Source organism: Bolinopsis microptera, chromosome 2, assembly GCF_026151205.1.
Source record: "Bolinopsis microptera isolate Bmic1 chromosome 2, MBARI_Bmic_1.0, whole genome shotgun sequence".
NCBI lineage: Eukaryota > Metazoa > Ctenophora > Tentaculata > Lobata > Bolinopsidae > Bolinopsis > Bolinopsis microptera.
This window is the reverse complement of record NC_087073.1, coordinates 22,053,010-22,196,706: the sequence shown is the minus strand read 5'-3', so window position 1 is coordinate 22,196,706 and position 143,697 is coordinate 22,053,010. Positions and strand designations below refer to the sequence as shown.

Genomic DNA, 143,697 nt, shown 5'->3' with positions numbered 1-143,697 from the left:
ATTTATTGTCGATCTTTAAATCCTGGCCTTTAAGTCCCTTTCTATACACGGTTTGGCAAAAATCCTGGGATATTTATTATACTGCAGTAAGGGGCTGTAAGGAAATAATAAACTATATAGCTGTATATTATATGTATATATGTATTTTTTATTTGAATAGTTTTGCAATTGAAGTATTCCATCAACATTTCAGATTATTTGTATTTAAATGATCTATCTAAGATCGTCCTTAAAATGTCTTGGAAATGTGTTATTCCTCTATCTAAATTTAATCTATGATTGCCATGTAACTCTCGTCTTATTTATTATCTATGGTGTTAGGTGGGATGGTGAATAGCCAGGAACTGTTCAAAAGACGAGGTGATGGTGGACCAGATGAGTTGTTTTGGGAGGAGTCTGACAACATCTACTCCGACGTTAAGAACGAATTGTTGGAACACCATAAATCGGTATAATTTGTTGGAATCTTAATATTTTGACTTTCTAACAGAGCTGCTAACTTTTAGCTATTTTTCAAATGAGTGACTTTTTGTTTAAGATAACTTGGTTAGTCTCCTTGTTCAGCCTTCATATCCCTTTACAGCTGTTTAGAAAATAATTGGTCGATATAAATATTGGTGCAGCGATGAGCTCAGTAATAACTTATGAATCGAACGTTTTTCAACTAAATGATAATATCAGACACGAATGTACCTTACCAATTATTGTATTTACAGTACGTCGAAGGAGAGCAGCTGAACTCCAAAACCCTGTCAAATCTGATCAACCAGATCTCACAATTTCAAGAGGACAACCTTGGTTTTGGTAACAAGTCTGAAGCGACTAGAATTCCTGTGAGCATCTAACTAAATCGCAAATTCTCGAAACATCTCCAGTTTCGGAATCGGATTTTAAAGACGAATTAACATATCAAGTGTATCTGGTGATGGTAATGAGGTTGTTTACTTTAGTAAAGTTTCTCCGTATTCTGTAAGATGGGCTGACATTTGTAATATTTCAGAGCAGAGCGTTTTACCAACCAAAGACTCTGGCGATTATTCTAGGAACTATATACAAGTTCCGATCTGAAAACAACTGGTATGTTAAGATTTTTATTTTCAGATTATCTATATGAAAGATTTTTTGGCACCATTTGTATTTATTGGAACGCTGTCCTTTTCGTCGATGTAACAACTTATCAATTTAATTAGAATTAGAATTAGAATCAAATTTACACAGCAAATTAGACTACGATATTATTTAATAATTTAAAGATGCTTCTGCAGCTGTTAGGTGTTAAGGATATTATATCAGTCCTATGTACTGTTAAAAATTACCCTAGGCTATTAAGCCTCAATTAGATCGTGAAATGAAACTTACACCAATATATCTCAACAGGAGAAAGGTTGACTTCAATACATCTGGCCGAATGGTAAAGCACCTCGAGATACTATCTGCCATATGGAACGCCTTCTTTGAGATGGGTTCTCAGACTAGGAAGAAGATTCTGTTGTCCGAGGAGTTGGATGAGGCAACCCGGGAGAAGATGAAAGCAATCATTGAGAAGCGAGGTGGTGAGATCGTTACTAAAGAGGACGAAGCTAGTCATATTGTGTATGGAGCTCCTCCTAAATCTGCTATCTCTGATGGTAAGTGTTTTTATAAGTCCTGAGGCCTATTGTATTGGGACTGTTACAATGAACATTTTTTCAGTCACATATTTTTGGAGATAATTTTGCTAACCTCCATTTCTTTCCTCAGAAATATCATCTAACTGCTGTCCCTGCTGCTCCTTACCAATGGAGACTAAAGGTTGGAACAACGCCAACAAAGGCAACCACATCAACTCCTGCCGGGGAAAGAAGTTCGACAGTGGTGATCTGGTCCGCCTGATCACTGGAGACAGTGGGATGATCCTGATACACACGTGTGGTAAACCCCCTTCCTGGGATACGTGGGTACATGAGGAGTACCTGGTCAGTGACTGGCAACACGAGAACTACAGGGAGGTATGTACGGCATCTCGCGGTATGTACGGCATGTATGTACGGCATCTCGCCAGGCATGTCGCCAGTCACGTGGCCATGTTTCTCCATTTGAAATCATGCCACGCCCGGCAGTTTCATTTGAACCTGTCTGGTAACTTATTGGGTTACTTATTTATAGACCCTCTTAATGTAGGTGTTATCATAACTTTATAATCTCAGGAAGGGGAGCCGTTGCACGTGCATGCAGGCTGGGTACTGGATACAGAACAGTTCAATGAGTGGATGGATGAGGAAGACTACTGTATCCCACACATCAAGAATGATGGAACTCCCAAGAACCCCTGCCGGAAGTGGTTGCTGAAGGATGTGTCTCTCTCTAATATCCCTGGAGAAGTTGCCGCTGCTGCCGCTGCTACTCCCGTTGCTGAAGATGTATAGTTTACTTTTTACTCACTTTCTTTCTAATTTTCTTGCGTTATTTAATAGATGCACTTCTGTACCTACAAAATAGAAGCTATAGAGTTAATTTAACTAAATGTTTATTGTTTTTACAGAAAAGTAAGCGTAAGAGAACCCCATCGCCAGTGAACAACAAAAAGAAAGTAAAGTCCAAGTCCAAGTCTAAAAAGGAGTCGATAGACCCAACTAAAGACTTCCCAGATCCGGTACCCGACGTTGGTACAGTGGAGAAAGTAGAAAGTCCGGGTGGACCGGGGCCAGTTAAAGGTGGCAGTTACACTGAGATAGGAAAAGGTGGGTGTTCGTGCACGTGTCTGTGCACGTGTTAGTGCACGTGTCTGTGCACGTGTTAGCTTAACTTGTGAGAGCAGCTGTCCTGCTCAAGGTTCATGTTTCACAGCCTGGTCCTGCAACACTGCACTCTATTCGCACTTGCTTGCTAAACTATCTAGATTGTCTGTCCACAAGTTACTGTTAAACACTGTTAAACCTGTTCTCCCTTGCTACTTGTAGTTTGTTCCCATAGCATTATAAAAAGTAATATTTAGCAGTCTACAGTATTACTTGAATCATTTGCATAACCTTAACATTTTGTTGCTGCATCTGAATCAAATTTGCTTACAGGTTCCTCTGCAATAAGTGTATTACCAAAATTTGCAGGTAAAGCTATCGTTCGCTGTTGTGACTAACCTTACACTTTTCATCAAAAAAAGTTCAAGACACTTTTCTTTTAAAGTTTGCAAATCGCATTTATTACCTTCGCGTTCCCGGTATTCATTTTGCTTAAAAAAAAACGTTTAACAGTTTAAATTTAAAAACAATTACAATTTTCTTCCTGCTACTACAGCCCTTTTGCAGCTCACTTCGCCTGCCGTATTATATCGCTAACTGCTTAAAATGGACAGTTCTTAATTTGTAACCCTGCACCATTTTCTGCTATAATTTAATCATTACGAACTTTTCAACACTTGCTATATTATTAAAAGCAATGCAACATTACGCAACGTCCAGTTGAACAGTATATCATGTTGAACTACTCTTGCAGTAGTTCGAGTCTTTGTTCACCCAAAGGATTGTATTTCCAATTGCGTTTTTATTCATTCCCCCAAACTTTCTATAATTGTGGAATATATTCGCAATTGCTATAAATGGAATAATCGTCCCAGCTAGCCACTTAAACCTGCCCACTTTGTTCAAGTATTGTATTTCGCCTGGTAGGAGCAGAGTCTTGTAATGTATTTATATTAGTTGTACCTTGCTCTAGTTCAGGGCGCTATACTACTATACTATTCGTGGTATTTGTTACATTTTTTCTTCTGGGAAGCGGAATGTCGTGCTGGTTGGACGCGTAAATTTGTAACAGTACTTGGTGACACGGTCTTTATTAAAAACGATCGTTAAGTTACAAATATTTCTTAATGAGTGGTATTAGTTAAGAGCATTGGTTGAATCTAGTAATTAAGCGTCAAAGTCATTAAAGGGCTTTAATTTGATACTTTAATCACCTTTACATCTTCTAAAGTAATGTAAAGGTATTAATTATATGTATTGTCTATAATACGCACAAGGTGGTCTTTATTAAATGATGAAATAATGTAATATTATAATCTGCCTACTCACCACCCACAACTTGAAACACTATCTGAGCAAACTTTATGTTTTGATTTCCATCAAATGCATTTCCTGAAGCTTTTCACCGAACTTATCAAACAGCACTAGAACAAGCTTTTTACTGTACAATATTAATATATATATATCAATTTATTACCGGATTAACATTTAGTTGGTTTAATAAATTGTGTGCTTCGATATTTATAATATTATACTACGGCACAATCTACAGTAAATTAATTTAAAATTCACATGATCGTGTTTTGCCCAGTGATGCCAGTGGACGACATGTCAGACGAAAAGGTGGATGTTTTAGTGAAGGAACGCGACGGGGACATCAGTAAGAACGAAGTGATGCGCCGGGTACCACTCCACAACCAAGTTCAGGACCAGTCCCATCACATTATTATACCCAGCTACAGTGCTTGGTTCGACTATAATGCTATACATTCCATTGAGAAGAGATCGCTACCGGAGTTCTTTAACGAGAAGAACAAATCTAAAACTCCTGAAGTGTTAGTTTTTAGAATGATATTTACTACGTCAATATTATAAAATAAAATCTTTATTTTCTCGTGATTGAATGTGAAACGAATATTAAATAATTATTAGGTTTAATAATGTTCATCACATCATTCTAAAGTCGTTGTTCACAGGTACATGGGATATCGTAACTTCATGTTGGACACGTACCGTTTGAACCCGACTGAATACCTGACGGTAACAGCTGCTCGGAGAAACCTAGCTGGTGATGTCTGTGCCATTATCAGGTCTCATAAAGTTCAGCTCTTAAAACAATACAATATGCCCAAATCGCTTCTTTCATTATTTAAACATTTTGTAAGTGCCTCAGTGGTTAAAATAATGTAAAAAATGTCAAACTTGGGTTCAAGCTTCCCGTATTTTTTGCACGGCTTGCTACATCTCGTGTAGTAAAATATCCGTTTATTAAGAATATTTAATCACCTTTAGAGTACACGCGTTTTTGGAGCAGTGGGGACTTATAAATTACCAAGTAGACCTAGAAGGACGACCCTCAGCTATGGGTCCACCCTCTACCTCTCATTTCCATGTCATGGCTGATGCACCCTCCGGTCTTCAACCTGTCTCTGTGCCTAAAGGACCTGTAAGCAATCTTTTTATTTATTATTGCCCTCAGAAGGGCACTTCATTAACAGTTTTTGACTGATTTGAATATCCTGCACAGCAAAATGAAGCTTCTTTAAATTATGTTTAGAATTGCGTTCGGTTTCCATTGGTATTCATATAACCTTATTTAAATTAATTTGATTTGCTTACTTACTTATTAATAAAACCTTATTTAAATTAATTTGATTTGCTTACTTACTTATTAATATAACCTTATTTAAATTAATTTGATTTGCTTACTTACTTATTCATATAACCTTATTTAAATTAATTTAATTTGCTTACTTACTTATTCATATAACCTTATTTAAATTAATTATAGAAGAAGAATATTCTCCAGCCTACATCCACTGCCACGACCGTCACAACCGCTTCACAAGTGGTCAGCGACGTGGACAAAAAACCAGTGGTGATAAAAAGTGAGGCTGACAGTGCCACCCCCAGCCTGTCAACACCGGGACTCAAGATGGATCAGTACGCTAAGAAAGATCCTCACAAGCCCTGGACTGATCAGGAGACTTTACTCCTTCTTGAGGTGCGTAGGTATCTAGCAGTGCAGAATTACTCCTAAAAGAAGGGTTTTACAAAATGCAATTCAATTTATTTATTTGAGCTGTCAGGTTTTGTTGTTGTAACTTGTTGGCGAGCCCAGAGATCTGTCTCCAGATAATTAATAATGTGAACTTTGTCAGGCGTTGGATATGTACAGGGACGACTGGAACAATGTAGCAGAGCACGTAGGGACACGAACACAGGATGAGTGTATCATGCACTTCCTAAAACTGCCCATAGAGGACCCCTTCTTGGAGCCACAAACTGGTAAAATACTGGACAATAGTTCTCCTCCTGCTTCTATTGACGCTGGTAAGTTAATTATCCGGAGAATTCAGTATTAAGAGGGTAATAACTGTTTTAATCCTCCTTATTGATATAATGATATGGTTAATATTGATAATTCATTAAATGTTCACATGCCTTATCATCTTACTCCATTACAAGGTTTTAAAATATTTGAGTCTTCACCTGATGGCTACATTTCTGTTGACAGAGTTCATTTTTGCAGCTACAGGACCGCTCAACTACCAGCCTATCCCCTTCTCCCAAACTGGCAACCCCGTAATGTCCACTGTAGCATTCCTTGCCTCTGTTGTGGACCCTCGTGTAGCTGCCTCCGCTGCTAAAGCCGCTCTTCAAGAGTTCAGTAAGATGAAGAATGAGATTCCTCCAGAGCTCATTAACAGTCATGTTAACCAGAAGGAGAAGGAAGAGGTAGAGAAAGAAAAAACTGAGAAAGGTATAGCTGGTTACAGTTGTCATGAGCTTTCAGTTGCAATTAATAAGTTGGATGTATATAATTTATTTGCCAATGTTTTGTTTTTGGACAGACTTATTTTCGGCCGTGATACTTTAAGGGCTAAGGCTTGTAGTTGTACGGTTATTTTAATACGTATTTCTGTCGAGGAGAAGCTGACGGTATAAAGAAAGAGGACGAGCCAATGGAAACAGACGAGAACACAGACGTGAACAAGCAGGCAGACACGACCAGTACACCTAACGTCACCTCAACCACATCTGACAACCACCTCCCCAAATCATCCGGTCAAGTCCGCCCACCCACCGATGGCAACATCCAAACTGCTGCAGCTGTGGCATTCGCAGCGGCTGCTGTCAAGGCTAAACATCTGGCTGCGGTAGAGGAGAGGAAGATTAAATCTCTTGTAGCTCTGCTTGGTATGTGACATTTAATTTATCAGAGTTTAAGCCTGAGATTTAGGAGTTGAATTATAGCAGAGTTAGGTGGGCTGACAGTGTTGTTTTGTGAGTTGTCGATATTGTAAAAGTGTTAACCTTAGCTCGGCTCAGTATCAAATATATATGCCATCTCGGAATTTCATTTGATCATATTTTACAGTTGAAACACAAATGAAGAAGTTGGAAATTAAACTCCGACATTTTGAGGAATTAGAGGCTACGATGGATGCTGAAAGACAAGCTGTAAGTATACAGCTCTGAAATTTGTATACAATGATATTTTTAATTTCAATTTATATTAATATTGGTTGATTTGACAGTTTATGAAGATTTAAACTTGTCTTAAAACCTAAATAAGGAATAGTTAAGATAAGATACCAGTTTAAGTCACATCGTTATGATTAATCTCCTCAGTCGTATCATTATATTTTACCACTACTTCCCCAATACAGCTAGAGCTTCAGCGACAGCAGCTGATCAACGAACGACAACAATTCTACAAAGAGCTAATAAAAGTAAAACACGGTGGAGTGATCAACTTCCCGCCACCCCCAACCGCGGAGATGATACCAGGAAGTGCGACCGGAGCTCACCCTCCAGCTACAGGCCCCACACCTCCTCAACACGGCCCTGTACCCACCTCTGGGCCGCCTCCTCATCCTGGTGCTCCTCCTACTGGGCCCCCTACCTACCCTCCTCAGCACCCTTATCAGCCTAATACACAGGTATTAACGGTAAATATATCCTTATTACTTATTTCAAAACTTTAAACTTTATCTTTCTGAGATTTTGTGGCTGATATTTAAGATCTGTTGGCGTGTTCATAGGTATTGTTAGAATAGTGGTTCATGTTAGTATACATACTTACTACACTTTTATGTAATATTTATACAAATGAAAACCCTGCGTAAACACGGGAATAAACTAAAATAACGCTATGCTATTTTCAGAGTGGTCCAGGAATGCCACAACACCCTCCTCCTCACCATGGTCCACCAGGACCACCTGGACCCCCATCCTCCCACCCTCCCCCCTCTCATCCTCCACCCTCTCACCCTACTTCTCACCCTCCTCAATCTCATCCTCCTCAATCTCATCCTCCCCCTCAGGGACCTCCAGCTCCTCACATGGGTCATCCTAGTGGGCCTCGTCCTGCCCCTCCTCCTTTTTACAATCAGGGACAAATGCATCCTTCTTCTATGGGACCAGCAGCAGGTGAGCAAGGCCATTGTGTCACAGTCTGAAAATCCGCGAAGGAGTTAAACTTTTTGTATCAAACTGTACCAAGGTACAATATTTGGTACCAAGGCATACATCTCAAGATCTGAATATACGATTTTCTTCAAACTTTTTGTTGGAGAGTTGAGGCTGTGAGACCTGTATCTTGTTGTAAATATCTATTTGAGGGTAGAATAATCGTGTAATTCGTATGGATCAATTTTAATAGAATAATACTGGTGAAAGGGTCTTTGTAGAATTCATTCATAACAAATGTCAAATCGCCAATCGGTCAAATTAGTGCAGTGTCATGTGTTTCGGTATTTGTGTTAGAAATTCGCCCAAACTTGCACAGATTATCCGTCTTATAACTACATCTGGAATAAAATCGTATGTTCAGATCTGGAGAAAATCGATAATTATTCTAAGTTATTTACTAAAACACTTGATGTTTGACCTCTCAATTTGGTACAGTTTCGACGAAAGTCCTTCTGTCGCGCAGTTTCTTTGTTTGATTTATGTAACGCGCCTTGCAATTTTCCTATACAGATATCTCTCAACCTTTAGGTTTCGCGCGGCTTTCCCCCCTAATTTTGACCATATAAGGAAGCGTGTAATTTCCACTTTAGGTTCCAAATAACCGCTCAAAAGTGTAATCTGACATCTGATAATCTTTCAGTCAGACCTGGAATGCCGCCATATTCCGGACAGGAGATGATGCGACCCCCTTATAACATGAGCGGGCCTCCACCACCGCAAGAACAACAGGTTCCTGCCGACCCCGTCAAAAGCGAAGGATAGATCAACAGAGTGTGATGAGCTTGAGTTGATATATTTACACGTTTTTATTTCAATATTAGGTTGCCCAATAATATATTTTATTTATCAAAAGTAACCCTCAAGATCACCGAACTGTATCGATCGTTAACTTTTCTATCGATAATCGATTTTTGGACAACCTACATTTTAACACACGGATATTTGTAGCTATTTATCGTTAGATTTATGATAGATTATCGTCTTTTTATTATCGATAAGCTTGGTTTGATACTGGATACAAGTTCCACCATCAGTTTTCCAGTAAGATTAATGAATTAATCTTTGACGTACTATGAGCAATGTCTTGTTTTGACTCTATGCGAACGAGGTTACGAAGTATTCGCGCCTTGAAGTTGTTTTGCAATACGTTTTTTTTTTGATAACTAGGGGGACTAGGAGTCTATATGAATATACGTTATGATCTGATGAATGCAGGTCATTCTTACTTATTTACTCAATAATATGTAAGTTCATATGTGAGGGATCTTGAATTTGTTGTGGAGACAAATTGAGAGGTATTATTTGACACTTTGAAGGTAGTCAAAGAAACATAAGAAGTAGACTGGGTTGCAAATCTGAACGGTAAATTGTTCATACAATATATTTGTAATTCTATTATTTCATAACATATACATTGCTTAATATTGCGTGTATTAATTTGTTTAAATGAACTCGCTATGATCAATAAAATTGATATTTTTAGTGAAACATGAGTACCATATTATGCTGGGAAGAATTAAGTTTTTAAGGAATGGTAAATGGTTGACAGAAATTTTGTTCGTATTAAATAAATGAGATAGATACACAAGTAAGTATATCCAGTGAATAGTACACCGTCAGTGTACACTGTACGTAGTGTAATGGAAACTAAAATGTGATACACAGTTAATTCTTTTTACAACGTGGTCTTTGATTATAAACGAGTGTCTGAATTTGCGGTTGCAATTATTCTCACTTGCTGGTTGACGTTGTTTGGAGGCCTCCTATTTTCTCTGTTCAGTCTCAATATCCCTCTGATGAATTCTCTCAGCACAGGCATTCTCCAAAAGTATAGGATTGGGTTTGCTGCCGAGTTCACTGCGATGAGTACAGTTAATATGGCGTTCTGGTAGTACAACTGTGTATCAAACTGGTACAAATTATAGAACCACTCCATCCTATCAGTGTGTATGGCGTATCTTAGAAAGATATATGTAAAGACAAGGGGAACATTGCACACTCCATACAAAAGAGCAAACAGTAAAATCGTTACTGTCGCCCTGTTTCTGGATTTTTGCAGCTCCTGTCCCTGTGCTAAATTATTTCTTCTTGTTAGCAACACAGCTGATATGATACAGCTTGTTGCAACTACGAACACTGGAGCTATGTACAATAAGCTACTTATGATCTCCAGGATAAGTATCACAGTCCCATCTGAATTGCCATCAAATGTACAGCGTGACAACCAAGGGGAGAATTTAATCTCCCCGTCTTGAATATGGGTTCCAATTGTCAAAGCCAATATTAGAAACAAGTACGATACTATAGCTATGAGCAGATTCCTTATATTCTGTTGTTGGAATGGTCTCATCAGTGACACTGTCCTAGTTATAGACAAGCATAGCACTAAGAAAATACTATATAAAACTGCTATTGTCCATAAGTAATACCAGGCTTTACAGCTCAGGATCGTACCGAATACGATACCTGGACTTCTTTCTGACAAAAACGAAATCCCGACGGGGACTACTATCACACTGACGACTATATCATTTGCCGTTATCGCCATATAGATGACGCTGGATATGTCTCTTTTCTTAGCCTTAAAATAAAGCAAGCTCACAATATTTCCCATCGTCCCGAGAAGGAAGCACAGACAACAAATAGTCCCGTAGGTCATATCAGCTGCGTGGTTGAAGTTGTCCACATTATATGTCTTTGGTGGTTTCCAGGCAGCTGTTTCCATCCTGTATAAGGTACAAAATTAACGTACACTTAAAAGTTGGGGGAAATCTCTACGATTTGTGTGGTTATTTTCCGCGAACCGATTATCATAGAGGGCTATAAAACTGAGTAAAACACAATATCGAAAATGAGGTTCTATTGATCCTTATCGAAAGAACGGCAGTATCCAAATAGCCCGACACGTCTTCGCGAACAGTTGTACACGAACAGGTGTTCCCGAACAACTTATGACATGTTGGTTACCAGATCATATGACTGCATAATAACAGTACACAGACACCTTACTTAAATCGTTGTCACAAACTAACTTACTGCTCCTTTGCAAAGTCTTTAAACAATGTCTCGACACAGGCACTTACCCAATACTCTGCCCATGGAACAATAGCATAATTACTCCTCTGCACAATTACCGAATGAACAAATTTGATTTATCGATTATAAAGTTTGCTCTCCCGATCTACAGAAATTTTATGAGGGTAATTCACATATTATACAATTAATTGAGATGGGGCCGGGGGAGGGTTTCAACAGTTTGCGACAAAGAAAGGGAGGCGTAATAAAAATTTAAATCCACTTCTATTTTTGCAATCGATATTCATGATATGTGCTGTTATTAACACGTCACGTCTTGCAGAAGCCCTTGCCAGTAGTAGTTCTCGACCACGCGGGCCTCGAGCAGAATATGTACGGAAATATTCATAGATTTCATAGATTTTCATATTTTCTGAAATTCATAGATTTCATTTTAAAATTTACCTGGACACACTGCATTTCTAATTCTATGAACTGAACTATGAGAAATTGTTGAATTCAGTCAGGTGAGCTCCAAAAGCCCCCGATCACTATCAGAGGTACGTATCGAAAATTACTCTGACTGAAGTAATTTTTCCCAAGTTTTCCTGCAGGAAACCACTTTTCTCCACGTTTTATGATACCCTGATCATAATATGAGCCGAAAACATTTTCTTGGTTTTTGAAGTCCTCACCTACCCCTCCAAATACTAATTGAAAACGAGGCTTCCGTTTTGCGAGGTGATCATCAACTTGCTCACGTAATATGTGAACGCTCCCTTATTATGACCTCAGTTTTATCATGCTAACATATAGAAAACCGCGTTCTCTTAGTGTTTAGTGTATGCTAGTCAAGCTCTAGTCACGAAGCACGAAACGGCAGGGCGTACCGTAAGATAGAAATGAAACGAGTATATTAAAAGGGATAATTAAATAAAAGGAAAAGTAATACAAAGTGAACGTCAACAGATAAAAACCTCCAAGTGTTCGCTCCAATCAATTGACGTGACTAATCACAAATGGTAGTGCTCAGTAAGACTGGCTACCGTCAATTTGAATCCCTTAAAATGATTAAGGGGCAACCAAGAAGTGAGCTCTCCACATCCGGCTCTCCGGGTATACTCTCAAAACTTCGTCACGCCACACTGCGTGACGGCACAACGCATCTGCTTGTACCACGTGACACGCCGTCTCGCCAATGAGCACTCCACTAGCAGTCACGCTGTGGTCGCGAGGACCAACCACAGGCCTGGCTGTAAGTCAGGTGCAAAGTGAGCGGACGGCTCGTTTCACTTTCAGACAGTTAGTCTGACAGTAGTTCTGCCAGCCAACCGACTTACACTCAAAATGTGTAACTCCCAAATACGAACATATAAAAACATTGGTTATTATATACCCGGAAACACATACTAAATTCTACGTCCCGTAAACGTTATACTAAAACTAAGATATCCTAAAAGATATCTCTAAATACCATATTACAACATCTCTACCCAAAAATTTTTTTCGAATATTTTAAAACAATAAAATAATCGCCCTTTTCAAAATTTAAATTTCAATGCTCCCACGCATCAAAAGTCCAAAACTTAAAAATAAATCAAGTCTCAAAATAAAATACACGGCCCTAACCCTGTGCATTAAATTTAAATCCTCAAAATCCTAAAGTTAAAACTGAAATTGACTTCCACAAATCTTTCAAAACTTTCCAAAACCTTCAAATACTTCCCTTTTGCACCAAGTTGTAGAGTCTTTGGTGTTGAGTCTTCATCATTAGATAGAGATGTATCGGAATCTCTAAAACGTCCTTGACAAGCAAACAAAGAAGTCAAAATAAATTCGAAAGTTTCTACGTTTCCGCCACTAAAGCAGCCCTGAGCGAGTCGTGTTGCGAGTAAAGATCCTAATATCCCTATCAGTACTGTTCTGAAAGATAACACGTGTTATACCTAAGTAAGGTACGGTTCCACTGCTAAATACTAAGTGGAAAGTCTAGCTAAGTGAGTAAGACTATACTGTTCTGAAACTAGATTCCAAAAGTAAGTGTACTTCCCTATCCGGGCATCTCCTCGTCTTCTACTGGTTGAAGAGTTTTATAAGATCCGTAACTAGTCTAACGTTGTATCCTAGACGATCAGGTTGTCTCCGTTCCTCAGGTCTCCTAGTGTTATATCTGCGCTCCTCCCTCGGAGGGCTCTGTCTTCTTAGATCCACAGGAGAAAGCGATCCTGTTGTGTCAATGTCGTGCCCCACTGTATCATATGACATAGAACTGCTATGACCCACCGTTCCTTCACCAACAACCGGACTCGATGATCTTCTAGCGGCCGATCTCTCTCTAGCTGGAGTGAAGAATTCTGCAGAATTATCAACTGTTTCTACACTATCGCCTGAGGGAATGTTATGTGTGAGAGGTGTTACCGTACGAAAACTAGGATTTATAGAATTCAGATCTAGTTGAGCAGGTCTATTAACAGCCCTAGGAGTTGAACTAAAACTAGGTTGCTTGTAAATGCTAGCTGCACCATCCTTCTCCAGACGAAACTTCTTCGGATGAACCTCTCTTCTCCTCACAACTGGTGCTCTTCTCAGTTGAAAATCTGTCTCCTCTTCACTATTACTATCGGAATAATCTACAAATCGCTCCGATGAGTCCGTCTTTAACTCAGCTCCACTGCTCTTAGCCTTATTGTAAATGTATGCCTGAGGTGGCTTACTTGCTGTACACAAGACCCCTCTCTCTAGAGAGCTTACATCTCTAGTAACCGCTGAAACATTTTCCACCGCATCAACTGCTCCCGCAACTACTGATGCCTTCTCTGTAGTATCAGCCTGAGTAAGACTACAATTGCAATGGTGGCTATCAACTTCAGGCGTAATCTGAACAACGTTTACTGTGCTATGGTCATCACTAAACTTCTCATCAAACAAGAACCCCGGAATCATACTATCCTCAACACTCAACTCATTGCAAGATTCCTCGATCATATTACTGCAATCATCCTTAACCACTGTCTCGCTGCTAACCGGTACCTGCAGCCTCTTAAACAGTATCGGGTGTTTACATCTATAATGTTCACGTGTCACCCGGTTTACTCCCTCTAAGGCAGCTTCAAGACTAAAAGTGCAACTGCTACTAATGCTCGCTACATTTTCTCGAGATTTACCATAACCCTGGTATTTATAGCGGTTAAATCCACCACACTTCTGGTTTCTCTTCCCCGAGATATGCTTCGTGGTAAAAGTACAGTTAGCAAGCTCCTGAAGCTTCCTGATGACAGAAGACGACACTTTCGAAAATCTCATTACAATCTCATAAATACGTGTGTTTTTGACCGCGGGTGACCTCCTCTTAAATCTAGGGCCACCCTTTAGAAGTTTAAAGGCACCTGACTGTTAGGTCTATACACTCTGTTCCAACTCTGTTGGCCATAACCACTCTGATATGAAGACCCTCTGTCTTGATATCTACCTCTATTACCAGCTAATCTGCTCGGACAGTTCCTCTGAAAATGTCCAATATCACCACACTCCCAACAACCTTCCAACTGATGGCGAACGTTACGATCATCATTTCTCATGGTAGCTTAATCTCACAAATACGAGCTATCTATCTAGATTTAACTGTACTGCGAAGCTTACAAACGGCTGTAAAACTGGGTGCTCGTTAAAACGATAGCACTGAACTGGAATATACAGGTACCACAAAATGCGTAGCAACACTTACCGATTCTAGTAGGAAGTACTCAAGATCTAGAACAACCTCCAACGTAATTCTTCTGAACTGCGACGTACACCGAACTTAGCTTAGCAAATGAGAAACGTTAGGATCTTAAACGAAACTATACTGAATATAGGTGACACTAGAAGGATCACGAGCAAAAATAGCAACACTAAAAGTGGCCTCCAGATATAGAAAACCGCGTTCTCTTAGTGTTTAGTGTATGCTAGTCAAGCTCTAGTCACGAAGCACGAAACGGCAGGGCGTACCGTAAGATAGAAATGAAACGAGTATATTAAAAGGGATAATTAAATAAAAGGAAAAGTAATACAAAGTGAACGTCAACAGATAAAAACCTCCAAGTGTTCGCTCCAATCAATTGACGTGACTAATCACAAATGGTAGTGCTCAGTAAGACTGGCTACCGTCAATTTGAATCCCTTAAAATGATTAAGGGGCAACCAAGAAGTGAGCTCTCCACATCCGGCTCTCCGGGTATACTCTCAAAACTTCGTCACGCCACACTGCGTGACGGCACAACGCATCTGCTTGTACCACGTGACACGCCGTCTCGCCAATGAGCACTCCACTAGCAGTCACGCTGTGGTCGCGAGGACCAACCACAGGCCTGGCTGTAAGTCAGGTGCAAAGTGAGCGGACGGCTCGTTTCACTTTCAGACAGTTAGTCTGACAGTAGTTCTGCCAGCCAACCGACTTACACTCAAAATGTGTAACTCCCAAATACGAACATATAAAAACATTGGTTATTATATACCCGGAAACACATACTAAATTCTACGTCCCGTAAACGTTATACTAAAACTAAGATATCCTAAAAGATATCTCTAAATACCATATTACAACAAACAGCTAACTACAAATTGTCTAATTAGCGGGCAACTGGGCAACTATCGGATCCTAATTGCCCAGTCAGTGACGAGCTATGATCTAATTATTAGATCTCATTAGTACCGGATCTCATTAATGCCGACCTTATTAATGACGAGCTAAGAAGCTTGTTATCTAACATCATTACGGACTATATAAACCGACCATTAGTGTAGGAAACCATTACTTCTGTTTACTCATAGTTCATCATACCAACCTTCTATATAGTGAGACGAGGCACTGAACAACTGTAAAACGATGCTTACCTGGATGAGTTGCTTTAACCGCCACGACGGTACTAGGACCACCCGGTTCTCCCCCTCCTGGTGGTCCTGGTTCTCCCCCTGCTGGTGGTCCTGGTTCTCCCCCTCCTGGTGGTCCTGGTTCTCCCCCTGCTGGTGGTCCTGGTTCTCCCCCTCCTGGTGGTCCTGGTTCTCCCCCTCCTGGTGGTCCTGGTTCTCCCCCTCCTGGTGGTCCTGGTTCTCCCCCTCCTGGTGGTCCTGGTTCTCCCCCTCCTGGTGGTCCTGGTTCTCCCCCTCCTGGTGGTCCTGGTTCTCCCCCTCCTGGTGGTCCTGGTTCTCCCCCTCCTGGTGGTCCTGGTTCTCCCCCTCCTGGTGATCCTGGTTCTCCCCCTCCTGGTGGTCCTGGTTCTCCCCCTCCTGGTGATCCTGGTTCTCCCCCTCCTGGTGGTCCTGGTTCTCCCCCTCCTGGTGATCCTGGTTCTCCCCCTCCTGGTGATCCTGGTTCTCCCCCTCCTGGTGGTCCTGGTTCTCCCCCTCCTGGTGATCCTGGTTCTCCCTCTCCTGGTGGTCCCGGTTCTCCCCCTCCTGGTGGTCCCGGTTCTCCCCCTCCTGGTGGTCCCGGTTCTCCCCCTCCTGGTGGTCCCGGTTCTCCCCCTCCTAGTGGTCCTGGTTCTCCCTCTCCTGGCGGTCCCGGTTCTCCCTCTCCTGGTGGTCCTGGTTCTCCCCCTCCTGGTGGTCCTGGTTCTCCCCCTCCTGGTGGTCCTGGTTCTCCCTCTCCTGGTGGTCCCGGTTCTCCCTCTCCTGGTGGTCCTGGTTCTCTCCCTCCTGGTGGTCCTGGTTCTCTCCCTCCTGGTGGTCCCGGTTCTCCCTCTCCTGGTGGTCCTGGTTCTCCCTCTCCTGGTGGTCCTGGTTCTCCCTCTCCTGGTGGTCCTGGTTCTCCCCCTCCTGGTGGTCCTGGTTCTCCCCCTCCTGGTGGTCCCGGTTCTCCCTCTCCTGGTGGTCCTGGTTCTCCCCCTCCTGGTGGTCCCGGTTCTCCCCCTCCTGGTGGTCCTGGTTCTCCCTCTCCTGGTGGTCCCGGTTCTCCCTCTCCTGGTGGTCCCGGTTCTCCCCCTCCTGGTGGTCCCGGTTCTCCCCCTCCTGGTGGTCCCGGTTCTCCCCCTCCTAGTGGTCCTGGTTCTCCCTCTCCTGGTGGTCCTGGTTCTCCCTCTCCTGGTGGTCCTGGTTCTCCCTCTCCTGGTGGTCCTGGTTCTCCCCCTCCTGGTGGTCCTGGTTCTCCCCCTCCTGGTGGTCCCGGTTCTCCCTCTCCTGGTGGTCCTGGTTCTCCCCCTCCTGGTGGTCCCGGTTCTCCCCCTCCTGGTGGTCCTGGTTCTCCCTCTCCTGGTGGTCCCGGTTCTCCCTCTCCTGGTGGTCCTGGTTCTCTCCCTCCTGGTGGTCCCGGTTCTCCCCCTCCTGGTGGTCCTGGTTCTCCCCCTGCTGGTGGTCCTGGTTCTCCCCCTCCTGGTGATCCTGGTTCTCCCTCTCCTGGTGGTCCCGGTTCTCCCCCTCTTGGTGGTCCTGGTTCTCCCCCTCCTGGCGGTCCCGGTTCTCCCCCTCCTGGTGGTCCTCCTGGTGGTCCTGGTTCTCCCTCTCCTGGTGGTCTTCTCCCCCTCCTAGTGGTCCTGGTTCTCCCCCTCCTGGTGGTCCTGGTTCTCTCCCTCTCCTGGCGGTCCCGGTTCTCCCCCTCCTGGTGGTCCTGGTTCTCCCTCTCCTGGTGGTCCCGGTTCTCCCTCTCCTGGTGGTCCTGGTTCTCTCCCTCCTGGTGGTCCCGGTTCTCCCCCTCCTGGTGGTCCTGGTTCTCCCCCTGCTGGTGGTCCTGGTTCTCCCCCTGCTGGTGGTCCTGGTTCTCCCTCTCCTGGTGGTCTTCTCCCCCTCCTGGTGGTCCCGGTTCTCCCCCTCTTGGTGGTCCTGGTTCTCCCCCTCCTGGTGGTCCCGGTTCTCCCCCTCCTGGTGGTCCTCCTGGTGGTCCTGGTTCTCCCCCTCCTGGTGGTCTTCTCCCCCTCCTGGTGGTCCTGGTTCTCCCCCTCCTGGTGGTCCCGGTTCTCCCCCTCCTGGTGGTCCCGGTTCTCCCCCTCCTGGTGGTCCTGGTTCTCCCTCTCCTGGTGGTCCTGGTTCTCCCCCTCCTGGTGGTCCCGGTTCTCCCCCTCCTGGTGGTCCCGGTTCTCCCCCTCCTGGTGGTCCTGGTTCTCCCCCTCCTGGTGGTCCTGGTTCTCCCCCTCCTGGTGGTCCCGGTTCTCCCTCTCCTGGTGGTCCTGGTTCTCCCCCTCCTGGTGGTCCCGGTTCTCCCTCTCCTGGTGGTCCTGGTTCTCCCCCTCCTGGTGGTCCCGGTTCTCCCCCTCCTGGTGGTCCTGGTTCTCCCCCTCCTGGCGGTCCCGGTTCTCTCCCTCCTGGTGGTCCTGGTTCTCCCTCTCCTGGTGGTCCTGGTTCTCCCCCTCCTGGTGGTCCCGGTTCTCCCTCTCCTGGTGGTCCTGGTTCTCCCCCTCCTGGTGGTCCCGGTTCTCCCCCTCCTGGTGGTCCTGGTTCTCCCCCTGCTGGTGGTCCTGGTTCTCCCCCTCCTGGTGGTCCTGGTTCTCCCCCTCCTGGTGGTCCCATTTTTATTTCAACATAATAACTATTTTCAATGAATCTTTATTTTTATATATTATTCATGTATCAAACGGTTTATTTTTTATTGATGTATCATTTCATTTTAAATGTATTTTATGTTTAGTGTTAATTGTGTACACAGCACTAGAGGTTTTCTCAACTATTGACTCATTTTCACAGAGACCTGATTGCCTTCAAGAAGATAGATAAGAAAGTAGCTACCTTGTGTACCAAAATCTTACAAAGACACACTTGGTATCACTCCATGGCTGCGAGCGGTGCTATGGCACGAGGAATTCTTAGCTGCTGAACACACTCAGTCTGATTCTGTTTCTTCTAGAGAACTCCAGGACCTTATGGCCGACGGAACATTGGAAAGGGATTTCCAGTACCTTGGATCAGTAGTACCAACCTTGATTGAGGCTATTGACTGGTTAGGTTATCCTTTCTATCTCAATACCTAGCCACTCTGCTGAGGTGGAACGTAGCTTTTCAGCTTACTCCAGAGTGATGACTAAGCTCAGGACAAACATGTCGGACTCTACTCTGAGAACATGTAATATGCTACACTTTAATTGTATTATATGAACAATCTGTAATCTGTTATCTGTATGAAGTTGTTGTTTATATGATAAATTGTTTAATAGTATAATATAGAATTTACGTAGTTGTTTATATGATAAATTGTTCAAAGATATACTGTAGAAGTTACGTAAACATGCAAATTGTAACACAATCAACAATATCTTTATATTTTAATCATAACTAAGATGAGTTGTTTTAGTGAGTTGACCGTGGCTTCTGGTTCTGGTTCTGGTTCTGGTTCTGGTTCTGGTTCTGGTTCTGGTTCTGGTTCTGGTTCTGGTTCTGGTTCTGGTTCTGGTTCTGGTTCTGGTTCTGGTTCTGGTTCTGGTTCTGGTTCTTTAGCTGCAAGCTAACCGGTTCAGAGGCAATTTTTCGGTGTCTTTTTCAAATCCTAGAGTGTTGTATGCGAAATGTGTTGTCGACAGTTACTCCAAGCTCTGTTGCCAGAGCTCTAACAGGTTTCGTGATATCGGCGGAGTAAGTGACGTGCAGCCGATGTATTTTCCTATGTTTCTCTAGACTGCTAAGTGCTAGGGCTTCTGTCCAGATGGTTGTGGGGCCCGTTGAAACTTAAAAGAAGACTTCTGTTCTTGTCTGTGGTAATGGTAGCAGGACAACTTCCATTCCTCGCGTGCTATAGGTTACATCTGTAACTAATGTTGTTTTTCAGCTCCGATCGTTGCTGAAATAGGTTGTCTTCGTGAACAATCATGGGCTTCCCCCGGGATGTGGTTAAAACTTCTAGAAGGTTCGTGCAGGGGACTGGGGAAAGGATGTCGTCAAGGTTGATATAAGCTTCAAGGGGTAGAGGTTCGATGCTAGATGGGGTTATTGGGGATAGACTAGGTAGGGATATGGGAATAGGATTGAGAAGTTCGTAGTATTCCATTGCTATCGTTGTGAATTGTAGATGGTCGAATGATGATGTCTCCTGTCGTCTGTTGAAAGTTATATAGTATCGATAACGAGATACGTCATACAGTACGTATGACATTGCAACATTTGAGATCATGTCAAAGTTATGGTAGCTCTTGTTGTTATGGACCCCCATCAGCCTGTATCAGATCATATGATGAGATCACATCCTCATGGGACATTAGCCGATCAAATAGAATAGTCAAAGAATATGTGAACTCTAACTAAGCACTGTAAATACATTATTTTTGGCCGCGAATTCGCCGCGATTTTTCGATTTTTTGCCGCGAATATGCCGCGATTTTCAAAATTCCCGCCGCGAATTAGCCGCTAATTAGCCTAGTTTGGCTTGTCGTGGCGCCGCGATTTTTGGCCAAAATAACCGCGAAATCCTTTTGTCCCTGTTGGTACTTTACCCAAGAAAACATCACCTTCGCCCTATTTGACGACAGCTTGCGTATTGCAACGAGGGAACAGCTAGCTACAGCTATTCTTAAGAAAACCTCTAGTGCTGGAGACATCGTCATCAAGAAGCCAGAGCTCCCACAAATAGACCAGTCACCCTTGCCGACTTTGTTGGACCAAGATCACGACTTCTAATCGACTTGGTTGGTGTCTCGACGGACTTTCTAAAGGAGGACAGGTGGCCTCTGACAGCCGACTATAATAAATTAAAATCGGCTTTAAACAATATATCGTCAAGAAATGATTCAGCAGAACGGGCAATCGCCCTGATGACTGATTACAATACTAGGATCACTAGAACTGAATCATCTTTTAAAGAACTTGTTCAAGTCGTTGAGGCCCATAGGTCTAAATTTTCGTTCACTTCTAAGAAAGGTTTAAGGAACTTCCATAGAAATAACAGTATTTAGTTTATTGTTGAATAATATAATTAGTTTGAATGTCTTGTGCAGATGCCTTAACATTTCTTTTAATACACTAACTTATCCAATTGTTTGTTATTCTCATTTATTTTGATATTTCCCATCAAACAGCTTTATATCAATTGTCTCAAAATCACTAATTTAACAACTTTGGATTAAAATTAAGTGTTTCTACCCCCACTAATATGCACTTCTCGTTCACACGAGTCTCCATGAGCAATGGTTGAGACCGCGCCTTAAAATGGAGGCGCAGAGACATGTTGATGCTAAGGTCGTAGAGACATGAGACCTTGACTAAAGTCAACCTTTTTATCACATTTATAGTACACTCCATAATCCATTGCTTTCAAGGCCCTATCTAGACATTTAAAGGTCAAACGGCAATTTTAAGAATTTTACCTGTATAACTATAAGCCATAAGGGCGTCGATAAATAAGGGCAAAGGGCGTGGCCCGTGGAGGCACAATCCGATGGAGTTGAGCCACGAAATTTTTCAAGGCAGTTTTTTAGCCAGGCATCTACTAATAAGCTTTGGTAGGGACCGATTGGGAAGACAATGACATGGGAGCGCTCAGAAGTGTGAAACGAAAGATGAACAAGGAGAAGAGTTACAAGCCGTTTGCTGAGAAACAACAAGCATCAACTCCAACGTCTAGCAGACTAGACTTGTCAATTTCCTCACAAGAAGAGCTCACCTCTTCGGCAGAGTCCTACAAACCAGTCGTAAAAAAGAAGAAACGGACAGGCACAACACTGCAAATTGATGCTGATATCCTCACCAAAACGGGGTTAGCTGCCGACCGCTTAAACATGACTTCGTCCCAAGTAAACGGTTATTTGGCATCCTTGGTCAACAACAGTGGAGGTAATGTTGACGATATTGTACTTTATAAATCCTCGTGTATTCGTCACCGGGAAAAAGCCAGATCGCAGAAGAGCCAAGCCATCAAGGAGAGCTTTGAGTGCAAAGACATTTAACACTTATAAACATTTTTAAACATACAGATGTAATTTATAAACATCTATTTATAAATGCAGTTTTGGGATAGGAAATCCTTTACAAAATATTTCCTATCCTAAAACTACATTTCGCGTCGGAAATAGTTTCTCTAATTATCTACCGCAGTACTTGTTCAGCAAATCGATATTCTCGTACCAAATCGACCAACAATAAGCAAACCTGAAACCGTTGTGAACATGATATGAATAATACTTCTTTTTATACTTTTTATAATATTTCGAATTAAAATATTTTAAATCCAATTCTGTCGTGGAGGTATTTGGACCGATAACAGATAATATATAAACAGATAGACACTTTAGAAATAGAATTCTGATCATATAAACTAAAACAGCGGTACACGAGCTTCCCTTGTCCATTTGGTAGCCAAATGATCACATGCTAGCATCTCCACTTTTAAGTATGGGAAACCTTAGCGACGTTTACCTCGCTTGCTATTCTATTGCTCGCTCCTCTCACGTATTATTATAGTATGTTCAGGAAGCTTCAAAAGAGCGCCGCGCACAGGGATTGGCGAGCCAGGTAGTAGAGTAGTAGCGATGTATGATTGTAATTTCTTGCAGAATAACGAATCATGTGCTTGCAACATATTTCTATCTTCTGGACGACAGTTGCATTTGGTGGAATAATGGACAAAGTAATACGAGGATATTCTGGGTCAATGTTACAACAGTCGTTCACATATTACATAAGTCAGCAGGAGGAGGTTTGACAAAGCTTACTGATATTTCTGAACACTAAATATGTGTAAAGTGACTTACGGAGGGGATCAGGGGGGGGGGGGGGGCAACATCTGGCTTACGTAATATGTCAACAACCCCAAGTCAATTTTAAAGTCACAAACTCATAAGATTCACTTATTATTAATAAAAACAGTCTCTTTAAATTGTCATACACAACCGTTGTCATTCTTAGACTTAATACACAGCCTTATTATATTATATCGGGATCATTGCCATTCTTCATGCGTTGGAGAAATACAAATTTGTCGGATAATTGGCTTATAATAACAATGGTCCCCATCGCTCTCCATGCTGTATTATATCACTTATAAGTCTCTTTTAGTTCTACTCAAATGATTATTTTCAATAAAGAATATAAAAAAGTGCATTTACGTATAAGTTTACATCAATTAAACTATCAGTAAGACAGTCATAAGATCAGGTGGCAACTTAACAATATAAAATTAAGAGCAAATCAATAAACAATCTGAAGGATACATAATTCAAATAATAATGTCAACCCTTCACTTACGGCTTAAAAGTCAATAAATTAAAAATTTGCGCAGCAGTAAGTACGTAGCTGCCGGTACATTAGGCGTGTCGTCAGTGTCTGGTCATAGCAAGTCTTTGTTTTTGTAACCATAACTGAGACATCTGAGTGCTAAACAACTTTTGAGCAAATTTTTCATCACCAGGCTTCAACTCTTTGATTTCTTCGATGTAACTGGCCATCGGAATTCTCCTGGAACAAGATATTTGTAATTGTACGAGAGGGATAAAACTCATAAATATACACATACTAATTGGTCGATTAGGTAAAGCCTTTATTTTGAAAATATTATTATTCCAACGTTTGCCAAAATAATTGCGATCAGACCTCAGTAAAACTTTTACATCTTCAAAGGTTATATAAGTGTGTTTCATGTTTAATTCAAACCTTATTCCGTCAACCTTTTCAGCACGATAGCAGAGCTCGTCTATTTTACCGAGATACGGTTTAAGAAAAGATCTCCAAATTTCGCTTTGTTCAACCGGTTCGTTATTCTTCTTCACTTCTCGTAACTGATGCTTGAGAGACTTCCTAGACTGAACATACAATTTTCAGATGTCAAAATATTATGAAAACTGTCTCGATTAACTTTTCAGCACCAGCCATGTGACACTAGCAATTAAGAAGCCTCGTCTCTTTGCCAAGATGTGTCAAAACACAAACAGAAATACATATTACAGAGAGAAGTGATAGCCTACAATCTTCAGCACAGATAAATGAAGCACTTACAGCTTCTGAGATGGGCAGAATCTTGGCTTCCTCGTCCCTCATGTCGTCCAGCTGGCCCCTGGTCAGATCCACCACTAGGACTTCCGTGTCCTTCAGTTCGTACTCTCGCACTTTACTGTAATCGTTCTTCAGCATTCCTGGGACGGGAACTCTTCATTTATGTGATTTAGACAAAACTGATAGAGTTTTCCTGTATCTATCTAGGATTTTAATATGAAGTTCTGACAATTTATTCGAAGACACTCTGATTCACGTCATACAGCACGGCTACCGTCCGCAATGTAATGTCGACAAATGTTTGCACCAATTGCAACCAATTATTGCACATTTTTGTTAGCAATATCGTGCACATTAAGGCTCACATAACGTGCGAACAAAATGTTGACAATATCTGAAACCAGGTATAGTCTAAGATGGTCACAAATTCTAAACAGTCTGGACATTAATTCAAGAAATTTGTGGTATGTGATGAAAGCTAGTCCACTTTGTACTCTGGCTCTAATTCCAGACCTCAGAGCTATCGTTTACTCCAACGTACCTATAACGTAGGGTGAAGGAGATTGGACCAGATCTCGGACAAGGGCCCTGATACCAACAGATAACATGGGAATGTAGATACAGACCCATTTCAGAGGGTAGAGGAGAGAGGTTAGAGCATGGAGAGTTGAGGTTAACGAGGATAGTGACTTATCTAGAAACAGTACCTGAAGAGAGGGTGGGGTTAGGATAACTGATTGAATCAACGCACAAGTCGTACATGAATGAGCTGAATCTATTTATAGCAAGAAATTCGAATCGAAAAATTTCTGCTTATTAAAAACTATGTATAATATAACTATTAACTATGTATAAATAACTATGAATAATTATAAAAAGAAGTAACAATTGAACAAATATAAAGAAAATAAGCCTAAGACTTAACAAGACGTATCATTTAAATTTGTTCTTTAAATTTAACAAGACTAGATGAACCAAGTACCAACCTTGCTTTCAGTGAAGAGGGCTGTCATAATGATGATCAGCATGTTCTTGGACAGCTTGTTTAATAGGTTTATGTTTTTCAAAAGGTTGATTCTATCCTCAGGACCTGGTCTGGTTATGTCGTACAGACCCATCTCATTTTCTGCACTGTCCTTACTTATGTACTGGACCTGTGAGACGGTAATTTCAACAATTTATTGAAACACATCGAACTTATTCCTGAGCAGCTGATTTTTTCATATTTTCTATAGAGATCAAGAAAAATGAGGGCAACACTTTTAAGTTTTGATGTGTTAAAATAGTTGACCAATGGAATCTAGATGTAATAAAGGGGCAGGAATGTGGAATGTAGGAGTGGAATCAGAGCTCAATGCCAAGAATAAACCATTGCTACGATTCTTCAGAACTGACTTGCATTGAATATCCCGGTAAGGGAGCTGCAGCTTCACCGATAGATTTAAGAAATGAGAAAACTTCGCTGTCCGCGTTTGTTGTGCTTTCTCTTCTAATTTTATGAACCTGACAATGTTACGGATAAGTTAAACTTAACATAAATGTTATTGTGGGTCTTTTCAGACAAAATATCGTCGCCCAACAAATTCTTGTATTCCCAGAAACCTGATATATCGAGATTTAAAAGTTCTCTTCGGATATTTTCAGTAACATAAGAGTGGAAGCCTAAGAGGGTGGGACCAGAATTAAACCGAAAAGCAAGAAAGGAATTTTCTGCACACATGGCTTACCTCGTCAAATATCATACTGAAGGTATCAAAGCAGTGGAGTTTGGTCACAATACACCACACTCTGATCTTGAGGAGTCTCCGTTGATTACGGGTCAATTTCCGGTTTTTGTCTTCGTTCGATTGTCTCACGCTAGCATCAGTACCTGCCCGTACTGAGATATGAAGTTTCAGAATAGCCCTTTTTTCTATCTACTTCAAAGGAAATAAAACTCAATATGTTACGTGATTGCTGAAGCGGTATTTGATGCCGGCTTTATGTTTATAATTCCCTAGCATACGTTCTCTCTGGAGCCCCGAAAAACAGCGATCAGGAATAACAGGATTAATCTTCTGAAGTTTAGTCAGGTCCTATTTTTGCACTGCAATGCGCGGTCCAGGAATTCCTAAGTGACAGGCAAAACTTTGGAGCAGTAAGATCATACAATTAGAACGCTTTGGCTTCACGTTAAGTCACACACACACAACACTTTACACGCTCATAGGTCGACATGGCCAGGAGTCAGGACTAATGTATATCATAACAAAAAAAGCCCAATACAAGCTCGGAAATGGCGCGAAACCTCTAGCCCTATCATCACAATAACAGCTCTCGCCAGTCAGAGGAATGAACGCAACTGCCACCCCAAATAACGGGTGATCTCAACTCACAGCGACTGGCGACTGTATCCTTGTACTTAAATCTGCGGCAGTAACCGACTGTTCTGGCAGCCGACATGTCTGTCTGCACAAAAGCGTACGTCTCCGTCAGGAAGTTTGTTCTTTTGACTTCCAGTATATCTAGGTCAGGAAACGCGAACTCTGGTACTATTTTTTCTGGAGGAAATTGGGCGTTACATATTATATTAGGCATTAGCACAATCAAGAGCCAAAGTTATTAAAACAGAAGAAAGTATTCTCTACCTAAAGTTATCTACATTTAACTAATCTGTACCCTTTAAAAGCTCTATCTCAGCCTTACCAGTAGCAGCAATGTTGCGACACTGGGTGGACCCCAGCGGAGGGTGACTCCATGACACCACAGGTTTCAGTTTCAGTTTACCAGAAGCTTCGTCCAACTCAGCTGTCAGGGACACTTGGTAAACGCTTTCAAATAACTTGTACCGTTCTGTCGTTTTGGGAACCACTTTGGTTTCTGTGATAGTCTTTCTGATCGGAGAATTTAAGGTAATGAATGTCTTCAGGGTGATAGGGAGTATGAGGCCAGGGATGAGGCAAAATAAAGTTTGAGTCTAAATTGATCTGCCGTTTGTATTATCTTTCACATCACATTAAAATGTATGGGGTACACAATATACATCATATTATGTTACACTTACAGCAAGCTATGGTAAATATGCTGCATAATCCTATATGTAGTTGAGATGACAACAAAATATGATTCTCCTAGCCGAACAGGTGCAGTTACAATGTAGATGGAAGTTTGACTCACTTGAGTTTTACATCTCTGAAATGATCCGGTTTAGGGCTGGAAGGTTGTTTTGGGGGCTCTTCTTTCTTAGAAAACATACTGAACGGTCTCGATTTCTGAAATTGTAGACTTACCAATACAACATTGCGTACAAGGAGAAATAAAACAATTCAAATAGAAATATTTTAATTAGCCACTTGTACACTGCAACTGTCATCATTGAGAATACAACAAATTATAACACTACAAATACATTAGGACATTGCAGGTGACCTGCTTTTTAACGTGTCCTGGACTGAGGTTTCGTTCCGAGCTGAACTTTTGATCTGAAAGCCCGGAAGCCATCATCATATCGCACAAACAACAACACAACAACGATGCAGTTAAAAATTTGAAGAAAGTACATCAAATTAGATGTGCCGAACACAATTTACCATACATCAAGGCGAAAGATACGCCTAGCGCTCATTTGCCAATTATACATACGCACTCATAGTCACATATACACATGCCAATTATATCTAATGGTGAAAATTACAAATTTGTTACATGTAATGCTCTTTATAACTATTCTAGAATTGCTAATAAGACGGTAAATGGGCGTTAAAATGTGTTTTATACTTATTATGCTGGAGCTGAAATTGGTGCAGTAATTACATAATCGAATTTCTGGACTGGCCAGTCCAGAAATTGTAATTAGGTTTCATCAGGAATAATTGGACCTCGTTACGAATATTTATCTGATTTCAATACTTTTCATTGTAGATATTTTAATGAGAAGTATACATGAAACCATCTATCAAGTTGTTAATGATGGCGATCAGAAACGTATCTAATTTTACAAAAAATAAATCTTGTAAGTCTGAGCGTATGTTTGTTTTGGTTACGAGCAAAGAGAAGAAGTTAATCAAAGAGAACAACTGAAGTTTCGGCACTTGTGGGCCTTTTTTTACTAAGGCTTAGTAAAAGGCCAGCAAATGCCGAGCCGTCGGTTCTACTTTATTATTTACTTTGTATTACCAGCTATTTGCCCTGTTTCATTTTGTCCGCTCTGGCATAATTGTCGAGAAAACACCAGACGGTTGTCAACAAACTATCAACATCATCACAGTACAAAAGTATATTAGTACACACTATACACAAATTAAGCTTGCCTTATCAGCATTATCTTCAGTAATGCCTGTAATTCTTGTTACAAGTACATTATTATCAGTGCAATGCAAGGATTAAAAATAAAATTACCTTTCCATTGGCTTTGATATCGATTTCACTCTTGGCTGACTTGATCATTTCTGGAGGAGCTGAAGCTTTCCGTCCCGAGTCTGAAGCTTTCCCGCGTCCCGAATCTGACCGTTCCCTGTTTCTTGCACTGGGGTTGTTTGGGGACGGGGAGGGTTTCCGTCCCGAATCAGACCGCTCTCGTGATCTCTGGACTGCAGTCCCATTTTGGGATGGAGAGGATTGCATACCAGGGAGTTTGAGTTTATTGAGGGAGGGAGAGTTGCTGATTACTGAGTCGCTTACTGAACCTGAGGGAGAAATGGGTAAAGTGGGGGAAACATGAGGTTATGTACGTCTTATATAGAATGAAGATGATTGATGAACCGAGTTGGCTTGGGTTGGTCAGCGAACATCCTAAGGTTTGGAAGGATAATCACTGCCATTTTCACAAATCAACTTACTCATACGTTGTGGTGGTGCTGGTGCTGAAGGTGTGGGAGGAGGAGGGACAGTTTGTTTTTTCTCCACGGGTGGTTTCTTTTCCACGGGTAGTTTCTTCTTCCTTTTTAGTCTCTGGATTGATCTGTAAAACACGTTCTTTCGCTTAAAGGCCTCATCCTCTGCTGTGGGCGGCTTCTTCTCACTTAATATTAATTCTGCTGTCATACCTTCCGCACTGCACAAAGAGCTGTATTGAAAAACTTGTGAATGAATAACGAATATTTACAAATGCTGGACGATATGCAAGAATATCGAATATCAGAACTGGGGATTAACTGGGTATAGGTATAACCTTAGTTAGGAAGGATGAAATTAGACAATGAGAGCACGAAAGGCAATGAGAACACGAAATTAAGCAACTGGAGACAGGAAATGTTGATCAACACGGGGTGGCAAAAAAAAGCACTTCTCGCCAAGATTTAACACGCCTGTTATGACAACATCAGAGGTAGTCATGACAGCATCACAGCTACAAATATATCACAATTAGGTGTATTGGAAAGTGTTGAGATGCGAGGAAACGCATGCTGGTGAGTCAGGTGTTTTGTGTACAAGGAAAAGCAGCGGTCGCAAGCACCAATATCAGTCATTTAACCATACGACTCTGTAGTTAGAGATCAGTAAAGTCACTCTGACAGCCCAGGAAACCTGATATGGCGCCCATGTTGATTGTTGAAAATATTCTACCCGATTTCTGATGCTAATTAGCACTGGGAGGATTTCTTCGTAGAGTTCAGAGTAATTTCAGGTTTTCAACAGCAGTATTAACTCATAACATGACACTAGGACCTCCTTGAACAAGAACTGACAAGCACACTGCTTAAACAAGGCCCGATTCTTCGCATTCCACAATTGTTTACGAGCTGTGGGAAAAATGGGATTCAAAATTGTTTAAACTTGTCCAGAAGTTGTAAAAATATTTACTGTTGTGACAACCGCGAGGGCTGAAACATTCAAAATAACGAAAAAGAAAACATACTGAATTAGACTACATCTAGGCTGGAGCAGTTAAGAGAACTACAAATGCAGCGGCGATAATAATGTACTAGCAGCTGGCTGGGATTTACACCAGAGGCTCATTTTGCGAGAATTATAGCGTTCTACAAAATAACCGGCATATCGGCATCACATTTCAAATTAGATCATCGTCTCAAACACTTTAGCAGCAACTGTTCGAAAGAGCGAACGAATATAATAAAAGCAGGACATCAATGGACATAGTCGGACTAACATTTGTCCAGTCCAGGAATGTGTATGAGGTCCGTACCGTTCTGACATTTCACTTCAATAACTTATTACGTCACTTCATAGATCGTCACTTCATGTTTTAGAAAGCTAAACAGACCAAACGAGGTGAAAATATGATGTCTGTTAAAAATATCGATATTATCAAAAGCTACACCGACATCAGCAGTAAAACAGCGTTCATTGCGTACATTGTTTTAACAAGGATAAGTTGTTACGGAGATACACAACCAATTGCAAAGATGCAACCGAAATGTAAATTTGTCTGATATATATTATATAATATGGGTGAATTACACAACCACCAAATCTAATTAAGATTTTAAAATAATCTACCAAAAACGTGTGGTTTTCATTTTTGCCAGTGGCTATGAAATCCCAATCCCTAAAGTTTGACGAGATACCCTAAACTTGATCATAAAGTGTAAAACTAAAACTAAAAGTATGAATACACCTACATTGTACAATATACGTCGTACGTTCGTCACAGTAGGAATATCACACCTCAAAAAAGTGGTGTGTTATTGTTATAGTACGATCGTGTATTATTGAACGTCATATTATACATCGTAAACATTGAACGTGTACATCATGGAGTCGCCAACAGCCACAATATATTGCATCAAGCAATGAGGCCGGTGTACAAAATCCAAAATCTAATTCGAGCGATTTTCTGCAAATTTGAATTGAGGATGAGTATCTTAAACTAATGAAAATCGCAAATCATCCAGTTAATAGCTACGAAAGTCGACTAATACAAAACGGTGCTGAAGTATAAACCATGAAGATACAACATTGGTTTAATATACACTAAAAACAAAACAACAGTTACGACAGTGGCCACAAATAGGCTTGAAATAACGGAGTCTCTGTGTTAAACTTAAAGCACAACACATCCGATATCGTTCACTGAAAATCTAATTTAAGACCTGTAGAGGGAAAATTAGTTCAGTTTACACAAGTGAGATCATCCTACTCGCTCTCCACTTTCAGGGAACCACTAATGTACGAGTATTATAAAGTGTGACGAAAGTTCTAGAACAAAAACAAAGTGAGAGGGAGAGGGAATACCTACTCATGCTGAATGTTTATCTACTGCTGAATGTTAACCCCTCGACGCGCCGTAAAATTAGATTGTACTTGTGAGGTTTTGGGGAAGGTTAAAGAGTTATCCTTGTCGCAAGAACAATGAGAATGAACGGAATTACTTTGCAGAATAGTAACACACTGATATATATGCATTGTTTGTAGAAACTATATAACAAAGAGTAAGATGTGGTCATCAATTAATTGTATAAGCTCACTGATCAGCCAATGTCTTACTCTTCTTTGATCCAGGATATAAACGTGACAAAGCTACTCAATGATTGCCCAATTTTGGAATATTACTGTGTTCATGACTGACAAAAATATCTGGTGAACAGGTGAAAGTCTCAGAGATAATGGAACACAACAAAGAGCTTGGAAAGGAGTGCTAGGAGGAGGAGTCACAAGTCACAATGTACATTATCATGACCTCATTCACGCTAAACATTGGCCCGAAACCAACCAACATAAATATGACTTGTAAATATGACTAGTACTAAGTGGTACAACTGAAGTGTATAAAGTGTACAGAAACCTGATGAGTTTATAGAAGTTGGCTCAAACTACTAACACAATAAATACATCGTGCCTGCTAGGCTTCGACCAGTTAATGAATCCCTGGAACAGAACACTATTGAAAACATTTCACAGGAAACGAGAGCGAAGTGCACTGCATTAAAAGTGAGTGCAAATTGGATCAAACCTGAACGTCATTTCAGCCACGTCTCAAATTACCCCTATTCACTTTTACTTTTGGGCCAGTCACGAGCTAGTAGTGCTACTGCTAGTAGCACCGACCTCGGCTCTATTTGGCGTGACTTTTCAACCCGAAGGCCGAAAGTAGAATCCAAACCAAACGCTGACAACAATTCCATGAAAATAAGGAATTGGATGAAAAAATGAACGCAAGCGGATAAGATCATCAACCAAGTCTGGATGAGGTCAGAAAACAGATAGAGGTCACACTTGTATCTCATCTGTACTTAGCAGTTAGCATATCCATGTAGGGGTTCCGTTCAAAGAAAACTTGAAACACAGCAACACTATATAGTTTGAAATAAAATAAAAAGTATCACCGAAACCCGACACAAAACATTAAAAGCCGCGTTATACTTATAGAGACAAAAGCCAGTCCGCGGCAAAGAATTCGAACATGTCATGTAATACACTCACACATATTATGTTGGTCACACATATTATGTTAATTACTGAAGGTCGGTTCCCGGTAGTCATATAGCTAGTGATATCTCAGCATTATGTGCTGGGACTTTGTAAACATTCATCGTAAGTAATGAATTGAAATGAGATATTTTCACATTTTATCAAATCAACAGTAAAATGGCTAATTAGTTATTGCTGACAGCCAGACGAGCAGTTTAAGCTAGCGTCCAGAATGTCACATCACAGCATGTCACATTACAGCATGTCACATCACAGTATGTCACATCACAGTATGTCATATCACAGTATGTCACATCACAGTATGTCACATCACAGCATGTCACATCACAGTATGTCACATCACAGCATGTCACATCACAGTATGTCACATCACAGTATGTCACATCACAGCATGTCACAACATGGCATGTCACATCACAGTATGTCACATCACAGCATGTCACATCACAGCACGTCACATCACAGTATGTCACAACACAGCATGTCACATCACAGTATGTCACATCACAGCATGTCACAACATGGCATGTCACAACATGGCATGTCACATCACAGTATGTCACATCACAGCATGTCACATCACAGTATGTCACATCACAGCATGTCACATCACAGTATGTCACATCACAGCATGTCACATCACAGCATGTCACATCACAGCATGTCACATCACGGTATGTCACATCACAGTATGTCACATCACAGTATGTCACATCACAGTATGTCACATCACCTCAACTTAAAATAAAATGCTAAGACGATAAAACGGCCATAAATGGAAATGTGTTACTGCTCACTCAATTAATTTATCCCACGATCCGCCGGCTGCAACGAAGCGGAGAGTTTTACGTCGCTGATGGCTTCTTGTAAATACATGATTCACCAATTCATGAATCCATATTAAATTGTTAACTGTAAAATGGACAATTCACTAAGAAATATCTCAGACGTTATATTCCATTTACCAATAACAAAGGAAACATTGTGATAAGAATAACATCGGAGTTCAATACTGATTTTATCACCTAACGAATGACGGACAGAAAAGTTAAAGATATCCAGAATCCAGAAACCCGTGTAATGTGTATCGACTAGACGCACGGACTAATTCCAGGGCAATCACACTCTACCAAGTAGAGAATGATTCACCTGTAGAAATCGAATGATTGTCAAAGCCGGCATCAACATGCACGTAGAGAAATTAATAGTCTATACATTGTACATGGATACATAATGTTTCTGTCAACTTCAGAGTAGGGTTGCCATTATCAATACAAATTTTTTAATCGCGATAATCGATAACTTTTTCAAAATTATCGCGATAATATCGGTTATCGGTGATAAATTTGGCAAGATAATAGAAGTAATATTTGTCTGCACTATGCATACTTGAATTATGCTCCTATGCTATGTAACCTTGTTACATCATCATTATATACAGATATGATATATAGTTACAATACATTAATTGAATTTAATTTCCAAAAATCGGTAAAATTCGAACTTTGAAGATAAAAATAGAAAACTTTGATAGCATTATTTGTTTATAATCTATTTCGTGAAAGATTGACTTAGTATCCATATTCCGTGCACGCTTTGAAACCATTTATTTATCTACGATATTATTTTTTTTTGTTTGGTTAAATAACTTTCATTTAACTGATTGGGACTACTTGACTCATAACTAACTAGATGCGATAATATAACACGACATTTCAATTTTCACTGCCGCAAATTTATAAACACTACAGACTACATAGCACGTCAGCATACCATCACATTGCAAATTATGGTAGCAGTCGGGTTTAACATGACAAACAAAGAAACGGATTAGAAAAATATGTTAAATTTAGGCTATTTTCCCCTAATAAAAATTGGTTGATTATCGCGATAATTCTCAAGAATTATCGCGATAATCGATAAAGATTTTTGGCAAATTATCGCCGATAATTATCGGCCGATAATACCGGTTGGCAACCGGCCCTTCATTTTAATATGATCGGAGGTTAGGAAAGCGTCACCCAAGAAACAGTGTCGTGATATGTTATATTAACCAGTTGTGTCGTGATAGCAACCAGCTGTGTCGTAATAGCAACCAGATGTGTCGTAATAGCAACCAGATGTGTCGTGATAGCAACCAGCTGTGTCGTAATAGCAACCAGCTGTGTCGTAATAGCAACCAGTTGTGTCGTGATAGCAACCAGATGTGTTGTGATAGCAACCAGTTGTGTCGTGATAGCAACCAGATGTGTTGTGATAGCAACCAGATGTGTCGTGATAGCAACCAGATGTGTCGTGATAGCAACCAGATGTGTCGTGATAGCAACCAGATGTGTTGTGATAGCAACCAGTTGTGTCGTAATAGCAACCAGATGTGTCGTGATAGCAACCAGCTGTGTCGTAATAACAACCAGTTGTGTCGTGATAGCAACCAGTTGTGTTGTGATAGCAACCAGTTGTGTCGTGATAGCAACCAGATGTGTTGTGATAGCAACCAGTTGTGTCGTAATAGCAACCAGATGTGTCGTGATAGCAACCAGATGTGTCGTGATAGCAACCAGATGTGTCGTGATAGCAACCAGATGTGTCGTGATAGCAACCAGTTGTGTCGTGATAGCGGCTCAATACCACTATTACCTCTCCTTTTTACCAACTTGAATTTTTTTTAACTTTGGAGCTTTTCATAAAAACTTTGGGACTATCCATAAAATTAAAAAGCCCCAAAGAAAAGTGGTGGCCAGTTAAAGTCAGGTCACATATAAAACCTACATTTGCTACCCCTCGGCCACCCTCTCCTCTCAAAGTCTAATCCCTCTAAACTCTCTCGGTCACCAAGTCCTTTTTTATTTTTCTCCTGCATAGGGATAAAGAAACAAGCTTTCCTCAACTCAGATATCTCCGTCTATACTCCCTTTTCATTGTTTCAAAGTAGCGGTGCAATGTTAAAATCCGTTTATTGGAGACAGTGATAACACGTTTTAAAATATAACGATTAAATTTTCAACATCAACAGTCGCACCAACTTCTTCAACAATATTTACAGATCCCACCGTTCAATGTTCATACGAATAATCATATGTGACCAAGTGCCAATGTTAGTCCCTCCATTTCATTTGGATACAGATAGTTTAGTTCACTAGTTTACTACTACTATAGTAACTCACTGGTGTAGTCGTGTAGATCTCTAGTTTCCGAGGAGGGGGAAACTTATCTTTTTACCGTGGTGATACCACGCTGCTAAAGGGTGATCCTCACTGGCGTCGTGGTAACGATTATCTGAAATAAACCTCCGTAAGATAGAGCTGTCTTTATAAATAGAGTTAACTTACTAAATTAGCGTAAGTTAGTTTTGAAAGGATAAGATTTTCTACATTTCCGACCAAATTGACTGAAAGGTTTCGAAACCTATCGGCCACAGCAGAAGTGTGCCTAATGATGGTTTATACTTTATACTTTATACAATGTACATTGTACATGATAGAGATAAAGTGATAGAGATAAAGTGCTGAATATATCTATGATCGACCGGTACTTTTTATACATCAGTTAAGTTTGTAACTGTTAATCTGTTATTTATATCAAAACAGATATTACGTTAAATATATAAAACTCATCTGAAATCGGAAGCACTGAACTGTAGTCTGTACAAAATAAAGTAATAAGGTTTTTAATAAATTTCTGATAATTTAAAATCAAATGTTTCAATCACCTGATATTATTTTGTAATTTGTATCGAAATATATTGTTTTTCAGTTATAAATTTACCTTTTGTTTAAATTAATTATTTTATTATATGTGATTAATTTGTATTAATTTATTATTTGTGTCTTATAAATTAGTCACTATATTCATTTATCATTTTAATGTTTAATTTGTTTTTGTGCTTAATTTATGATTACTTCTATCTGAGATTCTGTGATTAAATTTATTTTGTTGATCATAATGTTGTGATAGCATAATTTATTGTAAATATATTATATTTCAATATTATGTAACGCGATGCAATTATTATAAGCGGGTAATATCCTGTCCATTGTCCAAACCCAGGATGCATAACATGAAGACTTTGTTGTAACTTTGTATGAAAAACATTAATAATAATGAGCAAGGGGAAATGCTCCCTTCATGATTTTCCCTAGTAATAGTATAGGTCACGTATGCGGATTTAACAGAAATTTATCAGAAACATAACAACGATGCGACTCATAAATAATGTTCCTATCCGGATATTGCATAAAGTATAATATCTCTCACCCAGAGCTTCCAGTACATGTCCAGCCATGGTACAAGACGTCTTCTGAGGGTTATCTTCTACTGTGAGGTACTTAACTACTCCGTTCTCTAAAATCATAGCGAACCTCTTGGATCTTATACCTGGGAATTAACAGATTTATTGTTGTAGCTTTATAACCTACCAAGACGCGCGCCGAGTTGGACTCGTCGACGGTTTAATATTTGGAACAAATATTTTACGAGTATCACCCGTTAACTTATTACCCACTCGCCTGCTTCCGTTAAATTTATTGGAGAAATTTGTCAAGTGGACAAATTTATTATTTCAGCTGAAGATGAGAGGCCCAGACTGCTATCCAATAATCTTTGCAATTCGATCAGATATTGATTATTGCAGTAGCAATCGCCTTTCATTATTTTAGCTGCAGGTCCAGCTGTGAAATAAGTGCTTCTCTTTAGCAGTTTAGGCGCACCACAGCTTGGATGTCGCTTAAAATAACAAATTTCTCATAAAGGATTGTAACAGCTTACCCCCTAATTGCGCGTACATGTTAGTTTCCATCCCAATACTTTTAGTAAACTCACACAGCACGTCTGATAACATTTTTACCTGCCAATTAATTAATTAAGTAATTAAGCAATTAATAGCTCAATCAATAAATTTTACAGTGCCGAACTTAAATTACTCATTAGGCAGTGAAAGGAAACCATTTTGGAAATAATAGTAAACGAAAGTAGAGGGAAATAAGGGCGGTATAACAGGGCTAGACTTCACCACGAAGATCCCTGAAGTAAAATCTCCTTATATGGGCATCACGAAGGGGTGTAAGTACATCTGCTTATATGGGCATCATGAAGTAGTAGTAAACCCGTAATGGGCTGGCATGAGCCTCAATAGGATATTATATAAAGTTAATCAGTACCTCACCTTCTTATCGGCGTTCTGGTAGTAGCCCCAAGCTGTGGTAACGTAGGGGTCGTTTACTGACACACAGGCTACTATCTCAACACCACGATGTTTGAACTTGTCGTGATCTTTTAAGAAACTAGGCAGGTGGTTCTGGAGGTTTAGGTTTTAGTTGGTTTAGTTTAAACAGTTGAAATGTGTTTTCTTATGAATTTTGCTGCTCCAACCAATGATATGCTAAATATTGAAGTTTGGCTAATTATAGACTAACTATTTAAATCTGATAGAGATAAGAATTAAAACTAACCGTTGAGCAGACGGGAGTAAAAGCTCCAGGAAGTCCGAACAAAATGCCAAGTCTAGCGTTCACGAACAGGTCCCTTACATTTACAGGTATTGGAGGGGCACAGTTCTCGTAGACTATTACCGGTGGGATTGTCTGTCCTATCTGAGAATACAGGTGTTACCATAGTCACCATAGTTACCATAGTTACCATAGTTACCATAGTTACCATAGTAACCATAGTTACCATAGTTACCATAGTAACCATAGTTACCATAGTTACCATAGTTACCATAGTTACCATAGTTACCATAGTTACCATAGTTACCATAGTTATCATAGTTACCATAGTTACCATAGTTACCATAGTTACCATAGTTACCATAGTTACCATAGTTACCATAGTTACCATAGTTACCATAGTTACCATAGTTACCATAGTTACCATAGTTATCATAGTTACCATAGTTACCATAGTTACCATAGTTACCATAGTTACCATAGTTACCATAGTTACCATAGTTACCATAGTTACCATAGTTACCATAGTTACCATAGTTACCATAGTTACCATAGTTACCATAGTTACCATAGTTACCATAGTTACCATAGTTACCATAGTTACCATAGTTACCATAGTTACCATAGTTACCATAGTTACCATAGGGAATGGTTGGATAGTAGCCAGTGTTGTGATTTACAGTGCTATTATCAAGAATTTTAATAGATATTATGCACCAAAGCAATCATTTCTTATTTAAGGATCTGAAGCCCTACATTTTTAATCGTAAATATTTATCATCATGCCACAGCCTTAGAGTCTGCTAAGATTCTTGATCAAAGACAGACTGTAACCAAACGACCCTCCTCACTCTTGACCCTCCTTCTAGATTCTCTGGCCCCAAATGTTGTAATTATAACAATATTGACAAGTATGAAGGGTCAGGGTCCTGGCAGCCCCTATCAGCTCGGTTTGCTGCTCCTCAGGCTTATCACTGACATCCAACAATCACAACACACCGTGCACTACCGCCCTAACAATCACTATATTGCTACATATATGAGCTGCTACAACCGGCTTCTAAGTAAAGTTTTTTTTTATGTTAGATAGCAAGTGTGGTTTGTATTAAGTGACCGAAATAGAATATGGGATACAAAAAACTGCTAATTTTGAATAATTGCAGTCGACACTGGGATTAGAATGATTCGGATTTAAAGCTATCGATTGGAAGAGAAAAACGCCATATTTGGAAATTTCAAGTTTGCTTAAAAATCAGAACCTGAGAGTGAGGGGACTTCATGAGGTAGTCCAATGTAAAGGTCAAATTTTACTTGTTCATAAATTACCTCCTCAAATTATTTGTTATATAGTAGTGTTGAAATTAATATTAAAACATATTATTATTATATGTAGGGACAAACACACTATAAAATTAATGGAAATAATTACCGCACTTTATTATTCACGGACCTTAATGCCACAGACATTATTTTCACGGACTTAATTATTCACGCTAAGGTCTTCAGCGTGAAAGTAATGTTCGTGATAATCATGACCGATAAGGTAATTAATTTGTAATTACCCGCCAATAATTACCCTGATTTGGTGCTCGTTGTGTTCAGTATTGGTAAGATAAGGCATCCTCGCTCCATCAATAGGACTCTCTGCTCTGACCTGCTGTTGCTTAGCTACTGGAGCTCTCCTATCGTCAGCAGTGTGATCCACGTACCTCAGCGGACCTCCTATAAAATAGTTCAAGAATATTAAGCTACAGACCACAGACTACAGACTACATACTACAGACCACAGACTACAGACTACAGACTACAGACTACAGACTACAGACTACAGACTACAGACCACAGACTACAGACCACAGACTACAGACTACAGACTACAGACTACAGACCACAGACCACAGACTACAGACTACAGACTACAGACCACAGACCACAGACCACAGACCACAGACCACAGACCACAGACCACAGACCACAGACCACAGACCACAGACCACAGACCACAGACCACAGACTACAGACCACAGACTACCCTAGTTCCCAAAATATCAGGGGACCTCCTGTAAAGTGGCTCAAGTGGCTCAAGATATGAACTTAAATATTGAAGGGTGAACTTAAATCATGCAACTTTAGTACAAATTTGTACTTCAGACTCAGTTCGTGGATGACAAACGAAGAGGTGTACTTAAATGTGTACTTAAGTCATACAACAATACACCATAAACTGTTCGTGGAGGACACCCACTACCCAGGATGCTACGTCTAAGCTTTGGTATAAAGCCACAGACCCTCTTGCAACTTGTGGAATTAACATTCGGTTGGGAGGGAGTAAAATTAAAAATCTAAAAATAAAGTTCGGACGAATACTATATTACAGTCCGCCCTGAAGAATGCATACATTCAGTATTTCAACGCATATTTTCATTTACGCGTATTCATAAACGTTTTGTTTCTGTTGAAGTCTGTAGCTTCTTTTGTTATTGGATAAGTTTAGAATGCTTTATCTTTCAATATGCTACACAATAACCGAGAATTGTGGATAGGAAACATTTTCACATTGACTCACGAATTAGTACGCTCAAAGAAATAATTAAAATCTGTATATTACTTGAGAAACGTTTCACTTTCATTGGAAAGCTTAAAATACTGGGATGGTCTTTAGAAAACCTGAGCTTTGATGTTTATCTTTGAGGTTACTCTTCTTGGGTAGTTGATCTAAAGGTGGAACCCCACTCTTAAAGGGTCTCAGCAGCTCATCGTCATCATACTGGTCGGCAAATGTTACTATAGTGTTCTTATCTCCTTTCCTTTCCTTTTTCTTCTTCTTACCACCCATCAGTACTGCATCATGATGTTAATAGTCATTGGATAGACAAATTTAACTTTTATTAGAAGAAAGTCGGTCGTGTTCATAATTCAGGAAATTATCTACATGAGCTATCTTTTGAAGTTTTTTAAAAGAATTTTCCTAAAAGCCGTTTGAAATAAAGAACGGAACAGGATAAACGATTTTAACGAGTTATAACTTGAGACATGGTAACTTAGGTTTTTTGTACAGAAAATTTAAAATTGCTCATATTACGAGCGATCATTGACCAGTACAGTAAAACTAAAAGAACATGATACAAACGTCAAACAACTTGTTAGAAATGTGAGCCAACAAATTGTAAACAAGTACAAACATTGTTAAGCTGCTTTTTCTCCGGAGACTTTTCCTCCAAATTCTCTCTGCTCTGCGAAACGACTGAGGGGTGGTCTACGGTGGCTCAGGCCCGCCATCGTTTTCTATTTTAATATTGAATCGGAATTTCATAGCTCAAATCCGCCATGCCGTTCAAAAATTGATTTGAAAAAAAAAAACCAATGTCAAACCATTTTCTATTTTGATATTGAATTGGAATTTCGGCCTACCGACAGTTGCGCCAGTTTCCCACACCTTAACAGGCCATTAACAGGTTCCCAATCAGTGTCGTGATCAGATTAACATTCGGTTGAGAGGGGGGTAAAATTACAAATTAAATTTGCAAAATCTAAAAATAAAGTTCGGATGAATACTATATTACAGTCCGCCCTGAAGAATGCATACATTCAGTATCTCTTCGCATATTATCCTCGGTAATTCACTATGTGTACGTGCTACATAATAATGAACGATGATTCCATCCTAAATGTAATTATATTTATACAGGATGCCACGACTCAGCTTTTACATGAAGCCACGATACTTGCTCAAGAATCTTAACGGCTTTTCCATTTTATTTCGTAGCTTTGCGTCTATCGTTATGATCGTACGATTTTTTGATTGAATAAAGTTTACTTTTTATTATAATTGGGAGATTTCAATATCGATTGGGCGCAACTGTCGTATCTGATCTGTGATCAAGCAGTTTTTTAATTGGTTTTGATTCGTCATCTTCCCACGGTAGCTTAAGCTAGATCTAGATTGGCCGCAACTGTCTGGCAGCCGGAATTTCATGGCTCAAACCCGCCATCGTTTTAAAAAAAATATGGGGTCGTTCACATATTACCTTATTACGTCATGATCGGCCGGAGTAGGGGAGGCGGAGGTGGGGGGGTTGCCTTTGATGACGGAAGGGGGAGGGGTGTCTGTGTGTGGATGGGGGGGGGGGGGGGGGGGGGGCGGGGGATCACATTTCCACCTTATTCTAGGAAGCCGATTTTTGATTTAGGCCTCCAAGTGCAAAAGGTGAAAATGCGATTTAGAGTCGATTCCGAAAATTTCATGCAAAAATTTTGAAAACTGATTGAGTTATTTCCAAATTAATGAAATCAATTCCGCGAACATCGCGAACGAAGATACGGGTAATTTTGTTCATTTTTTGGGGTATTTTCGTCTTAGTATCCACATTTAAATCTCATTCAAAAATATTGATATTTGACCAATTTATGGTTTTTGACTCACAACTCAGTCAGCCCCCCCCCCCCCCCCCCCCCCCTCCCTTAATATAAAACCACATGGCGGGTTTGAGCCATGAACTTCCGATTCAATATTAAAATAGAAAACGATGGCGGGTTTGAGCTATGAGTATGAAATTCCAATTTTTTTTAAATTAAATACTTTTCAAATTTTACAGAGTACAGCAATAGATGAATATAAAATAGAATCGTTCAAAATATCGCCCCCATCTGTAAAATATGATGGGCACCCAAACACGGTAAACACATAGTGAACTATGTCCGCAGTAACTTGGACCCATTTTCACCCACATTCACAATTAAATATCATAATCGAAATTGATTTGACATTGGTTTTTTCCCATATCAATTTCAAAACGATGGCGGTCTGAGCCACCATACTGCAAAAAGCTCTCAAATAAACACTGACATTTAGATCTCGAACTTATATTCATTTTGTTTTCTAGTGACGATTGTTTAGCGGCAACTTCTGTAAGGTTGTTACCGTTTTAGTAAAATGGAGCAGCGAAATTTACCAGACTTTAAAGATGAGATGAAGATGGAAGAAGAAAGTACTTCACCGGAATTGATCAAGACAGAGATTAAGCAGGAGGAAGATAATTTTGTTGTTAAATCAGAAGTGTATTCGAATGCAGTTTTTCAGTTGGATTGTCCCAACCAGGAATCAGCATTGCTTCGCCACCAGTGGGTTCATCCCGATGAAAATGCTTACGTTCGCACTGAATGTTCCTACAATGCAGGCAAAAAAACAGCTTTAGTTTCACATCAGCGAACTCATACCGGTGAAAAACCGTATAAATGCTCCAAATGTTCTTACAGTGCAATCCAAAAATCGCACCTAGTTCGCCATCAGTGGACTCATACCAGTGAAAAACCGTATAAATGCTCTGAATGTTCCTACAGTGCAAGCCAAAAATCAAACCTGGTTTACCATCAGCGGACTCATACCGGTGAAAAACCGTATAAATGCTCTGAATGTTCCTACAGTGCAATCCAAAAATCGCACCTAGTTCGCCATCAGCGGACTCATACCAGTGAAAAACCGTATAAATGCTCTGAATGTTCCTACAGTTCATGCCAAAAATCAACACTGGTTTGCCATCAGCGGACTCATACCGGTGAAAAACCGTATAAATGCTCTGAATGTTCCTACAGTGCAATCCAAAAATCGCACCTAGTTCGCCATCAGCGGACTCATACCAGTGAAAAACCGTATAAATGCTCTGAATGTTCCCACAGTTCAAGCCGAAAATTAAACCTAGTTCGCCATCAGTGGACTCATACCAGTGAAAAACCGAATAAATGCTCTGAATGTTCCTACAGTTCAAGCCGGAAATCACACCTAATTAACCATCAGATGACTCATACCGGTGAAAAACCACATAAATGCTCTGAATGTTCCTACAGTACTGGCTGGAAATCAGCCCTAGTTCGCCATCAGATTATTCACACCGGTGAAAAACAGTATAAATGCTCTGAATGTTCCTACAGTTCAAGCCGAAAATTACACCTAATTAACCATCAGATGACTCATACTGGTGAAAAAAAGTATAAATGCTCAAAATGTTCCTTTAGTAGCGGCTGGAAATCAGCCCTGGTTTGCCATCAGATGATACATACCGGTGAAAAACCGTTATATAAATGCTCTGAATGTTCCTACAGTTCAAGCCGAAAATCATACCTAGCTAACCATCAGATGACTCATACCAGTGCAAAACCGTACAAATGCTCTGAATACTCCTACATTTCAAACCAAAAATCAAACCTAGTGACGCAGATGACACACATCGGCAAAAAACCGTATCAGCGAAATGATATAGGAAAAAACTCACATTTTTTTCATGAAAACGATCAGGCTTCGAATTACTTCCAAAACGGTAGTGTTAAAGGACCTATTTTTGTTAAGCCTCTACCTTTCGTAAAGTCTCTAACATTTGTTAAGCCCCTGAACCTCGCTGACACCTTTCTTTCCAGTTCCAGCTTACCTACCAGTTCCTTCTCCAGTAACCAACCAGAATCTCACAAGTCTCACCCTGCAGCTCCTCTCACCTTATCACCTGGTGAATCTGTTTTTACACCTGCTCCCACTGTCCCACCTACCTACTCTACAACGCTTCCTTCCCCCTCTCATATTTCCGGCCAGTACAGCAACCATGATGGGGCGTAAATCGAAATGTATGTGTATCGTGTAAAAAAAATATTCAGTTAATGTTATTCTTAATAAAACTAGTTCATTTCCATTTATTTTCCAACCAGTTACGAATCATTTGTTTACTTTTAACGGCATCAATTAGTTATAAATCACTAAAAACGATTAAATGAGTCACTCAAGTGATCTATAAGATAAGGACAGCTTGCTGGTGGCACATTATTACTTCACGTTGACCAACTCTAATCCGGTAATATTGAGACACGATAAGACCATAGTTGCTCTAACTCTAAGTCTAACCAGAGCCCTCTCGCTTGCAGACGCAGTGAAACAAGCACGTCACGCAGTACGCGCAGACTCATGGCTAAGGTGAAAGACCATAGTATGTAGTAATACTAATAGTATCGTGAACATTAAACAATGAACAGGACATACTAATCAAGTTACACCCAATATAGCTTCCACATGGAACGTAAAATTACACTAATTACAAAGGCCCCGCCAGTAACATTACGTAATAGTAATACGCTGTACACCATTTTCCCGTCATATTGTTTGACTTTGATACTGCTCGGCCATGGCCGAGGAGACTAATTTTTCCCGTCATATTGTTTGGTACTGCTCGGCCATGGCCGAGGAGAATCGTTTTTTCGTCATATTGTTTGATACTGCTCGGCCATGGCCGAGGGGATTTTACTAATTCACTCGCCAGCGCGCTATCACGTGTTTTTAATGACGTGATTTTATTGGTCACCTCTATAACGCGCAATGTCTGTGACAGCACAGTTGTTTTCACACAATTTGTCCACCGCGCGTGCAATAAACTTTACCTGAGGACCCCAGGCTATTATGTTCATTAGATTTGGCGGAATGACAGGCTGAGCGCGGCCCAGTAAAATAAACTCAATTTAAGCTCCGATTTGTGACCGAAATGGCCGAAAGGAGACTCATTTTATCGTCATATTGTTTTTATTTTTAAAATGAGCCTCCTCGGCCATCATACATGCAGTTGTAGCAATAGCATTGTATGCAAATAACACCACAAATGTGAAATGAATAGTAATCGAATTTTTTACCAGGCGCACCTGTCCCTGTGCGTGGTGCTCTTTTCGGGCTTCTTGCATACAGTCTATGTGAACCGAGCGAAATAATATCAAGTTAGGTGATCAAATGTTTTGAATACCATGCGATATAACCGTAAAATAAAGTTGGTATAATTTCTTGTTAAGGTTAGAGTTTCAGCGTTTGCTTTTATTATGGATCAGGATGGGTTAGGATTATGGTTGGGATCAAATTAAAGGATTAAGGTTTTCGGTTTCGAATATTCGTTTAGGGGCCAGCAAGAGAACAAGTTGAAAAAGTCACGTGATAGTCCAGTGTAGAGTGATCAATCATTTCACATAGCCATGTGTATACGCGTATAATATACTTTGCCGCCTTCGGTGGTCGCGCGCTACTGCAAGCGAAAGCGGGCTCTGGTTAGAGCAAATCAATCATCATTACAACTGGATAAAAGTTTGCTTCACTGTTCACGTTGACAATCCTTAGCAACTCGGAAAGGCCCAATGGTGCATTTTGCCGATCTACTGAAGTGGTTGCAAGAAGCATTATTGGATGCGCGCAGTAGTGCATCGCGCTACAAAACAAAAGTGAAAAGCTTTTACATTAATTAACGATGTCTGCAATTCTTCCGCGCAGCTCGGCGCGGCCCAGTAATGCATCGCGCTACAAGCTTTTACAAAGTTAAGTCACAGTGAACAGTAAAATCGATCAGTTTTATTGACTCGGTCATTCATGGACTCGAAAATTTTGTACGAGCGTGCTAAATCACTTTAATCTACAGTTTCACATAGCCATGTGTATACGCGTACTGCGTGACGCGCTTGTTTCACAAGCGGTCGCGTTCTACTGCAACTGCAAGCGAGAGGGCTCTGGTTAGAGCAAATCTACAGTCGATCTTCGAGATTGTTCTTAAAGGGCCCCCGACAGTTGAAACCAACTTCGACCAATGTATTTTCGGACGCTGATTCCGAATCACTTCACATAGCCTAGCCATGTGTTTAATTGACGTTACCTGGGGACCTCAGGCTATCATGTTCATAAACATAGAGATTAGGCGAAATGACAGGCTGAGCGCGGCCCAGTAAAATTGACGATGTCAATTCATCTCAGCTCGGCGCGGCACAGTAGCGCATCGCGCTACAACCATGTGTATACGCGTACTGCGTGACGCGCTTGTTTCACAAGTAGAATATATCCTGTGCCGCCTTCGGCGGTCGCGCGCTACTGCAAGCGAGAGGGCTCTGGTTAGAGCAATAATCAATATGAAATTACTAATCTTATTTTATCCCATGGTCTTATCAATTAAAGGCTGCTGGTGGTGTCATCGTTTGACGGATGTTACTCTTCTAAATTTCTTCGAAGTAGCGCGCGCAGCTTTCTTCTCGACTAGACTGAATCTTCGATGGGCCAACAAATATTTGTTGTCGACGGCCCCAACGTTAATGTGGCTCTTGCTATGTGTTGGCTCAGCCGAATTAATTATTATGTAATCAAGTTTATTTTTCTCTTTTAGTTAGTTGTCATCCGGCCAAACATTAAGCAACTTATATTGCATAGCAGTTCCATTTATCAATTAGTATATCAAAATATGTCATTGTAATTTTGCATGGCTGAAATGTAACGCTTGATTTATACATATAATAATTAATTGAATTTTCAAATAAAAAAGTGTTGAATACTCATATCTACATGATTAATGATTTAATTTAGGAATTGTATATAAATATCTTTGACCAAGTTTAATTTACTAGGCGGCGCTCAGCCTGTCATTCCGCTGAATCTTTATCATTATGTTTATGAACATAATAGCCTGGGGTCCCCAGGTAAAGTTTAATTGACTATGAGAATGCACCCTGCACTTGGCGCGCGCGGTGGCTTTGATGTGGCGGCTACATGTTAGGCAGCTGACGATAAGATGCCGCGCGCGTTCAGCGTACGGCTTTTCGTTTTTGATTTTACAAAGCAACTTCTAATGATTGTTAATGAAATTATCGGATATTTATAATTCAATATGTATTGATTCTTCTGTGGAAAATAAAAATTGTATTAAAAAAGAGTGATCTATTGAGTTGTCACTACCACATACAATCTTCTTGCAGCATCTTTAATTCCAAAGTTGTACCTTAGGGCTAAGGCGTCATTGAATTTTTTGCTTGTTGAGACAGAGTCCATATGATTTGAGCGGGAGTGATGAAAGCCAAAAACTTGCCACATTCTCTGATGTAAGATCTCATTGTAAATTTTGGGTTTCATCCAGGTCTTTTGTAACCTCATCTTTTCTCTCCTTGAAAAACTCTATCCTTGATTTTCGGATTTGGGTCTTGATCTATGCAAGTTTTTCCAATTTAAAGTTGAATCATATTTATGTTCTTAAACTGTACATTAGGTAACTTATGTTTAACAGGGATCACTTCTGAACAACATCACCTAGTAGGTCCTCCGATCACTCCTGGTCCGAATCTTTTTGTAGATCCAATTGAAAGAGTGAGTTGTTAGTGATGGCGGTGTACCTGGGGAACTTTGGGAAAGTCCCCCAGGTTCCCTGAAGTTCCCAAAATTACCCAAAGTTACCCTTGGACCCCCCCTAAACTTTAATTTAAGTATGTACTGAGGGATCTATCGAATAATGAATTGTGTCTCCTCGGTCGACTCAGATAAATAATCGAAAATGTGATGGAGAGTTAAATGAAGACCTACCAAAAGACCATATGATATCTGCTATACTACACTGTAGTGTATTGTAAATATAGTACTACACCAGTCATCATTACACATCTCAGTGAAACCTTGGTCAACTTAGATCTAGCATCTACATTTAGTAGAAATGCTCCCTGTAGGTGCTTTAATTTGTAGTAGAAACATAATCATTTTATTCAAACAATATGCACTAATAAATTTAGCAATGGTAATTGTCTAACTATAAGGTTAGACACCCAAAAGTAAACTTCTGTCGATAAATTAGTTTAAATTTAAATTTAAATTGAGTAGAGATCTAAGTAACAAAATTAGAAATGAATTAATCTTTTAAAACTGACAGTTTTTGGGTTTTCCAAATAGTTTCTGATTATTCTGATTTGCGACAAATGATATTGCACTGTTAACTGAGTAAAAAAGTTTAAAACTGAGTAACATTTACAAAAACATTTACAGTAAAAGTAGCAAAATGACACTTCAACGTACTGATTCTTAATTCATTTTAAATCTGCTATTTTGACTACACTAAGAGCAATAATTTTTGTTTTCAATAGGTCAAATCTTACACTTTTCCTCATTTGTGTCTTTGCCTCACTATATCTTTCATAGTGACATAATCGTTTCGTTGACTGACTTATCGAAGACTCCAAGCCATGTCCGATTTCTTTGAAATATTTAGCTTGGCGACTTATATTTTTCTCTGGTTAACAGATTTCAAATGTTTAATTAATTTGTAGTATGACAGTATATAAGAAGTTATTTAATTTTGCTTGGGCTGTTGTGTTGACTGTTGGGGTTTAGTGGTGGTATGGAATTTGAATTTTATATAAATTTACACTATGAGGTTGGGGCATTTTGCATAGTAAATATGGTTACTACTCCTATATATAACAGTTCTAACAAAAGTAAAGAACAACATATGGGAAACTTTCTCTTTATGACTATGTGTGATCCTTGCTTTACACATCATCAAGTGAAGCAGACTAGCACAACTAATGATCATGTTCAGGTACTTGACAACCGAGTAACTCACTTAGCTAGTGATGTCACAGAGATTAAGAAATTATTGGAGAATGTAATTGCTGGGAAATCTATTAACCATTCCCCTGTTGATAATCTCATCTCGATAGCCAAAGCACAGTGTACCTTGAAACCAGCTACTGATCAGGGTGAGAACGTGTGGCTCGATGAAATAAGAACAAAATCCTTGCTGGTTGTTGCAAAAGGTGCTAATGTTCCATGTAAAGATCTAGAAAAAACAGTGGTTGATAATGGAATCCAGGTTCATAAGCAATATGTTTATAGTAATGGTGATCAAGTACTCATATTACCAACCCAAGCTTCACGAGATAATCTGAAGACAGAGCTGATATTATCAGGTATAGCTGCTAATCAACTGAAAGAACCAAAGCAAAGATATCCCACTATCTCAGTTGTTGGTCTACCTAAGGATTTTAATAGAGATCACAAAGAAGAGATAAGGAACACCATCCTGAAGCAAAATCCTTACATTTCTCACTGCCTCGAAGCAGACTCTTCACTGTTTGATGTTCTGTCTGTGAAACCTCTCCGTGCAAACCAAAATATCAAACAAGCCATCATAAGGTCGAGTGATAATATTAGAATTGCTATACGAGATAATAATAACAGGTTGTTCTTCGGTTTACTGTCTTGCCAAGTGTATGACCAACTTTACATAAAGAGATGTAACAAGTGTCAAGGCTTAAGTCACTATTCTAAGACTTGTAAAAACGAAGTGTATTGTGGTTTCTGCGCTGCCCCTGGACATGAAACTCAACAATGTGATAATCAGGACAACAATTCAGAGGAGAAAAATGATCTAATGCCCACATACTGTTGTATCAACTGCAAAAAGTCTGGCTCACCTGATGATTTATGTAAACATGCTGCATTTTCTACTGAGTGTCCTTCTTACCGGGTTCAGCAAGAGAAACTTAAAGCCTCCCTATCTTATTATTCAAAAAACTAGTTTCCTCCAAACCAAAGAAATTGCATCAACTTCGATATATGATCTGGAATGCTAGAAGTCTTAATAATAAGTGTGACGACATTATGTGCTTACTTCAAGACCATGATGTAGACGTTGCTATTGTAACTTTTCTTTTCATCCGGCATCAATATGGCTTTCGGAAAAATCACTCCACAACTTATCTGATGTACGATCTGATGGACGAAATATATATGAGTAAATCTAAGTCTTATAAACCAGGAATCATCTTTCTTGATCTTAAGAAGGCCTTTGACACAGTGAATCATGAAATATTGCTTCAAAAATTGGCATATTATGGAATTGGTGGCATTGCTTTAACCTGGTTTAAGAACTTCTTATCTTGTAGATATCAATGCACTAGGATCAATGGCAATCTAAGCTCATTTTTAGAAGTTCTGAGTGGTGTACCACAAGGAAGCATCATTGGGCCTATATTATTTAGTATCTTCATAAATGACATCATTTATGCCTGTAACCTATCTAAGCCCTTTCTATTTGCAGATGATGGTGCACTATTCTTTGATCAAACCTGCAGAAGCACATTTATAAACATGAAAATAGAACTTATGACAATCTTTAAATGGCTCAGTGTTAATAAATTATCACTCAATGAAAATAAGACTGAATTCCTATTGTTTGATTCTGTTGACCAACATGATGAAATAACCATTGATTGTAATGAGGTAACTTTCACAATCAAGGAGTGCAAAGAGACAAAATATCTTGGCCTCATTCTAGATAGTAAATTAAACTTCAAAAGCCATGTAGATTATATTATTAGGAAGGTCATGAAGAGAATTGGTGCCATGTATAGAAGTAAAGCACTGCTACCCATTAAATATAGGAAAATGTTTGCCAATGCACTCATGTTGCCACAATTCGATTATTTAGACACGATCTATTGTAGAGCTGGCAAGACAAAACTTGCTGAACTTGACACTCTGTACAAAAAGGTAGCCAAAATAGCTCTCAACGTTCCAAAAACAGAGAGCAGCCTTAATGTTTATAGAGACATGAAATGGTTACCACTCCATCTTAGACGGCAACTCCATCTGTCAAATTATATGTTTAGAATCATCCATGACAATTGTCCTACAAACTTTATGAACAAATTTAGTTACATATCAGGAGGTAGTAGGAGCGGCGAAAGCTGCAACCTTTATGTCAATAGATCAACATCACATAAAAACTTTCAATACTTGGGGGCAAAATGTTGGAATAATGTTCCAACAGATCTACGAAATCTGCCCGATGTTAAAAGCTTTAGTGATTCGTATAAGAAACAGCTACTATCATCTATAACAACAGACCCTAATTATACCGTCGACAATTCATATGACAAATTTTACACTGCAATCATAGTCGACGATAACTAAGTAACTTCTAATTCTTTTAAATCTGAGGCATATTATATAATTGATGTATCGAAAAGATATTCCCTTTTTTACCACCTTACCATTCTGATTGATTTTGCACATGACTGACATGTTTTAACTGGAGAAGGGGTTCCCACAGTGGTAGTTTTATAAACCACTTTTAATTTATTGACCTATTATACTTAGTGGTAGTTTTATAGACCACATTTAATTTATTAACTTATCATACTTAGTATTTATTTTTGGTGACTGTATCACCCAGTTTTAACATTTGATAATTGTACAGTTTATTGACGACACATTGACTGAATGTTATTTTATATTCTAATTTATATTCTAGATATTTTATTTATTTTACAACAGACGACAACTTCCTGTTTTTTCTTCTATATTAGTTACTCATATCTCTTGTACAGACTTTTTTACAAGGACATTGACAAATGATACTCACATTAGGCATTCATTATTGCATCTAAATTATTTCACTTGCATTAGGCTTAGAAATTTATTCTCTGGTCAACAGATTTCAAATGTTTAATTAATTTGTAGTATGACAGTAAGGTACATAAGAAGTTATTTAATTTTGCTTGGGCTATTATATTGACTAGGTATTGAGGTTTAATGATGATATGGAATTTGAATTCTATATAAATTTACACTATGTGGTTGGGGCATTTTGCATAGTAAATATGGTTACTACTCATATATATCATATTATTTGATTGGTATTCGATTTCTGATTATTTCTTAGGAATATGATTATTATATCTCAATTTGGCTTTAGGTAGGGTGCCCCGCTAAAAGAACTGGATTCTTCCAGGAAGCATCCCGTGCACAGACCTTGGTCTACATATATATTAAATTATTAACCATTCATTCTGTATGTGCACGAAAATTTATTTCAATCAAAACTGAAACATGGTTATCTGACCAAGCCAATACTACAACAGCAGTTATAAAATCATATGGCTACAGTATTGTTCATGATTTCAGAGCAAACAACAGAGGTGGTGGCACCGCTCTGATTTACAACATGGCATTACATTTCTCTGTTGTTAATTTGAAAGTTCCGAACCTGACAACCTTTGAATTCATCGCTGGATCTATAAAGTGCACTCCTGACATGAAGATCCTTGTCCTATGCATCTATCGAACTGGCCCTGTCTCAAAGAAGTTCTTTGAGGAACTCGATGACTTATTGGGTTCTGCAAGTCTGAAAAGTGACTTAATAATTGGAGGAGATTTCAATATTCACACAGAGTCAATTACTGTAAACTCAACTGAACTGCTGCAGACCACCTCATCTTATGGTTTCAAGCAACTTATTGAAAATCCGACCCACATGAGTGGGGGAACTATTGACCTGCTCTTTGACCAGAGTAACTTGATTGAAATGTCTACAATTGAAATCCTGAAAAACTGTACCCTGAGTGATCACTTCCCCATCATATTTTCCACCAAGAAGTTTCAAACTAACCTCAAAGCTCCTAAAACAATCAACACTAGACAGCTTAAAACCGTGGATTGTGATCAGTTGGCAATTGATTTACTGATGTGTTCCTCTGACTATGAATTGGCAGACTGCTTTGTTGAATCTTGTGAACAATTTTTAGTAGTGTCCTCGATGAACATGCACCTTTGGTCCAAAAGACTATAAGCTTTGTTCCCCATGCTCCCTGGTTTGATTCTGAGTACAAAGATCAAAGGAAACTTAGAAGGAAAGCCGAGAGAACTAAGCATGAAAGTGAGGAGAACAGGATACTCTTTGAAGAGATCCGAGATGAAACAACAAACATGGCTAATCTTAAAAAACAGCAATATTATAAAGGTTTACTTGACAAAAATCAACATGATGTTAAAGCTATATATAGCATTGTCAATCGTGAGCTTGACAGACATCAGAATACTCCTCTCCCAGAATCAGAAGATGTTTCAAAACTTTGCAGTGATTTTAATCACTATTTCAATGAAAAGATCAAGAACATTAGGAAAGATTTCCCCAGCATAGAAGATTTTGATGTTGATAAACACATTATGAATCAACAGAACAATTCTAACTGTGAAGGTCGGTTATATGAATTTGAACCATGCACAGAGGATGAGCTGTCTGAAATAATCAAAGAAAGTGGAATCAAGTGTGCACCATCTGATTTTCTTCCAACAACTGTCCTCAAAGACAATATCACAAGTTTCATTCCTGTCTTGTGCAAACTGGTCAACCAGTCTCTAGCTAAGGGCACATTCGACGGTTTGAAGACTGCTGACATTATTCCTACCATCAAGGACCACAAACTTGATCCAAATGACTTCAAGAGCTATCGACCTATATCTAACCTCTCTTTTCTGGGTAAACTCATCGAAAGAGTTGTGCTGAAAAGGTTAAATGAACATCTGGCTAAAAATGATCTCAATGTTCCACAGCAATCTGCCTATAAGAAGTTCCATTCTACTGAGACCATCTTGTTAAAAGTAACAAATGACCTACTGCTGGCATGTGATAGCAAATCCTCCACTGTTCTCATGATGCTCGATTTATCTGCAGCCTTTGACACAGTGGAACACAGAAAATTACTCAAAATTCTTTCTGAAGAGATCCATATCGGAGGTACTGCTCTTAAATGGTTCAAGAGTTTCCTGGTAGGCCGCACTCAAAGAACCAGAATAGGCTCTTCTACTAGTGATACGATCATTCTAGAATTTGGTGTACCTCAAGGTTCTGTGTTAGGACCGGTGCTATTCAACATATACATCAGATCTCTGTATAGGACCATCGAGAAATCTGGATTCAATGTGCAAGGACATGCAGATGACCACCAGGTATATAAAACTTTCAAACCTTGTGATCAGGTAAATGTTCTGGGCATCCAAATTGTGAATTGCGCTAGGACCATACAGCGCTGGATGGTTGAATATTGCCTTCAACTTAATCCTGGAAAAACACAAATACTTATCATCGCCTCACCTCAAGTTCTAAACCAGGTCAGTATAGGGGGAGTTAAGCTATCAAATGATACCTGTATCAGATTTGTCAGCACAACAAAGAACCTTGGTGTTCAAATTGACCATCATCTTACTTTTGAGCCTCGAATCATGTCCCTCAAAAAGCATTGTTTCAGACTCCTTAGGAATGTAATAAGGAGAAAATATCTCTTTAGTAAAGCTCAGCTCAAGCTTATGATTAACAGCATCATTGTCTGCAAATTGGACTACTGCAATGCTCTTTATTATGGAATTAGTGACAACCTCATCCACCAACTCCAACTCGTTCAGAATGCAGCTGCTAAAGCTATAGTAGGACTATATAAATATGATCATCTAGGAGACACTCTGAAAGACCTTCATTGGCTGCCTATTAGTTACAGAATTCAATATAAGTTATTGCTTCTTGTCTATAAATGTCTTAATGGTATGGGACCAGATTATTTAATTGATATGTTTAAATATGCCAATTATAATCATCTTATCTATTTGACTGAACCTAGAGTATATTCACAGTATGGAGAAAGATCGTTTCAGAAAGTTGGCCCTAAATTATGGAATGAGCTGCCTCTTGAAATCAAGAATTGCATGTCACTGGAATCTTTTAAAGTGTATCTGAAAACGTTTCTTTTTAAACGGGCTTTTGATATTAATTAATTTACTATTTTTTCAACGTTTCTACTGTTAAGTGCATACCCTTAACCTTGTAATTTAGTGTATCAAGTCTTTACAATTTTCTATGGTTTGGAACCTAAATGTGGATTGCTTTTCAGGTTTTCTTGTATCCTGACTTGTTTTCGTGGCACACCTGTGCATTTTAAGTTGTTGTGCCACTATAATCTATAAGTTTAAATTATTATTATTATTTATATCATATTATTTGATTGGTATTCGATTTCTGATTATTTCCCTAGGAATATGATTATTATATCGCAATTTGGCTTTAGGTAGGGTGCCCCGCTAAAAGAACTGGATTCTTCCAGGAAGCATCCCGTGCACAGAGCTTGGTCTACATATATATTAAATTATTAACCATTCATTCTGTATGTGCACGAAAATTTATTTCAATGTGCTGTGATGCAAACCAACTTTTTTATATTTAGCTTATCATTTTATTGGCAGTTGCGTGCTGGACCAGCGTTGCCGGGGAAAAAGTTTGTTTGGTCATATGCAAATTTGGGTGTCCAATAATCTAGAATTGAATGTGAAAGTATGCCATTCGTGTAAAGCAAAAACAAGTTTAATACATGTAAAATTGCTAGATTATAAGCCCAAACATTAGCAAACGAACTTGTGGGCACCCTGTAATATCCAGCTCCATTTCTTTGGTTCTTATCTACAACTTTCTGTTTGGAAGAGATAATTTATTTTATATCTAAAGCACAATTTCTAATGAAATTGTATGACTTGTACATTATGTCAAACAACTTTTTGGCAAATGATATTAATTACATAATTTCAGGTAGCATTATGAAGTTCAATGCTCATGTCTCAAGCTCCAGGAGGAAGCAAAGGAAAGCCCACTTTTGTGCGCCATCAAGCATCAGGAGAAAGTTAATGACTGCTCCATTGTCTAAGGAACTCAGACAGAAATACAACGTGAGGAGCATGCCTATTCGAAAAGATGATGAGGTCCAGATTACCCGTGGTCAGTACAAAAGCCAGCAGTTAGCTAAAGTTATCAGTGTATACAGAAAACGATGGGTTATCTATGTTGAGCGAGTCCAGCGAGAAAAGGCTAACGGAACAACAGTGCCTGTTGGTATTAGTGCTTCCAAAGTCGAAATTTCAAAACTGAAGCTTGATAAGGACAGACGAGCAATCCTCGAAAGGAAAGACAGGTCAAAGAAGAAGACAGACAAGGGTAAAATTACAGAGGAGGAAGCTATGGCTGCTGAATAATGTGATGTTTTTTATTTTATTTATGAGAAATCTCTTGTTTCTTTCTTTATCACTAATCTGGAAAATGACAAACGAATTTAAATTCCCGAAATTTGTACACTAATAAATACACTTATTCCATACATGATATCTAAATTGATATTGTTCACAGTTAACCTTACTAACCTATCCTACCTAACAATAGGCCAAATGGCAGACGAAACTGCCAGGTCGCTTCAATATGAGTACAAGGCTAACTCTAACCTTGTACTCCAAGCTGACCGGTCCTTGATAGAGCGCCGAGGTAGGGATGAGGCTACCGGCGAGGTTCTGTCCCTGGTCGGCAAACTTCACACCTCTAAAATGGGTGATAGGTTCATGAGAACCACTGCTCCAGAAATCTCCTCTGAGAAGGTAACTACCCAGCTATGTTACACCTTATTACGTGGCTCACCATGGCTGTAAATAAGTGCTTTAGTGGAAACCCAGCATAGGTAGCTGTGCAGAAATATGCATTAAAATTGGCTGTACCTCTGAGTGGGTTATCTTATCGGGTAATCCATATCAAAGTCAGCCTACAACAAATTAACCTCCTTGGACTGATTCAGGACTACAAACCTCTTTCAGTAATGAAGGCTTTAACAATCTTATCAATAGTTTCTGAAGTCTATTGCATTGGTTAGAGTGCTTTATTTTGACAAGTCCTGAACCCCTCCGGCTTGTTACTAACTAAACAAAATCATAGGCAGCAAAGAGACAGAAAAGAGACGAAGATGAGAAAGAACTCGCTGCTATGGCAACTGGTTTACTTTCCACTGTAGATGAGTCAGACTTCACTGGGCTATCTTATCATCCCAAAACTAGAGAAACTAAAGGGGTGTTCGAGGTTTGTAAAGTAGAACTCTAAAATGAAACTCAGCGATTTTTCATCAGTACCGATAAGGGGGAAGGAGGTTGAGAAATTCCGACACTGTGTTAACTTGCTAACTCTGTGTTAACTTGCTAACTCTGTGTTAACTTGCTAACTCTGTGTTAACTTTCTTACGGAGGTGTTCGCCCAATAAACAGTAGTTAAAATCACATACATACACAGTGTCACACATGTTGTTGCAGGTGGTTCTGAGTTTCGTCCAGTCGTATATCGGTGAGCAGCCTCGAGATATCCTCCTAGGGGCAGCTGATGAGGTTCTGATCAGTATGAAGCAGATGAACAATTCCAAAGCGGAGAAAGTTGATGAGATTAAGGAGCTCCTGGGAGACGTTACCGAAGACAGGTAAGGTGGAAGACAGATAAAGGGGAGCCGGGGGAGGGGGTGGGGGGGGGGGGGGGGCCGGGGGCAGTGAGATGGTTAGTTTCGTGTCTGAGATATCCAACTCTAGTCCAGGCTTTATGTTGATAAAAATTATTATTATTGTAGAATGCAAAAGATTTCGAGGAGCCTTATCGGGTAACTGAACTCTGTTTGATCGGTGGGGGGGGGGGCCTATCAAGATTCCTGAGAAAGTGCGATGAGACTGGATTTTGGCCATTTGAAAGTGCGATTGTCACGTGTCACGTGCAGTGGCGAAAAATACTTATTTTGTATAAAGTGATTGCATGAGCATATCCTGGGTATTAAAAGTTAGCAGGTCATTATAGCATCGATGGTAAATACGTCAAAAAATCGCCTGTAAATACGCCGTATTCAAAAATTCTAAGAAATACGTGAAATACGGCAAAATTTGGCGCTTAAATTCTTTGATGGTAAAATTTTTCAAAATACGCGCGTATCTCTTTCGAAATACGTGATTACAGATTAGTGATATTTGCGCGTGCGTCGCTGGCCCAATACAGTTGTATATTAATATAGCAATACTGACAGTCGTTTTGGAGACTTCACGGTGCTCGAATGAAAACGCTGCAGCGACTTGCTATTCTTATGCTGAACCAACCAATCAGTCAGTCTGCTGCAGAGCAGAGCTTCTCAAATCTCAGGTTATAAAGCAGTTATGCCTCCCTCGAGGAATAGACTTTCAACCGAGACCCAGTTCCAGTGCATTTTTATCTATTACAATATTCGCAGACTAAGATCACAAGTCTCTCTTGCTTGAATTTTGAAACCGGTTACCGGATTAACACGGACTTCCCAGTGGCATAAGTTTAAAAAGTGACTAGGAATCCAGCCTGGAAAGAAAAAACGGCTATAATAAACTTTTAAAACGGCTATAATAAATTTTTCGGCCGGATGACGATTTCATTTCACCTTGCTAGTTATATTACAGAGGTATTTTTAGTTATTCATTAGTTATTCATAATTGCCAAAAAGTATGGGAAAAAATGATCCTATCCGAGTCTCGCACTCGCAATCTGATGATATGGAGCTAGCGTATTAACCAATTAGGCCACGATTCCATATACTGTAATGTAATATTTATATATAGATCTTCGCGCGTTACTGCAACTTAATTTGAAATACGTAATTTATCATCGGGAAATACGTATGCGTAGTACCTACGCGTAGTCTCCCCAAAACGCATTTACCATCCTTGCATTATAGTCAAGGTTAGGGGTGCAAGAATGATAATATTTTTGGGCCATGTCATTAAATCAGAAAAGGCCCATTTTTTTCGGCATTTCCCTGCCTGTTTTTGGAGGGCGGGAGGGTCATTTTTGACTGTTTTTACCGAAAAATGGCCTAATTTGTATCATTATAATCTCTATAAACCCTATTGTTACTGATGAATGATGATTATTATATTGACAATATAGGTAGAACAATATAGGTAGGGTGTTTGTATGGTTAAAAGGGGTAAAAGGTCAAATTTTAGCTAAATTTATTTTCATTTTTTCAAAACGGCCCGTCTCCATGGATACGGGCACCCTGGGGTTCTCCAGATAATCTTTAGATGTCTGAAATCATTTATCCTACCTATATTGTCAATTATAATCAACATTCATTAGGGTTTTATAGATTATAATGATACAAATTAGGCCATTTTTCGGTAAAAACAGTCAAAAATGACCCTCCCGCCCTCCGAAAACAGGCGGGTAAATGCCGAAAATCGAGTTTCTGGGCCTCCAACCACCATATTTCTTCAATATAAAGGTCGATGGTCATAAAAATAGGCCTCTTTTGATTTCAACAAATTTGCATTTTCGTGCCCATATTTTCTGCACTGTCTAAGTTAGACAACTGCATACAAGGGACCTAGAGCTGGCTTTGTTAACATTCAATCGGTCTCGCTGGCTTGTTAGATGCAATAATTAGAAACAATCAAGACCAAAAGATCAATGACCAATAAAATTCCCATGGCATAAAGTTTAAAAGTGACTAGGTGTCCAGTATGTAAGGAGTATATATATTTTTTAAACGGCCGGAAAATGTGTCATCCTAAATCCCATACCTTACTGTATTATGCTTTGCTGATTATATTACCGAGCTCCGAGGAATTATTAGTTCTTCATAATTGTTTTTAAAAAACTGGCGTTCAAATAGCTTCGGTGAGGTTCGAACTCTTGACCTTCAGCCTCTCAGTTGACGTGCTAGCCAGCCACGCCATGTGGTCATATGCAGTGATGTAATATTTATATACTTATACTCGCGCGTTTCTGCTAATTTTACAGTGCTGAAAAGCATGCCTAAATCTCGCGTCTAGGCTCGCGATATCGTGAGCCTAGCGATGAGATTTAAACGAAACTGGCAAAAATCTCGCACAAAACTTGCGCGCCGTTACGTTGAAGTTTTCACAATTGCAATATAAACAAGTGATAAAATACACATGATCGCACGTCATGTTAAGTACCTAATTATTGTGTCCCTCAACTTTTAAATTCAACTTTTTCTGTTTTCTTATTTATTTTCTTGTTAATTTTGTTCTGTGTTTATTTACAAATTTTGTGCGATGAGCCTAGCTCGCCATCTCGCATGAATCTTGACCTGGGGGGGGGGGGGGGGGGGGGGGGAGAGGGGTCTGGTACTTAGTTTTGGACGTGACGTCGACTAAGTGTAATTTTGGAATTTTTCAAAAGACCCACACACCGCCTGCGGTACTAACTGTTTTTTCTGATAATAATTAAGACACCCACCACTTTTGCCGGCTTTTGCGGTTCTAACTGTTTCTTGGTATGTAAAATAAGATACCCACCCATAAGTTGCTTTAAAAGTTTAAACAGCTCATTAAACATTGGAAAATGGGCAAATTATACCCACTATTTAGTAGGGGTTTTGTTTTCAATGTAGTCGAATTAGATAAAAATTGAAATTTGAGGTAAAATGGGTTTTTTGGGGTTGGACACGACACCCCCCTTAGTACCATGTACTAACTGTTTATTCTGGGAAATGACAGCATTCCCACTACTTCGTACAAAAGTACTAACTGTGTTTTGGAAGAAAATACGACCCAATATAGGTGGCTGTGCAGAAATGTTCATTAAAATTGGCTGTACCTCTGAGTGGGTTATCTTATCGGGTAATCCATATCAAAGTCAGCCTACAACAAATTAACCTCCTTGGACTGATTCAGGACTAAATTCCTTTTTCAGTAATGAAGGCTTTAACAAAATATTAACATATGTTGTAGTAGATTTTACTCTTTAAAGGTTTGAGCACAAATACAATGTTTTCCCAGGTATTCAGTGCTAGAGAATCTTGTGGAGAAGTTAACAGACTACGGTACAAAAGAGGACAAGACAGAAGATGCTATCGATGAGATGTACGGAGTAGCTGTTGTGTTTGACGAGGATGAGGATAAAGATGCGCAACTCGACGAGGTTCAGGTTAGTAAAATGATGTGGAGATCTTAAGTGAGGAGAGAAGCTTGCCCATTTTGGCACGTTCGTTCGTTCGTTCGTTCGTTCGTTCGTTCGTTCAATTGTTCGTTCAATTGTTCGTTCGTTCGTTAAATTGTTCACTGGTCTGGAGATATTACGAGAATTATATTACAGGACGAAGCAGCAGGTTCGGATGACGAACAGCCAATGTTGGACACTGCGAAAGATGGAGCTAATCTGTCAGCTCTGGAAGGTAGTGAGGGTGGGTCTGCGGAGACTGTTAAGCCTAGCGATGTTGATGCCTTCTGGCTCCAGAGGGTCCTAAATAAACACTACAATGACGCTGATATTTCCCAGGTATGCACCTGAAGCTGTGAACTGTTCGATTTTGGCTGTACCTCTGAGTGGGTTATCTTATCGGGTAATCCATATCAAAGTCAGCCTACAACAAATTAACCTCCTTGGACTGATTTGGGACTACATTCCTCTTTCAGTAATGAAGGCTTTAACATTTTCTTAACATTGAGCTGTTGAAATTTGAATGTCAGAGGCTAAATCCTACGCAGCTTAACTAATTTAAGATGTTTTCAGGAAAAAGCAGAGCGTGTGTTGAACATTCTCAAAACCACAACAGACGACCGCGAGTGTGAAACAAAGCTGGTCCTGTTACTAGGATACGATCTCTTCAATGTGATCAAGTTAGTGCGACAGAACAAGCAGCTAATCTTGTACTGCACACTGCGCGCACGTGCAGAGACGGAGAAAGAGCGTCACGAGATCGAGGAGGAGATGAGATCCACGCCTGCTGGATCTACAATTCTAGACGAGCTGTTGGGTGATAGCAGCAAGACAAATGTACGTTTAAAAGTGGGGTCAACAATAAGTTGTTTTATTATTCGCATTAAGTTCAGCTAAGAATATATCTCCTGTTTTATATCTTCTCATTCTCCCATTATTTTCAAGGTCGTTAAAAGGCAGACGAAAAAAGAGGGAAAAAAAGAAGAGGATGTAGATATGGACGAGGATCTCTCCTCAGCGATCAAACCCAAAGCTGTGCTCGACCTTAAAGATTTGTCATTCGAACAAGGCTCTCACCTGATGGCAAATAAGAAGTGCCTTCTACCAGACGGTAGTTTCCGTAAACAGAAAAAAGGATACGAAGAAATTCATGTTCCAGCTTACAAGCCAAAACCATTTTCTGACGGCGAGAAGCTAGTCAAAATAGAGGAGTTACCAAGTTGGGCTCAAAAACCGTTCAGAAGATTTTCGGCACTCAATAGAATACAAAGTCGACTGAAGGAGGCAGCGCTGGAGAGAGATGAGAACCTGCTGATTTGTGCTCCCACTGGTGCAGGTAAAACTAACATAGCTGTTCTGACTATGGTGCGGGAGATCGGCAAACACATGAACACAGACGGCACCATCCGTAAAGACGAGTTTAAGATTGTCTACATCGCGCCCATGAGATCTCTGGTGCAAGAGATGGTTGGCAATTTTGGTAAAGCTCTCGAACCCTACGGGATTCAAGTGAACGAGCTGACCGGAGATCACAACCTCAGCCGGGAGCAGATTAATGAAACACAGGTGCAGTGGAGAGATTGCTCTATTGATTATATTATACGTTTTCAAAAACTTATTTAAAAAATTAAATCGCCCAAATTGGCTGTACCTCTGAGTGGGTTATCTTATCGGGTAATCCATATCAAAGTCAGCCTACAACAAATTAACCTCCTTGGACTGATTCAGGACTACATTCCTCTTTCAGTAATGAAGGCTTGAACAAACTGTTAACATATTATGTTGTCTAGTAGATTTTACTCTTTAAAGGTTTGAGCACAAACACTATGTGTCTTTCATATGGAGCAGGAAAATGGATCCATTTTTAAATTTTACGTTTTATCTGATTTCAGGTGAAATGAACATTAGTTGAATGCTGAAAAGTCAAATCTTCTCAACTAAACTGTTGAGTTTTCTATTCGAAAGTAAGTGTGCCCAGTTTACCGCCCAGTAAAACTACTTCTTTTGGCTTGCTCATCTTTATACCGTCTTCTTTCTAAATGAGGGTAAATGAATCTCAATCCTTAACTTGATTTCGAACAAATTGACTGTTTGGTCGCCATTTTAGGCTTACTCTAAAATATTTGTAATCTTTTTTCTTTGGCTCGAGCATTATTAAGCTGCTAAACTGGGCATACTTTTCACACTTTCCCGTAAACTCAACTCTGACAACTGCCTCTCATTGCAGGTTATAGTCTGCACCCCGGAGAAATGGGACATTGTCACAAGGAAAGCCGGAGAAAGGACCTACACTCAGCTGGTGTCTCTCATCATCATGGACGAGATCCATCTACTTCACGACGACAGAGGTCCGGTGTTGGAGTCCATTGTGGCTCGTACCATCAGGCAGATAGAGAGTACTCAGGAGTTGGTTAGACTAGTCGGTCTATCTGCTACATTGCCCAATTATGAGGATGTGGCCGCTTTCTTGAGAGTGAACCTCGAGACTGGGCTCCATTACTTTGATAATAGCTTCCGACCTGTTCCTCTTGATCAAACCTTCATTGGAGTGACAGAGAAGAAGGCTGTTAAGAAATGGAAGCTGGTGAATGATACGTTATATGAAAAGGTGATGGAAAACGCAGGGAAACATCAGGTTCTCGTGTTCGTCCATTCTCGAAAAGAGACCGCCAAAACAGCCAAAGCATTGAGAGACATGGCGCTGGAGAATGACACGATCGGAATGTTCCTAAGAGAGGGTTCTGCCAGCACTGAGGTATTGAGAACTGAAGCGGAGGGATGTAAGAGTCCTGATCTGAAAGATATCCTGCCCTACGGATTTGCTATTCATCACGCCGGCCTCACCAGGATAGATCGTACTTTAGTAGAGGATCTGTTTGATGACCGTCATATTCAGGTTCTAGTGTCCACCTCGACCCTAGCTTGGGGAGTGAATCTGCCTGCTCACACTGTCATCATCAAAGGAACCCAGATCTACAGTCCTGAGAAGGGTAAATGGGTAGAGTTAGGAGCTCTAGATATCCTGCAGATGTTCGGACGAGCTGGGCGACCTCAGCACGACTCCAGAGGTCAGGGAACATTGATCACAAGTCATAATGAGCTGCAGTACTACCTCTCACTTCTCAACCAGCAGCTTCCTATTGAGAGTCAGTTTATCAAGAAACTAGCTGACAATCTGAACGCTGAGATCGTGTTGGGTACGATCAGGAACGCCAAGGAAGCGGTACACTGGTTAGGATACACCTACCTCTACATTCGTATGTTAAGGAACCCCACCCTGTACGGTATGACTGAGGATGTTCTCAAAGACGACCCTACATTGGAACAGCGTCGCGCTGATCTGATTCACACGGCTGCCGCTCTGCTGGACAAAAACAACCTTGTCAAGTACGACAGGAGATCTGGTAACTTCATGGTTACTGATCTCGGCAGAATAGCCAGTCATTATTATATAACCAACGACAGCATTGCTACTTACAACAGTCTACTCAAATCCACTCTCAGTCAAATCGAGCTGTTCAGAGTTTTCTCCCTGAGCAGCGAGTTTAGACACATTCAAGTGCGTGAGGAGGAGAAGTTAGAGCTAGCTAAACTCATTGAAAGAGTTCCTATTCCCATCAAAGAAAGTATCGAGGAGCCAAGTGGTAAAGTGAACGTGTTGCTACAATCCCACATCTCTCAATTGAAACTAGAGGGCTTCTCCCTGGCCACGGACATGGTCTACATAACAAGCTCTGCTAACCGTCTCATGAGAGCTATCTACGAGATAGTGCTGCACAGAGGGTGGGCGCAGCTCGCTGAACACGCTCTCAACCTCTGTAAGATGGTAGAGAAGAGAATGTGGCTGAGTATGACTCCTCTCAGACAGTTCAAGAAACTGCCAGACGAAGTGGTGAAGAAGATTGAGAAGAAGTATTTCACTTTTTCCAGATTTTACGATCTGACACCAGCCGAGCTAGGCGAATTGATCAGGATGCCAAAACTTGGCAACAACATCCACAAGCTAGTCCACTTGTTTCCAAAGATGGAGTTATCAACTCACATTCAACCAATTACCAGGTCCACTCTCCGAGTCGAGCTAACTATCACCCCTGACTTCCAGTGGGAGGAGAAGGTCCATGGTATGTCTGAAGCGTTCTGGATTATGGTAGAAGACTGTGATAACGAGATCATCCTTCACAGCGAGTATTTCCTGCTCAAATCTAAGTACGTCGGAGAGGACCATATCGTGGAGTTCTTTGTGCCAGTTTTTGAACCCCTGCCCCCTCATTATTTCATCAGAATCGTGTCAGATAAGTGGCTCCACGCAGAAACACAACTCCCTGTTTCCTTCAGACATCTCATCCTACCAGAGAAGAACCTTCCCCCCACAGAACTGCTAGATCTTCAACCTCTCCCTGTGGGAGTTTTCAGAAATCCAGAGTTTGAGAACCTTTACAAAGATAGTTTCTCTTACCTCAACCCCATTCAGACACAAGTATTTAACTCCCTCTACAACACAGATGATAATGCGTTTATTGGCGCCCCCGTTGGATCAGGCAAGACGTTATGTGCAGAGATCGCAATCCTGCGTCTGTGCTCCAATAAGGAGGAGCCACGGTGCGTGTATGTCGCTCCTCTGCAGTATATAGTGGATCAAGTGTACTCAGACTGGAGCCACAAGTTCGGATCTCAGCTTGACAAGAAGGTGGTAGTCTTGACTGGGGAGACCAGTGTAGATCTAAAGCTTTTAGCCAAGGGGAACATTATCCTAAGTACTGCTGAGAAGTGGGACATTCTGTCTCGTCGTTGGAAGCAGAGGAAGAATGTTCAGAATGTGGACCTGTTCATTGTTGACGATGTTCATCTGATCGGAGGTGATGTTGGTCCTGTGTTAGAAGTTGTTTGCACTAGGATGAGGTATATGAGCGCTCAAATTGAGAAGAATATCCGTATTGTGGCATTGTCATCCTCCCTAGCTAATGCTAAGGATATAGGAGAATGGCTGGGTTGTCACACCAACTCTATCTTCAACTTCCACCCCAACGTCCGGCCAGTTCCACTAGAGCTCCACATTAACGGGTTCCATATCACACATGCGCAGTCACGCCTGCTCTGCATGATGAAACCTGTCTACAACGCCATCTGCAAACATTCCCCCACCAAACCCGTCATAGTCTACGTACCGTCCCGAAAACAAGCCCGTCTCACAGCTATAGACGTACTTACTTTTGCAGCTGCAGAAGGAAGTCCCAAGAAGTTCCTGCACTGTTCAGAAGACGATTTGAAGCCATACCTGGACCAGCTTACTGATAAGACTCTGTGCGAGACTCTGTCCCATGGTGTAGCGTACGCGCACGAAGGTCTGCCCGAAACAGAGCGGAGTATTGTGGACAAGTTGTTTGATATCGGAGCAGTTCAGGTGATGGTGAGCACCAGACAGCTTGCCTGGGGTAGTCCCATCTCCTCCCACCTGGTGGTCGTCATGGATACCCAATACTACGACGGCAAAGAGCACCGTTATGTGGATTATCCTATAACTGACATGTTACAAATGGTGGGCCGCGCTAACAGACCTCTTCACGACCAGAACGGAGTATGTGTGGTAATGTGCCAGGGATCCAAAAAGGAGTTCTTCAGGAAGTTCCTTTACGAACCTCTACCAGTTGAGTCACATCTTGATCACGTGTTACATGATCATTTCAACGCGGAGGTGGTCACCAAGACGGTGGAGAACAAACAGGACGCTGTGGACTATCTTACCTGGACCTTCTTGTACAGGAGACTTACTCAAAACCCTAATTACTACAACTTACAGGTTAATTTTTTTTATTTGAGTAAATTTTGATAAGAGCGTTTGTATAAGAGGTATTGTTATTTGTATTAGTTTGAGCTCAGCGTCTATACTACTCACTAATTATCTTCTAATTATTCTACCAGGGCTCCTCACATCGCCACTTTTCGGATCATTTATCTGATCTAGTGGAGAACACACTCAATGATCTGGAACAGTCTATGTGTCTGGCTATCGAGGACGACATGGACACTACACCACTCAATCTGGGCATGATCGCTGCATACTATTACATCAACTACACTACCATCGAACTCTTCTCTCTTTCTCTCACTCCTAAAACTAAAATGAAAGGTTTCTGTCATTCTCAAAAATATGATCTTGACGTTTCGATTAAGCCAGAATGTAATGATGTTTATCATTCGTCTGCATCTGTTATTTAATTCGTTATTTATGATATCCCCAAATAGTCTAACAACATCTCGGTGTTTGCAGGTATAATAGAGATAATATCAGCGGCAGCAGAATACAGTTCCTTATCAGTTCGTCATCACGAGGAGAACATTTTAAAACAACTGAGCAACAGAATACCACAGAAACTTCCTGAGGGACACAAGTTCAATGACCCTCACTGCAAAGCTAACCTGCTCCTTCAGTCTCACTTATCTAGAATCATACTGCCTACTGAGTTACAGAGTGATAAGGATGATATCCTCAAACGAACTGTCCGACTCATCCAGGTAATTATGTAGGAAAAAGGTCTTCAAGAAATACTAATTTGGCCATCTTTTATCATCTCAAGTTATTTGTAACTGGATCTGGATTCTCCAATGGAAAAATATATAGATGATCAAGTGATAGCTCAAGTTTTCTACCTTGTGGTTATTTAAGGTAGCATTTGATCTCAACATTTCCTATCATGATAAAAGTCAAACCCTCCTTTGTCTTTAGGCGTGTGTAGACGTATTGTCAAGTAGCGGCTGGTTGGGACCAGCCCTGGCGGCCATGGAGCTCTCACAGATGTGCACTCAAGCCATGTGGAAGAAGGACAGTTACCTCAAACAACTCCCTCATTTCACTGACGAAATGATCAAACGGTTAGAAATTACACGATCACTCAAACGGCGGTTATACCTACTCCGAATTCCTTCTATATTTGTTACTTTCACTTCAGATGAATTATGAAATATCATGTTGATTACAAACTGTTTCAGGTGTGAAACTAAAGAAGTAGAGAGTGTGTTTGATATTATGGATCTGGAGGATGATGAGAGGAATGAACTTCTTCAGCTACCTGATAACAAGATGCAGGTTAGAACTTAGAATCTGGGGTTTCTAATCAGCTAATCGTTTATGTGTATTGTATTTCCCCAATAAAGGTGATTGTTTGCTTTATTATTTAGTTATTTGACCTAGCCGGTTCGATTTAACTGAAAATAATCTTCTATCAGGATCTAGCTCGGTACTGTAACCGCTACCCTAACATTGAGTTAGTGTACAAGATTCAAGACAAGGACAATATCAAGTCCGGTGGCCCGGTCACAGTAACAGTAGACCTAGAAAGAGAGGACGAAGTCGTTGGTCACGTGATCGCTCCTTTCTTTCCAACAAAACGAGAGGAGGGCTGGTGGGTGGTAATTGGAGACACCAAAACGAACACTTTGACCTCAATTAAACGTATCACGTTATATCAGAAGGCAAGTGTGAAGCTGGAGTTCATGGCACCTGAACCAGGATCACATGACTACACGCTGTTCTTCATGTGCGACTCGTATATGGGATGTGATCAGGAATACGGGTTCAAGCTCGGTGTCAACGAGGGAGTCGAGTCTTCAGAGAGCAGCAGTGAGGGAGATTGAGAGTTTCAGAGTTTTACTTTATTTTAATATTCAGTGCTAAGTTAACTTTGAGCTTTTCTGACCGGCCGCTGTGACATAAGTCCAAATTTGATGTTAAAGATTCGAGTAAAACTCCCAGTATTGAAATGACGAAATGCAAAAATGGTGATGAAAATGAAATGAGAGATGTTTTCGTGCTTATGATATTATTTCTTAATCAATTACTAATAATCATACGAAATGACCGAGCCTACATATTGTACAAATAATGATTACTTTGTTTGAACATATTTTACCTCTTTATTTAAATGTTACATCCTTGTTTTATTGAAACGACCTAGTTTTTTAAAGAGAATCCCCAATATTGGAAATACAACTCTGCGTCTCTACTCAATGCATTGTCGGATATTTTCATTGTTACTAAATCTGTTCATAAATTCCTTGTTAATGTTTTCTACCAAATTCTGTTAAGTTTCTAACTAAATATTAATGATGTCGCTGCCACTTAGCCAAGAAATCAAGAATAACCCTCGCTTAGAGAAGGGGCAGAGACCTACCGATTACGGAAGATGGTTTGAATATCGTGTATTGTTATCCCTTTATTCCTATGGATCTACGCTAAGTTTATCAAACCGTTAGTTGATCGCTACTGGAGGCCTGCCGTGGAGGAGACGGCCCCTGACAAAGCTATCGGTTCGGAGAAAACTAACGATTTTCCAGTAGAGGAGGTGAAAATCTTTGAATTTTTCAGTAGTTTCATGTAATTTTACTGCCTTAAAATCAAAGTATTACAATTAATATATTAGTGCCAATAACACAGGCCGTAGTTAAGATAGTTAATAAAATGTTTTAATCTTTTCAGGAGGGGGATAAAGTCAAGACTCAGTGATGGAAAATGATTTGATGACGGCTGCTCTCGAAAGTCACTGACAGAAGCACGCCTGATGTTTGTTTTTCTGAACTGATCATGATCTAAACTAAAACTTAATTGATGTGATGTTGACATGTTTTAATATTTTTTCAATCTTAATTTGAATTTGTCTATTTTGTTTTAAAATATCAGCTGTAAATAGTTTAACGAATTTTCGTGAATAATATTTAGGTTTGATATCAGTATGGATGTATCTTGATAATGCAATTGCTATAATGGCAGATCAATTAATAATGTAACTTCATTTGTTTTAAATCATATAGCAATAATTCGTGACGTCGAATCCTGGAACATGTCCTAGTTCGTAACATCTTTAGGTACTAGCAAAATAAGACACAGCGTCATCTCAAGTAAGAGGTGCGCAGCAAAATTTTAGATAAATTTCGCGCTCACGTACCATCCTTCTGAGATTTAGTGGAAATATGCTCTACCAGTCGGTCTAGTATAGGTAGCCCAGTGCAGGGATACCCAATGAGAGCAGAAAAGTAATGACTGATTAGGACTCATCGTTCAGAATGACCATGCCTAGCCGTTGGTATGTCAGCTGGATGATCCCACCGGTGAATGTATAACTGGTACGGCTCCTATCCTTTGTGCATCGCGCGGCTCAACCATCTGTTTTATGACCACCCTATTTCGATTTCAATGTGGAAGTTTACGAAGGAGCAACTCTGTTTCCTTTCATCACTGATAACAAGGTCGGCTTCCATGGGAGTATCAGTTTTTCTAATTTTATCTTTGACCACGACAATGACTAGCTATGTTTTAGATAAAGTTGACATAATGAAGCCTGTGTCCAACTATTCTACAGAGTATAATAACAAGTATAACCGTCAGCTCTGGGACAGTGCAACTCGATCGCATTATTTCCAATTGAGTAAGGACAGGAGAACACGTATGCTCCAAGCGGCCAAACATGCACCTATTCACTGGGACCATAGTAAGGACGGAGAAAGTGACGACATTCAGAGCATATCATCTGAATATCTGCCCAAGTGCTGTTGTCAGGATCAGAATTCATCCAAACAGTTAACCGATCGGAAGGTTGGAGTTAAACGGCCAGAACCTCCGAGTAGGATTAAATCTGCTTGGTGTGGAAAACCATCTCGATCGCAAAGTCAATCATCTGATTTCGTTGTTCTCGACATAAGAGAAGCAGATAACCATAATGGCAGGGACAGCTCACTCAGTCTAAAGCGTTCTAGTAACCAAAGGAGTCCAACTCCGGCAAGTGCTTGTGAAGACGATAGAAAGAGGCTTAGAAAACCTGGTAGTGGCTCGAGATCAGATACCAGAGCATCATCAATTTGTAGACCAAAATCAGCCTCCAGTTGTAGATTAAGTGGACACAAGGATTACAGTCGCCCCCCAAGTCGGACTTCAGATATCATACCAAGTACTGGTAGGAGTAGACCTAACACTGGCGGAACTGGAAGTAGTTATGGGACAAGTAGACCAAGTACGAGTGACACATTCCACAGCTCTGCCTCTCGTAAATACACCAAATTGCCGATATCGTCATCTGACGTTCAGGTCAGAACGGGATCCAAAATGTGCAAGAAAGGAGTCACGACTAAGCAAGCTTTTGCTCCTTTTGCATTATATGGCGGCGAAAGTGAAACTGCTCGAAGTCATGAACTGAGGGACCATAGAGTAAAAAATGCTGCCAAAGGTATGGGAATAGGATTTCAAAAAGTAGGGTCCAGCGAGCTTAAAAAAGAAGATGTAGACGCTACAGACTTACCAAGAGACATTCGATTGTGGGTCACCGAATACCAAGGAAATTTTAAGCATTTTAATCCAATAAAATGATTTTGATAAGTCTTAGTCTTACTTCGATTTAAGGATAAGCGCTAAACTAAATTGATTTTTAAACTTTCAGAGATTTTGTCTTTTAGTACAATAAATATTAATATTAATAATATTAATAATAAATAATATTAATACTATTTGGCTGTAGTATTTGGTATTACTATTACTATTGCATATTGGTTCTAGTTCTACTTCTAGTTCTACGCGGTGAATGGTGATACTGATTGCTGATAGTGATACGTCTCCAATATTCCATCTAATAATAATATGTTACATATATTATATGTAAGACAAATTTGTTTTTGGTTGTTCACGTATATTTGAAAGGAGTAAAAAAGGAGCCAGAATGCAGAAATGTGATTTTAATTTTATTCATTATTTCAACCGTCGTTCAGTTTCACGCCAGAGTACTGAATTTGTAAATTGTTGTGGGAGAAAACAAGCATTTTCCTATTTTATTTTTTTGATACCGATTATTTCAAAGCATACCTGGGGACCTCAGGCTATCATGTTCATTCGGCGGAATGACAGGCTGAGCGCGGCCCAGTAATTCAAAGCTTGTGAGTGGTACTGGTAAGGGGTCGTTCACAGTTCACATTGACATATTACGTACAACGTAATCAGCAGATGGGGAGGGCTTTTCAAATGATTAGGATAGTGTAATTTTGACACAATATGCAAAAGCTATGTTTAAAACTGATTACGGAGGTGGTTGTCATACGTTGTATGACCCGCCGCGCACGAAGTGCGCGGCTCCCCCTGTAGCGTCGAAGACGCTACAGTGAAGCGACCGTATATATATAGTGAAGCGACCGTGGGGTCACCACGTGATACAAGGAGGTGGGAGGGGGTTAAAATTGTCCAAAAAGTGATTTCGTAATATTATAAATATATGTGAACGACCCCAAAAATGACAAAGTTTTGATGATGCTACTTTGTACTTATTTATATTACGACAATGAAAGTTATTTATAATGATTTCTTATTTCACATAGCCATGAGTCTACGCGTACTGCGTAAAATAATAAAATCCAGTGAGTGTGCCGCTACTGCAACTGCAACATGCAAGAGAAAGGGCTTTGATTAGAGCAAATTTCATATTCATAAGATATTTCTTTTATTTGTCATTAAACACTAACAGTAAAAAAGTAGTCCTTCTTTATAATATAACTATAAGTATAAATATAACTATAAGTATACGTATAAGTATAACCAATAACACTGAATGCGGTTGTTAAATTTAATCATCATCCTAACAATTAAACGCTGATTGAGATATACAAATACAATTACAAAAGTGAAAAGTGGGCGTAAAAGAACCGCTTAATTGTGCAGTTAAGTGTTCAGGGCAACTGCAAGGTCGCGTGCTTTACAGAGGTTATGAATATTATATGGGTATGCGCGCAATCTGAAAGGGTTGACATCATCAATCATCAATCAACTAAAAACCGGAGCAGGTCACAAATTCAGGTGATATTTGATTTTGTGCGCGCGACAGCTCTACTATATATAAATATAATTATATCATATATACTCTCTAGCTGACAGAAATCGTAAAAATAACATTTCACTAAACTTAAAGTTAAATTAATAATTTCAATCCTGGATCGTCACGAAATGATTTAAATGAAATATTTTGATTGCATTTCAATTCGTATCAGTTTCATTGAAATTCAGCGGCCGAATCAGACTCAGAGTACTGAGATTTATGAAGGAGCAGCTGTATGTAATAAAATCTGCAGGCAAGTTGTGTACATACGCACGTTCGTTAGGTTTTTGTTGTATCTATATTACTTCATCATGAAGAGTTTATCGATTTATTCACTTTAATTTGGCATAAAATTCGTCTATGCCAACCGTATCACACGCTTGTATCGTTTTATTAAGTCTAAGGGACCTGTCATTGGTCATCGTGATAATAAAGTAGTTAACAGAATTTATTCATAAATGTCTATTTCGAAAGAAAGAGCGACATCAGAGTATGAATCTAATTTTGGACGACTTCTATGGAGCGGAGAGGCACGGAAAAACTTTCACCAATTGGCAAACCAGCGCAAGGACAGAGTTTTGAATGGAATGCGGCATCAGCCAATTAACTGGGAGCCCAAGGTTCTACATGTGAACAAAATCGATGGTGCAGTAAGAACGAACAGTACAACATCACCGCCTCCAAGTCCAACTAAAGTTGTTGTAAATATGGATCGAGAGTTCTCAGCAAGGAGCAGAGATCAGGTACCTAAATCTCATTCAGCCTCGGAAGTCAATCACAACAAAAAAGGATCCCAAGCTTCTGACCCAAGCTGTAAGTGTTGTCAAAAGAGCTTTTCCAATCTTTCGCCACGGAATGTGGTAAGTTCGTCTTCTACCCAAAAATCGGGTGAATGGTTGGTTCATATAGATTTTGACCCAGAGAAAAAAGTCAATAAAAATTGCAATGATGTTCAAACAATAAAAGTCACGACTGAAAGGATCAACAAAGAAGCAACCGTAGCCACTGTATCAGAAATTGACAAGAAGTCATCGTCGGCGAAAGGAAAAAAAAAGAATAGGCAACAGACTGAAGCTCCCTCTACGACCGAAGAACAAAGTTCAGAATCGCTAAAAACTGGAGCAAAAGATTCGTTATCGGAGGATGCACGAAGGTCTCTGATAGTGAAGAGACTGATACGACCCATGATAAGATCAGTACCTCCAGTGAGACCTAAGCCCAACATTAAACACCAAATCTCTAAATACACAGGTCCAGTAGTTTGGCAGAATGCTCAACAAAGTACTTCTACACATGAAGCTAACAATTTGCAGACAAGCCAAATTACAAAAAAACATCCTCCGTTTGCGATGTATGGTGGAAACGACAAAGGAATACGCCATACGTATAATGTGAAGCCAAATTGTAAGGAGGTTCACTCCTCAGCTTTGCGAGCAAAGAAAGAGCGGGAAAGGCTACAAAGTTTCCGTAAAGAAGTTGAGAAGAAGCCACTAATGATCAAACAGCCTCCGATGTCCATGAAAATGTTTCGCGATGCTCTGTGCACTCAAAACAAGCCGAGAGACACTGATTCGTGGTCAACTGAATATAAACGAAATTTTACAAGTTATTATGATTTTACACCAAAGAAAATTGTTTTTAAAGTCCTAAAATGATTGGAGAAACCTATTGTGTTATGTCAATTTTGAATGTGACATCTTTGCTTTTTTTCAATTTTGTGTATTTTTTAATCAAATCTTATTCTTAAATGCCATCTTATTCTATTGCGATACATTTTGCATTTCAATTATATTTAGTAGTACTAAATGAAATAGAAATAAATTAAGCCTTGTGATGAAATCACAACATATCACATTTTAATCATAGATTGTAATTCTGAATGTAAGAAGTCATAAATGTGTAAAATATAAATAGTTCATGTTCAGCTCGTCGCAAATCAAAATTTTGCCTTGCAGTATATGAAACTCTTGGCAAATTTAAGGGTAGCACAAAAATACGTAACCATTTAATGGACGGTTAAACACTAAATCCTAGAATCTTCCAAGAAAACGATAGCTTGATCTCATGGTCCACAGCGTTCGTAATAAATCAGAAATGGGATCCATTCTTGTCATAACTCCAGCAATTAAGCCTCAAACTTCTTCGGAAACAATACTTTCGCACACGGCGAGGTCCCAAAAGTTTTGACAGTTGTATTTGGCGAGGTACTCTTTGGCAGCGGACGGATCACCAGTGATAAGTTTAGTGGCGAATTTTGAAAAAAATCTAGTCTTTCGAGTTCCCTGCAAGGACAGGATATTAAAACAGGGATGAAGGAAAGTTATGATATTGGATTACGTAGATTCGACATTAGTCATAACCTTGGTTCTTCTCACGGCAATAAAAACTAGAATCCAAATATTTACCTCCCAAATTAGCTTGCACTTATTCTTCGGCCTTTTATCATCGTCTTGATCTGAACGTTCATCATTGTAAAAAAATAAGTACATTACCAATTATAAATTTCCATTAGATATTATTAGAAATAAATGGTACACATCAAATTCAAGTTTCAAAGTAAGGGAGTTAGATACCCAAATAAAAAATTATAAAATCACTTTTTCTGTTTCGCACGTCCTCATCCCACTTCATCCTGATCATCATTAAGCGTTTGAACTTGCGGAGACCTTTGGGCCCACCCTCGATGATAACAATATTGTTATCCTTGGAAAGCAGCATGAGGCCAGTAAACATGAACTGTGTAGCGTTAGTTTCTACCTTGTACTTGTGCTGCGGATTACTCAGATTGTCTATCCTGAAAATTATAGCTTTGTTAAGAACCAGCTCAATAAAGAATGTAAAGAGAGATAAGAAGGAAAATGAAAGTTTTTAGTCTATTGTATAGGCTCAGTTAACCAAACAATATGTCTAATCAATCTCACGATTAACAAGTTACAATATTTACCTGAAAACTGCTATATGGACGCCTTGAGAAGTATCTTCAGAAAGTTTAGCCATCTTCTTGGCACCGCGTTGTTCCTTTGTCAGTTGTCGCTCAGAATTTGCTTTCTGATGTTTTTTCTGACGTTCGGCAGCTTGTGCACGGACTGTGGCCTCCACTTTTGTGGGATCTTGCACTGCTTCCGAGCACAGGACTCTCATCAGGTTTGCAATACGCACTGTTGTAGAATTGATTCTGTTAACAATGTTAGAAAGGCTCCAGAAAAAGAGGAATCTTCTTACAGATCATGTCATAGACTGGAACTTATTTTAATTATTGTCGATAAAAGAGGTTATTTTAAGTGTACCTTTGGGAGGTGGTGGTGGCATGAGACCCAGTCGAATCTTCTCCTGCTCTTCTCTCTGTCGCTCCAACCTCCTCTGAGTTCTCAGTTTCCTCCTCTCTTTTTTCGTCAGCACAACAGACAAGGGTGGCGCAGTTTCAGCTGCCCCTGAAAATATCTTGTTCGGGAGGTCGCACAAAATGGAACTTTATTAATTGTTCCCGTAAGCCCAAAAGAGTCAAGGACAAGAGTTAGCGAAAGAGGTTTTTTGTATATGTGAGCTTGTTTTCACACCGCACGGTCGTCGCCGGTGGTTTAGTTGCTATGGTAATGGTAACATATTCGCAAAAGTTATTTTTGTGTGATATTCGGCATTGAGGCACTTTTGCCAAATATTCACATATCTGCCGCTACACACTAGACAATAGATTATTATTGGATTACAATAGGGTACCTGGTGGGGGTTTAGATAGGGGGTGTACCTGGTGGGGGTTTAGATAAGGGGTGTACCTGGTGGGGGTTTAGATAAGGGGTGTTCGATGAGATGCGTTATCTCCCTGTACTTAGGAGACGCTACAGATCTAGTGAGTTCCTCTTGAGAGACTGGAGTTTCGCAGTTCTCGTAGTTCTCGGACACCAGGATGAACTTGTCCCACCATTCTACCTCCGGGACAGGGTCTTCTTTCTGGGGTGTTATCACTCTTAGTTACAGATAGGCAATCCAGCCAATGATTTTAATTAAAAGAATTATTAATTGAAGCATTACATTGATCAACAGGAATGAAAGAGGCTAAAAGATTAGCTTCGAACGTCCTAAATCACAAGAAGTTGAAAAAAGTAATTATAAGGTAATTATAGTAATTATAATATTCACCGAAAGGTTATTGTCACTAAGCATAACGCGTTTAGCAACGGTGGAGATACCGGTCTTTTTAGCGGTAGCAGCGATTTGTTTCTGCAGTTCCTCCAACTTGCTGTGGGCGCGCTGCTTCTGTGCTAACTGGATATATTTCCCAGACTCATTAAACTTCATGGCTTTTGGCTGACGAGTAGCTCCTTTGATTCTGAGGATTACATAATGAATATATATAGATAAAATTTATATATCATGCATACATCGAGGTTTTTTGCACTAAGAGTTATCTTCAAAAGTCGAAATATACTTATTTTCCACCTTTTTCAGATTTAATAAGAATTTATAAAAATAAAATTCCGTGAACAACAAAAAAAACTCTACCTCATTCGAGGATCAAAGTATGGGTTAGTGACAGTCAAATTATCGTCTGGTTTTTCCATCTTGAAGTTTTTCCTCTTTGACTCTCGAAGATTAACCTGAGCAGAACGTTCTTGAGTAAATTTTACATCAAGTATACATAATCACTGTCTTGTATAGGTTTTCAGTAGGTTTAAGCGTATAAATGAGTTCAAGACACAGAAATTTGGCTCTTTTACCTTGAGAGTAGGTTCATGTTTGATTACAGAAATAGCTTTTCCAGAAGAGTCCAATGTTCTCCCTTCTTTATCCAGGACAGGAGCTTTGGCTATGCCAGGTAAATTCAGGGTCGCCATTCGCTGGCTTATTTTGGCTTGAAGCACTGAGGCCCGGTCTTTACTCGCTGAAAATTAAACGGGTCATTATTCGAGCCATCTAAATAATTTGGTTTATAGATTAAATTGGGAAGTTTAAGTAAAATATACACAATACGATAGATTCATAGTTTCAGTGGGTGTTCCGTCTGTCTTAGGTAGCAGTTTGGAACCGGCCGTCACCATGATGACGTCACCACTCACCATGGTGTGAAATGTGAATAGTACGCACTCGTTAGAGTAAAAGTCTAAGGCTGAGTCGCCATTAAATGATAATATTTCCCATTCATTCATTCAGGACCTACATTAAAAAGGAGGGAAACTGAAAGTTAATCTTAGCAAGTGGACGTTAAATTGATTCACTAACCCATGGCTTCAGTGAGGTAGGCTTTAGCCCCGTCCTTGTTTATTGAGTCCTTCGATCGCTTCCTATCCTCATCTTTCTGCACCTTCTCCCGCAATTTGTTGATCTGTTTCATCGCCATTTCATCAAACGCCCTTTGCTGCAAATGTAAGACGCATCATTGTTGAAGCAATGGATATAAAAATTGTTAACATACCACCGCGGGTTGTTCGCCCTCTAGCCCGCCAATTCAGCAGTTTAAATTTAACAGCCAAATTGGTGAGATGTTACATGTTTAGAAAAGTTTTACATATTGATAAAGTAAGAGTTGGTAGAAATACCTCAGCAGGAGTAAGATCCGTCTGTATGAGCCTAGTCTCCTCCTCTTGTTCGTGCGGTAGCCTCATCTTGGAGACCTTCCTGGAACTGTAGTCCATGCTATCTTCTACATCGTCACCAAACACATCTTCTATTCCTGAAACAAGATTACGAATAATTTAAATAAGCAGTGTAGACCCAAAAAAGGAAATCCCATTCAGAACCCTCCTCATAGCAACCAGCTCTCTCCTCATAGCAACCAGCTCGCTCCTCATAGCAACCAGCTCCCTCCTCATAGCAACCAGCTCTCTCCTCATAGCAACCAGCTCTCTCCTCATAGCAACCAGCTCTCTCCTCATAGCAACCAGCTCTCTCCTCATAGCAACCAGCTCTCTCCTCATAGCAACCAGCTCTCTCCTCATAGCAACCAGCTCCCTCCTCATAGCAACCAGCTCCCTCCTCATAGCAACCAGCTCCCTCCTCATAGCAACCAGCTCCCTCCTCATAGCAACCAGCTCTCTCCTCATAGCAACCAGCTCTCTCCTCATAGCAACCAGCTCCCACCGTCTAACTATTACGAGAGCAGATACCTTCAGCAATTAACATATTTAAGCTACGAATTGCTGCGTAACTAAATGACGAGCAATCTTTGCTTTGTTACAGTGAAATATCTCACACAATTTCTAACATATAATACCACCTCACACAAACCTACCTCGTTTTTTTATTTTTGGCTGTTGTTGAATTGTAGCTATTTCCTTCGTGTCGTACTTCTTGTCTTCGAGAAGCTGAAATTTTCTGTGTTAATCTATTCGCGAAATGTCACCCAAAAATACAAATCATCTTCTGATCACAGCACTGAGACCCTATTTAACCACATCTCACATTCTCACTGACCATAATCTCCCTTATCTGTCAAGTACCTGCTGATGTCTGAGATAGAGCTCCTCCACAAATTTCCCAGTTTCCTCCTCTAACAAAGGGTTGAGCTGCTCCTTCGTCTGCCCCTCAGTCAGTCTACGACCTGAAATATAACGCGTGAGAAAAGAACACTACCAATACAAGAGGTATACTAGGTTTAATTACAGTTGCAGTCATTAAACTGAAGTGTAATTATTTACCGAGACATGCGATAGCAGCTGTTACTACAGTGTCTTCAGAATAGCCGAGCAAATCTTTGACTTTGTTCCCCGCCCAAAACCTCAACTGTTCTGTTCTGCTTTTTCCAAGGGTTTCCACAGACATGTCTCCTGTAACAATTAGTAGCTGATTATTTCAAGTAAAATACATCTGTAGAATGTAGATATATGTAATATAATGATATTTAATATAATATCGTTCGTGCAAACGCTCCTTCGTGAAATATGTATATATCGTACGTAGATACGTACGTACGTACGTACATCATTTAAATAAGCGTGCGCGCGGAAAAGCACTTGCCTTACACGAATGTTATCGCGGCGGCCACGAACAGTATATAAATATATACCTTCAGAAGGACTTTCGACAAATCTGTTCCAAATAAAAAGATCGAAAATCGAGTGTTTTAGTGAATATCTTAGAATATAATTTTGATTTTCTCAAGATCTGACTGATAGATTTTCTTTAAACTTTCCAGATAGTTAGATGGCTATATGACAGATAATGTGTAAGAGTTTGGGAGAATTTCTATATGCCAAAATGGGGGGGGGTGTCATGTCCGTCTATGTCCGCCTATGTCCTGTCCTTTTTGGATTCTATGAGACAACGGACGTGTTTTTTGGGACATTGGCGGACACGGACGGACATTGGCGGACTCGGACGGACATTGGCGGACTCGGACGGACATTGGCGGACCCGGACGGACATTGGCGGACTTGGATGGACATTGGTGGACATTAGCGGACATTGGTGGACATTAGCGGACAAACATTTTGAGGACTGAAGAGTACTGAAGAGTACTGAAGAGTACTGAGGAGGATGGCTGAGAAGGATGGCTGAGGAGGATGGCTGAGGAGGATGACTGAGGAGGATGACTGAGGAGGATGACTGAGAGGGAGGAGAAGGATCAGGAAGACCCAGGAGGAGGAGGAGGAGGAGGACCCAGAAGGAGGACCTAGGAGGAGGAGGAGAACTGAGGAGGATGACTGAGGAGGAGGAGGACTCAGGAGGAGGACTGAGGAGGACTGAGAAGGAGGACTGGGGAGGATGGCTGAGGAGGATGACTGAGAGGGAGGAGGAGGAGGAAGAGGAGGAAGAGGACTGAGGAGGAGGAGGAGAAGGACTGAGGAGGAGAAGGAGGACCCAGGAGGAGTAGGACCCAGGAGGAGGAGGACCCAGGAGAAGGCCCCAGGAGGAGGAGGAGGACTGGGGAGGAGGAGAACTGTTGAGGACTGATGAGGAGGACTGAGGACGAGGAGGAAGAGTAGGAGGAGGACTGAGGAGGGGAGAAGGAAGAGGACTGGGGAGGATCAGGAAGACCCAGGAGGACCCAGGAGGAGGAGGAGGAGGAGAACCCAGGAGGAGGAGGAGGACTGAGGAGGACTGAGGAGGAGGACTGACGATGACTGAGAAGGAGGAGGACTGAGGAGTACTGAGGAGGATGGCTGAGGAGGATGGCTGGGGAGGATGGCTGAGGAGGATGACTGAGGAGGATGACTGAGAGGGAGGAGGAGGACTCAGGAGGAGGACTTAGGAGAAATGAGAAGGAGGACTGAGGAGAACTGAGGAGGAGGAGGAGGAGGAGGACTGAATAGGAGGAGAAGGAGGGGACTGGGGAGGAGGAGGACTGATGAGAAGGATGAGGAGGAGGACCCAGGAGGAGGAGGACTGAGGACCGAGGAGGAACAGGAGGAGGATGAAGAGGAGGAGGAGGACCCAGGAGGAGGAGGACTGAGGAGGAGGACTGAGGAGGAGGACTGAGGAGGATGGCTGAGGAGGATGACTGAGAGGGAAGAGGAGGAGGAGGAGGAGGAGGACTGAGGAGGACTGAGAAGGAGGAGGAGGAGGAGGAGGACTGAATAGGAGGAGGAGGAGGGGGACTGGGGGAGGACTGAGGAGGAGGATGGAGGACTGAGGAGAAGGATGAGGAGGATGACTGAGAGGGAGGAGGAGGAGGAAGAGGAGGAAGAGGACTGAGGAGGAGGAGGAGAAGGACTGAGGAGGAGAAGGAGGACCCAGGAGGAGGAGGACCCAGGAGGAGGAGGACCCAGGAGGACCCAGGAAAAGGCCCCAGGAGGAGGAGGAGGACTGGGGAGGAGGATAACTGTAGAGGACTGATGAGGAGGACTGAGGACGAGGAGGAAGAGTAGGAGGAGGACTGAGGAGGGGAGAAGGAAGAGGACTGGGGAGGATCAGGAAGACCCAGGAGGACCCAGGAGGAGGAGGAGGACCCAGGAGGAGGAGGAGGACTGAGGAGGACTGAGGAGGAGGACTGACGATGACTGAGAAGGAGGAGGACTGAGGAGTACTGAGGAGGATGGCTGAGGAGGATGGCTGGGGAGGATGGCTGAGGAGGATGACTGAGGAGGATGACTGAGAGGGAGGAGGAGGACTCAGGAGGAGGACTCAGGAGGAGGACTCAGGAGGAGGACTTAGGAGAAATGAGAAGGAGGACTGAGGAGAACTGAGGAGGAGGAGGAGGACTGAATAGGAGGAGAAGGAGGGGACTGGGAGAGGACTGGGGAGGAGGAGGACTGATGAGAAGGATGAGGAGGAGGACCCAGGAGGAGGAGGACTGAGGACCGAGGAGGAACAGGAGGAGGATGAAGAGGAGGAGGAGGACCCAGGAGGAGGAGGACTGAGGAGGAGGACTGAGGAGGACTGAGGAGGACTGAGGAGGATGGCTGAGGAGGATGAATGAGAGGGAAGAGGAGGAGGAGGAGGAGGAGGAGGAGGACTGAGGAGGACTGAGAAGGAGGAGGAGGAGGAGGAGGAGGACTGAATAGGAGGAGGAGGAGGGGGACTGGGGGAGGACTGAGGAGGAGGATGGAGGACTGAGGAGAAGGATGAGGAGGAGGACTGAGGACTGAGGACTGAGGAGGAAGAGGAGGAGGATGAAGAGGAGGAGGAGGACCCAGGAGGGAGCTCAGGAGGAGGAGGAGGACTGGGGAGGAGGAGGACTGTTGAGGACTGATGAGAGGACTGAGGACGAGGAGGAGGAGGAGGACTGAGGAGGGGAGGAGGAAGAGGACTGAGAACGATCAGGAAGACCCAGGGGGAGGAGGAAGAGTAGGAGGAGGAAGCATCTTAATGTTATTTCCATTTTTGTCCGTTTTTGTCCATTTTTGTCCGTTTTTGTCCGCTCTATTTTTTGTCCGTTTTGAAAATATAGGGTACCGAACGGACAAAAAACATGATCCCCCTATAACAGCAAAAATTGAACATTTTATTTAGCAATTTAGGTGTCCATTAATGTCCGCCTATGTCCGCCTATGTCCGCCTATGTCCGTCTATGTCCGCCTATGTCCGCCTATGTCCGTCTATGTCCGCCTATGTCCGCCTATGTCCTGTCCTTTTTGGATTCTATGAGACAAGCGGACATAGACGGACGTGACACCCCCCCCCAAAATGGAGATATGACTTCAACCACAAGAAAATATCTCCAAATTGGCGGGTTCTAGCGGAACACAGGTATATATTTAGAGATCTGAATGATAGATTTTCTTTAAACTTTCCAGATAGTTGTATGGCTATCAGACGGATAATCTGTGCGATTTTGGGTGAGTTTCTATCTTTCTATGTGGTAAACTTGAGATATGACTTCAAACACAAGAGAATATCTCCAAATTGGCGGGTTCTAGCGGAACACAGGCACATATTTCGAGATCCTACTGATAAATTTTCTTTAAACTTTCCAGATAGTTGTATGGCTATGAGACGGATAATCTGAGCAAGTTTGGGCGAATTTCTATGTGCCAAACTTTAGATATGACTTCAAACACAAGAGAATATCTCCAAATTGGCGGGTTCTAGCGGAACACAGGTATATATTTAGAGATCTGAATGATAGATTTTCTTTAAACTTTCCAGATAGTTGTATGGCTATCAGACGGATGATCTGTGCGATTTTGGGTGAATTTCTATGTGCCAAACCTGAGATATGACTTCAAACACAAGAAAATATCTCAAAATGGCGGTTTCTAGCGGAACGCAGGCACATATTTCGAGATCCTACTGATAAATTTTCTTTAAACTTTCCAGATAGTTGTATGGCTATCAGACGGATAATCTGTGCGATTTTGGGTGAGTTTCTATCTTTCTATGTGGTAAACTTGAGATATGACTTCAAACACAAGAGAATATCTCCAAATTGGCGGGTTCTAGCGGAACACAGGCACATATTTCGAGATCCTACTGATAAATTTTCTTTAAACTTTCCAGATAGTTGTATGGCTATGAGACGGATAATCTGAGCAAGTTTGGGCGAATTTCTATGTGCCAAACTTTAGATATGACTTCAAACACAAGAGAATATCTCCAAATTGGCGGGTTCTAGCGGAACACAGGTATATATTTAGAGATCTGAATGATAGATTTTCTTTAAACTTTCCAGATAGTTGTATGGCTATCAGACGGATGATCTGTGCGATTTTGGGTGAGTTTCTATGTGGTAAACTTGAGATATGACTTCAAACACAAGAGAATATCTCCAAATTGGCGGGTTCTAGCGGAACACAGGCACATATTTCGAGATCCTACTGATAAATTTTCTTTAAACTTTCCAGATAGTTGTATGGCTATGAGACGGACAATCTGAGCAAGTTTGGGCGAATTTCTATGTGCCAAACTTGAGATATGACTTCAAACACAAGAGAATATCTCCAAATTGGCGGGTTCTAGCGGAACACAGGCACATATTTCGAGATCCTACTGATAAATTTTCTTTAAACTTTCCAGATAGTTGTATGGCTATGAGACGTATAATCTGAGCAAGTTTGGGCGAATTTCTATGTGCCAAACTCGAGATATGACTTCAAACACAAGAAAATATCTCAAATTGGCGCGTTCTAGCAGAACGCAGGCACATATTTCGAGATCCTACTGATAAATTTTCTTTAAACTTTCCAGATAGTTTCATGGCTATAAGACGGATAATCTGAGCAAGTTTGGGCGAATTTCTATGTGCCAAACTTGAGATATGACTTCAAACACAAGAAAATATCTCAAATTGGCGCGTTCTAGCGGAACGCAGGCACATATTTCGAGATCCTACTGACAAATTTTCTTTAAACTTTCCAGATAGTTGTATGGCTATGAGACAGATGATCTGAGCAAGTTTGGGCGAATTTCTATGTTCCAAACTTGAGATATGACTTCAAACACAAGAAAATATCTCCAAATTGAGATATTTTCTTGTGTTTGAAGTCATATCTCAGGTTTGGCACATAGAAATTCGCCCAAAATCGCACAGAATATCCGTCTCATAGCCATACAACTATCTGGAAAGTTTAAAGAAAATTTATCAGTAGGATCTCGAAATATGTGCCTGCGTTCCGCTAGAACGCGCCAATTTGAGATATTTTCTTGTGTTTGAAGTCATATCTCAGGTTTGGCACATAGAAATTCGCCCAAAATTGCACATAATATCCGTCTCATAGCCATACAACTATCTGGAAAATTTGAAGAAAATTTATCAGTAGGATCTCGAAATAATCGACTTTCGTCAAATATCGTTCCGAAACCGCCAATTTGAGATGTTTTCATGAGTTTGAAGTCATATCTCAATTTTGGCACATAGAAATTCGCCCAAACTTGCTCAGATTATCCGTCTCACAGTCATACAACTATCTGGAAAGTTTAAAGAAAATTTATCAGTAGGATCTCGAAATATGTGCTTGCGTTCCGCTAGAAACCGCCATTTTGAGATATTTTCTTGTGTTTGAAGTCATATCTCAGGTTTGGCACATAGAAATTCGCCCAAAATCGCACAGAATATCCGTCTCATAGCCATACAACTATCTGGAAAGTTTGAAGAAAATTTATCAGTAGGATCTCGAAATATGTGCCTGCGTTCCGCTAGAACGCGCCAATTTGAGATATTTTCTTGTGTTTGAAGTCATATCTCAGGTTTGGCACATAGAAATTCGCCCAAAATCGCACATAATATCCGTCTCACAGCCATACAACTATCTGGAAAGTTTAAAGAAAATTTATCAGTAGGATCTCGAAATATGTGCCTGCGTTCCGCTAGAACGCGCCAATTTGAGATATTTTCTTGTGTTTGAAGTCATATCTCAGGTTTGGCACATAGAAATTCGCCCAAAATCGCACAGAATATCCGTCTCATAGCCATACAACTATCTGGAAAGTTTAAAGAAAATTTATCAGTAGGATCTCGAAATATGTGCCTGCGTTCCGCTAGAAACCGCCATTTTGAGATATTTTCTTGTGTTTGAAGTCATATCTCAGGTTTGGCACATAGAAATTCGCCCAAAATCGCACATAATATCCGTCTCATAGCCATACAACTATCTGGAAAGTTTAAAGAAAATTTATCAGTAGGATCTCGAAATATGTGCCTGCGTTCCGCTAGAACGCGCCAATTTGAGATATTTTCTTGTGTTTGAAGTCATATCTCAGGTTTGGCACATAGAAATTCGCCCAAAATTGCACATAATATCCGTCTCATAGCCATACAACTATCTGGAAAGTTTAAAGAAAATTTATCAGTAGGATCTCGAAATATGTGCCTGCGTTCCGCTAGAAACCGCCATTTTGAGATATTTTCTTGTGTTTGAAGTCATATCTCAGGTTTGGCACATAGAAATTCGCCCAAAATCGCACAGAATATCCGTCTCATAGCCATACAACTATCTGGAAAGTTTAAAGAAAATTTATCAGTAGGATCTCGAAATATGTGCCTGCGTTCCGCTAGAAACCGCCATTTTGAGATATTTTCTTGTGTTTGAAGTCATATCTCAGGTTTGGCACATAGAAATTCGCCCAAAATCGCACAGAATATCCGTCTCATAGCCATACAACTATCTGGAAAGTTTAAAGAAAATTTATCAGTAGGATCTCGAAATATGTGCCTGCGTTCCGCTAGAACGCGCCAATTTGAGATATTTTCTTGTGTTTGAAGTCATATCTCAGGTTTGGCACATAGAAATTCGCCCAAAATTGCACATAATATCCGTCTCATAGCCATACAACTATCTGGAAAATTTGAAGAAAATTTATCAGTAGGATCTCGAAATAATCGACTTTCGTCAAATATCGTTCCGAAACCGCCAATTTGAGATGTTTTCATGAGTTTGAAGTCATATCTCAATTTTGGCACATAGAAATTCGCCCAAACTTGCTCAGATTATCGTCTCACAGTCATACAACTATCTGGAAAGTTTAAAGAAAATTTATCAGTAGGATCTCGAAATATGTGCCTTGCGTTCCGCTAGAAACCGCCATTTTGAGATATTTTCTTGTGTTTGAAGTCATATCTCAGGTTTGGCACATAGAAATTCGCCCAAAATCGCACAGAATATCCGTCTCATAGCCATACAACTATCTGGAAAATTTGAAGAAAATTTATCAGTAGGATCTCGAAATATGTGCCTGCGTTCCGCTAGAAACCGCCAATTTGAGATATTTTCTTGTGTTTGAAGTCATATCTCAGGTTTGGCACATAGAAATTCGCCCAAAATCGCACATAATATCCGTCTCACAGCCATACAACTATCTGGAAAGTTTAAAGAAAATTTATCAGTAGGATCTCGAAATATGTGCCTGCGTTCCGCTAGAACGCGCCAATTTGAGATATTTTCTTGTGTTTGAAGTCATATCTCAGGTTTGGCACATAGAAATTCGCCCAAAATCGCACAGAATATCCGTCTCACAGCCATACAACTATCTGGAAAGTTTAAAGAAAATTTATCAGTAGGATCTCGAAATATGTGCCTGCGTTCCGCTAGAAACCGCCATTTTGAGATATTTTCTTGTGTTTGAAGTCATATCTCAGGTTTGGCACATAGAAATTCGCCCAAAATCGCACAGAATATCCGTCTCATAGCCATACAACTATCTGAAAAGTTTAAAGAAAATTTATCAGTAGGATCTCAAGATAATCGACTTTCGTCAAATATTGTTCCGCGGAACATACGGAACAGAAAGTCCAACTCATACCTTACTCTGGAATATTATAGCGGGTTAATTTATGACTGGGAAAATTAATGACCGGGAAAAATATGGCGGAATTTTCCAAAACCCACCAAGCATCAAAATGTATTACTATTAGTTTACCTTACTCTGGAATATTATAGCGGGTTAATTTATGACTGGGAAAATTAATGACCGGGAAAAATATGGCGGAATTTTCCAAAACCCACCAAGCATCAAAATGTATTACTATTAGTTTACCTTAGTCGGGAACATTAAAGCGGGTTAATTTATGACTGGGAAAATTAATGACCGGGAAAAATATGGCGGAATTTTCCAAAACCCACCCCCAAGTCAAGTCAAGGTATTCAAACACAAGAAAATATCTCCAAATTGGTGGTTTCGAGTGGTACCAAGGCATTTATTACGAGATCGTGTTGATAAATTTTCTTATAGTTTAGGATATTACTATAATAGGAACAACCTGTGCAAGTTTGGGCAAATTTCTGTGCCAAATATTTTACCGATTTCTAGATATTTTCTTGTGTTTGAAGTGATATCTCAAGTTTGGCACATAGAAATTCGCCCAAACTCGCACATTGAGGTTGTTCCTATTTTTGATCCTACTATACGATTTTCTTTAAACTTTCCATATAGGTAGATGGCTATAATCCTAATAATCTGATCAAAAACATTGGGGCGATTTTCTATGTGCCACTGCCTACCACCGATTTGGGATATTTTCTTGTGTTTGAAGTGATATCTCACTTGTTGATGAATTATTAGTGGTACAGTAAAAGTTACGCTGTATTTTACTTTAAATCATGGTGCTTTGTAATATATTTTGTGTCATTGTAACGATAATTTAATAAATCTCAGGACTGTGCTAATATATAATGATAATATTTCAAATGACTCACTTGAGAGGTATGTGAAATGGAACTGCGAATATTCTGAGCTGTTCTTAGCTAAAATAGTGGTCGGGTTAAGAAAATAATAATATGTCATTTGAAGAATGAACGAGATACTTCTTCAAAACATTAAATTGGGCGTGTTATTAACACAACCAGTGCACTCTGTGTGCACAGTGCACTCTGTGTGCACAGTGCACTCTGTGTGCACAGTGCACTCTGTGGGCACAGTGCACAGTATCGTGTATTTATTGTCTCTCCTTATTCAGAGACATTCACTATTCCAGTCAAGGTATTTATTCCTTATATCTATTATTGTTTTTACTGTTTAATTTGCAGCACACTTGGATAATGAGACCCTCGCATTTTGTTATATCTTGAGGCATGGTTACTGGTTAGTCGTTTATAGTTTTTAGCTCTTCATAAATTTAGCTACAGCGTGCTGCTAAAACAGATGTTGCAACCTTCATCTCTAGCAACAGAGTACAGTGGTTTGGACACGTGACAGGAATGCCTTAAGAACGGCTGCCCAATAAATTACTGCAGTGGAAACCAGCACATGGAAAAAGATCCAGTGATAGACCTCTAAAGTCTTGGCTCGACTGTGTTAAAGACGACTACAAGACCGCTACTGGATCAATCCCCAACATCGGAGACGGGATAATTTCAGCAGGAGATATGAAAGAATGACGGACATTAGCTAGACTGAGACAACGTATAGGGATACCAGATTGAGGATGGACAGTTACAAGTACACTTGCTATCAACTCATGTCTGCCTTTTCTGATTTGATGACCCTCCTACTACCCACCACCCTTGACCCTTTACTACCTACACCAAAAGACGGTAATTGGTACCCTGGTCAATGGATACTCAGGATCTCAACAACACACAGAAGATACTACCTGCCATAATTATAGAGTCTAGCAAACTCTATCCAAAGGTTAGTCAGGCAGTGGATCACACTCTGATGACATCTCCTTTTGGAGATTTTCGGACTCTCAAACTACCTAGTTGAGTGTGTACCACAACCTAGCACCCTGCCTAAACGTTCGGAACTACCGGACCTATGTGGCAAGCCTGCTCCCTGAACACAAAAAAAGGGAAAAAAGTATTTGTATGATTAAAGGTTACAAAACATTAACAGAGCCTTAACAATAATACAATTATAAGATGAAGGGAAAAACAAGAAAAAAGCGAGACGATATATATATATATTTATTTATCCGTGCCATTTTACTGACACCACGGCATCAACTTTAACACGACTTTCCGCAAAAACCGTAAAAGATATACAACTGAAACTTTTTTGACTGGGTCAAATGCTTTAATGGCCTTCAAATCAGCATGAAAAAATAAAAAATTGGCCACGAAATAGGAGTTTTAGAGCCCAAAATTTGGACCCCCAAGTGGTGTCAAAAACGCGAATTAAATAGGTAATAATTATTTTAGTCTCTTGAGTCTTGACACCACTTTAGGGTTAAACGGGTTCCTGCTAGTTAATTTAACTATCTTTTACGGTTTTTGAGGAAAGTTGTGTTAAAGTTGATGCCGTGGTGTCAGTAAAATGGCACAGATAAATATATATATAGGAGTTTTAATACTTTCAACACTACTATATAACAAATAATTTGAGATAACGATGTTTGACTGGGTCAAATGCTTTAATGGCCTTCAAATCAGCATGAAAAAATAAAAAATTGGCCACGAAATAGGAGTTTTAGAGCCCAAAATTTGGACCCCCAAGTGGTGTCAAAAACGCGAATTAAATAGGTAATAATTATTTTAGTCTCTTGAGTCTTGACACCACTTTAGGGTTAAACGGGTTCCTGCTAGTTAATTTAACTATCTTTTACGGTTTTTGAGGAAAGTTGTGTTAAAGTTGATGCCGTGGTGTCAGTAAAATGGCACAGATAAATATATATATAGGAGTTTTAATACTTTCAACACTACTATATAACAAATAATTTGAGATAACGATGTTTAATAAAATGATGCAAAGACTTATTTCGAAGATCTAATCAACACCGACTTTTAATGTGTAGGAGTACAGCTACAAAATATATATATATCGTCTCGCTTTATATATATATATATAGTAAGATTAATGAGCTATTTTAAAAACAGCATCATTAAAAGGCTTAATTTAGCAACACAAATATAAGGCATAATTGTTATGTGACTTGAGCAACTATCTTATAACACACTTCCATACGTTGCAGTTTAAATCAATGAAGGAATTGATAAACTGTCATAGCAAGAGTCTGGCTAACAACTCCTTCTAAATCAACTAAACTCGCATTCACTACATTAAATAAGCTGCCAAAGTGTGCCAGTAGCTTTCTGGCCTGTTTGGGACCAAGTCCCGGGACAGTCTGCAGGGTTTTAGTAATGTCAGCACAATTATTAGTGTTCGGAGAAGCTATTGCTCCGTTGTGGTGTCGTTTAGAAACATCCTTTAGCTGCAGGGCACATTTAGCTGTTATTTCACCAAACTGTGCTAAAGAAACTATCTGAATTACTGAAAGGAACTTTGTATAAATAGTAGCCAAACTATCCTTCACTCCCTTGTCATTATACAATGTCTTAATGATGTAGACTGAAAGCTGGTGATGGTTGAGTGGTGCTGAGAGTAGTTGAACTAATCTTTCCTGAGACTCAACTAGACAAAGCTTAGAATCGTCACTTAGCAGCGCATCAACGTAATCTAATGATGTAGAGTAGATTATATGGCAACTTTTGCAGCACTCTGAAATAAATATTTTCTGTTAAAAATTGATTTACTGATTTAAGCTAAGAAAATATTTTGCTGTAGTTTCAACGATTTTTAAGTAAATTCAATTTTTGAAAGGTAAAATTTGCATGGGTTAGGCTGAAAAAGTTCTAGGTCAGGATCCAATCGATATCATGCATGTGATGTGTAGTGTGTTTACATTGTCATTTCCATCTTTCCGATAAGCTTTAATGAGATCTGTCATCTGATGTCTACTACAGGGTGTAGTGATACATAGATTACATATTTAATAGTGATGAGATTAGTCATCATCCTCATTACATATAGTAATAGTTTATAGTACTATGTTTACAGTTGCAGTATGCACTTAAGGGGTATCCTATGAAGTTTCTTGAACTTTTAACAGGTACCCCTCCTCATTTATCCCTCAATTAAGTTTCTTATCATTCGGCTAAGTCGACTGAGGAAATTGCATAGATCCTGGGATTCGAACTCTGAAACTTCTGCACAGAAGGCGGATGCTCTAGCCACTAGGCCACCTAGCCCCATTACATTGCTAGTTGACAACTAAAACAAACACCACCAACACACATGGTGTTATTACAAATGAAATGTCAAATAAGGTGGTGGTGTGAATGATAATCTCACCACTTGCCATTCCTCCAACGTTTTTAAAAACGTTTTAAAAAAATTGTCTATTATTAACACAATTTAATGAGTTCACTGTAGAAAGTACAACACACGATTGAGGTTCTGAAAGTTCTATTCCCAAAGAAAGCTTTGATAAACGGAAAATCATCAGAATGTAAGAAGAGATATTGGAAGATTTTTGAAGAGAAGCTTTTCTGCCATCTCCTTGACTGAATTTTTGACCATCGACCAATCAGTGAGGTGGGTGACAGTGACACAAGTCGCCATCAAGGTACTGAAAGCTGTATATCTGGAAACAACTTTGATGGAATGAACATTTTGAAAATGTCCTAATAGGTAGGACATTTTCAAATTTTAGCTTTCTGCAATTCAAATTTCACTGTTTTGACTGAATTTTTCTTGAATGACCATCTACCAAGGTCACTTAAGATGGCACAAGACACGATTGGGGTACTCAAAGTGTTATTCCCTAAGAAAGCTTTGATAAATGGAAAATCATCAGAATATAAGAAGAGATTTTGGAAGATTTAAGAAGAGAAGCTTTTCTGCTGTTAACCAATCAGTGAGGCCGTTGACAGTGACACAAGTGGCCATCAAGGTCCTGGAAGGTGTACATCCAGGAAAAAACTTTGATGGAATGAACATTTTGCAAATGTCCTACCGATAGGACATTTCCAAATTTCAGCTTTCTGTTTTTACTGGATTTTCCTTGAATGACCAAGTAATGATCATAACATACATATAGCTTGTAAAATAATTGAATTATAAAAATGAGACCATGATGTAAGTCGTTCTATTTTACCCTGAGTTATGTTTTAGTTCAATCTTGACACAATTTTAAAATTATAATTTAATTATTTTATATATATGTATTGTCCATAACTAGGGTGGCCTGCTAACAGAACCATGATCTGCCTTGATTCATCCTTCAGCACAGAGAAAAGCTCCTTTTTTTATACATTATGATTACAGAGGATCTGATATTTAGATATATATTGCTGTGCTGTAAAAATTGACTTTATTTATTTATTTATTTATTTATTTCTGGCGCGATACTTTCCCTATTTATCTCTTAACCAAGTGCTCATTTGTCATAATGCCTGATTGGAAATCATTACCGTGCATGTGATCTGGCTGGAACCTAATTTGTTGTACAATATTCATTCAACCCAAATGGTGAGTTAAGGTTATACTGTATATGCAATTAAATGTTGTGTTTTCAAAATCTAAACTTACCAGGAAACTAACTATCATTGCTCTGAGTGGGAGTCTGTTGTTGGGTGATGGGCGGATTGTTATCACTTTCTTTAAATGCCCAGTCCCGCCTACACATGGGACATTGCTGCTTGTTTGTGTTTGAAGATATCCACTTAATGATACAGTGCATGTGGAAACAATGTGAACACTCCCCCCAAACAATGGGACAGTTGTCCCCTGGTAAAGTGCAATCTGTGCAACATCCATCAAATAGAGTTCGACATATCCCACAGGAGTCATCATTAGCAACCCAGTGCCATGCAGCTACTGTTGTCCATCGCTTGATTTTCACTTTCATTGCCTAAGGTCTAGACTTAATTTTTTGGAGCAATTTAAAAAATAACAAAAGCAAAAAATGTGAACAAAAATGAAAGAAAAATAAGAAATAACCTAATTTTATTTGGTGACAGATAAATTAAAGGATGAACAGGTTTACCTGCCATCATATTGTATAACAACTTAGTAATCGTGCGATCAATTGAAAAACATTTAAGAGCATCTTATTATTGATGTACTGTGTGAAAGCAAAAGGTAGGGTATCAGGCAGGTGAGTTATCTAGACTCTAGAGTCAGAAAAAAAAGAGTTGTTATTAAATTAGCATTTCAGCAGAGCAACTACAACTTCGACTACACAACAAGGTATACTTCTAAGATGGGATAACACATCTTAACAAATACAAATTTCAAAATACCAAATATTTTCAACTTCATGCTAATTATACGATATACATATTACATATAAAGCTTTATTGAGCAGAAACCTCTCAACTAAAGCCTAAAAAATGAAATTTTTGGTCGAATTGAGGATCGTTAAAAATACTACACCCATTAGTGCTCACATTATAACCATTTAAAATTATTATTTAAAGAACCATTAGACTTTAACTTACCAGCACATTTATTTACAACATTTGTAACGGGCTTAAGTCTTTCATTAAGCAGGATACAATTCACAACTGGTTCAGGGAACATCACTTGAACCTATTGGCTACGGTCAATTTGATAAACTTTGGGGAAAAGCATTTGAAGAGGCATTATTGATCACATTCAAGTCGAAAGAGGTAAATAGGCATGATTCACAATTCGATAGGTTTTTAATACACCCCTATGTTACTTTTAAAATAAAAACTTGATTAATGTGACTTTCAAATCTGTGTTTAAGATCGAATGGCACTACATTCTAAAAAATTAAAGGTCTTTAAATGTCTGTGAAGATTTGGGCACCCTAACTAAACAGTATATAATACATAAACATAATTTTAACAGTATTTTTCAGGCTTAAACATTTAAGAAAATGTCAAATAAATGTCTAGTTAAAACAATAAAGATATTATGTGATTGTATCACGTCGTGACCCTCATCGTTGTTTCACTATATATGATATAGTAGAGTAATAGTAGAGTTTCTACGATACAGGGGAGCCGCGCACTCGTGCGCGGCGGGTCATACAACGTATGACAATTATGTTCACCTAACCATGTGCTTTCGCGCCCCTGCGGGCGCGCTTGTTTCACAAGTCAAGAGGCGGGCGCGCGCTACTGCAAGCGCAAGGGCTCTGGATAGAGCAAACAATTATGTGATAGAGCTGCTGGTGATGAACAAATGAGAAAAATTACAAAATGATGTAACTTTGCGTTGCTGAGATTTAAATGTTGAGTGCCAAAATTTGTGGTTTACCTGCTATGTAGTTTAACATGTGTGTAGTTACATGTTGTCATACGTTGTATGACCCGCCGCGCACGAAGTGCGCGGCTCCCCCTGTAGCGTCGAAGACGCTACATAGTGAAACGACCGTGGGGGTCGCAACGTGATACAAGTTACATGTCAAACTTAAATTTATACTCCAAAAAGGTATTATTATTAACGGGTGATAACTTGTCATACGTTGTATGACCCGCCGCGCACGAAGTGCGCGGCACCCCCTGTATCGTCAGGAGTGAAACGACCGTGGGGGTCGCAACGTGATACAAGTGATAATTGTCATACGTTGTATGACCCGCCGCGCACGAAGTGCGCGGCTCCCCCTGTAGCGTCGAAGACCCCCACATAGTGAAACGACCGTGGGGGTCGCAACGTGATACAAAGTGATAACGGGTGATACTTGTAAAATAGTTGTTTCAAATATCGAATACCGTCGCGTTTACTGGGCCGCGCTCAGCCTGTCATGCCGCCTAATCTCTATATGTTAATGAACATAATTAGCCTGGGTCCCCAGGGAACGTCGCGTTTGATATACGTTGCATGCCACTTTTCGCGCGCGAAGCGCGCGTCGCCGAAGGCGGAAATATCCAAATATCTCTGATATTTGGATACGAAATATGTATCAACGTTGCGTCGACGACTTCTACTCGGAGCGCTTTTTGGTAGGTTATAAAATTACAAAAAAGTGAACATCAATGGGTGGAAAAAATGACCACATCCAGAGTTGACGGATGTTACTCGTCTAAATTTCTTCGAAGTAGCGCGCGCCGCTTTCTTCTCGAAATGGCCCGATGGCAAGTGCTACGAAGTAGCGCGCGCCGGGCCAGATCATTAACAATGGTCAACATCCAGAGCCAAGTCACTAGTGCGCGCGTTTGGTAACCATCACGTTGTTTACTGGGCCAGCTGAATAAAGTATGGTCAGTGATGAGTAAAAGTATAAAATAGCATACAGACTACCAAAATATGACTGGGCCGCGCTCAGCCTGTCGCTGGCGGACAAATGTCGCCCAATCTGTCATTCCGCATAATCTGTAATCTCTATTTTATTTTTAATTATGAACATGTATAGCCTGCATGAGGTCCCCAGGTAACCAAAATATTGTTTCAGAATCCGAACGACGGCTGAAGACATGACATCAAAAATTTACTTAACGGGTGATACTCGTAAAATATCTGTTCCATATACTGGACCATCGACGAGTCCAACTCGGCGCGCGTCCTGGTAGGTTGTAAACCTACAAAAATTTACTGGGCGGCGCTCAGCCTGTCATTCCGCCGAATTTTTAAATGTTTATGAACATAATAGCCTGTGGTCCCCAGGTAAATCAAAAATATCATATGCACATATGTTTAGTTTTACAACTAGGGTATACTCTAAGTCTATTTGAGACGCGCAATTTGCAACGCGTCTAAATCTTATGACCAAATCGATGGCAAACAAAATCAAGTTTCGGGAGTTAAGTGCTGGGAGTTTAGTATTATATATAAATATAACTGGTTAAGTACCGGGAAACGGGTTTTATTTTTTATTTTTTTGACAGATTGTCGTGAAGTAAATGTATGAATATATATTTACAGTAAGGTAATTACAATTACATTCAATTCAATAATAACACTTTTCAATACGTTGTAGCTCGTTTATCTGTTACTTATCTGTTATCACAGTGATAACTTGTTTTACTGTTGGCGTGGTTTTGTGATGTACAAATCGGAGAAATACAAGGCCCAGCAGACCTTACTGGCTGGCGATATTACTACAGGTGATCGCCCCTTCACAGCTTACCTGGGGACCCCAGACTATTATGTTCATTAACATAATAAAGATTAGGCGGAATGACAGGCTGAGCGCGGCCCAGTAACTTCACAGCTTGTTGAACTCCGCGCGCGCTCGTTAGTTCATTGCATTTGCACGCTTCAATTATTCCAAGAATGCAATTCAACCACGTACCACATTCAGCCAATCTGATAACAAGAATCCGCAAAGTTAAAGCTGCGCAGTTTTATAAGGCCTAAAATATGACTTTTCGCGATAATTCAAAATCTACATTGTTTTGAATTTTCCTCCTGATATGAGGAGGAAACGTTATTTTTACAACTACAAGGCGAATATTTTGTTAAAAACCAAACGTTCCTATCTCTTTTATTTTCGAAGTTAGGCGCCTACCACTACCAGTAAGATTTCCTGGGTCGTCGTTTGAATGTGGGACAATTTCGAAAACTTAACTAAAGTACTACTACTAGCAAAATTGTGCGTTTTGCTCTAGATACAATTACAAACTATTTTAGAGATTTTACCGGCGTATCCTCTAAAAAGCTAAAACACCTGTAAAATCACCTACTTTGTTCAATTTTATGGAGGGGCTCCAAAAGGGGAGGGGGTGCAAACAGGGGGGTGCTTTTTCGGCGCCAACAGGCAACGTTACGCCACTGCGTGAGACCACGGATCTCATGGGACCTAGTGGTTAGCCACCGAATGATATTGGTACTGATAATTAATCTAATTCTATTAATGACGTGGTTAAACTTGATGGGCGTTTGCGACCCGGACAAGTGGGTCGTATGCGACCGCAGTTAGAACACAGCGTCTAGCTCTGCTTGCAAACATCTGATTGTCACGGGTTTTTCACTAGCCTTCAGGAAATTGTTGCCCGCAACTTTTGTCGCTTAGCACCCGTGACCTTCATGAAGTTTTAATTGCCCAATAATTGTAAAGGCCACAACTACAAGTTAAATTTAATCGGAATAATTTCCAATCATCACGATTAATTAACTTAATTATTTAATTGTTAGTTACTCATTAGACCCATATTCCGAACTATAAAGGCCATGTAAAATATTTTTTAAGTGGCCGTATAGTGGCCGTATAAAGGCCGTATAAAGGCCGTATAGTGGCTGTATAAAATCTATATAGAGGCCGTATAGTGGCCGTATAGAGGCCAAACCTAATCGCCCATTTTCCCGCTAGTTTTATTTCTTCAATTTCGCATATAAAGTCATACTTTATACTGTTAGTGATCTAAGTACAGACAACGGAATTAACACATGATGTATCAGAAATTTCCCATGGGCCCACGTGCACACCGCACGCCAAACGGTCACGCGGACAAATTATCAACCTCATGATCCTGTAACTTGCACCATACGCCCGTATTTTGGTAAAGACTAAAGAGGAATATTCTCGATCTGGGAACATTCCAACGGCGAGCCAACATTACATGTATGCTCGCCGAGTATATTACCAACCAACAGGAAATTTTCCTGTTGGTTGGTAATATACTCAATGATGGAAGTATAGTGTATTGGCTATGCCCCGCTTACTAGTTTATCTCTTTCTAGTCCCCTGCTACACGGCATGTAAACAGGGATTGGCTAGTTAGAGGCGGTCCGTGTAGGCCTTACACTGTGCTTTCAGCAATACTCATAAGTATTTCCGTGGCTGTGGTTGCAATGCGCCTAGTCTACTGGAATGATTCTTCGGAATTTCGCTGGATTGTACAACTTTCGTCTTGGTAGATTCCAAACACAAGGAAATTTTCCTGTTGGTTGGTAATATACTCAATGATGGAAGTATAGTGTATTGGCTATGCCCCGCTTACTAGTTTATCTCTTTCTAGTCCCCTGCTACACGGCATGTAAACAGGGATTGGCTAGTTAGAGGCGGTCCGTGTAGGCCTTACACTGTGCTTTCAGCAATACTCATAAGTATTTCCGTGGCTGTGGTTGCAATGCGCCTAGTCTACTGGAATGATTCTTCGGAATTTCGCTGGATTGTACAACTTTCGTCTTGGTAGATTCCAAACACAAGGAAATTTTCCTGTTGGTTGGTAATATACTCAATGATGGAAGTATAGTGTATTGGCTATGCCCCGCTTACTAGTTTATCTCTTTCTAGTCCCCTGCTACACGGCATGTAAACAGGGATTGGCTAGTTAGAGGCGGTCCGTGTAGGCCTTACACTGTGCTTTCAGCAATACTCATAAGTATTTCCGTGGCTGTGGTTGCAATGCGCCTAGTCTACTGGAATGATTCTTCGGAATTTCGCTGGATTGTACAACTTTCGTCTTGGTAGATTCCAAACACAAGGAAATTTTCCTGTTGGTTGGTAATATACTCAATGATGGAAGTATAGTGTATTGGCTATGCCCCGCTTACTAGTTTATCTCTTTCTAGTCCCCTGCTACACGGCATGTAAACAGGGATTGGCTAGTTAGAGGCGGTCCGTGTAGGCCTTACACTGTGCTTTCAGCAATACTCATACATTAGTTACATATCATAGCATACAATTTCTTATTTATATTACACCCAGTAGGGACCTAGCGATATTTAACTGTTTATCATAAACATATGATAAAGAATGTAAGCTCAATAAAATGTAATTCATATAATATGCTCGACTCAAATTTTGGTCTACTTCAAAATTAGTCGCCGAAAAATCTAGTCACATGAAATTTGATTTACACCAATTTAAGTCAAAAGTTTGACTAAATTTATGGTAGACTAAATTTGTCGTTCTTAAGGTAATTCGTTTATTGAATTTGCATTTTTATTGCTGCATATATGTTCATTTTCCACTCTATTGCAAGTTAATTATTATTATTATTTTAATCCTTGCACAAACTAGGGTTATGGATAAGACCGAGTTTGTTTGTCTATTTATTGCTGCTCCAATCGAATTATATGATAGCGGTGCTTGATTCTTATATTGAAATAATGATCCCTGGAGGTTCAGTAAGACTAAGAGTCTTGGGTTGCAAGTCTTTCTGTAACTCGGCCTCCTATATTCACATTGTTTTATTTACGTTTTTTATACGGTGACCATTCTTTCACAGTTAAACTTTCAAGCAGTAAACTATTTTGCTTTCTATATTATATCATACTTTTTAAGAACACATTCCACATTCACAAGCATGTGAATTGTGAGCTCACCTGGGTCCTGGTTCAATGAGTGGAAAACGGAGAACAAGCTCTGATGACGTCAAAGTCACGTGACCTAAGACTCATAATCACGTGACATCTGCAGACCCAGTCAATTGGGTTCTGGCCTGGTCAGCTCCCTGTTACCTGATCTTGAGGTGACGTACGACACCTCGTTATTGTTAACCTAATCAATGTTTGAAATAAAAGGCAGATCACCGTGACTGTGAGAGTCCAGTGGCGTAACGAAGGCCCCCGCTGACCCCGCGTGCATAAAATTTGTGTAATCAAATATTTTTGTTTGTCATCTATAGCCTCTAGAAAAGAAAGGTCGTAAACAACCCTATCATCACTAATGGGTTAATCTTTCTGTGGTAGTGGTACACCCTGTATTTGGAAAAATGTCTTTCACCTTCTCAACTTGAGATCTTTCCTTCATAAGCCCGCTCATTGGCTGTGAAATAGAGGCTTCGTTGTTTATAATTACTGAGATTCGGCAGAGAGCCGGTGCCACCCGATAGTAAGCCGCTCAGAATATTCTAGAAGGTTGTGGATTATTTTATTAGTACGGGGTAGCCAAGCCTGCAGCCTAACAATTATAACGAATAATTCGTTTATTGAATTTGCATTTTTATTGTTGCATATATATTATATGTTCATTTTCCACTCTATTGCAAGTAAATTATTATCATTATGTTAACCCTTGTACAAACTAATTATTGAGGATAAGACCGAGTTTGTCTGTCTATTTCTTGCTTTCTGCTAAATGATAGCGGTGCTCTATTGAAATAATGATCCTTGGAGGTCCAGTAAAAGTCATGGCTATATTTACATTGTTTTATCTACGTTGACCACGTTTTATTTACGTTGAGTGTTGACCACTCTTTCACAATTTGTTGTTAAAATTTTAAGCAGTAAACTATTTTGCTTTCTATATTCTATCATACTTTTAAGTACACATACACTCACATTCACAAGCAGGATTACACAGGATTAAAATTAAGCATGCGATCTCACCTGGTCCAATAAGTGAAAACGGAGAACAAGCTCTGATGACGTCATAGTCACGTGACCTAAGGCTCATAATCACGTGACATCAGACACAATCAATTGGGTTCTGGCCTGGTCAGCTCCCGGTTACCTGATCTTAAGGTGACGTACGACCTAAGATGAGAAGTATCGTACAAGTACGTACTTTTAAAATACTGCGGAAAAGTACGCAGATAGTAGATACAATAATGTTTTGATGAAATGATGAAGCTTATTGAACTTTCTTTGTTATCTGCGATTGAATGTTTCTATTATCTCCATGAATATGGCTTTCAAAACCATCATGACAATGAAATTTCAATCGTGGAAGTCGGGAGTTTCCAATAAATAAAACGTTGGATCTAAAAAACGTTACATCGCGCCTGTGAAAATAAGTTTGAAATTTTTTTGAATCGTACACTGAGGTATCATACGTACTTTTCAAAATAAAGTACAAGTACGTACTTTTCGCCCGGTATCATACATACTTCTCATCTTAGCGTACGACACCTCGTTAACCTAATCAATGTTTGAAAGGCAGATCACCGTGAGACCACGGATCGCATGGGACCTAGTGGTTAGCCACCGAATGAAATTGGTACTGAAAATTAATCTATTAATGACGTGGTTAAACTTGCCTTCAGGAAATCGTTGCCCGCAACTTTTGTCGCATAGCACCCGTGGCTTTCATGAAGTTTTAATGCATAACTGACTAGACTAAACGAAAACCTGTGACTAAATATTTGGGGGTTCCCGGACCAATGGTACAGCCATATAATGTGGTCTGTTTTTGGCCCAATTATGTCAAATCACCTTAAACCCAAATTTAATCCAATGATACAGTTTAGTCTGAATCCGATGATAGAAATTACAATTGACTGAAAATAAAAAAATGTCATATCCTAAACATGAGTTCGCAGTGGAATAATTTTGGAAAAAATCTCAACGTATTTTAACTTGGACGGACGGCGGACCTTAAACGGACGGACTCTATTTAAACGGACATTTAGATGAACGCTAGGACCTCCAGCGTTCAATTAACAATGTTAATGTCCGTTCAAATAAGGTCCGATAAGGTAGTAAACAGAAACTGTTATCAATTATCATGGATATTTATTAATTAGGCCCCTTCCAGCCATTGCCACTGCGAATTTAACCTAAAACCTGCCCAGTTAATAGCGAAGACTGCCAAATTACCACTCCTGCCTAGTAATCTAATTTACCCAGTGCAGATCAGCAGTATATTACACTAAATCCGCAGGTTTTCTCTTAATTTTTATGGCAAAACCTGCCTCATTAACTAGTGATCCTGCATCAACAGCGCAGGTATTTGTTATTTGGCAGGTTTTCTATTAACTTGGCAGGATTTGTTATAAAATTATCAATCCTTGCCGGATAGATTACGGCAGTGATAAAGTTAAATCGGCAGGTTTTCCATTAACTTGGCAGAATTTGTTTTAAAATTATCAATCCTTGCCGGATAGATTACGGCAGTTATAAAGTTAAATCGGCAGGTTTTCCATTAACTTGGCAAGATTTGTTATAAAATTATCAATCCATGCCAAATAGATTATGCTATTATGACAGTGTTAAAGTTATAAATCGGCAGGTTTTCTTTTATCTTTCTTTTAAGTTCTTAAGTTATTTGGAATTTTGCCTATTTGGCACCAAAACTAAAAGTTAATAAAACCGAGTTGATTAGCACAGTCAAGAAATTGGCCGGAGTTGATAAAAAGCTGACAACCACTGCACTGATTGGTACTGATCCTCCAAATTAGAGGTATAGTACGCTATATAGTACGGTATATAATTGTCGGGGGTCAATTGTCGGGATGTCAATTGTCGCCTAACCGCTAGTACTCCTACTTTTCAATTCTACGGTGTCATACGTACTTCTAAATCTAAATTTGTATTGAAAAGTACTGTCCCACCAATTGACTGGCCATGCAATAAAATTGAACCTCCTGTGGCGTAATGATGCACAAAGTTCCGACAACTATGGCAATCTTTTAATTTCATTTCAAATCAATAAACCTCTTAAGTTAGAAAAAGTAAAACAATTGTATTTTAGGATTTTGAGAACTGAATTTAAAATACTACGAAGAGTTACCTGCAAACTGCAAAAAAAACCTAATTAATAATATAACTTAAACATTGTACCAGTATTATACCAGTATTATACCAGTGTTATACCATTACACATTGACAAGGTTGTAAAAATCATGCATAAATGAGCCTGATACCCTGTAACATCTATTAACAGAATAACGTGGACAACCCATTACCTGACCACTTGTTCGATCAGTTATAAAATATAAGCGCATCTTCCTGAACACTGACATACTTTTCGTCTAAATCTATTAACTGAAAGCAGTCAGCATGGTCGTGGCACTCTTGGACGAGTTTGCCAACGACAGCCTTATGGAGAATAAAATCGTTCTGTGAAATATTTTCCACGATTATCAGGACACTGTTTGTGCCGTCAGCATTTTTAAACATGAACAAGTCATTTTCGAAAAATATAATTCTATCTTTAGGGTCTTGGATAACCTGCGTGTTCATGACGGGTCGATAGCCAGCTTCTTCCTTGTATTTTGTCCTAGTGGTGCGCCTAGGCTGGGCTTTTGCGATATTTACCGCTGGCAACAGTTTTGTGAGGTCTGTGTTGCTTTTGCTTGTCTTGCTAGAAATAACAACGTACTTTGGCCCATCAGCTAAGGTAACGGCAAGCTCTTTAACCATGCTGTCAAGTGTCAACTTCCTCTGACGGCAGTGAACCTTCCGATGGAGTTTCCAAGTAGCGCTTCCTGTACTGTTTGGAACAGGAAAATGCTGTCACCGAATGATTTTGCAACATGATAAGTCTATTATTTCTTTGACCTATGGAGTATGGCATAGTCAAGGAATGTATCTAAAAATGGCAACCTCAGAACTGAAGTTAAGCAAACAGTTATTTTCCAATAATCGGTTTTTATACTTTTATACTCAAACTTATCATAGACCCCGTGTTGGTAATAGTGGATAATATGCAGTGGCGAAACGTACCTAAGAGGCCGCAGCTGCACCCCCCCCCCATCCCACTTCCGCATAGCAGGGGTATAGGCATAGCCGGGGTGTCGGGCGGTCGTTTCGCCACTGACTAGTGACTGCATATTGTATAAAAGTGTAAACTATAGAGCCATGTAGCATTCTGTACTTCTGTAGCTTTGCACAACCCAAGTCTCAGTCCTAATCCCTACCTATTTACCTAGTAATAAGGTTATACGATCGTTACAGTATTCCACATTTTACACTCAAATTATCCAAAAGCCTGCCAATATATAGGTTTAATCACGCCACAAGTTGATTCGAATTATCTCAGATTACGCAGGATTTGCGTTAAATATGCAGCATTCGACTTTATATTTAACGGAAAACCTGCTAAAATAGAGCAAACCTGCTGAGGGTAGGTAAAAGGTGAGGCAGGTTTTGTCTTAATTTTGCAGGCTTTTCTATAAATCAACAACTCGATTAAATAATTACGTGAGATACATCTCTGCGCGAATACGATAAATAGGCAGGATTTCGGTTAATTTTGCAGGAATCATTTTAAGACTTCAAATTGATTATCAGCCTTAATGTAAAACCTGCCAAATTAGGTGGCAGGTGGCAATGGCTGGAAGGGGCCTTTAATTTGCTACTCAAATCAGTGCCATCCTTTCATTGTTAAATCAAAATATGTTAAGTTATTCACATTTCACATTCCATTGTCATGTCTATATTATATTGCTTAGTTGTCCTGCACTTGATGATTTTAACAGCATATGTTTTACAATGGCCAATTCCCACAGGTATCCCAAACTCCAAAGTCTCGCCCCACCCATATATAAGTTGTTCTAGCTATGTATTCGTGTGGTGCGATGATAATAAGTGATCTTTACGTCGGTTGATCAGATGCTATACTTAAATTAAAACTTCTCACGATTAAAGTCATCTGATACACTTTATATATATGACTGATGCTCTTAAATTGTTAACTGATAACGTGCTTGTATTGGTTGTTCCTTGTCTTATCCTGTGAAAACTGTTTTATTTGATATGGCAACCAAAGAGATCTGGAAACATTTCAAAAAAGAGGGAGACAACGTGACCTGCATACATTGTAAGAAGTCTTTCAAGGTACAATTCTGCCAAGAGGTCTTAAACTAGTTTGTGGCATCACTTGCGAGTAAAGCACGCTATTGAAAATCCAGCCACTATAAATGCTAACTCGTCCACATCCCCCCCCCCCCCCCAAGTCAAACAACCAAAAAGTCAACCCCTGATCAATCATGCCGTACATAGAAAAGAAGACTGATCAAGTTGCAATGTATAGTAGTCTAGGAAATGCTTTCTAAATAAATTTACAATGCCGTTGTGGAATTTCAAATTACGTGTTTAGAATTCGTGTAACAGTAACTCAGGACTCCCGTAGTGTTGTCGGCCTGTGTTCCGAGGCAATGATACTCCACTGGGTATAGTAAAAGAGTGTTCAAAGGATTAGCACAAGTACATGTAGTTAACAATATATCCTGACAGATAACAAAGTTAAGGTAACAGTATATAAGCCAAAGGTCCTATAATATAAACTAAAGGTGTAATATATAGGACTGGAAATATATAGCCTGACATTACTCTCCCCTTAAAAAAAATCTACCTCCCTTCAAAGTGAATGCATAAAAACTTTATAAGATCCTATAAGTGCTCATTATTCATATGAAATAGATATAATAAAGTCTCCCAGGATTAAATTCTCAAATATTGTCAAATAAATTAAAAATATAAATAACCCATGCGCATGGGAATTCAATAGGCAAAATAACTTATTTATAAAAATTGACTTAAAATTAGCAAATTCGTAGAAAAATATAAATTTCAATGATAAATCTGTTTTATCTTTCCATTCAATAATAGAATTGTATCCTTTCAATAACATATTCAAGTTTATAAATTTATAAATTGTGTGACCTATAACTGGTTGATTAGTCTAGTTGGGGGCCTGACTACCCTCCCTGATCTGGTGGTTGTAGTTGTTGAGGGTTCTGTAGGTGGGGATGATGGTGCCGGCTGTGGAGCTGATGAGGCAAATACTGCACTCGTTGGCATGTTGAAAACATTGTTCGCAAATTGTTGCCGATCTATCAACGGTAAGTTATGCTGAGGGAGACTGTTATCAACATAAACTTTTCCTGCTGGTTCCTGAGGGTTTTGTACCGGAACTGAGCTACCCATAACCATAGAGGCATCCTGCTTCTTGCCTGCAGGCTGAATCTGGTCGTGATGATCTACCTTGGATTTGCCGGAAACGAAGTTTACAATTCCCCAGCACGATTTTCCAATCTTCTTGGAGATCTGAAAAATTTCATCCCATATTGGATTCATCTTGGGATATTCACCATGGTTTCTTTTTAGAAGCACCCAGTCCCCGACCTGGTATTCGTTGACGTTAGTAGTCTTGTTAGCCTGTTTCTGATAGCTTAGTCGAGACTCCTGCTTGTTGAGAGGGATGTTTTGCCTAACCAACCGTGTGTCTTGAGCTTCTTTTTGATTGACACCCAACCTATTGTCGATTGGCAAGTTTGCTGACACTCCGTAAGCAGCCTCGAAAGGAGAGAATTTCGAAGATTTGTTTTGAGTGTTATTAAACATCAATATCGCTTCTGGCAGGAGCTCATCCCATTGAGTAATAGGTATGCCTCTAGATAGACACATAGATCGCAAAATTGTTTTGAGGGACCCAATAGTTCTTTCTGCACTGCCATTACCAGCTGGATGATATGCAGAAGATCGGAGCTTTTTGATTGCAAATTCTTCACATAGTTGTCTAACTTTGGTGCCATCGACATTACTTCCCTGATCTGATTGAAGTAATTTATGTAGCCCATAGTAGCTGAACCATCTGCACCATAATGCGTCCACGACTGTCTCAGCCCGTGCATTGGGTAAAGCTATTGCTGTCATCAGCTTGGTAAATATATCTGTCACCAAAAGAAAGCTTCCGTTACCTCTCCTGGACACCGGCATGGATGCTAGATCCATAGAAATCATCTCGAAGATCTTCTCAACTTCTCTATGATCCTGCACTGGCGCTTTAGGCTTAGGTCCATGTTTGCACTGTGTGCATGTTCTACAGTTAGAAACAAAGGACTCCACTTGTTTCCTCATACCCCTCCAATAGAACCTTTCAGATAGCATCAGGCAGGTATTATCGATTCCTGGGTGGCCTTGTCCGTGGTACTCTTGGATGATCTTTGGGGCAATCCCCTGAGGTACAATGACTCGGGAGCCTTTGCATAATAGGTTATTAGAGACTTTCAGGTTCAAGAATTTCCTGAATAAGCCTTTATCCACAATCTTGTCCTGACGGAGTGTTTCTATTGCTTCAGCAATATCTTTGTCTCTCATCTGAGCCTCTCGGAGCAGATTCTCCCCTAACACAAACACTGAAAGGTCTTCTGATGGGGCATCACTCCCCATTATTCTGCTCAAGTAATCTGCTTCCTGGTTGTCCGCTCCCTTCAGGTACTTGATGCAGTAATCAAGATTTTCCAACTCTAATATCCAACGGCCGATTTTCCCTCTGGGATCTTTCTGTCTATGAACGTTCCTCAGTGGCTCATGATCCGAATAGAACGTGATCTTTTCATAGCAAAAAGCTTTCCACTTTCTGCTAGCACTTATGATACCATAAAGTTCTCGCTCTGTAGCAGACCAGTTCTTTGTATTCTTCTGGTTAAGGGTCTCGGAGTGATAACCAATGGGTTTGAACGAACCATCCCCATCAAACTGCCCAAGCACACTCCCCACTGCAATCTTAGAAGCATCTGTTCTTATCACAAATGGCTTAGACCAATCTGGTATGAACAGCGAAAGAGCAGCATGAAAGGTGGTCTTTAACTTGTTAAATGCAACTTGTTCTTGACTTGTCCAAACAAACGGGACCTTTGACGATGTTAGGCGATTCAACGGGGAACATATCACAGAGTACCCATCAATAAATCTGCGATTGTAATTGGCTAAGCCCAAGAAGCTTTGTAGCTCTTTCCTTGTAGTGGGAGCCGGGAATTCTTTAATCTTAGCCATGTTTTTGGTTCCTGGTTTCAGGGTTTTCCCATCTTTCCTGAATCCTAAAAATTGGATCTCTTGGTACGCAAACTCACACTTGTCCTTTCTCAGTGACATGTTGTTGCTCTCCAGCACTTGCAGCAGGATCTCAAGGGTATTGATATGTTCTTCCATGGATGTGGAGCACACAATCAGGTTGTCAACATACGCATCTAGGCCGATTGCACCCTTTTCCTTGCACTCCTCTACAATCTTGTCCATACACTTCTGAAACGTTGCCTGTGCATTCTTCGATCCAAACGGCATTCTCTTAAACTGATACTTTCCCCGGGGTATACTGAATGCTGTTTTGTGACGATGACTCTCAGAGATTGGCACTGTCCAGTAGCCACTTGCCAAATCCAGCTGAGAAAAGAGGGTACACCCAAAGGCCTCATCTACCAGCTCCTCAACAGTAGGCAAAGGGTAAGTATCCTGCACCGTGTTACGATTAACCATTCTGAAATCGACAACAAATCGTTTTGAATTGTCATCCTTCGAGACCAGTAGGGGATTGCTGTTGAAAGGTGAGGAAGATGGTTCTATGATATCATGTTCTATCATTTCTGTGACCTGTGTGTCAATCTCCTTTGACCATTTTGCTGGAATTCTCCTTATTTTGCTCCTAATTGGGCGGTCATCGATACTCTTTATCTCGTGTGTGGTAGCAGAACTGCACCTGGGTGCTCTTGGATTTTTTGCAAACACCTCTGGGAAACTTTCCAAAATACTGCAGAGTTTCTCTCTTGCCTCAGATGGCAAGTTCGGGTTAATGTCATGTCCTCCCTTGTCAGCATTTAGAAAGAATATCCATTTCTCTCCCAAACGAACCTTTGAATTCTTCCAATCAAACTCAGTGCTGGAAAATTGATTTAGGAAATCTCTACCCAAGATAACCATTTCTTGGTTGGTACTAAGGTTGGTTTCGTGCAGGCACGTAGCCAGGGGGGGGGGGGGGGGGGGGGGGCTAGGGGGGCGGCAGCCCCCCCGGAAAAAATCGAACCCCAGAAAAAAGATAAGCCCCCTAGTCCCCATGGTCGCCTGGTAACTGGGCTGTGTTTATGACTGCAGTCAGTCAAAGATTTGAACTGTGGATTAGTAAATATATGTCATTAAATCCAAGCAAACATTCTAGAAGACTTCTATAATTATAGTCAATAGTGTCCCCTAGACCGTAGGAAATGTAAAGATCTTAAGACGATGAGGCCTGAGTAAGTCGTAAATTCTGATTGGAGAATGCAGATTGCTGTTGTGAAGTTACCAAATTTACGTGAGTACTTGATTCTTTTCAATCCCAGTTTATTGCTGTCCTACAAATTTCTTTAATGCCAAATGTCGTCTAAAACACCCTGTTTCGCAAAAAATTTCCGGGGGGCTGCGCCCCCCTAGCCCCCGCCAAGGGGCTCCGCCCCCAGACCCCTGCCACAGCTTGCTCGCTTCGCTCGCTGCGCAGCTTGATTGGACGCGTCGGCGAGCGAAGCGAGCCGACAGCCCCCCTCAAAGAAAAATCCTGGCTACGTCCCTGGTAGTCACAGGGAGGAAGCTAATAGTATTTTTTGATAGTTAGTACCTTTGCATTGTGCTGATTGATCCGCGAAGTATGTATTATTCATTGATATAAGCCTTATCTAAATTACGGTTTACGTTTGATTTTAATCTAGATTTATTTTAAAACATAATTATTTAAATTAAAACCTGGGCCTGTCTAAATGTACGTTACAAGAAAAGATCTCATCCGTCATTGTCAGTTCACCAAACACAATATTACCTGTTTACAATGATGTTTGACGTTGAATTTCTTCTGCAGTTTCTTATTAGTTGACGATGAGACTCGGAGAAGTTTACTAGTTTCCTCAAGTTTGTTAGAATAATCCTTTAAGATCTCATCCTTAGACCGGTTCTCAGCTTTGAGCTTTTCGTTTTCTGAGGCCAGCCCCTCCATGCACTCTTCAACCTCTGAGCACAATACTGATTTTCTGAAATACAGGTATTTTATTGCTATGGTCATTGGTTATTTGGTAAGAGGGAACATAGCTAAGTAGCATTATCCAACGTTACTATCCAGCAGGTAACTTGTAGGGGTTACACGTGACTGGTTAACTTTAGATTCTACACCTTCTAGCTGTTCATCATGATCGTTTAATGTTTACTGCTCTTAGTCGAACAATGGGTTAAATTCACTTCAAAGAAAAGCTCCTTAGTCGTGATGCTGTGAATCTTGATCTCTTTATGTACGAGCGTTTTCCTTTTTCAGACGGGAACTGCAAAGATTTCGGCTAATCCCTTTACATTATATGTTTCATTATCATAACAATGGGACAAATATCATGAGCCTATATCCGAGCATCTCCTATTCTTTGTATTATTTCTTAACCTCTAGAACCCTGTACCGTTTGCTTTTAGTTTTAGCCATACAGCATTTTGTTGACAAGGAGACTATTAATCTGTTGATTTGGAAATTCTGTGGTGATCTTGTTTCAAACCGATCAAAGAAAATAGTATTTAGAAAGCAAGACAATCTCTGCAGTAATTCCTTGGTTTGTTCCAACAGAATGCTGACGATATTTTTAGTGACCCTCCTCCTGAACGAAGGTCGAGTCAAAGGTAAGGGAACTTTGTTATCTGTCGACATAATTATATCATGATTGTAAATATGTTTCATTAATCTAAATTAAAATTTTGACAGCCTCTAGATGATTCCATCATGTACAAAAGACCTTTCTATCTTTTATCTGTATAAATAGTTGGTAAATATTCAATTGAGAAAATAGATTTCGATGTTCACTGTTCAGCTGAAGTTACGAGAACTGTAGAAAGTGAAGCCTCCTTGGCTGTAGACGATGCCTACACAACCGCTTCATGCCCTGTTGGATACAATCTAATAGGTGAAACTTCTTACTTTATACGTTTGTTGAATTTTAGTGCTTGATTCCATTTCTATTGCTTGTAATCTGTTCGATTAGATAATTTTGATAGGAACCTACATAACCTACATAACAGTACTAATATATTACCTACAGGTTGTAAACTTACACAAGGGATATACCGAACCGATGCTGATGGGATAAAGATAATAGACGGAGCATGCGTTGCTGTTCATTCAGGTGGTTCAAGTACAGGAGTCAAAGTAAGTTCAAATCCGTTCCTTCTCCAACAAGATAATAAATGTAAAATCTATGAATCTAAAGTTTATTTCGAATTGGAAGGTTCTAGGACGACACTCATCATCAGGTATCAGCAACATGCTCCAGTAACAACGTGGACTTTTCCTCTTTTGTTTATAAATCAGTCAGTAGAGGAGAAGCGTCTACTCTGACCTGCCCTGATGACAATTACAAAATGACATCCTGTGTCTACATAGTTGCTTGGGCGCTAGGCGCGATTAAGTAAGCTTGATTTTCAGTATATATTTTTGAGGTATTTTATTATAACATCTTTGACATTTTTTGTGGTATGTCTATTGCAGTACATATTCGTGTAGCAGTCTGACTTCTTATATCCGGCTTTTCAGACCGAACGAAGTGAATGATGATTCTTCGATAACCGTAACTGCAGAGAAACAGTGTGTTATATCTTACTGCACGTCCGGCAAATGTCAAACCTATGGAATTTGTGTTCGAAATGGTAAGTTAAATATGTATGTACAATTTTACATTGCACTTTACCGCCCACAATTGAACAAGAGACATGAATATGAGCGCAGGCGAGAATAAACACCGTAACTTTTTGATTTGCGACCACTGACTACAATCGGAGGATTACCCATTTCACTTTCTACCGCTATACTATTTTGCCCACACTTCGAAAATAAGAAGCATCTGTTGACCTGTAACTTAGATATCATAAATTCATATTTTTGATTGCTTTGAGATGGTATTTTTATAACTCAAGTGACCACGAAAAAATTGATTCAATAACATCATTTCGCATGAACCTTAAAACAATTCATCGTCATCAGTTCTCAATTTGTAAATTATAATTATGTACGGTTTGAAAACTGTTTAATTGTTTTGACTCGAACTGTTTGGTTGATTGGTATGTTTACAGTTTGACAGTGCAACTTAATGTGGTATAATTTGACAAGGAATGTGTTAGTGGTCTCAGAATACAGCGAGGTTTCTAGTTCCTACTCAAAAGAGTGTCAACAGATTAAACTGTTCTTGAATGGCACGTGGCCTTGTGAATCAATGCATAAAAATAAGGCTACCAGACAACTGAACCCAATTGTGACTTTTCCTAGACAGGATAGCTTGGGAAAACAACTATAAACCCGATCAGTCTACCTAATTAACTTTGAAACGACAACTGAACCCAATCGTCATCAGAAATAACAGACAAACAGGTTTTCTAAATGCCGCTCTAGTGAAAGCCCCGAAACGGTGTCAGGTTTGTGACTGAAGATTCTGATCAAGCTCAGGGTTGAGTCTACACAGTGTCGCCACTTGCCGATGCCAGTTGATGCGAGAAGACACTGATGTAAGTGGGAAGTTATGTCTAAGAAACAGCGTGTGGTTCGGGTGCCGGTTGAACGCATGTAAAAGGGAGGGTATATCCGTATTTCGCTGCTAGTGATGCAGTCCTTGGCCCGGTAGCTAAGGCTTCCCCGTTTCTCGCTCATTTGTGCTCCGATGGGCTTGTGACCTCTGCGGGGCCGGGGATCAAGTGCAGGATGAGGGACATGGCCGACCAGGAGAAGGTTGTTTTTGGGAGTGGAGTAGGGTTGGTTTGGTGTTGTGCCTTCGCAGTTTAACTGTATCTTTACCCTATAATAATTATTACTTAAAATGTCTCACACAAAGTCATCATAATATTTCTGCTGATTCGATACTGTGACCACCATCTCTTTCCTTATGTATTGGTCCAATAATCCGAGCTGTATAACAAGCGTACTAATAGATGACAAGGTCTCAGGTGCCTTTCGATCGCGAGATCTGAACTAACAAGCGTACGAGTTCACGAAGCGTGCCAAAAAGGATGCGATCTATTGCTCCTCAAGGCACGAGATCCGAACCATGATAGGCCCTCCTAAAGCATCAGAAGACACGAGATCTGAGCCAAGGCTGGCCCTTAAACTAGCCTGGAAATCTGATATACACAAATTTGGGTTCACTTGTAATATAATGACCTGGGTTCAGTTGTCGTTTTAGGATTTATGCTGATCGGGCACCCAATTTAGCTGATTGGGTGAGTCCTGTTAATTGCGTGGCAACTCGGTTCAATTGGGTTCAGTTGTCAGTCACTCAAAAATACGCAATTAGAATAAGAAATCATGGTTTTCCATTGTGACTCACTTCTCAAATTTAGTTGTCATATTTTCTAAGTCATCCCTCAACTCAGCACATGTCTGTTCTAATTTAACTATCTGAAAATGTGAATTATAGCATTAAATATATACATAATCTCTAATGCAGGTCTAGACCCAGTCGAAAATTCAACAAATAAATTTCATGACACTGATGACAACTTCAAAATTGTGATGACATATTTTTGAAAAACCAAAATCTGGTGGTCATACCTGCTGAATCATAAGGGCAATCTTTGATTTTTCAGCAGGGTTTAAATCTTTAATGAACAACAAATCCGATTTGGTGAGAACGGTTTGTGGAGGAGTCCTTGGTCGAGGTTTCTGAAGTACTGGTGTCTGGGGAGGTTGTCTGGAAGCTGGAGATTTTTCCACCCGAGGAGTTGGAATCACTTCCCATGCCACGTGTGATGACATTCCTGATCATAATCATGAGGTCATTTATTGTGAAACCTCTTATATCTGAATCCAAATTTCGAATCAAAAGTTTTAATAACTATGAACCTCGAATTTTGCAAGAGGTAAAATTTTGTTTTCTTCAAATAATCAACTAGAAATAGCACAATGAAAACTACACTGGTTAAAAATGAACAATAATAACTGTAAATCAACACATTCTATAATTCACAACATAGTATACATTACAGCATAGAGTCCAGCTCTAAATACGGTGAAAATTGTTGTTTCCTAATTAATCATGCTATTATTTTGTAGAATTGTTCACATGTTCAAATTGCTGACATTTTACTTTCAAATTGGTATTGATTCAATAAATCATGTCAAAGCTTATTGAAAGTTTGATAAATCAACAGAACTGACAAAAATTGTTCTTGTGATGCAGTATCAGTTGAATTCTGTTGTAAACTTTAAAAGAAAAATGGAAAACCCACATTAGAAGTTTCGTGCAGCCATACCCTGTAGTTCTGGCTTTTGTCAGAGGAGAATCTTATGTTGTATTGTGTCTTCGGACCAATCAACTGTCTACCCCCAATCCCCTGCACGGAAGTACTGCTCCCATTTTCAATCAGCACTTTATTAGTCGAAATGATAGAGATTTCTGCCCCACTGTCTACAAGAAACTGTCTAGGATGCCAGCTCTCACCTAACTCAATCTGCCCTTCAACTTTGCTGTCATATAGTCATCTTCTGTCATGGTTGTTCCGCTTTGGAGGGAACTTCTTATTCCTAGAGGTTCTCCTGGAGGGGCAACTCTCCTCATCGTGTCCTTTTCCACCACAACAGCTACAGACTCTTTGATAACATGTTGCTTTAAGGTGACCTGTCTTCTTACAGATATCACATACTGGTCTGTCTTTTTTTTCAAACTTACGATCTGACTGGACAGCATACATTTCAGTATCCTCCTCATCTGTCACTTCTAACCTTGAACGAAGCTGATCCACCTCCTTCAGTAACTCTCGAGCCCATTGAGGTACCTGCTCTTCTTGCTCTACCGGAAATGCAAATGTTTCACTAGTCGAAGCCTCTGAACTTGCTGAATTCTTTTGAAGCTTTTCCATACAGATATCTGGATATTATCCGGTTGGAAGAGACAAGGACAAGTGAAACAAGGAAGTTATGAGTAAGGGCAAATTTTCGGCGTCAACGCCATCTTCAGGCTAAAATTGTTATAAATGTTAGTATATAATAAATGCTTCTATACTAGTTAAAATGCTAAATTGAAATTACACACACTGAATACAGGTTACATCAAATGGTATTATACATTACATTGAAAATAGTGATGTACACGTACATCACATGTAATGTATAATACCATTTGATGTAACCTGTATTCAGTGTGTGTAATTTCAATTTAGCATTTTAACTAGTATAGAAGCATTTATTATATACTAACATTTATAACAATTTTAGCCTGAAGATGGCGTTGACGCCGAAAATTTGCCCTTACTCCTAACTTCCTTGTTTCACTTGTCCTTGTCTCTTCCAACCGGATAATATCCAGATATCAGTATTTCAATCATGAGACTAATAAACAGCGAACTACTCCGTTATTTGACTTTTCCATACAGTCTTTGAAAAAGCTGGCTACACCGGCAGCATCTAGTTCGCTTTTAATTTTATCTTTCTTACACTCAAACAGCTTCTTCCCACCGGGTATGTTTGATAGAAACCGCATGATGAAGACATCAGATGGGATCTTAGCACGCCTGGCTAACTCGTCCAGTTGGAAGAAATAAGACCGTATCCCATCCATCGAAGTATTAACCGGCAGCAAGTTGAAAAATGTCATGCTTTCGGTGAACTGACATGGTGGGCCATCAATGAGATCTTCAAGGAACTTAAACGCTGTTTTCACATCTGCCTCTTCTGATGCGGTGAAAGCGAGTTGCTTCTCCCCCTCAGTCCGGTGAATATAAACTGGTAAACATGCAAGCTGCTGTTCAGGTTTAAGGGTTGCTGTAGCCGCTAAGAAAACTTTCTTAAACTGTGCAATTTTCTGGCCTTTAGCCAGATGAGGAATTTCAATTGCTGTAATCATTCTTTGAGGATATAATGTCGGCCTGTGTTCCGAGGCAATGATACTCCACTGGGTATAGTAAAAGAGTGTTCAAAGGATTAGCACAAGTACATGTAGTTAACAATATATCCTGACAGATAACAAAGTTAAGGTAACAGTATATAAGCCAAAGGTCCTATAATATAAACTAAAGGTGTAATATATAATAGGACTGGAAATATATAGCCTGACAGTGTAATTGATTATGTCAGTCATGCAAATCAACAGAAACTAAGCTTATTGTTATGACCCAATTTTATCGCCGATAATTATCGTTATCGCCGATAATCTCAAAATTGTAATTGGTTATCGGCGATCAAAATTATTGGACCGATAGTGCAAACCCTATTCAGAAGGTATATTTTAAGTTAAAACATTATAAATCAATGTCAAACTTCAAAGATGACAGGAATACGAAATTGTAGATTTGTTTGGAGAGTCGAATCATACACAGTTTAGGCTCTTGAATTCTTCGAATAAAATTTCATCTTTAGAGAACCTCCTGGATAGAACTAAGTTAGACTCAGGACTAAAGCGTATGACCTAAAGCGTAAGGGAGTTAGGGCGTGAAAAATTTCCGCTTTGACGAAGGCTAACTCTCCCTCTGATTACCGGTTACCCTGGCACAGGGAGCTGTATCCTATCTAACAGAGCGTGGTCCAGTCTTGCTGGGTCGTAATAGATTAGGTGTGGAGGGTAACAGCCTACACCTCTTTAACTACTCACAGGAGGACTATAGTGCAAAGAAACTGCTGCTAGTCCTCCTGTGTACTGTGCAATCCACAGTAAAGATTTATGAGTTTCCGAGCCCCTTGTGAGCCAAGAGTTTAGGAGCTAATGACGTTTTGTCATGCAAAATGATACCGAGAATGAAATCGGTCGCTCGCTTTTCCCATTCAACAAGCTTAATTACAATTCTTAAGCCGTGAATGAATGGGAAAAGCGAGCGACCGAGTTCATTATCGGTATCATTTTGCATTTGCAGACGGTCAATCAATTTAATATCATTTTCTTTTGTTTGGGAAAGAGAGACACTGGCAGCGGTCCACTCTACCCATGATTATGGGTTTTGGTCAAATAACGTATGCGAATAAACATAAACTGAAATACTGACGTCAACAAGCAAAGTTTAGTTATTGTAAAATAGATATTATTATACGTTTATGAGGTCCCATCACAGATGCTCGAAAAGAATTCCTGTGAATGAAATGCAACTATTGTATGTATGTACGTGAACACCCGCTCACACTTTGACACCTATCCAATATTCAAATAAAAGCGAACCATCCCTAAATTCTAAAAGGGTACTTCGAATCTTAAGCTGCTTGCCAGCGGCGAAACTTGCAACTAATACTTGACTAAACTCGACTATACTTGCAGACGATTGTGTTGAGGGCCAGTTTCTGGATCAGACAACCGGCTGTACAGACTGTCCGGCAGATGAATGGAGTGCAGCAGCAAACTCAGATCCTACCTGCACTGCCTGTCCAACTGGAAAAGGGGTAGCCTCTGGAGCAGGAACACAAGAAAGTGACTGCACTTGGAGTAAGTTGTTGTTTCCTAAAAATTTGAGGGACCGAATGGTTCATCCTTAAATTTATTTTTATCTTAGAAATGCAATAATGTAAGCGAATAAACATAAACTGAAATACTGACGTCAACAAGCAAAGTTTAGTTATTGTAAAATAGATATTATGATACGTTTATGAGGTCCCATCACAGATGCTCGAAAAGAATTCCTGTGAATGAAATGCAACTATTGTATGTATGTACGTGAACACCCGCTCACACTTTGACACCTATCCAATATTCAAATAAAAGCGAACCATCCCTAAATTCTAAAAGGGTACTTCGAATCTTAAGCTGCTTGCCAGCGGCGAAACTTGCAACTAATACTTGACTAAACTCGACTATACTTGCAGACGATTGTGTTGAGGGCCAGTTTCTGGATCAGACAACCGGCTGTACAGACTGTCCGGCAGATGAATGGAGTGCAGCAGCAAACTCAGATCCTACCTGCACTGCCTGTCCAACTGGAAAAGGGGTAGCCTCTGGAGCAGGAACACAAGAAAGTGACTGCACTTGGAGTAAGTTGTTGTTTCCTAAAAATTTGAGGGACCGAATGGTTCATCCTTAAATTTATTTTTATCTTAGAAATGCAATAATGTAAGCGAATAAACATAAACTAAAATACTGATGTCAACAAGCAAAGTTTAGTAATTGTAAAATTGATATTATGATACGTTTATGAGGTCCCATCACAGATGCTCGAAAAGAATTCCTGTGAATGAAATGCAACTATTGTATGTATGTACGTGAACACCCGCTCACACTTTGACACCTATCCAATATTCAAATAAAAGCGAACCATCCCTAAATTCTAAAAGGGTACTTCGAATCTTAAGCTGCTTGCCAGCGGCGAAACTTGCAACTAATACTTGACTAAACTCGACTATACTTGCAGACGATTGTGTTGAGGGCCAGTTTCTGGATCAGACAACCGGCTGTACAGACTGTCCGGCAGATGAATGGAGTGCAGCAGCAAACTCAGATCCTACCTGCACTGCCTGTCCAACTGGAAAAGGGGTAGCCTCTGGAGCAGGAACACAAGAAAGTGACTGCACTTGGAGTAAGTTGTTGTTTCCTAAAAATTTGAGGGACCAAATGGTTCATCCTTAAATTTATTTTTATCTTAGAAATGCAATAATGTAAGCGAATAAACATAAACTAAAATACTGATGTCAACAAGCAAAGTTTAGTAATTGTAAAATTGATATTATTATACGTTTATGATGTCCCATCACAGATGCTCGAAAGGAATTCCTGTGAATGAAATGCAACTATTGTATGTATGTACGTGAACACCCGCTCACACTTTGACACCTATCCAATATTCAAATAAAAGCGAACCATCCCTAAATTCTAAAAGGGTACTTCGAATCTTAAGCTGCTTGCCAGCGGCGAAACTTGCAACTAATACTTGACTAAACTCGACTATACTTGCAGACGATTGTGTTGAGGGCCAGTTTCTGGATCAGACAACCGGCTGTACAGACTGTCCGGCAGATGAATGGAGTGCAGCAGCAAACTCAGATCCTACCTGCACTGCCTGTCCAACTGGAAAAGGGGTAGCCTCTGGAGCAGGAACACAAGAAAGTGACTGCACTTGGAGTAAGTTGTTGTTTCCTAAAAATTTGAGGGACCGAATGGTTCATCCTTAAATTTATTTTTATCTTAGAAATGCAATAATGTAAGCGAATAAACATAAACTAAAATACTGATGTCAACAAGCAAAGTTTAGTAATTGTAAAATTGATATTATTATACGTTTATGATGTCCCATCACAGATGCTCGAAAGGAATTCCTGTGAATGAAATGCAACTATTGTATGTATGTACGTGAACACCCGCTCACACTTTGACACCTATCCAATATTCAAATAAAAGCGAACCATCCCTAAATTCTAAAAGGGTACTTCGAATCTTAAGCTGCTTGCCAGCGGCGAAACTTGCAACTAATACTTGACTAAACTCGACTATACTTGCAGACGATTGTGTTGAGGGCCAGTTTCTGGATCAGACAACCGGCTGTACAGACTGTCCGGCAGATGAATGGAGTGCAGCAGCAAACTCAGATCCTACCTGCACTGCCTGTCCAACTGGAAAAGGGGTAGCCTCTGGAGCAGGAACACAAGAAAGTGACTGCACTTGGAGTAAGTTGTTGTTTCCTAAAAATTTGAGGGACCGAATGGTTCATCCTTAAATTTATTTTTATCTTAGAAATGCAGTAATGTAAGCAAATAAACATGGACTGAAATACTGACATCAACAAGAAAAACGTTCTTAAACGTTAAATAGCTAACGTTGGTTAATTTATTAAAGGTTCTCTTTTTTAACGTTGCGAAAAGTGTATGCCTTTACGTTAAATTGAGGTTATTTTGTTAACTACATATAAGCAACGTAAAAATTCAACTATATTTTAGCGTTATATGTAAATTACATATAAAACATTCTTAAACGTTAAATAGCTAACGTTGGTTAACGGTTTTCTTTTTAACGTTGCGAAACGTTTATGCTTTAACGTTGATCAAGGTTGCTTTATTCAACGTTGAAAATTAAACTGCGTTTTAACGTTGGATTTAGATTGTAAATAAAACGTTCTGGAACGTTTAATGGTCAACGTTGGTTAAAAATAACATTTTCAATGTTGGTGATGCAAGGTTTACCTAACTTTAAAACAACGTTCAAAACCAACGTTGGAAAGTGTATTTTCCACCCTTATTCCATTTCCAACGTTTATCCATCTAACTTTGCCGGCTGGGTTATTAATCATTATCATATTTTGGATTCATTTGCAAGGAATATGTAATTTCTCTTGTTGTTTTTTACTGGGCGGCGCTCAGCCTGTCATTCCGCCGAATCTTTAAGTTTATGAACATAATAGCCTGGGGTCCCCAGGTAAGTTGTTTTATATTGTAAATTCATTTCCTAATTGTACATCCTGATATAACAATAACATTTAGTAGTTGGTATATTGTGAGTTGTAGTAAAAAAGTAATTTGGAAGCATGAAACATGCATAAAGTGACGTCATAATAATGTATTCCATGTTCCACACAGGAAATTGGGCGATAAGGTTTGGCCTCTATATGGCCTCTATACGGCCACTTTACGGCCTTTATACGGCCACTATACGGCCACTTAAAAGAAATATTACATGGCTTTTATATGGCCTCTAAACGGCCACACAAAACATCTAATCTATGGCCTCCATACGGCCTCTATACGGCCTCTATACGGCCTCTATACGGCCTCTATACGGCCTCTATACGGCCTCTATACGGCCTCTATACGGCCTCTATACGGCCTCTATACGGCCTCTATACGGCCTCTATACGGCCTCTATACGGCCTCTATACGGCCGTATAGACTATAGAGGCCTCCTTATTGTTAAGGAATAATTTTATTCAAAATTTGAGGAGACTTTGAAGTTCAATAATTGTTCAAGCATTCTGAAAATCTACCGTAAAGTTTTCCTAGCTTGCTCCTTCATAAGATTAAGTATATTTGCTATTGAAGTTATATTGCTTTTTTGAAGAAAATTTTATAATAACATAAACCCGCCACGCAAAGGGTTTATATAACAGATCATCCCGCGCTAGCGGGATGATCTGATAAACACATACGAGTGCGCGCAGCGCACGAGTTTTGTGTTAATATGTAATCCCGAAGCGCCAGCTGAGGGATTACATTTATTTAGCCCTGAGCGTGAAGTGTTTATGGATTATAATTATCTCCGGCGATTTCGACAAGGGATTTATACTTTAGAATTAGCTGCTTTGGCAACGTTCCCAGGAATTTGCGTGTAAAAGAAGTGGACGGTTACGATGTTTCATATCACGTGGTGCGCTTTCGTGTCACGTGGTATAGACTCGGCGTATGCTATTGGTGGCACGTGGTACGCACGTGACGCGCCCACGTGATCGCGCGTCTAACTGTTCTACTATTATCGAGTTCTTAAATCAGCAGTATCATTGATTATTGTAAGTCGGAGAATTGAATGATAAACATCAGTTACGACTAAAAAGCGGGCCGGGTTTATACAAATTTCCGGGGCGGGATGATATCACCTTGAGATGTTTATCTAACAGCGGGCCGGGCTGAGTGATAATATGATCCCGCGTCGAAATCCCGGAGATATTTATAAAAGGCCAATTTTGCGATTGAGTATTCTCTGGTGTTGCCTTGGGTTGTGGAGCTCAGTTCTGCCTCCTGTAGGTCTAATTTGTGCATTAGGCTAGTTTTGAAGTTGAAAATCGAAAAGTTGCGACACGTCCAAATTGATATAAAATTGCTAAAATCACTGAAAATTGCTGTTTTCACCATTTTCTGTCAACTTTGGAGTGCCGTTGTGATTACAGTTCTTCTTGAAATACTTTGAAACTTTGCATGCTTATTAAACTATACATAAATTACGAATATGCAACAATTTAAGGTTATTCAAGATTGGATGCGCACGCAACGTTCGCTTAAAGTTTGCACGCGTGAAAGGTGATAATTTTGCTCATTCGTGATTTCGAACAAATTCTGCTTTGCCACGACAGTTCAATGTCATTATATATGAATTTAATGGTAATCGCACTATATAGTGACAACACTATATAGTGACAAGCACTTTGTAATGACAGCTGATATTTTTCACCATATAGTGTGCAAAACACACTATATAGTGACAGCACCATATAGTGGTGATGACATTACGTGACAGCTGTAGACACAGCTAGATAATAACTTAATAAATACAAGTCTGTATCTTTGGGAATTTCATGCCTCAAACGATATCCGAACTGGATGTACTGCAAATCTAACACATCAAGAATTAAATTTAGATAGTGTTTGGAAGGACATGTGACACATTTTAGCATCGCATTACCATTTACCACCCTTTAAGGTAACAGCTGTTAAATTTAATTGACATGAATTGATAAATTTCAATAGACGAATAAAACTACCGTTCAATTGACAAATTTTGTTGTTGACATAATCAGAAAATTGTAATCATCGAGAGTAACATTGGGTACATAAATCATTGCATTACTTTACACATGAACAATTGCACGTTAATGGCGTTCCAGTACTTGAGTAGTACTAATAATTAGTTCCACCAACTACATATTCTGATAAAGTTCGAGAATCTTCTTGACAATATTTATGTTTTCGTTCATTAGTTTTTATTTACATCAGATAGACTAGTATAGTGGTCATAACTACATCCATTATAAGAGCTCGTTCTTCCGTACTTAAAATATCTGTTAAATATGATCAAAACACAAAGCTTTGAAATATACTTTTTTCTGTTTGAGATTTGAATAACGTTACTAATACTGTAATGTTCCAAATTATATTTCTATGTTTTAAAAATATTCATTGTTATTAGGGGGAACATCGTGCCAGCTAGCTTTATTCAACATTACCATGAACAAATATTCTGATTGTCATTGTTCCTAGCGTGTTTCTTGGTTATTCTTAATTATTAAATTTACTGTTTGCAACATAATATTATGACATTGCTACATCTGACACTGGAAACACGGATCATACTCGCCAAAGACAATTTTTCAGTCGAGTAGATATACCAAATAAGTTATGATGTTCATCGATGGGTGGAGGGGGGCTTGTCGGTAGTTTGGTGCAAAACTGGCGGGTAGCCAGGACTTTCTATTTTTATTAATGGACATGTTCATTGGAAGTTAAGGTTATTGGTACGCATACAGAAATATTAACCAAGCATGTTCAGAAGTTCTCAACAAAGAAACTTTATTGTTGTTATGCACTATAATGTTACAACTTTACATTTTTGTGAATCTGTTAACTATAATAGCTGCCTATAGTTTAAGTTAACAGTATAGTATTCCTTATCTAAAATGCAGTAGATTATTAATTAGATCAATCTAACAATCATAAAACATCATTGGTTAAAGAGCAACCTATAAGGCAAGATTTGGTAAACTTTGTCGGACACTCTATTTTCTACTGTGTCCAAAAAACTTTATTATATCAGGTTCCACCTATGAATAGAAGAATCGTCCATAAGGAAGAAGAATAATTTTGCAGTACCAGTATTTTGTCGGTTGCATTCGATATTATCTTACCCATTCAATTAAATTTTTGAACACTGAAGGACAAATTAACAGTTTAACGTACAGGAGTTAAGCGAACTAAGATAATCGAATAGTTGTAATTACTTGTTTATAGTTTCTAAATATGAATGTAAGATTTGTGTCTGTTCGTGGCCTTGCAATAATAAGTCAAAGCCCTAAAAAATAGATCATGCCGATATCTTTCTAGAATGAAGGTATCTTTTACTAAATTAAATTTCCCCTTCAGAAGAAGATGAACAGGGAGACAACCAAAACTACTCTGATGCAGCAGCCCTGAAAGTCAGCTTAAATTTCCTCGTCGTTCTCCTGTTTGCTGTTAATAAGAACATCTAAACTTGTTGTGGGCTTGAATGGTTCTACGGTACAAAACACTATCTTAACATGGTGTTTTATCGGGATGTGATAGAAAAAGAAAAAAAAATTCGACTTTTGATATTTGAAATTTTAATATTTTAGACAACTTTAAATGTTTTAATAAAAATTAATAAAAGAAAGAGACTGCGATTCAGTGATTATTGATATTCATTATATTGATTGATTTTGGACACGAAGGGAAACACACAAATTTGGCTTGGAAACTTCGTTTAATACATCGCTAGAGCCTACAAAAAAGAAATAAATTAGTCAGATAAAATCAATCATAAAACTCAGTCAAAGAGATTCAAAAATTTATAAAAAGGTCATTATTAGAGAATATCATGAAAGTCGATCAGAAATTGGAATACGATAAAATTGTTTCACTGTCAGCGTGGTAGATAAAATTTATAAAGAAAAATGACGCAAAATTGGCACAAAATTGGTAAAATTAATAAATTACAGATATTGGTAAAAACCACAAAAAACTATCTCTTAATTTCCATCCTGTTTAAACCCCAAACATTAGTCCTAAACTTTGCACAAAATCTAGCCTCTTCCCTATCTAATAGGGAAGGTTTAGTCTTTTTCACAATCCCGAATTTGAAACAGTCAAAACTGAAAGTGTCCTTGTGTACATCGTAACAATGTATTGATATAAGGCTGAGTGCTCGTAGAGGGCACGGTCGTCAATGTTGAACTTGTTCCGGTGCCCATTGAGCCTAATGTGGAATGGAGTCAACGCCTGCCCAAAGTAAGTGTCCTCAGATCCCTCAATAGCCCTACACTGCTGGCATTGTGCAACGTAAATAATGTGCTTATCTTTGCACGTGAGGGATTCGTCTAGATTAAGCTCCATGCCATGCCGTTGACCATGATCTTAGAGTCAAGATCGAACAATACCGGGCAAGTCTTGCATCCAGGGGCTGAGCACTTCTGTGATGTTTTTTGGGGACATTCAGCCTTATTTCCAAGTGACTGTGTTAACTGTAGCTGCCCAATTAACATTTAACACTCCTCGGTCTGAAATATAGTAGATTAGGTCAATCTAACAATTATAATATACCATTAGTTAAAGGGCACGGAACGAGCGGTTATTATACGGTAATATTTGGATAACTTTGTCACACTCATAATACGATACCTCTTTTTTTACTGTGAGGTATCCTCAAAACCCTTTTAACTTATTGATGGTTTTTCTATCGATCGTATCCTAAGATAATTTGTTTTGAATGGTCGCTTAATACACGCAATTGGTTATGGAGAAATGAGGTTAATTCTGTCACAATTTTCAATTTTGGGTGCATTACCGAAATCATTTATATCTGATTTTGATTTGAAAAGCGAAAAAAATCCATATAAGGAGTATGGACGATACAGTTGATTCAAAAGAGGGCAGTTGATGTTAACATTGTCACAAAAATGATATGACGAAATTAACATTGCTGATTGCTTGCACTATTTTGAAGTTCCCAATTTCCCGATCCGTGATGGCCAGATAGCGTATTTTATTATATTCTATTTGACCATAACCCATAATCATGGGTAGACTGTAGAGTGGACCGCTGCCAGTGTCTCTCTTTCCAAAACAAAATTAAAATTAAATGATATTAATTTGTATATCTGTCCGCAAATGCAAAATGATACCGAGAATGAAATCGGTCTCTCGCTTTTCCCATTCATTTACAATTGTAATAGATTAAGAAAAGGTACCCGAAGGTAGCTGTACTCGGCAATAAACATCAGCTAATTAGACACTAGCTACCACCCTTAGGGCCTGCCCACACTACGCCATGTGGCGACGGGCCACATGGCCCGATTAACCTAAACACACTGTGCCACTTGGCGTGGATTTAGAGCTCCCGCCAGTTGGCGTGGAAACTCTCGGGGAATAAAAGCACGGATTTTAAAAATCCGTGCCTCTATTCCCCTTGCTAAATCTACGCCAAGTGGCACAGCTGTGTTTAGATAGACGGGCCACATGGCGGGAGCTCTAAACACACTGTGCCTTTTGTGGGCAGACCCTTATCCCGAAATACTAGGTATCGACCCGAAAGCAACCCAAAGAGATTTTGACAGCATGTGATTGATGTAATTAATCAAAACTTATTACAATTCGTAAGCCGTGAATGAATGGGAAAAGCGAGCGACCGATTTCATTCTAGCTATCACTATACACAAAATCGAACGGCACCTTGTCTTTACGCTTAGCTTGTACTAGCTATTGTAAAAGTTTATGGGGTGGAATCCTAAAACACAGGCTGAATAAAATTTGTGCAATTGCAAAGCGATGTATAAGACTGCTATTTGGAACCATCCCCAATTTTGATCATAAAGAATATTATTTAACATGTGCACGTTCGAGAACTTAAAATTAACATATTATGGCTAGCAAGAACTTCAACTAACTACTGTCTTGGACACACTGAACTGCTGTTCACTGCTGAGCAGAAAATTCGGATCCGGAGAATCTGCACATGTATCATACATTTATGGAACTATTCAAAATCCTTAAATTTGATGTCCCTCAGTCAATTAAAGATCTTTTCAAGTTCTGCCCTAAAATTGAAAAATGTCTGATCCCATTACTGAGATTAGATATCTCCCAAACAGAACTAAGATGGCACCCAATCAGTAATTCAGGAGCAGGTAACCATGCGCATTTTGAATTTATGTCTCAACACTCGCCACTGACTCAGGAATTAATAGAAATGTCGATACGTTATTCAGCCATTTATTTCCATTAGAATCTGTCTTCACTGAGTCTATCAGAAACAACCAGAAATTTGAATGAAAGAACTATTCTTGAGGAATTAAGGGACAGCAGTCTTACTATAATAGACAAACACTCATTGTTGTACATTCCTACAATACCAACACTTGAAGGAGGATAGTTGTTCATAGTTCAATTCAGTTAGCTCATCTTGATAATGTTTTTGATGTTGTAAGTTTTTTATAGGACAAGTGAAGCATCATTAGGTTTAACTTAAACTCCTTATAAACTGATCTTTTGCAATTTCACAGGGATTTAATGACAGCTGACATATGTTGCCGGGTCACATTACCTGCAGTAGAGTATCATCTTTATTAATTAACCAAACCTTTAAAATTGTGCGTAGATTCATTTATATAAAAGAGAGGAAAATTGCCGTATGTTTGCATTTTGCAACACACACTGTTGTTATATTGACTGGTTGCTCGATTGTTCACAATAAAACTCATTAGACATGTTTGGAACTGGTACAACAAATTTGCTTGCTCTCTTCGCAGTAGGAATTTTTGCCGCAGATGGGGCACCAAAGCTAATTATGTACGATAAGTCGAACCAAGTCGGAACAGCCATGACCCTCACTGGTCCAACACCAAGTTTTGATAAACTACCTTCAGACTACGTATCTAGTGATATAAATTTCAGTAAGAGAACCGAAAGCATTTGGGCAGTCACTGGAAATTGGGAACTTTATACCGAAAAGGATTACAGAATGGATAGGTTCTATGTGGAGGAAGGTCAGAAGTTAAACGCAAGAGAGGCCAACGCTTACTCCTCGGGCAGACCAGCAAGCTGCCGTTACATCTCCGATCCTACGACAGCCAAATTACGTGTCTGGACAAGTTCCCATCTTCAGGGTGAGACGACAGAGTTCCTGACCCCGCAGAAAGATTTGGGAGATTTGAAAGATAAGATAACTTCTGTGGTTGCCGACAAAGGAGACTGGGAGATGTATGATATGGCAAATTATCAGGGCGACAGATTAGTGATAAAAGAAGGAGAAACAATTGAGCACCTTGGTAAATTCGATGCAACAGCTAAATCTCTGAGACCAATTTGTGAGACATACAAAGGAAAAGCAAAGTGCACACTGAAAAAAATCGAAGTATTGGACAAGAAAGGAGAATTAGAGCCCAGGTACACAGGAACCGAAATCATCGGCTCTCAATCCAGTGGATCCTGTTACGGACCAGCCGAACACGAGATCGAACTCACGCAACTAAATGCTGTGGAAGAAAAAGTAAGCCTCACAATTTCTAAAGAAAACGAAAAGAACTGGGACGTAACAGTATCTGCGTCAGTGACCGTTGATGTAGGATTCCTAGGAACTGGGGCGTCTTTCTCAGCGGGTGTGGAAATGGGAGGTGGTGGGGCGATAACTATGGGCACCTCCAAAACCACAGAAACAACAAATATTAAAGCGAACGAACATACACAGGTGGTGCAATTTGCAGTGCCGGGCGCAGGGATCCTCTTCGGAATTGTGGACAGGTTTGAGGTAGACAAGGCCGATGTACCGGTCAAGATACACATGACATGTCCGGACGGAAAAAGCAAAAAACTGCACTCCTCCATTGCAATGAAACAAGTTTCCTTCGGAGCAGCTCACTTCTGGTCACTAACAGGAGAGTTCACTAAAGAAGCGTGCAAAGCAGACAGGGACCTCCCAGATTGCGTTGAAAATGTGAGAAAGAACTTTGCAAGTTTTCTTGGACAAAAAGCGGAGATTGAAGCTGCATTTGAAGCCTGTTTCACTTATGGTAAAGGGTCATTTACACGTTTGCAACAAGTTGATCGGGACTAATTAGTTCACTTGGGTTGACCAGGGGTTTTTCATACGTGGAGCTTTTGTTTGTCATTTGATCAAAACTATTTTAAATGTATATACTTTTTGAACATGAACTTTAGATTTTCAGTTTTGATGAAATTATTTTAGGTAGTAAAAGCTGTATTGCCTAATGTCTATTGAAGTATTACCTTATCGGACATTTAATTGTCGCGGGCAAGGTTTTCACGGACCAAATTTTTCACGAACATAATTATTCTTGAGGACTATATTCTTAATACTTTCAAGTGTTTCAACACTACTATATAAAAAATAATTTGAGAATATGAGTATGACGTAGAAATGTCTATACGTTATTCAGCCATTTATTTCCATTAGAATCTGTCTTCACTGAGTCTATCAGAAACAATCAGAAATTTGAATGAATGAACTATTCTTGAGGAATTAAGGGACAGCAGTCTTACTATAATAGACAAACACTCGTTGAACATTCCTACAATACCAACACTTGAAGGACAATAGTTGTTTATAGTTCAATCCAGTTAGCTTTTTGATGTTGGAAGTTTTTTATAGGACGAGTGAAGCCTTATTCATTAACCGCTGTTTTCTTGTGCTAAGTTACGGCTTAACTTTGCTAATTTCCAAAAGAAAGTTATTTTATATTAGCTGGTAGCCTCACAATAAAACTCTTTAGTCATGTTTGGAACTGCTACAACAGCTTTTGTTGCTCTCTTTGCAGTAGGAGTCCTTGCTGCTGATGAAACACTATCAAAAGCAGTGGAAGGGGTTGTGGTTCCCTTTAAAACATCCTGCGATTTGAAAGTAGTAGGATCTGGCTTTGACGTGTATAATGGCGACGTGTCATTTCTGAAAGGAGGCAAGGATGTACTTCTATTTGCTTTACAACCTCAGTGGGAAGGTGGAAGCTTGGCCGTCAACAACGACGTCTTCAAACGAGGAAAGAAGAGTTGGTATGATTACCAGTGGCTGAAAATAAGTTACCCTGGTGGAGACGGAGACAACAAGAGGGTCTACACATTTGAGTTCTGGGACGCTGAGTTGGTCATCATGTGTCAAGGAAAGGTTTTCATCTCCATCCCCTACAATGAGCTAACGAGAGACAAAGCCGGCTTTTTGAGCGGTATAGATAGTATCAAGTTGCGACCAGGAGATGCCGAGCTTAAGTTCGCTAAGTCATGTTCAGGATCTGCTGAAAGACCATCCTTACCCAAGCTAATCCTCTACGACAACGCTAACCAAGAAGGAACGGCAGTTAATGTTAATGGCGCAACTCCAAACTTTGGTGATATAAATTTCAACGATAAAACGGGCAGCGTGACGGCAGTGACTGGAGATTGGGAAATTTACTCGGAGACAACATACACGGGCGTAATGTTCTTTGTGCAGGAGGGTGTGACGTTGAACGCTAAAATGGACAACACTTATTCCTCAGCCAGGCCTGCTAATTGCCGCTACATCTCCGACCAAACGACAGCCAAATTGCGCGTCTACTCAGGTACTCATCTTCAGGGTGAGACACAAATGTACCTGACCCCACAAGCAGACTTAGGAGATTGGGCCAAAAAGATAACTTCTGCAATCGCAGACAAAGGAGACTGGGAATTGTATCAAAATAATAACTATATGATGGACAGAATAGTAATAAAAGAAGGGGAAACGGTCGAAAGCTTACGTTTAAAGCCAAGTTCTCTGAGACCAATCTGTGCAACATATACAGGAAAAGAAAAGTGCGCACTCCAAAGAGTCGAGGTATTGGACAAAGAAGGAGAATTAGAGCCTAAGTACACTGGAACTGAAATTATCGGCTCTCAATCCAGTGGATCCTGTTACGGACCAGCCGAACACGAGATCGAAATCACGCAGACGAATTCTGTAGAGGAATCAGTAAGTCTCGAAATTTCGAAGGAAAACGAAAAGAACTGGAACGTAGGCGTATCTGCATCAGTTGAGGTTAGTGTAGGATTTATGGGAACTGGATCATCTTTCTCAGCGGGTGTGTCCATGGGAGCAGGTGGATCTGTAACTATGGGCAGCTCTAAAACAACAGAAACCACAAATGTTAGCGAAAAAGAACACAAGCAGGTGACGCAATTTGCAGTGCCGGGTGCAGGGATCGTCTTCGGTATTGTGGACAGGTATGAGATTGACCAGTCCAATGTAGCGGTCAAAATACACATGATGTGTCCGGACGGGAACAGCAAAATAGTGGAATCCTTCATTGCAATGAAACAAGTTTCCTTCGGAGCAGCTCACTTCTGGTCACTAACAGGACAGTTCACTAAAGAAGCGTGCAGAGTAGACGGCGACCTCCCGGATTGCGTTGAAAATGTGAGAAAGAACTTTGCCAATTTTATCGGGCAGAAAACGGAGATTGAAGATGCGTTTGAGGCATGTTTTGCCGATGGTAAGGGAGAATTTACAAGCATGAAACGAGTTCGAGTGTAACTACCTAGTTCACTGCCTTAAGTTAACAAAAAAAAATTTCATCTGTGGAGCTTTCTTGTCATTGGATCAAGATTATTTTAAATTTCTATATTTTTAAAAGCATGAACTGTAGATTTTAAGTTTTGGTAAATGTATTAAATTTTGGTAAATTTATTTTAGGTATATCAAAACCTGTGTGATCAAACTATGTTGTATCAGTATCACCACTATAGTCAAGGGGATTGGACGAGCCAATTTAGGCATGGCCGAGATAATAAAAATAATAAAGATCATAAGGAATTGAGAAACGATGTAGTTGTACACTCGATCTTTGCTTGACATATTTATATAATGAGTACTCATCGATATCTGTTGTATCAAACACTATTCCAAATTGTCGAACTCTTATATTTTGTTTCTTGTTTGTCGCGATCTGTGATTCTTTTTCGACGATGAATCCACGTCCAATTCATTAATCATGGCAGTTAGCAGCAGTTAGCAGCAGTTTCTTTGTACTTTGGCCCTCCTGTGCACGATTATTTATCGATAAAATTACTAAATAATTATTCAGTATGATTCATAACCTAACATATGTATCTGTAGTCCGTACCCGGCCGTAGATAAAAGTCTTATCTTCCAAGTAAAGAATTAATAACTAAGTCAGAGCTGTTACAAATTTTCGCGTTTGTTGTCGACTGCGGCACGTGTTTTCAGAGTAAAGTATAAGCTCAAGCTTTGCAATTACATTACTAAATATATTAGTTTAGCTTTATTGTAAAATCCGGATTGGAGTATTGTTTATGAGTCGCATTGTTGTAATGTATTCTGTGTAAAATTATATTTATCCCGGTTACTGCGACAAGTAAAAATGCTCTTATTAGGGAAAAGGAGTTTACTCGACGTTTCAATGTAACTACATCGTACTCATGATCTCAAAATATTTGTTATATAGTAGTGTTGAAAGTATTAAATTGTTATTCAAGAAAGCACACATTCGCAAGCTTTAGAATACAAAGACCGTACAGAACGAAAGTAAAAGAATTGAACACTGATCGTGCTACATTCAAATTCCATGAAGTGAGCTGTCTTAAATTGCTTGTAGGAACTATATTAATCGCTGTAAACCAAATTTAGGAAGATATGTGAAATATAATGGTTTATACCTGATGGTAATCTTGTAGTTGTCGGTTTAAAAAAACCAACAAAAAAACTTGTTATGGACGATTAAAATCAGGTGTTTTACACATGTCGTATATGCTATCCTGTCACCTATAGCCGCAACTTGGAAAAATGTTATTGATATGCCCCATATCACATTATCTCAGCTTGTGAAGCGGCAGAATTACACAGCCTAGCTCACTACCCAAGTTTCGAGTATTTTTGAAGAATTCGCAAATTTACAGTTACACTTCATTATCTCTTTAAGATGAACGCTTATAGCTTAGTAGCTGTACGTAATTAAATAAACGGAACCAGGTGGCCCTTGCGTTTTTAGAATATTATATAATTTTTTGTGATAGACGGCAAGTTGCAATGACGTAACGCTTTTTGTAAGAAATTTGAATTTTTATCAGCGACAAAGGGTAAATTGTTTAATCTAATTAGTCCCTTCACTAGTATGTATTTAATCTAGAGAACTTGGTAAATTTTTTAAAGATTGTGATTAAGGCACTAATTGGATTTAAAAATTGAAACCTGATTGCTGATAAACGTATAAAAGTTTCCTGCTCTAGGAACAAATTTGCCCTAGAGCAGGTTTTGATTGGTCCCTTTACTAGCATGTATGTAATCTAGAGAACTTGGTAAATTTTTTAAACGAAGATTTTGATAAGGGGATCACTAATTAGATCTAAAAATTTAACTTGATTGCTGATAAAAGGGGACCTTATTAATAACGGGGACCTTATATAACCTTTATAAACCTATCTTTTGGAACGGTTTTGCCCGTGAGCAGGTTTGTTGTTAGTGACAATATTTTCGTTGAACTACTCCATTATTCGTTATTTACTACCAATCTTACTATATATAAAGCGAGACGATATATATCCATACCATTTTTGATTTTACTGACACCACGGCATCAACTTTAACACGATTTTCCGCAAAAACCGTAAAAGATCATAATAATATACAACTTGAACTTTTTTTGACTGGTTCAAAATTCAAATGCGAATTTCGAATCGATTGTTCGCCTTGGTTCGCCTTGGTGCAGCTTCACAATATATCCCTCACTTCATGGGGGTTCACGTACTGTAGTGCGACACGTACTCTAGTGCGACACGTACCCTAGTGCGAAACCTCCAAGATCGACACTGTTGCACTAGAGTACGCTACCTGGACTGTAGTGCGACATGTACACTAGTGCGACAGAGAATTTTGAAGGCCGACACTGTCGCACTACAGTGCGCTACCTGGACTGTAGTGCGACACGAACTAAAGTGCGACAGCCGACAAAACACTTTACACATTCGATACAAATTTGACTTTCCATTTTTAGGTTTTAATGACAAGAGTGTAGTCGTGAGTAATGGGGTTAAATATAAAATCAAAGATTACAATCACAGTATTCAATTCAAAATCATTGTTCCAACACACTTCAAATAATCCATTCTGTCATAATCATCGTAGCTATCAATCACAGCGTTCAAGCGATGGTCGTAAAAAACGTAGTAGTCAGCATAGGAATCCATCTCCGAGGCTGTTCGATGCTTTGGTAGAATCATCGTGACCTTTTATATGGCCCAAGCATATGAACTTGTTATCCCAATCGGAGATATACCTTCATACGATGCGTGTGATAGGAATGAGGATCATATGCTGCTTACGAGTTACCCAGTGGATCACACACTTCATACGTGGCTTGAACTGACCCGAAGGAATTATGATCAGTGGATCACTTCGAAACACGTGATGTGAACCGACGAATCGTATTCGCAAGATCACTTCGATATAGGTGACGTGAGGAGGATGTGACCTGAACTTGGAAAAAAGTCAGGATATTTTTTCGCACTAGAGTACGCTACCTGGATCGTAGCCACCCGTCCTCTTCTCCCGGCGCTACACCTGGGAAAGGGGACAACTCCTACACCTCCAACTCGCCATCTCTCGAAGGTAAGAAGATGATTGACTCTTCTACCCAGACTTTAAGTTACTGTGTTAACTCTTTTTCGAGCAAAACATGTAACGAACTCCTGATCGCTGGCAATTTGTCTGTTAGGACTGTTCCAAAAAACTAAAGTGCGACAGCCGACAAAACACTTTACACATTCGATACAAATTTGACTTTCCATTTTTAGGTTTTAATGACAAGAGTGTAGTCGTGAGTAATGGGGTTAAATATAAAATCAAAGATTACAATCACAGTATTCAATTCAAAATCATTGTTCCAACACACTTCAAATAATCCATTCTGTCATAATCATCGTAGCTATCAATCACAGCGTTCAAGCGATGGTCGTAATCGGTCCACGTAGTAGTCAGCATAGGAATCCATCTCCGAGGCTGTTCGATGCTTTGGTAGAATCATCGTGACCTTATATATGGCCCAAGCATATGAACTTGTTATCCCAATCGGAGATATACCTTCATACGATGCGTGTGATAGGAATGAGGATCATATGCTGCTTACGAGTTACCCAGTGGATCACACACTTCATACGTGGCTTGAACTGACCCGAAGGAATTATGATCAGTGGATCACTTCGAAACACGTGATGTGAACCGACGAATCGTATTCGCAAGATCACTTCGATATAGGTGACGTGAACCGACCCGACGAATCACTTAATGGTCCATAAGAAGGATAGGATGTGACCTGAACTTGGAAAAAAGTCAGGATATTTTTTCGCACTAGAGTACGCTACCTGGATCGTAGCCACCCGTCCTCTTCTCCCGGCGCTACACCTGGGAAAGGGGACAACTCCTACACCTCCAACTCGCCATCTCTCGAAGGTAAGAAGATGATTGACTCTTCTACCCAGACTTTAAGTTACTGTGTTAACTCTTTTTCGAGCAAAACATGTAACGAACTCCTGATCGCTGGCAATTTGTCTGTTAGGACTGTTCCAAAAAACAATGGGAGATAATCAACGGCCTGCTAAACAGAAAAAGACGGGGATCTGATCAGATCAGATTGCGGGATACTGACGGGACAATCTTGACTACTAACTCGGCAGTCGCTGAAAAGTTCAATGGCTACTTTTCCAGCATCGCAGCCAACGTCAAGTCTCAGATCAGTTCCCGACAGATCTTCGATCCTGGGGGGTTCCAGGAGTATCTGACCGGGTCATGTCCAACGGCTATCTACCTCGAACCTGCTGGGCCCACCGAGATTCATAGAATTATTATTGGCCTAAAAAATAAGGCAACTCTCGATTCAAAGATTGAGCCTTTGAAAATAGCCAGTACATGCCAATATTTTGTATGCACCTTAGCAGCAGTAGTTAACACATCTTTTGTAGAGGGAGCTTTCCCTAAAGCTTTGAGCTCTATTCTGCATTCTCTAAATAAGAACCAAATAGCACTTCTATTACTTTTAGACTATAGCAAGGCTTTTGACGTCCTAGATCACGCGACATTACTCAGGAAACTTGAGCATTACGGTATTCGTGGCATTGCGTTGAAATGGTTCGAGTCATACTCATACCTCAGTGGTCGCAGTCAATCTGTTTCCTTAAACGGCTCCAATTCATCATTAGAATCTATGATATACGGTGGTCCACAAGGGAGCATATTAGTAATAATATTAGGCCCCCTGCTCTTTGTCATATATATATCAATGACTTACCAGGAATCAGTAACATAGCTAGATTTATATTATACGCAGACGACGCAAATATAATTATCACCGGATCAAATGTACAAGACATTATATCCAAAGTAAACCACCTCACTGACGTGTTGATAAAATGGGTTCACTCGAACGGCCTAGCTCTTAATCTGAAGAAGACTTGCTATATGGTATTTTCAAAAAGACGGGTAGATCTATCCTCTCTACACGTAAGTATCGACAACTCTCCTATAGAACGCAAAACGGAGGCCAGGTTTTTAAGAGTTATCGTCGACGACAAACTAAAATGGGCCAGCCACATCCAAGCCGTCAAAACAAAAATGTCACGGTTTATAGGTATTATGTTCAAAATAAAACGCAAATTACCAATCAAAGCACGCTTACAGATCTTCCAAAGTTTTGTACAATCTCACTTAAATTTCTGTTCACTAGTTTGGGGCTTTGCTGCAAAATCCCATATTGAATCACTGTTCACTAAACAAAAGCAGGGAATACGAGCAGTTATGTCGGGCTACGTGAATTACTATTACAAGGACGGTAAGCTTCCGGATCATACTAAAACTACGTTCAAAGAGTACGAAATATTATCTGTACACGGGGTCATCATAAAAAATGCTCTGACTCTGATGCACAAGATAACTTACATGCCTGACCTTCTGCCGTCGTCGATAAAAGACTTATTTCCTCCCGATATACCAAAGTATGGCACGTCTTATGACGACAATATCAACTGGCTAACAACGTACTCTCAACCAGATCTACGTGCTAGTGTTCTGTATAAAGGTCCTATATTAGCTATTACCGAGCACAACATTAGTCGCATAACTTTCCCATCTAGCATTTTTTCAATAAGCATTTATAAGAAATCAGCAAAGCGTGTAATGATAGAACTACAAAGCTCAGGAAACGATGAAGAATGGCCACCTTTTCTGTTACATAATTTACCCGGGCTACGTAAATCAGCAAGATCAGGCACTCAACAAATCAACTACTGAGAATAACCTAAGGAATAAGTAAAACTAGACGGTTAGCACACTAGTCACTATCAACCATATGCCACATTTTTCACTGCCCATTCACTGTCATATTGATAGCGTCATATTGATAGCGCTAGCAGGTGCTGATAAGACATGGGCTCAGTTATTCTTATTTGTTTTAACTTCAATCAAGAGCACTATACTGATACAGAGTACTATACCATCGACTCTGCACTGCCCACTTATCAGTAATCTGACACAAGTAGCTTATAAAACTGTGTGATCATTACATCTGTCGTATCAAATCAAATTATTTGTCACTATGTTAATAAATCATGATTTGCAAGTTTTAATTTTAAAGTTTTTGTTTTTTTTACGGTTACATCATAATTTTCAATTTTCATATTCACGTATATTAAATAAATTTATATTGTTATGTATCATATGATTTTGTAAACATGGGCCGGTGTACCAAAAACCGGTCCCCAAACAAACATATTTTCACTTTATGAAACTGTAAAACTAATAGTAAAACTTATATTCTACAACTAGTATTTCATCTAGTTGATTAAGATAAAACACTATAAGTATAACTGTATAACTACACTTAATCAATGCTCACAAGTTTTTAAGTCGCCTCCCATACAAAATGTATCATGCATTTAACATGACAGCCGTTTAAAAAGATGGTCGTCTAGAAAGATAATTGAATCACAGATCAATTAAATGTATAAGTTCTAACGAATAAATGTTTTTTTAGATATCATTGAGCATAAGCAGTGATACAACGTATCTCGGGATGATCCGCAGAGTCTCGACTAGTTTCGGCTTACCGCCATCAACAGGATCGATGAATCATCTAGCGGGAAATTTGAAATCAATTATCAATAAACAACATTCCGAAAGTATAAAAGTAAAATTCAAAAGAAAAAGTCAGTAGGAAAATGTACGAAGTAGGTAATGTAAATAAGGTAACTACTGTGAAAGCATGGAGTGGGCCAAAACAACTACAAAACGTGCAGAGTAAGACTGAACTGAGATAGGAAGTTAAAAGGAGGAAACACGTTCGCAAGCAAAAAGTACACTTTACTGCTAATAACCTAAGAGAGAGTGTGTGTAAGTGTAAAGGGTAAAAATCGCCAAACATCGGACCTAATTCCCGGTAACTTTGCTCCTATTTAACCCAATAATCCTCGCTTTAAATTTCTCGATATAAATATCTTCAAACATGTTAAGTTCCTCTCTACTACATTGTTTAATAATACCCAAATTAAAATTGCTTAATTTCTCAGAAAGTTTGTCTTGGTGCATTTCAGATATGTGCATGGAAAGGGCCGATTTAGTGTAACAACCTGGTTTAAAAGCTGCCCTGTGGCTGTTCATTCGTGTGCTTAAAGTCAACCAGGTTTGGCCGAAATAAAAGCCACTATCGCACAGTTTACATTGGGCTACATAAATCACGTTTTCATTACTACAGTTAAGCCGCATGTCAATTCTGATAATCTGTTTGTTAACTGTCAAAGTACCATTTGCTGTTCCACTAGTTAGCTTGCATGTAAGACAGCGAGGTCTATTGCAAGCTTGTGATGTTATGTCCGCCGTATTGATGGAGTTGGGTGCTGAGTCAGCAGGTGTTGTCGCAAATCTCCGCCTCTTGAACATTTCATCTGCGATGTTGTTGTCCCTTCTGTGAGCTATTGTAATGGATACCTGCTTACCAATGATATGCTCAATAGTTTGTTTCTTATCTTCAAGGAAGCTCCTGATTTCGTTGAGTTCCTTGCAGTACTGTGTTGAGAGGATCAAGTTGCAGTGTTCACTATTTGGCATAGACTCATTGGTATTCTCCCTCGGTGTAAGGCGTTGATCCCGGTTAACCAGACTAGCTTTGGTTAATGCTGCCTTAAGTTCTGCATCCCTGTATCCGCTTTTCTTGAAGTCTCCCATAATCTCTTGTGCTGCTTCCATAAAAGTGTCCTCATCTGAGCATATGGTTTTTGTTCTTAGAAGTTGTGAGTAAGGAACGCTTTTGAAGACATGAGGAGGATGGTGACTGTTCCTCTGTAGAAAAGATCTGTTATCAGTAGGTTTCTTGAACAGAGAGGTGGCCAGAGTTACTGGTGTGTCGTGTTCTGGATCTGTTATCCTGACCTTAACATCCAAGAAGCTTAGTTCTCTACCTCCATCCCCTGTGAACTCTATCCCGTAAGTTGATGATTCACTGTTGAGTTTAGAGACGAAATCCTCAAATTCCTCTTTCGTACCTCTCCATATACCGAAAATGTCGTCGATATACCTTTTCCATAATCTGATGAGTACATCCCACTCTGGTATTTTAGATTTGAGATGTAGTTTGAGAAATTTGAGGAATGTGTCAGCCAAAGGTCTAGATATGGAGCCGCCTGTTGGTACTCCTTTGATGGCTTTGAAATACATGCCTCTGTACTCTAGAGTAGAGTTTTGAAGACAGAATTCGATGCATGGGAGTATGCCGCTTCTGATTTCAGGGGTTAGGGTTCTATCCTCTTCCAGTGCTGCTTTGACTGACTGTAGAACGATGGTCTGGTCCATGCTCGGGTAAAGGGCTTTCACGTCTAGAGTATAGAGTAATTCGCCTTCTTCTATTCCGACTTCTTTTATTTGGTGTAGGAAATCGTTTGTATCCTTGATGTATTCATCACTAGCATAGTTACGTGAAACTTGGCCGAAGTGGTGAGCAAGGAATTGTTCAAGCCTGGTTGTTGGAGATTGGGTAAGAGCGTGTACTAATCTCGATGGGGGAATGGTCCTGTCTAGGATTTGTTGGGGGTCTAGTTTGTGGATCTTGAATAGTGGGTATGGTATTCCTGTCCTTGTCTTAAAACAGGTTTTTCTCATTTTCCCTCCTCTTTCTGTGTACCCCGTAATGGTTTCTAAAATCTTGTTGTTGAAAGAGCCGTTATTGATTAGATTTTCAATAAGCAACTTCTGGTTTTTAAGAATTCCATCATTAGGGTCTTCTGGTAAACTGCTGTAACCATCTGATTTGCTAAGTTCAGCTCTTATAGCTTTATCCACATCCTGGGGGTTCATCACAAGGACACTTCCTCCTTTATCAGCTCTTGTGAAAACCAATTTACCAAGGCGCATCATGCTCTTACACCAGTTTTGGCCTCTAGTTTCCGCTTTTGTCAGGTTGGGGGTGGGTTTGCTCAGTACTATTGTATCTACAAGTTGTTTCATTTCTGTTTTCAGTTCTTCGATTCCTGGTTGTTGAAATGGGGGCCAACCTGTGCGCTTGATGTAGAGTGCTTTAGGAAATAGATCTGTAGGTACGGTGTCTTGCTCTTCCCGATTTTCCTCATCGTTGTTCGTGTTATGATGTGCTCTCCATGCTATATTTCTTATCAGCTCCCTGGTATCGTAGTGCAGTTTGTCCCTATCCGGTTTTCTGGTACTGACGAAACCTGTGCCTTTGGCAAGGAACAGCTTCGCTTCTGGTGGTAGGGTGATGTCTGAAAAGTTTATGACCATGTTGGAGTCATCTATAGTTTTCAGTCTAGCAGCCAAACGTTCCTTCTTTTCAGCTGCTTTACGATGTTTGTAGTGTTTCCGGCATCGTTTTTTATACGCCTGTTGGCTAGCAGAACGTTCGGCTCTTTTCTGATAAAGAGGCTGATCAGTAGGTGAAATAGGAGTATCACTCTTATTCTTAAATTTTGCCGAGTGTTTCTTTACGAGTTTTTGGTGGGTGGTCGACTGGGTTTTATCCATGCTCCTTTTAAGTTGTATTATCTGCTGTTCTGATAAAACTTCTGTAGCTTGTTCAAGCATTTGCTTTTCAACACCCCGTATTCTCGTGATATCACGGTTGGCCTCAGCGATTCCAAGATTGATAGCTGTTCTCCTAGCCTCTTTTAGAGCTTCTTCCATCTGTTGAGTTAAATCGGGGTAGCTGAACGTTTTTCCCATTCTGGGTCTCACTGATGAGAGTATATCGGGGAGGTTGTTGTTGGAACACGATTTTAATAATTCTAGTTGTCCCAGTCTGTTCGTCAGTTTCGAAGTATTTCGGTTGAGTTTACGTTCCCACTGATTAGAGTTTGCCATTGTGTTATTGATTGTTGATATGAGTTCTGTATTCGCTAGATGTTCAGATGATGCTGGTCGGTGTGACCGAATAATCCTCTTCCTCAAATGAGTTGGTTGTTGAACAAAACAAATTGATAAAGCTTTCGCTGACGTTAAGGAAAGTAGAGATTGTCCAGCAAGGGTGTTAATTAGCCGCAATCCTCCCAAGATAAAATACGTTAGGATCTTAAGATTTTTTAGATATCATTGAGCATAAGCAGTGATACAACGTATCTCGGGATGATCCGCAGAGTCTCGACTAGTTTCGGCTTACCGCCATCAACAGGATCGATGAATCATCTAGCGGGAAATTTGAAATCAATTATCAATAAACAACATTCCGAAAGTATAAAAGTAAAATTCAAAAGAGAAAGTCAGTAGGAAAATGTACGAAGTAGGTAATGTAAAAAATTACATTACCTACTTCGTACATTTTCGTACATTTTCCTACTGACTTTTTCTTTTGAATTTTACTTTTATACTTTCGGAATGTTGTTTATTGATAATTGATTTCAAATTTCCCGCTAGATGATTCATCGATCCTGTTGATGGCGGTAAGCCGAAACTAGTCGAGACTCTGCGGATCATCCCGAGATACGTTGTATCACTGCTTATGCTCAATGATATCTAAAAAATCTTAAGATCCTAACGTATTTTATCTTGGGAGGATTGCGGCTAATTAACACCCTTGCTGGACAATCTCTACTTTCCTTAACGTCAGCGAAAGCTTTATCAACGAATAAATGTATTACATTTCAGAATTTATGATTGAAACCTGAAGAACAAAGATGATTATGTTTGCATTAGCACTGATATCAGTGACTGCTGCTCAAGATATTGTCTACAAGTACTCTGATGATTATGAAAGAATCTGGCCTGATGCAGGGTCTGAAGCTGACCGGTATGGGGCAGTTTGGCGCGTACGGAACTACCAGACGACATTCGCTTACTCAGACACTGAATTGGCGGACCTCAGTCGACTGTCATCCGACCGTTTTGTTCCTCATGATCCAGTTCCGCGTGGTAGCCTGAGAACTTTTCTAGGTAAGTCTCGGAGATATAGCTACTGATGGGTGGGGTCGTCCCACAGCTAAAGCAGTGTTGGTGTCACAGAGGAAAGCAGGGGCCCTAAGTCACCCGATCAGGTTCTCTCGAGTGCGGAGATATTCAGGAAGTGGTCCATATTCTGACGTTGCTATATACACGATGAACGCTCCATCTGGATACACCTGTCTTGGAGGAGTTGCAATGGGGAGTTATTATACGCACCCTGACTCCAGCAAGTACTGTTGTGTAAAGAACCAGTACGTAGTCCAGGCAGATACGGTACATACTTGGAACGACAAAGGCTTGGGGGCAAAGGCTTGGGGGGCATATTCTGACCTTAGTTTGTGGACTGTCATTAGGGCTGGGGGAGACGCTTTTGGAATTGATGCAGGAACCTTTATTGGTGTCAATGGATACTCCAGACCATCTTCTTCGTATCTCCTTAGAGCTGACGGCAATAATGTTCGCGATGTTTGGAGTCTGCCTACTATAAAAGATGACAAACCACTAAACTTGTACGAAGTTGGGGAGCTGAAGATGATCTGGAACGAAGCTGGATCTGGAGCTGATGCTGACTTTTCCATCTGGAGAGCTGAATCTAGAAGCGGGTATTATCCTATCGGAGATATTTTTGTTGCCTCACACAGCAAGCCTAGGATAGGGTTCCTGCTGAAGCCAAAAAACGTTAACGACGACTCCGTTCGGGCACCAAAATCCTACTCAAAGATCTGGGGAGCAAACAGAGGTGTACAACTATGGAGTGTGATCTGTCCTTGGAGGTACGTCTCGCTGGGAAGTGTTGCTACTTCCGGCAGCTACCCTCAAATTGGTGACGTGTACTGTGTGAAGAGCAGTTACTGCACTGAATACGGATCATACGGATTACGCGGTATCTCCAGCTGGAGATACGTCTCAAACGTCGGGAGGGACAATGTTATTGTTCCGATCTACGAGGCTCGAACATTATCTAGGTCCTTGCAGTCAGTGAGAGGGTTCGGAGCAGTATCAATCTACCGCGGTAGTGACCGTTCCCGGTACCCTCGGTACCCTCCTTACTTCTTGGACAAGCAGTACCACTCATACTGGGCAGAGGAACCTATAGAGAAGATCTACATGTACAACGTGCAGTACGATCTCAATAGCGAAAGACAGCAAACTGCTCCTGTTAAGATGAGCCCGACGGTTGTGGAGAATTTCTCCGATCAACCGCAAACATTGACCAGAACCATCACCTACTCCATAGCTGAATCGACCCTCTTTACATACAGTCAGGCGATCCAACTGGGCATAGCAGTGGAGATCGAGGCAAAAGTACCTATCATAGGAGCAGGCGCAAAGACAACAGTTAGCGCTTCGAACACCTCCACATTTGAAACTGGAAGCACCACCACAAAGACCCACACGGATAGCATCAATGCATGGGTGCAACTACCGGGACGATCCAAGATGACAGCTGTCATTGTTGGTACCGAGTACAGAGCTGATATCCCCTACTCAGCAACCATCAGGAAGGTGTACTATGATGGATCTCAGGCATATGCTACGATATCTGGAGTCTACAAGGGCGTGGCCGTAAGTGAGATCGAGGTTACTTATGGGGCAATTGAGTATTTTGACTAAATGGAATGGAGCTGTCAAGAGTTTCGGCTAAAAAGTCCCTCAGCCTGATTTTAGGATTAAAACCGGCCACCATATATAAGAAGAAGAAGACTAATTTGAATCTTCTTATTTCTGGTTAATATTAGAATTTAGCAATTTGAAAGTTTGTCTCTTTTGTTGTTTCACTCTTGAAATTGTTGTCTTACAGAATTCCAGCGACTACATCTGTTTATAATTATTCAATGAGAAATTCAGGAATTGTATTGGAACTAAGTAAGAGACGCTAAACTAATCGTTTTACAGCTCAACATAATATGAGTACACGACGTGTA

The 143,697-nt window shown here is 39.9% G+C and overlaps 11 protein-coding genes and 2 long non-coding RNA genes across 31 annotated transcripts in view; 8 read left to right on the top strand and 5 right to left on the bottom strand.

Annotated features, from left to right (window-relative positions):
- Positions 1–185, top strand: part of LOC134811242 (uncharacterized) — a 1,424-nt gene extending 1,239 nt beyond the window's left edge. Inside the window, exon 3 of the long non-coding RNA XR_010159778.1 lies at positions 1–185. This exon is cut by the window's left edge and continues 501 nt beyond it. This is a non-coding gene — a long non-coding RNA (uncharacterized LOC134811242).
- The window catches only part of LOC134811799 (muscle M-line assembly protein unc-89-like), a 102,254-nt gene extending 62,998 nt beyond the window's left edge, over positions 1–39,256 (bottom strand). For both annotated transcript variants that reach the window (XM_063818884.1, XM_063818885.1), the window contains exon 1: positions 39,232–39,256. The gene's annotated coding sequence lies outside the window, so the exon portion shown is untranslated. The remainder of the gene's footprint in view (positions 1–39,231) is intronic.
- Positions 320–9,617, top strand: LOC134811792 (SWI/SNF complex subunit SMARCC1-like). 12 transcript variants are annotated; one of them, XM_063818872.1, is made up of 18 exons: positions 320–449; positions 717–833; positions 1,001–1,077; positions 1,378–1,628; positions 1,741–1,988; positions 2,187–2,399; positions 2,522–2,720; positions 4,309–4,552; positions 4,694–4,807; positions 5,010–5,163; positions 5,527–5,721; positions 5,879–6,050; positions 6,250–6,480; positions 6,654–6,917; positions 7,099–7,181; positions 7,391–7,663; positions 7,889–8,153; positions 8,836–9,617. In XM_063818872.1, the coding sequence occupies exons 1-18, from the start codon at positions 327–329 to the stop codon at positions 8,955–8,957; spliced, it is 3,345 nt and encodes a 1,114-aa protein (XP_063674942.1). In that variant the 5' UTR covers positions 320–326; the 3' UTR covers positions 8,958–9,617. The 12 variants fall into 12 exon arrangements, with proteins under 12 accessions (XP_063674942.1, XP_063674939.1, XP_063674941.1 ...); XM_063818869.1 differs by having other exon boundaries at positions 7,391–7,672; XM_063818871.1 differs by having other exon boundaries at positions 6,651–6,917.
- Positions 13,284–20,154, bottom strand: LOC134810965 (basic proline-rich protein-like). The gene is made up of 5 exons (XM_063817660.1): positions 19,911–20,154; positions 19,474–19,607; positions 17,903–18,673; positions 16,083–17,805; positions 13,284–13,597 (listed from the first exon to the last, which is right to left on the bottom strand). Exons 1-5 carry the CDS (start codon positions 20,152–20,154, stop codon positions 13,284–13,286), a joined length of 3,186 nt encoding a protein of 1,061 aa, XP_063673730.1.
- On the bottom strand, positions 22,742–29,126 carry LOC134826604 (DENN domain-containing protein 2A-like). Of its 6 annotated transcripts, none has more exons than XM_063839048.1 (12): positions 28,904–29,126; positions 28,464–28,750; positions 27,243–27,337; positions 26,772–26,959; positions 26,462–26,626; positions 25,814–25,965; positions 25,482–25,589; positions 25,073–25,240; positions 24,628–24,793; positions 24,090–24,226; positions 23,748–23,896; positions 22,742–23,552 (listed from the first exon to the last, which is right to left on the bottom strand). In XM_063839048.1, the coding sequence occupies exons 1-12, from the start codon at positions 29,106–29,108 to the stop codon at positions 23,414–23,416; spliced, it is 1,959 nt and encodes a 652-aa protein (XP_063695118.1). In that variant the 5' UTR covers positions 29,109–29,126; the 3' UTR covers positions 22,742–23,413. The 6 variants fall into 6 exon arrangements, with proteins under 6 accessions (XP_063695118.1, XP_063695121.1, XP_063695123.1 ...); XM_063839051.1 differs by having other exon boundaries at positions 25,814–25,956; positions 28,910–29,126; XM_063839053.1 differs by lacking the exons at positions 28,464–28,750; positions 28,904–29,126 and adding exons at positions 27,495–27,547; positions 28,242–28,349.
- LOC134810964 (peroxiredoxin-5, mitochondrial-like) lies at positions 35,641–40,736 on the bottom strand. Its single transcript, XM_063817659.1, has 7 exons — positions 40,568–40,736; positions 39,477–39,622; positions 37,904–38,044; positions 37,618–37,749; positions 37,221–37,299; positions 36,711–36,830; positions 35,641–35,732 (listed from the first exon to the last, which is right to left on the bottom strand). The coding sequence occupies exons 1-7, from the start codon at positions 40,734–40,736 to the stop codon at positions 35,641–35,643; spliced, it is 879 nt and encodes a 292-aa protein (XP_063673729.1).
- A 2,092-nt stretch (positions 40,737–42,828) lies between these two features.
- Positions 42,829–44,504, top strand: LOC134810963 (zinc finger protein 436-like). Its single transcript, XM_063817658.1, has one exon. It carries the CDS (start codon positions 42,834–42,836, stop codon positions 44,502–44,504), a length of 1,671 nt encoding a protein of 556 aa, XP_063673728.1. The 5' UTR covers positions 42,829–42,833.
- Positions 44,505–56,047: 11,543 nt separating this feature from the next.
- On the top strand, positions 56,048–56,540 carry LOC134826549 (large ribosomal subunit protein uL24-like). Its single transcript, XM_063838947.1, has one exon. It carries the CDS (start codon positions 56,079–56,081, stop codon positions 56,508–56,510), a length of 432 nt encoding a protein of 143 aa, XP_063695017.1. The 5' UTR covers positions 56,048–56,078; the 3' UTR covers positions 56,511–56,540.
- Positions 56,541–56,698: 158 nt separating this feature from the next.
- On the top strand, positions 56,699–69,182 carry LOC134811520 (U5 small nuclear ribonucleoprotein 200 kDa helicase-like). Its single transcript, XM_063818366.1, has 13 exons — positions 56,699–56,903; positions 57,235–57,375; positions 57,603–57,763; positions 61,098–61,245; positions 61,414–61,596; positions 61,831–62,094; positions 62,203–62,823; positions 63,485–67,054; positions 67,177–67,384; positions 67,526–67,770; positions 67,982–68,127; positions 68,245–68,341; positions 68,482–69,182. The coding sequence occupies exons 1-13, from the start codon at positions 56,700–56,702 to the stop codon at positions 68,887–68,889; spliced, it is 6,396 nt and encodes a 2,131-aa protein (XP_063674436.1). The 5' UTR covers position 56,699; the 3' UTR covers positions 68,890–69,182.
- A 326-nt stretch (positions 69,183–69,508) lies between these two features.
- On the top strand, positions 69,509–69,898 carry LOC134811521 (uncharacterized). Its single transcript, XR_010159825.1, has 2 exons — positions 69,509–69,596; positions 69,731–69,898. It is a non-coding gene; the product is annotated as an uncharacterized LOC134811521 (long non-coding RNA).
- A 608-nt stretch (positions 69,899–70,506) lies between these two features.
- Positions 70,507–72,694, top strand: LOC134811150 (uncharacterized). The gene is made up of 2 exons (XM_063817886.1): positions 70,507–72,319; positions 72,452–72,694. The coding sequence occupies exon 1, from the start codon at positions 70,508–70,510 to the stop codon at positions 71,609–71,611; it is 1,104 nt and encodes a 367-aa protein (XP_063673956.1). The 5' UTR covers position 70,507; the 3' UTR covers positions 71,612–72,319; positions 72,452–72,694.
- Positions 72,695–74,921: 2,227 nt separating this feature from the next.
- Positions 74,922–88,653, bottom strand: LOC134811714 (U4/U6 small nuclear ribonucleoprotein Prp3-like). Its single transcript, XM_063818744.1, has 15 exons — positions 88,604–88,653; positions 79,733–79,861; positions 79,535–79,635; positions 79,327–79,399; positions 78,635–78,768; positions 78,318–78,453; positions 77,816–77,979; positions 77,601–77,695; positions 77,238–77,427; positions 76,874–77,048; positions 76,388–76,531; positions 76,045–76,258; positions 75,698–75,894; positions 75,506–75,555; positions 74,922–75,382 (listed from the first exon to the last, which is right to left on the bottom strand). The coding sequence occupies exons 2-15, from the start codon at positions 79,854–79,856 to the stop codon at positions 75,233–75,235; spliced, it is 1,947 nt and encodes a 648-aa protein (XP_063674814.1). The 5' UTR covers positions 79,857–79,861; positions 88,604–88,653; the 3' UTR covers positions 74,922–75,232.
- Positions 88,654–90,556: 1,903 nt separating this feature from the next.
- On the top strand, positions 90,557–124,005 carry LOC134811791 (proprotein convertase subtilisin/kexin type 5-like). Of its 2 annotated transcripts, XM_063818859.1 has the most exons (12): positions 90,557–90,575; positions 110,520–110,609; positions 110,798–110,890; positions 111,026–111,132; positions 111,237–111,391; positions 111,517–111,629; positions 117,209–117,373; positions 117,751–117,915; positions 118,293–118,457; positions 118,835–118,999; positions 119,377–119,541; positions 123,715–124,005. In XM_063818859.1, exons 2-12 carry the CDS (start codon positions 110,558–110,560, stop codon positions 123,819–123,821), a joined length of 1,452 nt encoding a protein of 483 aa, XP_063674929.1. In that variant the 5' UTR covers positions 90,557–90,575; positions 110,520–110,557; the 3' UTR covers positions 123,822–124,005. The 2 variants fall into 2 exon arrangements, with proteins under 2 accessions (XP_063674929.1, XP_063674928.1); XM_063818858.1 differs by lacking the exon at positions 90,557–90,575 and having other exon boundaries at positions 110,509–110,609.
- Positions 124,006–143,697: the final 19,692 nt, after the last annotated feature.

Bases quoted from the DNA above. Each gene is read 5' to 3' on its own strand.
- LOC134826604 (XM_063839048.1), bottom strand. From the start codon at position 29,108: ATGACAGCAGAATTAATATTAAGTGAGAAGAAGCCGCCCACAGCAGAG. The intron at 25,966-26,461 runs GTGAGTTGAGAT...TTCATATCTCAG, and splicing joins GGATACAGTCGCCAGTCGCT to TACGGGCAGGTACTGATGCT. The intron at 25,241-25,481 runs GTCAGTTCTGAA...ACCGTCTCACAG, and splicing joins TACCGGGATATTCAATGCAA to GTCCAGTACATAAGTAAGGA.
- LOC134811791 (XM_063818859.1), top strand. From the start codon at position 110,558: ATGCTGACGATATTTTTAGTGACCCTCCTCCTGAACGAAGGTCGAGTC. The intron at 110,610-110,797 runs GTAAGGGAACTT...TTCACTGTTCAG, and splicing joins GAACGAAGGTCGAGTCAAAG to CTGAAGTTACGAGAACTGTA. The intron at 119,542-123,714 runs GTAAGTTGTTGT...TTTCCCCTTCAG, and splicing joins AGAAAGTGACTGCACTTGGA to AAGAAGATGAACAGGGAGAC.
- LOC134810965 (XM_063817660.1), bottom strand. From the start codon at position 20,154: ATGGAATACTACGAACTTCTCAATCCTATTCCCATATCCCTACCTAGT. The intron at 18,674-19,473 runs GTCAACTCACTA...TGGGACCACCAG, and splicing joins AACCAGAACCAGAAGCCACG to GAGGGGGAGAACCAGGACCA. The intron at 17,806-17,902 runs GCAGGGGGAGAA...CGGGACCACCAG, and splicing joins GGGGAGAACCAGGACCACCA to GAGAGGGAGAACCAGGACCA.
- LOC134811520 (XM_063818366.1), top strand. From the start codon at position 56,700: ATGGCAGACGAAACTGCCAGGTCGCTTCAATATGAGTACAAGGCTAAC. The intron at 56,904-57,234 runs GTAACTACCCAG...ACAAAATCATAG, and splicing joins CAGAAATCTCCTCTGAGAAG to GCAGCAAAGAGACAGAAAAG. The intron at 61,597-61,830 runs GTATGCACCTGA...AGATGTTTTCAG, and splicing joins ATGACGCTGATATTTCCCAG to GAAAAAGCAGAGCGTGTGTT.
- LOC134810963 (XM_063817658.1), top strand. From the start codon at position 42,834: ATGGAGCAGCGAAATTTACCAGACTTTAAAGATGAGATGAAGATGGAA.
- LOC134826549 (XM_063838947.1), top strand. From the start codon at position 56,079: ATGAAGTTCAATGCTCATGTCTCAAGCTCCAGGAGGAAGCAAAGGAAA.
- LOC134810964 (XM_063817659.1), bottom strand. From the start codon at position 40,736: ATGGGTGGTAAGAAGAAGAAAAAGGAAAGGAAAGGAGATAAGAACACT. The intron at 36,831-37,220 runs GTAAGCTGTTAC...GTTAATTCCCAG, and splicing joins CATGTACGCGCAATTAGGGG to GTATAAGATCCAAGAGGTTC. The intron at 35,733-36,710 runs GTGAGAGATATT...GGTTTATTTCAG, and splicing joins ACATGTACTGGAAGCTCTGG to ATAATCGTTACCACGACGCC.
- LOC134811792 (XM_063818860.1), top strand. From the start codon at position 327: ATGGTGAATAGCCAGGAACTGTTCAAAAGACGAGGTGATGGTGGACCA. The intron at 1,989-2,186 runs GTATGTACGGCA...TTATAATCTCAG, and splicing joins AACACGAGAACTACAGGGAG to GAAGGGGAGCCGTTGCACGT. The intron at 2,721-4,308 runs GTGGGTGTTCGT...TGTTTTGCCCAG, and splicing joins TTACACTGAGATAGGAAAAG to TGATGCCAGTGGACGACATG.
- LOC134811150 (XM_063817886.1), top strand. From the start codon at position 70,508: ATGGGAGTATCAGTTTTTCTAATTTTATCTTTGACCACGACAATGACT.
- LOC134811714 (XM_063818744.1), bottom strand. From the start codon at position 79,856: ATGTCTGTGGAAACCCTTGGAAAAAGCAGAACAGAACAGTTGAGGTTT. The intron at 75,895-76,044 runs GTAAATATTGTA...TATAATTTTCAG, and splicing joins GTCCATATAGCAGTTTTCAG to GATAGACAATCTGAGTAATC. The intron at 75,383-75,505 runs GTAAATATTTGG...CTGTCCTTGCAG, and splicing joins AGTGCAAGCTAATTTGGGAG to GGAACTCGAAAGACTAGATT.